Source organism: Stenella coeruleoalba (genome assembly GCF_951394435.1).
Source record: "Stenella coeruleoalba genome assembly, chromosome: 14".
Classification (NCBI taxonomy): domain Eukaryota; kingdom Metazoa; phylum Chordata; class Mammalia; order Artiodactyla; family Delphinidae; genus Stenella; species Stenella coeruleoalba.
In genome coordinates, this window is record NC_137160.1 from 88,532,470 (window position 1) to 88,673,792 (window position 141,323).

Consider the following 141,323-nt stretch of genomic DNA (forward strand, 5'->3'; position numbering starts at 1 on the left):
GTCTCAGTGGACATGGGGGCTTGCAACCCCTGACTGAGAGTGAGTCCTCAGCTGAAGCGACCAGCGGGAGGGTCGTAGAAGGCCCTCGTCTTCATAACCCTGCTCCGTCCTGGCTATCACACAACTGCTAAAAAACATAGTAACCCCTTCCTTGTCAGGAGCACATCTATTGCAAAAGGAAGACTGAAATTTTCAATAAAAGATATAAAAATTCTAAGCAATAAGATAATGCAGAATGAGGCAGAGACAGTTCGTCTACCTGCATCCATTCTCCCCTTCTTTCTTCCCAGGAGTTTCCCTCTCCCTCTAGTGGCCCCTCCTCCAGGAACGCCCCCCCCCCCCAACAGCTGCCCTTCAAAGTCCAAATTCTCCCTCTTCTATCCTCCCAGGGGAATAATGAAGCTATTCACTCCAGGAAAACCAGTGGGGTGGGTAAGGTCGGATCTTAACAAACGGCACCGCGGAACAGAGGAAAGCTTCAAGTGAGCTTTATTAGGGAGCGCTCCCGGGCGAGGTGCACTGGTCCGAGAGATTAGGGAGCGCTCCCGGGCGAGGTGCACTGGTCCGAGAGAAAGGGGCCAGAGAAGTCGCGCCCGGGCGAGGGTTGGGCAAGACTTTATAGGGGAAGAAGGGAAAGGGGTGTGGTGAATCTGGGAGGGCACAGGGTATTCCTTATTTGGTGGTCTTTTCGGGTATCCTGGGGGACCGTTGGTCCCGCCCCTCGAAAGGCGGGAAGGCTGGGCTGGGTTCAAAGTCCCCAGGTCAGTTCCTGGAACTGGGTGGTCCGGAGAATTCGGTCTGATGCAACCTGTGAATCTGATTGTGTTCCCCTGCCTCGGCCCGTTGGCCTTACAGGGTGTGTGTGTATTTTCCCTCCAACTCCTCACCAAAGAAGTATTTGCCAGCTCGAAGCAGAGAACAAACGTGTCATCTTCGCATAACGAGAACTGTGAAAATTAAAACTACTGAGAGACAATCAGAAAGAAATCGCAGGTCTCCAACGGCTGGTAGATTCCTTACGGCAAATGCCGGAAGGCCAGGTGTCAGTTACATAGCCCAACCCTCCCGCAGGAAAGGAGGCCTCAGGTCCTCACCAGGACTCCTCAGGATGGACAAGAACAAAGAGAAACAAACAAACCGAGAGGTCTTTGCCATCAATTGTCCAACTCTCCTTCCTCTCCTGCCCTTCTGGGGGCAGAGGGGTCCGAAGAAGGACCTGAAAATGAAGGTACACCTGCCCTACACCATCCTATCCCCACCTAACTTGTTCCAGCCCTCCCTACCCCATCCCATCCCACCCTATCCTATCCCATCCCATCCCCACCTACCCCATCCTATCCCATAGTAGTAGCGGTGTTTGCTGTCCTCTGATCCAAAGACCTTGATCACCATGCTGTAGAGATGCAGCCCTTCCACCAGCATCCACGCAAAGACGCTCAGGAAGAGGTAGTGCAGGAGCACGGCCAGCACCTGGCACGGGGCCTAGGACCAAAGCAACGGCAGGGAGGGTAAGCTCTCTCGGGTGTGAGCAGTGGGTGCGTGCTGTTGCCCCAACCTCCCTGCACCCATTTTCTGGGGGGCGCCTTCTGGTCAGGTGGCCTCATTTTCTTTCTGGGGAGTCACATCTTGCCTTTCTAGATGGAGTGATGTGGATGGGGCACGTGACTCAGGAAGTTGCCAATCACTGCATGCCCCCCTCCCCCACCAAGCACGGTGATTGGTTCAGGAGAGAGCAGGGAATCAGGCCTGGCCAATCAGCATAAATATCCCCATCCCTGAAGCAGGATTGGCTGGGGAGGGTGCACGTGACCCTCCTGGTCCACTGGGGTGGGTTCTGAGGTGGGCAGAGCTGCCAGGGAGCCAGTGAGCGAGGCTGAGGCTTTGGAGACACCCGGGCTGGGCACCCACCGGCAGAGCCAGAAGCCATCAGTGGAGAAGGCACGGCAGGGCCACCAGGACGCCGGCTCACAGCAGGTGTGGAGTGCCCCTGTTTGGTTTAGACCTGAGCGAGGGCACTGATGTGAGGAGAGGGGGAGAATGCCCAGGCACCACGCATGTGTCCCCATGGGACCCGGAGAGGGGCACGGCCTGGGAGGAGAACTGGAGATGGAAGGGGATGGGAAGGTGACGGGAGGGAGGAAGGAGGAGATCTTTTCAAAGGAGAAAAAAATAAAGAAAAGCATTAAAGACAGAAACCTATTACTGTACCAAACCTGGGTCTGCTAGCAAAGCACCAGGTTGTGGTGACAGCGGAAAGTACAGCAGTTACTAGAGGGCCAAGCGAGGAGACCAGTGGGTCTGCTAATGCTCGAAAGACCAGGACTCCCTGATGGCTTTCAGGAAGAGTTTTTAAAGGCAAAGTGAGGGAGAGGGTCGCAGGTGTGTGATCAGCTTGTGGACATCCTTCTGATTGGTTGGTGGTGAGGTAACAGGTGGTATTCTGGGAGTCAACATCATGAACCTTCTGGTTCCAGCTGGTCTGGGGTCTACGTGGTGGTGGTCGGCATGCATTTAGTTTCTCCACCTGGTGAGGGTCTCGGTATCTGCAAAACACCTCAAGGATACGGCTCAGCACAGTATCTACAGCCCTTGAGGAGGAACAAAAGGTCCTTGACTTGATGGCTGAACTATTATTAACTTGTCTTACTTGACTCTTTTCCTTTGTTTCTGCATTTTCTCACTTCTCGGATTCAATTTGCTCTTTGGAACTTGGGGAAGGCCTAGGAGGCTAAGGTTCTTCTACAAACAAGAGAGAGGGGACACAGGGCAGGGGATCTGTCCCCAGGAAGGCCCCACAGTGTCCTGCTCAGTTTCAAATCCAGGGACAGCATGATTTGTGGTGGATACACCAAGTCCTATGCTTACAATATTCAGCAGTCTGCTAATTCTCAGGATAAAAATGTGTACTTGATACCTCGGTTTCCTGTTTGGAGTCACAAAACTTCCGTTTGGTCATTAAGCACAGATACCAAATACACACAGTCCTTGTCTCTGAGGTCCCAGCACCGAGTGGCCTCCTAGGACCAGCTGCCCCTTGCCTGGGGCTCAACCCTGCCTCCCTGTTCTCTTTGTTTTTTCCCCCCTCCTCTGGATTTCCTTTGGGAGACCTGACCACCCTCTCCCGGACACAGCCAGGCGGGGTGGGGATAGATGCTGTCCTCATGGTGTCCCCACCCCTAGCTGAGAGGTGGGCATGTGCTCGGGCTGCCACTCGCTCACATGACTCTTCATGAAATGTTCATTTTTAGCACGGATAACTTCAATCCGTTTTCAGATCAACCTTTCCTGGCAACGAACAGATGTGATTTGCTTCCATGCAGACGCCCACAGACTGTCTAAATCTGGTGTCACCTACATTGAGTGGTGACAGATTTGGAGAAAGAGTTACATTTAATCATAAATAACTCTGTGACTTCATTTCTTTAAACTTGTGGATTGAACCACTTTACGTCCTCCCTCTCCCCTACCCTCTCACAAACACGCTTCCTGCTGAACTTCTGCCCCCTTCTGCCCACTCCCACCACCCAACAGACCCACCCACGTCACAGAGGAAGACAGCTTGGTCTTTAGTTCTCAGTGTGTAATGGATCCAGAGGCGGAAGCTCTGGTCATCCAGGCTCACGGTCACTGTCACACAAGGACATGATGCCACCTGAGCATAGGAGGTAAATGACATCAGACATGAGGGACCCAGAACACCCTGCAGCCACCAGCACTCCGGGAGCCGGGGGGCAAGAATGTTCTAGAATAATGGCTGCAGAGCCTGAGCTGAGACTCAGTCTCCAGACACTTTGGCAGTGCTGAGCCCTCACCTGCACTCAGTGCACCCACCCTGGGCTGGCATTTTAAGACGCTGATGCCCTCACGGGGACATCCACGGAGAGCTCATCCACGGAGAGCTCATCCACGGAGAGCTTCGGGCATTCTGCTTTAGGGCACGGCTCCCCGGCGGTGGGCTTGGTCAGGGCCCGGGTGGGCAGCCCCCCTACGAGGCCCTGCCTGAGCCTTCGGGGCCTGTCTCTGCCCATCTGCCCATCAGCCGGGGGAGGCTGTACCAGTCACGGCAACTCATAAACATCTGTCTGGTGGGAGGTTCCACATGGGGCCTGAGCAGCTGCTCCTCTCAGGCTCCCTGGGGAGCTGTGAGCCCGGGAAGGATGTAACCCAGAGGGACAGGTGACCCATGGCTCATCACAGGGACACGGACACAGGGCGTGCACGTGTGGGGAGAGTGAAGCCCGGGGGAAGCCGAGTACCAGACCTGCCCACCCACACCCAGGGCCCCATTTCCCTCCTGTGCACTGACCTGACAGCCAGTGCGGGGGGGAGCCGTGCACAGCCCCAGGGACACCCAGCACATGTGCGAGACGACACAGTTCTGTGTGACCCCTGACGTGGCCCAGAGCTGTGTCACTGGGTCACCCTCTCCAAGGCCAGTCGTGGGCAGAGCTTCTTCACAGCACAAGACAGGGTGTCTTCTGAGTATGACTTGGGGGCTCATAAATTCCTCCAGTGCCCCTCTGGGGGTCTCCCCCGTTCCCACCTCTGTGCACAGACAGCAAGACAACTGAAAACAGCAGCTATTAATTTCAGAAACCATGAGTGTGTGTGTGTGCATATGTGTGTGTGTGTGTGTGTGTGTGTGTAACAGGAAGAGTCAGACGTGCACTTCAGAGACAGTTTCCTGCCCCCTCCCATCTCCACCAAGGACCCCCGCCGGCTGGGGGGGAGGGAGGCGGGGGCATGGAGAGACGATCAGGAAGGGGGCGGGGTGCCGTTTAGACTCTGTGCTCTCACTGCAGGGGCACAGGTTCCATCCCTGCTCAGGGAACTAAGAGCCCACATGGGAGGTGCAGCCAAAAAAAAAAGGGGGGGGGGGGCGGGAGGCTTCTTCCACCAAAGTCTACGTGGGGACTGTGAACGGTGAGGGCTCAGCAGCGTTGCGCCCTGGCACCCTGACAGCGCTCCAGTAGAGAGCGTCCTCCAGCACGACTCCTCTGTGCCCCAGCTCACATGTGCCCTTGCACTGAGCACACCTTGGGTGCTCGTCTCAGCCCTCGAGTCCGACGTACTCTGGGTGGACAGTCCCCATTCCAGGACCCAGAACACTCACACCTCACCCAGTGCTGCATGGGCTCTGGGCATCGGGACAGCAGCCGTGGGATGAGAAAGCCCCACACCTCCCCAGCTACATGGAGCAGCGCTTCTCAAAATGAGGAAGCCAAGATGGAACACACTCACATGTGTAACGATGCTGGGTGGTGGGGAGGTGGACCGTACCCGGGGCACTGGGGACCCTCAGGCGCTGTGCTCGGACCCTCCCGACATCCCTCAGTGTGTGACCAGGTCATCCGAGGACACCCCAAGGCCCTGACCCCTGGCCCGGCACGCGCCCTCCCCTGTCCAAATGCCGCCTGAATCCCCAGCTCCCCCGGCCCTTCCAGGCCCACCAGCGATAGAGGCCCCTTTGGGCTTGAGTCGGTCCGGCCTGTCTGTGGACAGACACGTCGTGACCACACGAGGCACCGACGGCCCGGCAGGTGCTGACGCGCTCGTCATCACCCTCAGCTGGCGGCGGGAACTCAGGTCCTGACCTGCCGATCCCTCCACGTGCAGCTGAGCACGGCCGGGGACGCCGGGAGGGGCTCGTGCGGGACACAGCAGACGGCCACCGGGTCCGGGGCAGAGACGCCCACCGAGGACCCGTCCAGAGCCGGGGAACGCGGGGTCCACACGTGCGGGGAACTCGGGTTTCCCCGCCTTCCCTGTCCCTGCAGGGTGCTGGGCGCAGGGGTGGGTCCGGTGCCAGAAGGGAATTCAATTCTAACTGTGATCGCCCGTGGTTCCCCAGGCCCTCTCTCCTCTGTTAAACCTCACGGCTCCAGTTTGAGAGGAACGGGGCCTGCAGACTCCTGACTTTTATGCTCACGGTTTATATTCGGTGTGTAAACCTGCCCGGCGGGTGAGGGAAACACGCAGAGAGGAAATTGCTCCGATGCTTCCAGCAAAAAGCAAAGAAAAAACACCTGTGAACTTACATGGGGATCTGGAATTAGAACAGCCGGCCTCAAAACTGAACAGAAAGTGTTTTCAAATCGCCCCCGTGGCCCAGGTAACACGAGTCAGGAAGGTCTCAGTGGAAAATGCGCTGACACCGGCTAGACTGGTCCCCAGGCCCGTTCGTGCATCTGGCGTTTACAGCTGCGGCGTCTCAGAGCAGAGAGGTGGGTCCCAGGGAAGTCGGAGCAGGGAGCAGAAAACAGAAGCAGAAAGAGGCAGGAATGCGTGAGGACGAGGGCGGCCGTGAGCGCCTGTCAGCCCGCAGGCTGGGGCGGGACCGCCCCAGGGAGAGCCGCATCCCTGGATGTGCCACAGAACCTTTCAGTGTGGCCTCTGCCTGCTCCCCCCGCCCAGAATAAACTCCCCGACCGTCCGGAGCGGCGAGAGCTGTCATCCCACACACAGGTGGCCGCTGCTGCACTGCCCGCTGCACGTCTTGGTGATGCTGACGTCACTGTGATGTGTCCTGAGGACATGAGGAGGTGTCACTGTGATGCAGTGGGGGATATGGGGAGGGGCCACTGTGATGGGGCCAGAGGACACCATGAGGGGACCCGCCAGGAGAGTCCTCAGGAAACTGAGGCCCAGAGAGGTCAAGTGTCCCTCCCGAGGGCACCCGGCGCATGGACAGAGCTGGGATTTGCACACAGGCCAGCTGCTCCAGGGCCCTCACCCTCCCACTCACCATGTGGGGAGCTCACAGACTAAGCTGGGCACTCAGAATGGAAGGGGGGGACACAGAGCCCAGGGGAGTGTGAGGGATGCTGGGATTCGCAGCAGGGAGGGGGTGGGAAGGAGGCTGGACTGAGCTGCCACTTTGCAGACTATCCGTCCTGTCACCCTGGCGGCTGCACAGCTTCCCTACTTGTGTGTAAGGACGTGTCACTCTCCCAGCGTTCCCAGCGTTCCCTGTGAGGATGTGGAAGTAGAACTGCTCCCCCGCTGGTCACGTGGGGACACTGAGGCCCAGAGAGGCACAGTGATGTGTTTGGTGGATAGATGGGTGGGTGGCCAGGAGCAGAGGAAGAGGGAGGTGGAGAGGTGGGCAGGGCCTAGATCTTCACTCTACAACATGGGAGCACGGGTCACTATGTAAATTTAAATCAGTTACATTATGTAATATGCAAATTGAGTTCCTCAGTCGCGCAGCCACATTTTAATTTCTCAGCAGCACATGTGCCTGTGACTACCATTTTGGACAGCACAGCATGGGTGGAGACCCTGGAGGGTTTGAGCAGAGGGGGACATGGTCTGACATATGGGGGCAAGGGACCCCCAGGCTGCTGCGTGGGGAGCCGACTGCAGGGGTCTCGGTGGAAGCAGAGGCTGGTGGACCTCATGCAGGATCCAGACAAGTGGTGATGGTCCTGTATGAGAATTGCCATGTGGGGCAGGGAGGTGGCTGGATGGTAAAGATATTCTAAAGGTAGAACCGTGAGGATTTTCTGAAAGATTGCATACACAGTTCAAGGCTTGGGCGTAACCAGCTGGAAGAGTGGAGATGTCCTTCTCTTGGATGGCAAAGAACGTGGGTGAGCGGACTTCAGATGAAATCACATCGCAACCCATGAGCATCAGGCAGAGCCTTGGCGGTGGATGTCCACAGCTCAGGAGAAGCAGAGCCTACCAGAAGGAAGGGTCGTAGGAGGGGGCTGAGCAGCCAGCGCTCATGGTTTCAGGGTGGACACCCCTGTCCCGGGAAGGGCGCAGGAACATTCTGAGCCTCAGGTTATCCATCTGCAAAATGGGCAGAATAATTCCTGACCCTTTTCCTCTAGTTGGAACTTTTTAGGGATATAAGAAGAAATAACACAGAAAGACTTGGAGGCTTAGCCAGGATAAGGCATGAGATAACTCCAAGGTAAGATGATTATTATCTTAATTGGATGTAGTCAAATTTAGTTTTTTATTTTAATGATTTAGATTTGAGGATGAAGTATTCATTTATGAATCATCTGTGACAGTAAACAGACCTCCCTGGTGAAGACTTCCCTAATTACCTGTAACCACCTGTGACTGATGAGCCAGCAGCAGGGATGGTAGGGATGTGATGGCAGGAATTATCTAATCACATGTCCCTGTAAATAATTCAGGGGCGGGGGCCACTTCTGAGGCTGGAGCAGAGTTCCCTTTGCCTCTCGTGGTGCATATTTTCTTTCTCTGCAGGAGCCAGGAGGAGGGGTGCAGGCACCAAGGCTCTGTCTCTGCAGGCTAAGCCATGCCCCTCTGACTGTGGCTGTGGCTGTCCACGGCTCAGCAGAAGCAGAGCCTATCAGAAGGAAGGGTCGTAGGAGGGGGCTGAGCAGTCAGCGCTCATGGTTTCAGGGTGGACACCCCTGTCCTGGGAAGGGCACAGGAACGTTCTGAGCCTCAGGGTATCCATCTTTCTCCACACCTGGGCCAACATAGAGCTGGAAGGCATTCCCTCCACCTTCTTGCCAAGCTGGGTGGATGCATTTGAAACATTTCACTGTCTTTGTTATCAAACAAATCTTGTCAAGCTCATTAGCTATGGGGGATCTTAGGTGGGTTTTTGTTTTCAAAAGTAGTCAAACAAAACAAATGTATATTATGCTTGGCCCGAGGCTAACTTTCTAATTAAAGTAAACTGCAGTTGGATCACCAAACAAAAGTAAATAAATAATAAATGTGTGTGCACATATGTTCAGAGAGGAAAAGCCGGAGGTAAAATGAGACCCAGCAGAGCAATTGGCAGCCGTGAACTGAGCACAGGGTCCAGGTCCCAGAAGCAGTGAGGTTGCAGGGTGGGAAGCTAGGTTCGTATCACTGCCCGAAGGGGGGAATGAAGAGGGGAAATAGGTTCGTTTGTTTGTTTCTTTAACAAATTTTTTCTGCCCGGTGTTGGGAGCTAACATTTCTTCTCTGTCCTCTTTCTTTTCCTTCCTGTAATAAGGGTCTGGCGTGCGTCAGAACGCAGACCACGTGTCACAATGGCTCAGTCAGTGTACGTTTTAGGTCTAGTGTACGGGACCCTGTAGGGCCTGAGTGTGAGATGGCCACCAAGGAGCGTGGGTAGTGACAGTGGAGAAAATCTGCCCAAATGTGGATGGATCCCTGACCTCAGGCAAGTTGTCTCCTGATACTCGAGAACAAGCCATCCAGGGATGCTCCGCCCTGCGCGCCCCTGGTCTCGGCAGAGCTGGCAGAGCCGGAGTGTTAGGTTAAGTGTGGGCAGCCGCATGCGTGCCGCCGAACCGATCTGCTGAGCCTGTCGCTGCCGCCGCCCCGCCCCGTGCGCCGGGACCCGCGACCCCAGACCCGGACCTGTTTTCGATCTGCCCGCGCGCCCCAGGCCCGGCCCGCGCGGCGCGGCAGAAGAAGGCGACCTCTCAGCCGCAGCTGGCCAACGGGGCCCTCAAAGTCTCTGTCTCGAGCAAGGTGCTGCGGGGCAACGCGGCCCGGGAGGACAGGGATGAAATTTTAGATGTGATCTACTGGTCCCGACAGATCATTGCTGTGGGCCTAGGTGTCATCCGGGGCGAGTTACCATTGCGAGGTTTCTTGGGACGAGCAGGACTCTGCCGGATCAGCGCCGGTGTCCTGTACCCTCTACTTCAGCAACTACCTACAGATCGATGAGGAAGAGTATGGTAGGGCTTCCCGGGCTTCCCTGGTGGCGCAGCGGTTGAGAGTCCGCCTGCCGATGCAGGGGACGCGGGTTCGTGCCCCGGTCCGGGAAGATCCCACATGCCGCGGAGCGGCTGGGCCCGTGAGCCATGGCCGCTGAGCCTGCGCGTCCGGAGTCTGTGCTCCGCAACGGGAGAGGCCACAGCAGTGAGAGGCCCGCGTACCGCAAAAAATATAGCAGCACGTTGGAGCTCACAAAGGAAGGGTTTATGACATCGTTTGCCTTGTTCACTGCCATCCACTATGACTGTTGGTGCACAGTCCCCACCTGCGCCCTGTCCGGTCCAAAGGACCCTCTTAGTTACGCCACAGAAACATGATTCTGAGGGGCACCCAGCCACGTAGAACCTGGAAGGTTTCCTGGACCGAGAATCAGTGTGTTGGGCGTCAGTGTTTTCTGCAAGGGTTGTGACCTGAAACTTTTTAAGGAACCATACACCTTTTGGGGAAGCATTTCTGAATTGTCCATCACCAGTCGATTCTTCTCGGATACGATCATGAAACACCCGTTTGCCGATTGGAGCTGTCCTTTCATCTGTGCACCTCTGGATCCGGGTGAAGCATTAAACTGTCTTCCTTCTCCATCAGGTGTACAGTCTTTAAACTGTCAATCACTGGCATTTCAAGGCTTCTGAAAACAGTATGGCAGTATGCGAGTGGTCCCTAGCACAGTATAAGCAGCAGCTAATAGCAGGTTTCATTGTAGAATGTTTTCAGATGCTTGAATAAATCAGATCTTTAATCGAAAAAAAAAAAAAAAAAAAAGAACAAGCCATCCAAAGCATGTGTGACACGTTTCCCCAGGTGGTGGCCTTTAGACCCTCCTCCCCCACAACCCCTTCTGTCCTCCCATCTCTCTCCCATATTCCTGTCCCTCAGCTGCCGACTTCATTCCTCTGTTTCCCCCTCACCTCACCAGGTGGAATCGTCCTTAGCAACTCCCTCCAAGACTGAAGAGCTTCCCAAACCAAGTTGGGCATTGGCCCTATCCAAGGTTCTGAAACCTGCTGGGACGCCAGGATGGAGCTGGTGTTTCTGTTCCACGGTGAACACATGTGAGGATTCAGTGGCAGTACTAAATGTTATTTTAATATTTCCTTCATGCCTTAACTCCAACAGGTAACAGCTTAAAAATACATAATTGAAAGATTTTCTGTCTGAAAAGATGCTTCTGGGCTGAAGCCTGGGGAGATGGTGGCTTTATCTTGAATATCCTCAGAAATACAGATTCTGAGACACATACGTCTCTAAATCCATTCAGATGTCTGCAGACTGTAAGACAGATGTCAGTAGAAATAATGCTAAGGGGTTATCAATCGACTCAGCAAATGTTTACCAAACCCCTTCTGATCACCCACTGTGCTGGGCATCTGGGTGCTTATAAAGAGATAGAAGGAGTGGTTTTAAATCTGAAGAGTTCTACATCTATAAGGAGTCAACATTCACTGTGCCCACTGTGCTGGGCATCTGGGTGCTTATAAAGAGATAGAAGGAGAGGTTTTAAATCTGAAGAGTTCTAGATCTATAAGGAGTCAACATTCAATATAATAATATTAAAGATGAGGGACTTCCCTGGTGGTCCAGTGGTTAAGACTCTGTGCTTCCACTGCAGGGGGCATGGGTTCGATCCCCGGTAGGGAAACTAAGATCCCACATGCTGTGTGGCACCGCCAAAAAAAAAAGAATATTAAAGATGAAATAACATGTATTGTAGAACTGCCACCAACTAGCTGGTACATTTAGGAAATAAATGGTTTGGTCAGAAACCAGCTTTCTGAGAGCTCACTATCATCCCCCTATTGGAGCAGAGTTTGTGATTGAAGAGTGTTAGCAGGAGACCTTCACGTGGGGCATGGTTTCCTATCATGATCCAATATCTCTGTTAAGTTTAATCTAAGATTTACTTTTGTTCCCAGAGTGTACTGGAGCTTTGGAATAGGATCATCCATGAGCAGTATAAATCTCAAGGAAATTATAAACCTTTAGCCAGACTCATCAAGAAAAAGAGAGGGGGGAAAATAGGGGAAATGAGAGAGGAGAAGGTACAACTGACACCACAGAAGTACAAAGGATCATAACAGAGTACTATGAACAACTACATGCCAATAAAATGGACAACCTAGAAGAAATGGATAAATTCCTAGAACTGTATGATCTCCCAAGACTGAATCAGGAAAACATAGAAAATACGAACAGACCAATTCTCAGGAATGAAATTGAATCAGTTTGAAAAAAAAAAAAAAACTCCCAACAAACAAAAACCTAGGACCACATGGCTTCATGGGTGAATTCTACCAAACACTTAAAGAAGAGTTCACAGGCATCCTTCTCAAACTATTCCAAAAAAGTATAAGAGGAAGGAATGCTTCTGAACTCATTCTACCAGGGCAGCATCACCCTGATACCAAAATCAGACAAAGATATCACAAAAAAGGAAAATTAGAGACCAATATCACTGATGAACATAGATGCAAAAATCCTCAACAAAATATTAGCAAACCAAATTCAACAATATAGTAAAAGGCTCATACACCACGATCAAGCTGGATTTATCCTAGGGATGCAAGGGTTGTTCAATATCCACAAATCAATCGATGTGATACAGCACATTAATAGACTGAAAAGTAAACTCATATGATTATCTCAATAGATGCAGGAAGAAAACTTCTGACAAAAGTCAACATCCATTTATGACAAAACTCCTAACAAAGTGGGCGTGGGGGAACATACCTCAACATAATAAAGGTCACATATGACAAACCTACAACCAACATCATCCTCAAGGGTGAAAAGCTGAAAACATTTCCTCTAAGATCAGGAACAAGACAAGGATGCCCACCTTTGCCACTTTTATTCACCATAGTATTGGAAGCCCTAGCCACGGAAATAAGAAAAGAAAAAGAAATAAAAGGAATCCAAATTTGAAAGAAAGAAGTGAAACTGTCACTGTTTTCAGATGATGATACTATTTAGAGAAAATCCTAAAGATGCCACAAAAAAAATCTATTAGAACTAATAAATGAACTCAGTGAAGTTGTAGGATACAAAATCAATATACAGAAATCTGTTGTGTTTCTATACAGTAATAACGAACTATCAGAAAGAGAAATTAAGAAAACAACCTCATTTACAATTGCATCAAAAAGAATAAAATACCTAGGAATAAATCTAACCAAAGAGGTAAAAGACCGATACTCAGAAAACTATAAGACATTGATGAAAAAGAATGAAGACAACACAAACAAATGGGAAAAAATACCCTGATCGTGGATTGGAAGAATTAATACTGTTAAAATGACTATGCTACTGAAGGCAACCTGCAGATTCAACACAATCATTATCAAAATACCAATAGCATTTCACAGAACCACAACAAATAATTCAAAAATTTGAATGGAAACACAAAAGACCCTGAATAGCCAAAACAATCTCGAGAAAGAAGAACAAAGCTGGAGGTATCACGTTCCCTGATTTCAAAGTATACTACAAAGGTACAGTAATCAGAACAGTATAGTACTGGCACAAAAGCAGACACATAGATGAATGGAACAGAATAGAAATCCCCCCAGGCACATATGGTCAATTAATCTATGACAAAGGAGGCAAGAATATACAGTAGGGAAAAGACATCCTCTTCAATAGATGGTACTGGGAAAACTGGACAGCTGCATTCAAAAAAAATGAAACTGAGCTACTTTCTTATACCATATGCAAAAGAGAAAGAAAGCTCTAAATGGATTGAAGATTTAAATATATGACCTGAAACCATAAAACTCCTAGAAGTAAACACGCAGTATGCCCTTTGACATTGGCCTTAGCAGTAATTTTTTTTTTGGATATGTCTCCTCAGGCAAGAGAAATAGAAGCAAAATAAATGAGACTACATCAAACTAAAAAGCTTTTGCACAGTGAAGGAAACTATCAACAAGACGAAAAGACAGACAACTGAATAGGAGAAGATATTTGCAAATAATACATCAAATAAGGGGTTAATATCCAAAATATACAAAGAACTTGTACAACTCAGCATCAAAAAAAATCAATTTAAAAATGGGCCAAGGGGCTTCCCTGGTGGCACAGTGGTTGAGAGTCCGCCTGCCGATGCAGGGGACGCGGGTTCGGGCCCTGTTCCGGGAGGATCCCACGTGCCGTGGAGCGGCTGGGCCCGTGAGCCATGGCCGCTGAGCCTGCGCGTCCGGAGCCAGTAGCGGGAGAGGCCACAACAGTGAGAGGCCCGCGTACCGCAAAAAAAAAAAAAAAAAAATTGGGCAAAGGACCTGAATAAATATTTTTCCAAATAAGACATATATATATGGCCAACAGACCCATGAAAAGATGCTCCACACCAGGCAAATACAAATCAAAAGCACAATGAGCTACTATCACCTTCAGGCTTGTCAGAATGGCCATCATCAAAACGACAACAAGTAACAATGTTGGCAAGGACTTGGAGAAAAGGGAACCCTCATGCCCTGTTGGTGGGGATGTAAATTGGTGCTGCCACTATGGAAAACAGGATGGAGGTTCCTCAAAAAATTAAAAGTAGAACTGCTATATGATCCACCAATTCCACTTCTGGGTATTTTTTTCCAAAGAAACAAAAACTCTAGGTCAAAAGATACATACACCCCAATGTTAATAGCAACACTATTTACAATAGCCGATATATGGAAGCAACAAAAGTGTCCATCAACTGATGAATGGATAAAGAAGATGTGGTACATATGTACAGTAGAATATTACTTGGCCATAAAAAAGGAATGAAATCTTGCCATCTGCAACACTATGGATGGACCTGTAGGGTGTTATGCTAAGTGGCTTAAGTCGGACAGAGAAAGAATCATATGATTTTGACTATATGGGGAATCTAAAAAACAAACTAAAAAAAGAACAAATGCAACAAAACAGAAACAGACACACAGACACAGAGAACAAACTTGAGGTTGCCAGAGGGGAGGGTGACGGGGGGATGAGTGAAATAGGTGAGGGAGATTAAGAGGTATAAACTTCCAGTCATAAAATATCAATAAATGAGTCACAGGGATGTGATGTAGCGCATAGGAGTAAAGTCGATAATAATGTAATAACTTGTATGGTGACAGATTATAAATAGAATTTAAAAGGTGAACACTTTGTAGTGTATATAAGTATCAGATCACTATGTTGTACACCTGAAACTAGTATAATATTATAAGTCAAATGTACTTCAATAAAAATAAATGAGAAATAATAAGAAATCTCAAGAAAATAAGGCAATTGTGTTAGTCAACGCTCAGTTTTACTTTCAAATAGCCACGTCTCTCTCTCTCCATCTTCTGTTTCTGTCTGTGTGCAAACTTTGATCTCCTTTACCTCACACTGACTTTCCCCACAGACCCCCACACACTGACTACTACAGAGACTTGATATATAATAGACGAGATCCTTCCCTCCCTGATTATTTGGTCCAGTGGGTGTCAACAGTCCAGCCTTAGACCAGTTACCATGGCTAGGAAAGGTAGTCAATTGAGAAGGTGGAAATTACATGTTTAGTAGAATATAAGTATATTCTACTTATAATTGTCTAAGTAGAAACCCCAAAACCAACATCACAAATCAAAAGGACAAATTCAAATCAAAAGAAAAACTTTTAATAAAAAATTAAAATGGCCCTAATTATCAGCAGTAACTGCTTAGAAGATTCAATAGAAAAGTAATTTTCCATTTACAACGGCAGCAGGACTTTAACATACGTGAGTGAGCCTGATTAACGTGTGAGATCCGTACAAAGATGACAGTAGGACATGCTTGCAAGACATTGCGACGCCCTGACAGAGGGAGCAGAGGTTTGCTACCGTCCTAAACAGGAAGCCTCAGGAGTGCGTGGCTGACTTTCTTCCATTTTACTCTACACGTTCAGTGAGACAACAATCAAAAGCTCAACATAGATTTTTAGAGATATTGACAAACGGAATCTAAAATTCATCTTGAAGAGAAAGGGCAAGACCAGAAAAGATAAGAAAGGAAGAAAAGGAGGAAGAGGGGGTGGTGATTCTCTCCCCATTTTGGGCACAAAGCAGATGGGTATAAAATGGGGAGGGCAGCTGACGTGAGCAAATAGATCAATCGAATGTAATGAAAAGTCCAGAAACAGAGACTTTAGCGTATGTGGAATTAATACACAGGAAAGGACGCGTTTCGCATCCACAGGGATTGATGGCACTAAATGGTGCGGAGACACTTCTCTGCTGCTGTGGAAGAAAAACAGAATTAATCTTCAACCTCACATCATTTCCCGAAGTAATTTCAGGTGCATTTCAGACATCAGTGTAAAACAGAACTGTAAAAACATTGGACAAAAATATAAGACAATGGAACCTGGAGAGACAAAAGACCTCAAACAAGACACAGAAAATGCAAAAGGCTAAACTAAAGAACACATAAGCTTGACTACCTCAAAATTTAAAATCCCTGTACGACTCACGATACAGTTAAGAATTACCCACAGACTTGGAGAAAACATTCACACCATACATAGCAAGGGATTCACAGATACAATATGCCATCATCTCCGTATAATAATATGAAAAAGAAACAACGGTGGAAATTCAGGCAAAGGATATAAACACGATTCATGGGGGAGAAATTACAAATGCCAGTAAGCGTGGAAATGCTCGATTCGGTAGGAATGAGGGGAAAACTCATTAAAACAAGACGTCCTCTCTCCCCTGTTTGATTGGCAAACACGAGCACGACGGACAATAGCGGGTATCAGCAGAGACGTGCGGAAACAGGATTCCTACGTGCTGTTGGTGAGAACGTACTTTGAAGGGCCTTCTGCGGAGAGGGATCTGGGCGCATCTATTGGCGCAAAGACCGCACAGGCCCTGGCTTCTCCGCTTCCCAGATCTACCTGGAGAAACACCCACTCGTGTGCAAAGGAGGCGAGAAAGAGAACACCCACCACGATGTTCCCTGAAGGAGTGAGAGCTCGGAGGAAAAAATGAAACGTTCTGCAATGGAGACTAGGTTCAATGCAGAGGAATCTGGTGCTTCAGTTCTTGGACTTTGGAAGCCTGGGGGAGGGGGTTCCGGGCTGACCCCTTTGCCGTAAAACGGTGCGTAGAAGACTGTGGTTGGGAGGTGGGGTGTGCGGCTGCCCCCCCCAACTGTGATGCAGTGAGGCTGGGTCAAGGGGTCTGTAAGTCCTACAAGGCAGTCACCGCAGGGCGGACGGTGAACCTTAGTGGGCAGCACCCTGACTTGTCAGTGTTTGCGCCACGCTGATTCCTGTGGAGTTAGGTTTGTGGGACTCTCTCATCTTTCACGGGCATTAGCTGACGCTGGACCTCAGGTATGAGCGAGGGACACGGGCTGGAGGCCTTGGAGATGCGGCTCAGGGTCCCTGATGAGCGTGTGTCCTGCCCACTGGGCGCTGCAGCCCGGTGCACCGTGGCCCCTTCCCTCCCACATCTTCTGCACATTGAAGACAAGCTCCCCGCCCAGGAGGCCGCAGGGGTCCTCTCCCCTTGTCTGGAGTCTCAGGGTCTCCTCACGCCGGTCCAGGGCCGCACACGCCTTCCCCTCTGAAGTTTGAGGCAGCGAGAGACTGGTGAGTATTTTTAGGTTTCCCTCTGTGCAAGCAGGTGGAATTTTAATGAGCAGTATTGGCGATGCACTGAGTATGTCTGATGTCCACAGGAGAAATTAGCCCTCTGCTAAGCCAGCTCTGTGCTTTCATTACATGCATCGGATCAATGCTGGGAAAACAAACACAGGCGCCAGGTATCCCGGGGACGCGTTCTGGGGGAGAATCCACCGCAGGAAATGCTGCACTAATTAGCGGAGGAGACGGCGCGGGTCTGTCCTCACGGGTCCATCAGGAGGCACAGCGGAGAGGACCCCGGGGGATGATGGGTTACAGGGCTGAGTGGGGACCTCTAGGGTCCTGAGCAGGTGCCTCCCACGGGGAAAGACGCAGGGGTGTTTGAGCCCCTAAAGCTTTGCTACTCAGACTGGGGTCCCTGGACCTGCAGCAGCAGCAGCATTGGAGCTCGTTATAAATGCAGATTCCCAGGCTCCTCCCTCCGCATCGGCCCCTCCGGTGCATCAGAACCCCGAGCATCCCCAGGGCACACACTGCATTTCCCGGCCGCCTTCGCAGAATCAGGGATCATCTGACCAGTGGATTGGAGTTCTGCCCAATGCACTGCGAGCAGAGGTGATGGGAGCGGCTGGCGGTTCGCGCCCTGAGGGGACGCAGGGGGTGATGGGAGCGGCTTTCGGGTCGCGCCCTGAGGGGATGCAGGGGGTGATGGGAGCAGCTTTCGGGTCGTGCCCTGAGGGGATGCAGGAGGTGATGGGAGCGGCTTTCGGGTCGCGCCCTGAGGGCATGCAGGGGAGCCCTCCCCTCCCATTTTTCCCATCCACTGGCTGAATGAGGCCCGGTCTGCTTGGGTCAGCTTCTTATCTGGGCCCAGGAGGCCCCAAGGGAAAAGGGGGTCTTGTGAGCTTTGGAGAAATTTAATCTCTTTATCATGTGCCGATCACTGAGCTTCCTGTGGCTGGGCTTCCGCAGCTGCGCAATAGGGATGATGACGGTGATGGTGATGATGGTGGTGAAGATGGTGCCTTATTTCCAGGGAGAGGAGGAAAGGTGATGCGGCAATGGCAGGGCTTGGAGCAGGCCCTGTGCCTGCTGTTACTAATATCATTCTTACTAATACCTCATGTTCTTGGTGAAGTGGACTTTCCCCCTCCTGTCCTGGGCCCCTGGTTAGAAGGCAGGAAACGAGCTCCCCTTTAGAAAACCTCCTTTCCCAGCTTGTCCTCAGCAGGAGTCCTCTACAGAAGGCACGAATGTCCCGCAGGCAAGCAGGGGACACAGGCCGTCCCCCAACCCCGTACCAAGGGCCCCACTGGGCCTGGTGTCCTGGAAGGCGCATTAACATCGCAGACCCTGCTTCCTGCAGTGGCACCGAGACAGCGGCTCCCATTGTGCTTGGCTGAGGGGAATCGGGAGTGGACGCCAGCGGGCAGGCGCTGGGTCACTTTGTTGACGAGGCTGACGTGCCCACCTCCTGGGGAGTTTCCAGGGGAGGCGTCGGGGCTGCCCCTGCAAAGCGGTGGGGCTGGCGTCCCCGGGCTGGTGTCCGCACTCCGAAGCACATTAGCCTGGATCGGGAGGGCAGAAACGTCACAGACCTCTGCATTCAAGGCCTGGTGATTAGTGGGACGGGACATCTTGCCTCATGGTTTTTTTTGTTTTTTTTGTGTGTTTTTTTTTTGTGGTACGCGGGCCTCTCACTGCTGTGGCCTCTCCCGTTGCGGAGCACAGGCTCCGGACGCGCAGGCTCAGCGGCCATGGCTCACGGGCCCAGCCGCTCCGCGGCATGTGGGATACTCCCGGACCAGGGCACGAACCCGCGTCCCCTGCATCGGCAGGCGGACTCTCAACCGCTGCGCCACCAGGGAAGCCCAGCACTATTTTTAATGGCTGCTTCAAGAGCTGTGAGAATACTGCACAATAATTTATTTAGTGGATCCCTGTTTTTAAACCTTTTGATTGTCTCCAATTTTTCCACCATTATAAATAGCATTGCTATGAGCATAAATCTTCACACGCATCCCTGAATACTTCCTTGGGATGAATTTCTAGAAGGAGCTGCTGGGTAAACACATTTTAACCTTGAAGCTGCTTCAAGCCCATTTCCCAAGGCCTGCGTCAGGGCTGCCCCGCCTGGTGGTGCAGGTTACACACGGCTCAGAGGTCCCAGAAGGGGCAGGAAGGGGCTGAGGAGGAGCCTGTGGTCCACTCCGCAGGCATCCAGGTGCCTCCTGGAGCAGGTAATTTTTTCTAGTCTGCACAGAGGCACAGAAAGTGCTAGCAGAGCCCTGACTGAATTGTCAAAGAGTCTGAGGTCAGTGGAGTCCCCTGACTGAAACCACCCACAAGGGGCCCCAGGGGCTGGGGTCGGGGCCAGCGACTGTCCTGTCTCATCCAGGTGACCCTGAGCATTGCCCAGGGTGAGGTGCAGAGCCCTCTCCCTTCTGCCCACAGCCCCTGGGCCTGTCCGTCCACAGCAGGCACGGATTCCCCCACTGGTCGCCAGCTGAGTGATGCCCGTCTGCATCCTGAGGGTTTGCCTAACCCCACAAGTCACCCCACGTGGACCAGACATGCCCCGTGGGCCTGGGGGCCCGTGGATCCCAGAACGGAGGATGGGGCCTGGGCAGCAGCCGGGATGCTGGTGGGGACCGTGAGGAAGTTCCTGCCCCCGACGAGGGGGGTCGGATGGACTGAGCTGGGCTCTCCCTCTGAGCCCAGTGCCTGGGCCCCCCCGGTCACGCCCAGCACAGGGAGGGGTGCTGGCGTCTGGACAGAGAGCTGTGCGAGGGGAGACGCGGCCTGAGGGAGCCGTCCCAGCCGAGGGAGCTCACAGCCCCGCGGGGGCCCTGCAGACGGACGCCGTCCCTGTGAAGACCCCAGTCCCCAGGCTCGGGAGCCAGCTCTGTCCCCAGGGGCCGGCCTGGGGCTGCGCAAAGAGGGTCTCTCCTCCTGGGCCACCCAGCGCCTCCGCCGCGGGGGTGGGTGTCCCAGCCGAAATCTCTCAAGGTTTTCACAATTACACTTCATGGGGAAATCCCGGCAGAGCGCCCGCCTCCGTCCACACTAGTGGCAGCGGTCACCTCGGAGCGATAGCGCGGATCTCAGTGGGTGAAAACACACTTAGAGTAACCCCTACGACAACCTTCCAGGCAGGGCTTTGCCCGTCTGAACGGAAACGGCCCCTCGAGGGGACCTGCGATGGGAGAGTCAGGACCACCTTCACCGCGGAGGCAGCCGCGGGGGGTCTGGGAGCTCCAGCCACTTTGATTGCGGACTTAATGCACTGACCTTGTGCAACTTCAAGCCCCCGTTTGGGTGCAGAAGTGGCTCTTTTGAGATGATGGGCTTTTAATGATCACCTTTGACCCTGTCAGCTCAGTGACTGAATCTACAGGAGAGACAGAGACAGGGAGGCAGAGAGATGGAGAGAGAGACAGAGAGAGACAAAGACAGATAGAGACAGAGAGATAGAGAGACAGAGACAGGGAGACAAAGAGAGACAGAGACAGACAGAGACAGAGAGAGAGACAGAGGCAGAGAGACAGGGAGACAGAGAGATGGAGAGAGAGACAAAGACAGATAGAGACAGAGAGATAGAGAGACAGAGACCGGGAGACAAAGAGAGACAGAGACAGGGAGACAGAGACAGATAGAGAGACAGAGAAAGAAAGAGAGACACAGACAGAGAGGAAATGGCATTAGGAGTGTCTTCTGGGGGTGCAGGGTGGCCCTGCCGGGACCCTACTCCCCAGTCCTGTGAGGTAGGGTCTGGGCAGGGCGGTGATTTGGGGTTTTCCTCTTTCCTTCCTCTGCAAAGAGACGTGGAACCAGAGCCAGAGGATGGGGGAGAGAGAGGAGGAGAAGCACCACGTGTCTGCTCCAGAGACAGGAAGCACTGATCCCAACGGGCACGTCCGTGGGTCCACGTGATGGGACTGAGGCAGGAGATGGGCTCCAGGCTAAACGTTTACAACCGGCCTCCTGTTCACACTTCCTGGGGGGAGAAGAAGATGGGCTCCAGGGTGGACATTCCTTACCAGCCCCCTGTTTACATTTCCTGAAGCAAGAGACAAACGGGCTCCAGGAATACATATTTATGACCGGACTCCTGTCTATATTTCGAGATCTGCACCTCGATATAAAAACCAGTAAGAGAAATAGGGTAAATAATCGGACATTGGACATTTTTGTGGCAGGAACAGAGTGGGACTAAATCCCGTTAAAAGATCAAGAGGCCGTACATCTCCCATCCTTGGGGCAAGGGAGACACTGCACATGCGCAGAAAGGCTCCTTGGGGGTCAAAAAGGAGGGGGCACCACCCCATAATAGGTGATGCTAAGGCCGTCCCATAGGCCTCTGGGCTGGGATCCATCTTGGAAAGAAGCTGCCCACGCGTGTTAGGGAGGGTCCTAGGGCAGGGCAGGTGTGGAGAAGGAAACCAGATAATTGGCCAGAGGTGAACAGAGACCCGGAAGACCTGCCCTATATAAGTGACTTAACTGCCTCTTTACTGGGGTCCTCCTCGTTAGGGGGGACGACCACACCCTTGCTCTCCAGGTGTGCATCTCTGCCCTGCTTCTGTCTTAACTAAACAAGCTGTTTCTCGGTGTGCTCTCCCACTTGTTGTTGTGCTGTGTCCCTAACAATAAACTTTGCACCTGTTTTTACAGTTTTGCCTCGGTGAGAAATGCGTTTTTCACTGGGGGGCAAGAACCAGGGGGTGTGCTGGCTGGGATTCCTGGTTTTCATCCAGGCTCCCCAGGTTCAACTCCCGGGCAGGGAATTAAGATCTCACTTTACGCCACCACTCACTGCTGCCCCTCCGAGATCAGTGTTAGACTCACTCAGGGAGAGGCCAGAGCAGCTGGAGAGGCCTGGGACAGTCAGGACACCACCTCCCCACCGTGTGGCTTTGAGTTCACGGGCCCTAACAATTGTTAGTGTTGAAATATGGGAACACGTCTCTAACCGTGGTGAACAGGCACTGCCCCAAGCCCCGCAAGCGCCCGGCCCTCTGCCAGCCTCCTCAGGACCTGGTGACTGAGTGGTTAACGCCTGGCAAGGCTGAGTCGGGGAGGGGCAGGGGAGGGACACACTGAGTCCACAGGGACAGCCACTCCCCAGCCCCAGGACAGCATGTACATGCCAGAATCCCGGAATCGCGGCCCAGAGTTGCAGACATTCCAGTTCTTCAAGAGAAGTTTCCAAATACATAAATATTGCTTCAGATTTTTAAGAAAACCCTCTGTGGACCAAACGTGACCCATTCCAGACAGAATGCAGACCGCAGGCGGCAGGGAGACCTTTCTAGTCCAAAACCCACCTATGTCCACATATCCCAAATTCTGCAAATCTTCAGGTCCCCGAAATCCACCAATTTTCATTTATTTACACGGGGAATTCAGACCTAGAAGCTGAGTGGAGCTGGGGCATTTGGGGGCGTTGCCCAGGGAGAGCTCAGGTGGGTTTTGTCCCTGTGAACCCGCCCTCCCCCGGCCCACTCACTCAGACAACCCTGACTCCCGGGGCCATGGGCAGGGCTCTGAGAGCCCAGACAGGTTTATCCAGCACTTCGACAGTGAATGTGATCCCTGAGATTTAACTCTCTGGGAACAAACCCGTTCCCCACCCCACCCCCGCACAGGAAACAGCAATCAGCCCATCATCATTTCCACGCTGCTCACTCACCAGCCGCCGTCTGTAGGCTAATCAGCCTGCCCAGCCCAGTAGATTCCCGAGCACCGGTCCCAGCACTGAAGTCGCGCCTCTGGGCCTCCTAAACCCAACCTGCTGGGGTCAGCCACCCCGCTGCTCTTTCCCACCTCCAGGTCGGCCAGGCCGGATGCCCTGCCGCACGCCTGGCTGCCAGCCTCGTAGGCAGGAGGCAGGCGGTTCCCACCGACCCCAGGCTCTGGGAAGCAGGAGGCAGAGGCCAGCTCTCTGTGGACTGGGCCCAGATTGTAGAGGCTGTCCGTGCCTGTGGTGGCCCGTGGCCTTCTCTGCATGCGTGCCTCCCTACTGGGTTCTCCTAATGACAAAATGACACAGCTCTGGCAGGTGAGCAGAGGAAGGATGGTGCCCACAGTGAGTCTCAGTGGGATCGGAGAGCTAAATTTAGAGAGAGCCGTGCATTCAAATGTGGACACACCCCAGGGGATGCATCACCCAGCGAGCACGGCAGGAGGACATCTCACTTCCCGGAGCCCCTGGGGAGGCGGCCGCCGTAGCTGGAGCAGTCCCAGTTCCTGAGGAAGTGGATCCCTGTGGGGCATGCCCGAGGGACTGTTTATAGGGCGGACGCTCGGGCTTTTCCAGGGGTCTGAGAAGTGCTGAGCTCCGCAAGGTCCCCCCTACCGGAGCCCCTTCGTTAAAGTATGATTTTGCTGGTTCAAATCACATGTAAAATCATGTAGGGACTTCCCTGGCAGTCCAGTGGTTAAGACGCCGCGCTTCCAATGCAGGGGGCGCGGGTTCCATCCCTGGTTGGGGAGTTAAGATCCCACATGCCGCGGGCCGAGGCCAAAAAATAAGTAAATAAATAGAAGCATGGAAAGCAGAGATTGAAAGATGTTTATTGGGGCCTGCTTCTTCCCACTTTAAAAAGGGGGAAAAGACGTTCACATAAAAACCCAGACTTTCACCTGCACCTCGGTGGCCCTGGGCTGAGGTCCGAGCAGGGCGTGGCCAGTGTCCCTTTCCCCTGGGCTGGGGTCCGCTTCCCCGCTGGGGCGTCCTCATCGGTGTTACATGCCTGGGCCCTTCCATGTTCCCGATGTAGAGGAAAAGACTATTTGGAGACTCGTAACGAGCCAGGTTGTTTTAGAGGGATGTAAGGATTTCGAGGCTTAGAAAAGGGAGATTTAATACAGGGTAAGTCAGCCACTCCATAGACCACCTGCTCCTTGTGGAAGGAAGTCCACCAAGAGTTGGTCTCAGTGGAAAGGAGATGCTTTCCAACTTTGTTTCTGCCGCTGATTTGGAGGAGCGCCTTGGGTGGAGGACAGGGTCGTTCTCGGATGCCCCCGGGTGACGGCAGTTTGATGCCACCATTTCTGTTCTTTCTGGGCTCATTTGACAGATGGCAAAGGATGTACCTTGGCAACAGCAGAAAATACTAAATGCTCTCGCACCTGTTTCACAGATCACCGTATACCCGCACACACTTAGATCATACATGCCCCTAAGTTAAATCCCCCAACATGAGGGGCTGGATGCTTCCTGCAGGGGTGCTGGGCTCAGAGTAGGCACTGAATAGACCTTTACTAACCCATCTCTACACCAACCTTGGTCTCTCCCCAGCCCAGTCCTGGTTTCCAATCTGTACACTCACCTGTGCTTCCACAGCTCCAAGATGACAGTGCGGGCCACACTGATCAACAACAGTGTCACCTGGGTGTGGTCCTCACAGTGAAAATGTCCAACGACAAAAGCAACCTGGTCTGGATCTGTACACCCCCAGCGGGAAAGCTTGGTGGCATCTTCTCAAGCTGAGCGCTGTAACACATCGATTCCACCCCTAGGTATATACCTGTCGATTTCAGCGCAAAAGCGTGTAACCCTGCGTCCTAAAAGGCACACACAAGCATGGTCATAGCAGCACTGACCCAAACTGAAACTGCTCATATGCCATAAACAGTCGAATGGATAGATTACTGGTGGCTTTTCACAATGGGAAATTATTCAGCACTAAGCATGAAAAATCTAGAAATCATACACCATGATATGGAGGACTTGCAAACATGACGAGTGAGACACTGAATACATAAGAGCACATGCAACGTCATCCCATTCACCTAAAACATAAAAATAGGCAAAACTGATCTACCATGATAAAAGTCAGGGAACAGCTACCTTTAAGGAGGAAACAAATCAGCGTATCATGATATATGGAAAAGACCATGATTTTTTTTAAATAAATAAATTTATTTATTTTTGGCTGTGTTGGATCTTCGTTGCTGTGCATGGGCTTTCTCTAGTTGTGGTGAGTGAGGGCTACTCTTCACTGCGGTGCACAGGCTTCTCACTGCGGTGGCTTCTCTTGTTGCGGAGCATGGGCTCTAGGCACACGGGCTTCAGTAGTTGTGGCACGTGGGCTCAGCAGTTGTGGCTCACGGGCTCTAGAGCGCAGGCTCAGTAGTTGTGGTGCACTGGCTTAGTTGCTCCGTGGCATATGGGATCCTCCCGGACCAGGGCTCGAACCCATGTCCCCTGCACTGGCAGGAGTATTCTTAACCACTGCACCACCAGGGAAATCCCAAGACCATGATTTTTAAATGGGCAAAAGATTTTAATAGACACTTCACCAGAGAATATATCTGAATGGCTAATAAGCACGTGAAAAGACACTCATCGTTAGGGAAAAGCAAACTAAAGCCTCAGTGAGGTACGCACCCCCTAGAATGGCTAAGATCAAAGGGATGGACCATGCCAAGTACTGGTGGGAATGGAAAATGCTGCAGCCATCTGGAAAACAGCGTGGCAGCTCCCCAAAAGTTAAATACAGAGTTACCATATGTATTAACTTCCTGCCGCTGCTGTAGCAAATGCCACAAGTTCAGTGGCTTGAAACAACACATTATTTTCTTTCACTCTGGAGGTCAGGAGTCTCAAAGGAGCTAAAATCAAGGTGTCGGCAGGGCTGGTTCCATGTGGAGGCTCCAGGGGAGGGTCTGTTTCTCACTTCTTTCAGCTTCTGGAGGCGCCTGCGTCCCTCCAATCTGCTTCTGTATTCAAGGCCGGCTCCCCAAACTCCCACCTCCGTCTTACAAGGATCCTTGTGACCACGTTGAGCCCACGCAAATGATCCGGGATAATCTCCCAACTCCAGACCCTTAACTTAATCCCATCTGCCAAGTCCCTCTGGCCATACGAGGCCATGTTGACAGTGAACGTGTGGGTACTGACACCCAGACACGTCTATACGGAAAGATGAAGCTCCTTGGTGGGCAGGAGTACAGGCCCGGGGGGCAGGCAGCCAGGGATCTGTGACCTCGGACAAGTTAACAAACATCTCCAGGTAAGACTAAGATCACAGAGCACCTTCATGAAGGGGCCATAAAAGAAGAAAATTCAACTGAGCAAACCTGAAAGATCTTACCGGCTTGGGCTTCCCTGGTGGTGCAGCGGTTGAGAGTCCGCCTGCCGATGCAGGGGACATGGGTTCGTGCCCCGGTCCGGGAAGATCCCACATGCCGCGGAGCGGCTGGGCCCGTGAGCCATGGCCGCTGGGCCTGCGTGCCCGGAGCCTGTGCTCTGCAACGGGAGAGGCCACAACAGTGAGAGGCCCGCGTACCGCAAAAAAAAAAAAAAAAAAAAAAAGATCTTACTGGCTTTCTGCAGTGGTTCATGAATCAGGCGGCATCCAATCTAACAGATAGAAAGAAGCACCAAGAAGCTGTACAAAATGAAAGACTTTTATAGACAGAAGGGAAGAGGAACGAGGAAGTCATACTAGACCGAACATGGGCTGGTCATTGCAAGGTTACTTTCCTGCAGCAGGTGACAGGCGTCTAAGAGGCAGGTGACCTAACTGGTGCTGATCTAGTGATTCCTGGTTCACAGGTTTAAAATCTCATTTCTGGAGAGCAAAAGCCGTTATTAAATTAGGTCTTAGTTTGGTGATGTGGGGCTCAGCATAATCAACTCCATTTGGGGACGGTCGTCTTGTTTTTAGCCAGGCCTCGTGAGGACCAATTGGATAATACACGTGCTCAGGAGGGCACCTATCTGCCCTCATGTCCACTATGGTCCTTCTGCCCAGTGTCACGAGGGGCTTGGCCTGCAGGCGGAGCCTCCAGTCTCCCTTGCCCACTGGCGTCACCTCCGTCCAGCAAATGCTGACAGTTCGGGTGTTGGAGGGTGTGAGGGGAGAAGCCTGTGTATCTCTCTGCTTCTCTGTTGTTTGTTTGTTTGTTTTTTGCCGTAAGCGGGCCTTTCACTGTTGTGGCCTCTCCCATTGCAGAACACAGGCTCCGGACACGCAGGCTCAGCGGCCATGGCTCACGGGCCCAGCCGCTTCGCGGCGTGTGGGATCTTCCCGGACCGGGGCACGAACCCGTGTCCCCTGCATCTGCAGGCGGACTCTTAGCCACTGCGCCACCAGGGAAGCCCCGCTTCTCTGTTTTGAAAGGCATCTCCTGTTCTATCTGTATCTTCTTCCTGATTCCAGGGCTCTGCACAGCACCTCCTTCACAACCCCAGGTCTGACGGGGCCACCTTCCCCGTGCTCAGCCAGCATCCAGGATGGTTGGGGCGCCAGCTCTCGTTTGTCTCAGGGTTGCCCCACCTACTCCTGTCTTCAGCTCTTCCTACGCCTTTGTTACCGGTCCAGGGTACTAACTTCCCTCTGTAGAACCACCTTTGTTTTCCTAAGAGAACCCTAATTGAAAAATGCTCGATAATATAAGCTATTATTTTTAAATTAAGCATGTTCAGATTCATAGAAATTGCATGCCCCTTTACCGTATTTATGTGTTTACATGTCTTCCCCCTGCCTTTTATGAGTAGGGGTAATGTAAAATGTAACAGACATTGCTTATTTGCCCACCCAATACCCATTCTTGCCTTCTTTGTTAGCAAAGAATCTTTATTCAAGGAGACAATGCATCTCACCTAGGGGCCGCGATGTTATCGGCCACTGAATGAAATTTCCAAACGATAGACAAGGCATTGTCATTAATTTTTGTCCAACTGGGGATACAAACACGTCTCCTATCACCCAGGAGTTCACAGTCCTGTGAGGCGCACTCAAGTGCCTGACGCATGGTAAGTGCTCAGGTGAGATGGGTTGACTGATATGCTCTTCCATAAACCTGAATGCACGCTGGGACCCATGACCTGACATTGGACTTATATTCCTGATTCACTGCATCATTCACACAAACTCTTGCAAATGTATAAAAGTTAAATCACATTTGGTTGAAAAGGACAAAATTGCACGAAGATGGACCTAGAAATCTAGACCATATAGACCCATTTTCTATGACTATTTACTTCCAAAAATGTATCACCCCTTCACAGCCTGTGCCTGCCAGTCTGGGGTGATCTTAGGAGAGGCATTTCCTCTATGGCCTCACCCAACTTGGCTCTGACTAGTTACCATTCACGTGGCCAGTTAGCATTCATGGCAGGGACCTGGCAAAGTTCTTAGCCTCATTGGACAGATGAAGTAACTGGAGATCAAAGAGCTCCAGTTTGAGTGGACTGAGCTAACGTCCACAGCAATGGACAGGGCTGGCCATCCTACCCATCACGACTGCCCAAAACCCACCCACACTTTAAGATTCCAGTTGTGTTAAAAAGCAGGCATTCCTGTGTGGGAAGAATGTTAATGGAAGTTATCGGCCATTTCAAATTACAGAATAGGAAGGAATCTTCCAGATAATATAAGCAAACTCCTTTACTGTGGTCCACAATAAGAACTACATCTTATGACCATATGTGTGTGTGGCTGAAACAAAAATATCAAAAAATGATAGCAGCTTACACCCGAGATGCCCTTTATTCTTTTTAAAAACATTAAACAAAAATGCACTTGACAGGACTCCCCTCGTGGCGCAGTGGTTAAGAATCTGCCTGCCAACGCAGGGGACACTGGTTCGAGCCCTGGTCCGGGAAAATCCCACATGCCGCAGAGCAACTAAGCCAGTGTGCCACAACTACTGAGCCTGCATGCCTGGAGCCCGTGCTCCACAACAAGAGAAGCCACCACAATGAGAAGCCCACGCACTGCAATGAAGAGTAGCCCCTGGTTGCCATAACTAGAGAAAGCCTGCGCACAGCAACAAAGACCCAACGCAGCCAAATATAAGAAATAAAATTATTTTAAAAAATGCACTCCACAGAGTTGTCAACACTCTTGTAACTATCACTCAGCTCAACAAATAGAATGTTTGCAGCATCCCATCAGCCTTTCCTGATCATAACGCTCTGCTTCCCCCACATCCCTCACGTAATCATCTCTTTTAACATTGCTTTACTTTGCTTTAATCTTTTCTTTTTAAAAGCACCTTCAATTTTATTTATTTATTTTTAAATTTTATTTTTTGGCTGTGTTGGGTCTTCACTGCTGCACGTGGGCTTTCTCTAGTTGCAGCAAGCGCGGGCTACCCTTTGCTGCAGTGCACGGGCTTCTCATTGCGGTGGCTTCTCTTGTTGCGGAGCACGGGCTCTAGGCGTGCAGGCTTCAGTAGTTGTGGCTCGCAGGCTCTAGAGCGCAGGCTCAGTGGTTGTGATGCACGGACTTAGCTGCTCCGCGGCACGTGGGATCCTCCCGGACCAGGGCTCGAACCCGTGTCCCCTGCACTGGCAGGTGAATTCTTAACCACTGTGCCACCAGGGAAGTTCCCTTTGCTTTAATCTTTTACCACCTAAACACTATAGCTTAGTTTTGCCTGTTTGAGTTTTAGGATTGAAATCACAAAAGTACTATTTGTACTTTTCCGTCTTGCTTCCTTTCAAAATTGTTTCTGATTCATCCAGGCTCTTGCTTGTAACTGCAGCTCATTCGGTTTCATTGTATATTCCACTGTGTGTATTACTATACTACAATTTATTTAAGCATTCTGTTGTTGATGGACACTTGGGCTGTTTCCAGTTTGGGGTCATTCAATAATGATGCTATACTAGTGGGAAACAGCCGCATAGCACAGGGAGATTAGCTCGGTGCTTTGTGACCACCTGGAGGGGTGGGATAGGGAGGGAGGGAGGGAGACGCAAGAGGGAGGGGATATGGAGATATATGTATACGTGTAGCTGATTCACTTTGTTATACAGCAGAAACTAGCACACCATTGTAAAGCAATTATACTCCAATAAAGATGTAAAAAAAAGAAAAGAAACAAAAAGTTGCTATAAACACTTGAGTCCAAGTCTCCTGCAGGTCTTGGGGTATCAGGTAAGACAAGTGGAAATGCTGGGTACTGGTAAGTATGTTGACCTTCACTAGATAGCGACGGTTTTAAAAAGGGGTTGTACCAATAAACTAAATAAAATAAGAAACAAAACAAAGCAAAGTCACCCCGCATCCAAGTGACAGGTCTCCGCAAACGGGGTTGCCACCAGCGCCCCCAACCACTTTTCTCCCACATGGGTCCCAGGACCCCCAAGTCCGTCACCGCGAAGGGCTTCCCGTTTACTAAGCTCTTTGACACCCGCTAAGGAAACCTTCCGTGGTACGCGAGACGAGGGTCGTGACCCCCAGGACCGAAAACAAACCAGGGCACCAGAAAGCCATGCGACCCATCCCAGGGCACAGCCTGTCAGCCACCCCCCGGGCCTCAGAGTCCCGGCCCCAAGGCACCCGACCCCACGACCCCCGGCTCCAAAGCACCCGACCCCACGGACCCCCGGTCCAGGCGGCAGCCAACAGGAAACCCCGCCCAGAAAAGATATATCCGCCCACACCGAGCCGCGCACTCGGCCCACGAAGCACCCGCCCTCCTTCCGCCCAGAGCCGGGAAGGGCCAGGGTGTGGGCAGCGCGCGATCCAAAGCTGCGCTTTCGCCACTGCCCTGGACGGCCGCCGGAGAAAAATAAAAACGAAAACCACACTCCTCTCTGATAACTGCAGCCCCGAACGTGGCGGCGCCTCCGAATGCGAAAGGCTAAAGCCAAATCTTTTCTAGCGGCTCAAACTGCCCCGGGAGTAGCGAATCTGCAGAACCTGCTAGCCGGAAGTAGGGCCGCCCCTCGCCGGAAGTTGCGCTTCCTCCATTTTGTTGCCCGCTATGGCGGCGGTGTAGAGGTTGGGGCCGGGATGCGGCGCGTTTGACTGAGGGGGTAGGCCAGGCGGAGACATCGGGGACATCGTCGCGGCGCAGAAGAGAACCAGCCTGGACGCCGGGGACGCTGTCATGTACGGCGCGACCGGAGGCCGCGCCAAAACCGAGAGGAAAAGCGGCGCGAAGGAGGAGGCCGGGCCGGGCGGTGCCGGCGGTGGGGGGAACCGAGTGGAGCTGCTGGTCTTCGGCTATGCCTGCAAGCTGTTCCGAGACGACGAGCGGGCCTTGGCCCAGGAGCAGGGACAGCACCTCATCCCCTGGATGGGGGACCACAAGATCCTCATCGACAGGTCGGTTCCTCCCCCCACCCGCCGGTCCTCCCCTTCCCTCGCCCGCTTGATTTCGTCTGATGTTGACTTGATGGCCAGGACTGGAGAGGGGTTTTCTGGAGCCATCAGGGATCCGGGGGGACACTCACTCCCCTGTCCCCACATCCCCCTGGTTTTCGGGGGGAGGGGGACGGTGAAACCGGCCCTAAGGCCCTGGCTGGAGCTGCGTGTCGCGTCTGTCGCCGGAGGGATCGTCTCTGCCCCCGCAGCCACCTCGCGACCTCTCACTCTTGTCGCTGGGTTGCAGTTGCCACTCCGGGCAGTGGAAGCTGCCTGGGCCCTGGGCCTCTCCTGACTGGCGCTCTGGAGCCCTCCGCGCTCCCATAGCTCGGTGTGGGTGGGAGGGCAGCCCGAAACGCCGCAAGCTTGATGCCGCAATTAGATACCTCTTGGGTCCCCTGAGTTGGCTTTGAAACTGTCGTGCCCGCAGCGCTCTCTATGGAGCGCGCATATTTTGCCGGCTTGACATTTGACTCCCCCCGACTCCTCCCCCATCCTGTGTTAATCCCAGGAGTTTGACAGATTCAGGCCGAGGGTGAAGTTGCCAATCAATTGGAGGCCAGTTGACTTCGTGCAGACACTGGCCTTGCTCTTAGACGTAGCGTTCTTAGGGCTGGTTTCACTGTCTCTTACAACTGAAGGGTGGGGCTGGGATACAGATGTGTTCTTTTCAAATCAAAGGTGCTTTAGGTAATCACCCTGGAGGGTGTTCAGCCACTTTGGGCAGAGGGCTCCCGGGATTGGATTTCTAAAGATGTTTGATTTGAAAAGGGTGCCCTTACGTGATGTAGGTTGTTTGCTCTCTTCCCCTCCCATGTTTTCAGTCCCTCTTTCCTTCTCCTTGGGATTTTTGTTTGTCGGTTTGGTTTTTGCCAATTTGGCAACTCTGCTTCTGGGGCCCGGACTGAAAAGTAACCGTGACCAACCATTAGACTGTGGAATAGTCTCCGAGTGAAGGAAGCCCATCGTTTGAGCCAATTAAAACTGGATTCTGCAGAGCCCTGGAACATGACTGTAGGGATGACCTCTGAGCTGGCCAGAATGGACACGTTAATGACCAGACGGCTTTTTCCATCCCCGACGTTTCCATTTGGAGTTAGATCTAGACAAGAAGGACTCATGGACGGAGGGTGGCCAGCTCAGGTCTGGACCTGAGGGCCCCCATGCTCTGCTCAAGCATGCTGTGCCTTTAAACCATGGTTCCTATTGAATCATGCTGCCTGAGCTGTCAGGCAGCTTCCTTTTCCAAAGTGTTACTTGCGGTATTTATTATTAAAGTTTGATAAGCGAGAAAATCTGAGCTTTTTATACAGTTTTCCATATCATTCTGTATACGAGGGGAGTTAGGTCTTCCAAAACCAGTGGGGAGCAAACACCACACATGTACATGTGTAATATTTTAAAATAATGATCTACATTTGTAAGTTAAGGAGGTTTACAGCATCGTAAACATAATTTTGAAATTTAATAAAATGCAATAACTTGGCTACCCTGAAATTTTTGGCCTTTTTTTCTTGTAAATGTCTTTTTTTACCTGTAGTATTTTCTGGTTCTCATTACAAAAGTCAGCATTAAAAAATTAAGCAGACTTTTGTTTGTCTTTCTACCTTTGTTTTTGCAACCCTAAAGCTGAGTGTTTTAAGTGAAATTTACTAATTCACTCATTATCTGAGAGGTGCGCATTGGCAGCATCTTCACCGAATCTTCTGTGTTAAAAGCATGGCAGGAAGTGCTCTTCTTAATTTGGCTGAAGTATCTATCGGTCCATGCAAGGACACGTGGATGCGTCTTCATGTATGTTATATCTCGGGGGCATAAAGTCTGGAAGAAAATAATGATCCTGCATCTCCTAATAGTTTTGCTCTGTTTCGAGTGAACCTCCTTAAACTGCACGTATATGTCACTGTTCCTATGTATGTGTGTCTCTCTATCACATAACCCAGCACTTATTTCCTCAGCCAAGTGGCTAGGGGGCGAGCCTAGCCAAGATTTTACCTCCAATGGACGCAAGTTTCTTTGGTGAAGATCTCTCCTGAGAGTTCGGGACTAGCAGAAGGAAGCGAGGAAATTTCGACCGTTTGGTTCTTACGGATAGGTATTTATGTATCCGGTTTGTGTGAATGTAAGCTATGATATTTGACTTTTCAGAAAAAAAATTTTTTTTATTTTTTATTTTTTTTGCAAATGGCATTGAATGGTTAACCAAACCATACACGGTAAGAACTGCCACTGAAGTGGATACCATTTTAAGCTATTAAAGGATTGTTTACCTTTAATTATAAGTTTTATCATATTGCAGAAAGGAGCTTAGACTTTGTTAAGATAACTTGAGCTTAAAAGTAGGTGAGCTATGACTAGCCAAATTAAATATAAATCTGAGAAGAGTTTATATGTTTGTTTTCCTATTTTTATTTCTTTATCTTAATCGGTAAGTATATGTATAAAACATCCCACACAAACCAACCCAGACGTTAATTTCTTTCCATTGACCAGCACGTTCATATTACAGATATGATGGGCGCGGTCACCTGCATGACCTTTCTGAGTGCGATGCTGAGTATTCCACATGGAACAGAGATTACCAGCTCTCTGAAGAGGAGGCACGAATAGAGGCCCTGTGTGATGAAGAGAGGTATTTAGCCTTGCATACGGACTTGCTTGAGGAAGAGGCAAGGCAAGGTACTGCTCAAGAAAAACTTATTTAAGCAACAAACTCTTTAAAATTTTTTAAGTATTTAAAAATTTACTCCCATTCATTTTTTTATACTCACTCTTTCTGATATTATCTTGACAGTACCCAGTGGATTGGAAAAACAGGAGTCTTTGCGTTCTGAGAGGACCTCAGGATAGTTTATATATAGAGCCACAAAGAATTTTCCCAGCTTTTGAGGGCAGACTGGGATTTGAAAAAACAAAAACCAAACTCTTTAACTGTTCTTCTTTAACAGTATCGTATAAATTAAAATTGATGTTCTTGTCTTTGCCTTAACAATCTTTAATACAGTTCTTAATCCCCAAATTTCTCAGCAGGAAGAAATTTTCCACAAAAGACACGTATTCTGCTGTCTGTGGTAAACATGTACTGGCAAAAGTACATATTGATAGATATGAAGTGTGAATTTTTAGAAACATTTTTGCCTCAAAAAGAGGTTGGAAAAAGTGTGCTGTATACTTTACTGATAGCTACAACTTTAGAAATATATAAAATTTTTCTCAGTAAATTTCTATTTTTGTTAACATAATTCTTATTTTTCTTCAAGAGGAAGAATACAAGCGGTTGAGTGAAGCGCTGGCGGAGGACGGGAGCTATAATGCGGTGGGATTCACTTACGGCAGTGATTACTATGACCCGTCCGAACCAACAGAGGAAGAGGAGCCTTCTAAACAGCGAGGTGGGGGGCTGCCCGGGGTGATGACGTTGGGCAGGTACTACGTGCAGCGGTAGAGTCTCCCAAACACGATACGGGCACTGAGTAATTATAGCATCGCTGGGACAGAAAGAGAACATCATTGGTATTAGGGTAAAACAAAGCTAAAAACCAGAAGATGAATTGTTAATGGAGATGGAGAGTGAATTCAGACTTTAGTTACTGTCTAGGATCTGGGTGCCTTTCCTTTATTTCTTTTGGATTCAGGGAATAGGAAGTTACTCACGCTGGATTCTTTGTTTCTAGATAGACAGTATATGTGTTGAAATCCGCAGTGACTTGCTCTTGGGCCGTTGACAGGACAGGCGTTAACCACCCTCCTGCTAGCCTGCTCCTTCACATCCCCCCACGACTGAAACAGTGGCCGATGCCCAGTGGAAGGACGCCTGTGGGGTCCGTTATTACCAGACAGAAAGCAGCACAGTATGTCCTGCTTAGGCTCAGTAGGCCCTAGGGGATAGACTTAACCATATGGTATTTCAAAATAATGTTTACATAGAATTAAAGATTTTAAATTTATGCCTTTCTGGATTAACTCAGAATATTTATTTTTTAAAAAAATAGTGCTATTAAAAAATCCAGACCCATGTGCAGTTCAGGAGCGGGTGTCCGTAGTCACTTTGGTAAGACCTGAGAGCACCTTTGTTATAGCCCTGCATGCTGGTCAGTCGTGAATCGTCAGTGATGATAGTCATTGAGGGTGGATCACTCTCCTCATGGTGTTCTGTTAAAGAGAAGGAGAACTTCAGAAACCTAGTCAGACGTTCAGAATAATGAACAGGAATCCCATCATAGAGGGATTTCACTTTCGAGCTAACTGAACCTGTGATGTGGGACTTGCTTGTTTCCTCCTTAAGTAACAAACCTCCTGACACGTATGAAGTAATTATAGCAGTTTAATATTAACATGCTGTCTGCCCTGCACGGTGCAGCTGCACCCGGGTTCTCCCGACCCCTCGCCGGGGGCGTGATCCTGGGAGAGCAGTACAGACACTTGCCTTGTTGCCCCTCCTTTCCTTCTGCTCATTACTTGATGGACATAAGAATCACTGTTGCACAGCTCTGTTCTGCGAGCTTCTAAAGAGTTTTTCCAGGTGTAGTTTTAACCGTATTGAGTTAAAGCGTGGTTAAGGTATTAAACACCTTTTGCCGTTGACCTTTGGATCTGACCATACCTCAGAAGTTAGGGTGCGGTAGACATGTTCTTGCAGGTTTAAGAAGTATACACTCGTTCCTTTATCCAAAATAATTCATCCACTTTGGGATTCCGAATAGTTCCTGTTTCATTGTTGTGTCTGAACCATATGCGTCATGTCTGCTTTAAATATCTAGTGTTTGGTCAGAAGGAAGGAATGCGCACTGCCGCCATCTCACAAGTGAAGAGTTGAGATCTATAGCGCCCAGATGTCCTTTGCAAGGCCCATCGACCGCCTCTGGAAAAATGTATAATAATCATTCCTTAACATTTCAGATTAGGGATCAGCAGACTATGACCGAGGCCCAGCTGGCACGTTTCTGTGAGGTTTTATTGGAACAGCTGTGCTCATTTGTTCACGTTTTATCTGTGTGGCTTTTGCACTCCAATGGCAGAGTTGAGTAGATGAGACAGAAGAGCCAGAAATATTTACTGTCTGGCATTTTACAGAAAGCGGTTGCCAGCCCCTGTTCTAGGTGATGGGCACTTGTCTTGGTGTAATTATTGGGCTGGCTGGTGCTGAACTTTGCTATGATTATTGCATTTTAAGAACTTCCATGTGACTTGGTTTCTCTTCGAAGTTTTAGTATGTTTTCTCTTTAACGTAACGTTCTCTGTATTTAAAATGTTGTTTCTTTCTGTAATCACATCCTCAGAACTTTGCTTGGTACGCTGATTAACTTTTTAGTGGAAGTTGGGCCCATGTAAACCTTACAGCTTGACACTTTATGTTTAATTTACACTAATATAAATAAAATGCCACATCTATGAATAACATGTACACATGCACACAAACATACACGTACGTGGATGTGTACCTATACATTCACGCACTTTGTAGACGGAATTCAAACATTGGGTGTTCGGTGCCCAGCACCACTAACAGCCAAACTTTACTTTACTGCTGTGTTATCTTAAAATTTGAAAATTTAATTTTTGTTTGTTTTCCTGAGTCACCAACATGTCTAAATATTCCTTGATTTCCAGAATTACTATACGGTTGACCCTTGAACACCACAGGTGTGAACTGTGCAGGTCTACTCATTCTCAGATTTTTTTTTTTCAATCAAACGGTACTGCACTGTTGGTTGAATCCACAGATGTGGAACCGCAGGCACAGAGGGCCAACTGTGGGACTTAAGTATCCACGGATTTTGGTTTCCCCTGCAGGTACTGAGGGATGACCACATTGTCTGGGCGTCTTTAGCACCTTAAAGCCTTGTGACATTAAACAGAAGCATTTGATGGAACCTTTATTTCTGTGCAACTTAACTTCTCTCTTCCCTTTTTGCAGCTTACTGTTTTCATCCCAGTTCCATCCTTTAAATTTTCTGTTTTTCATCATTATTACATATCCATTTTTTTAAAAAAGAGAAAGTTATTTAAATTCATCTGACTCTGAGTTAGCTTTGCAATGGTTGGGTTTTATTCTGTGCTGCCGAAGCCAGTTTTCTGTAAAGAAAGGTGTGTATAAGGAGGGAGCAAAGCTGTGGACCCCCTGCTCCACACAGCTCTTTCGATTCCAGTGGCTTTATTTTTGAGAACAACTTAGCACTAAGGAAAGGCTGTTTCCTTAGTTTCCATCACTTTGTCATTTTAGGGAGGTACGGTAAAAGTTGTACTTTTATAGAGACACCTCTGGCTTCATTCCCAAAGGAAATTGAGGATTTGGAGCTGTTACTTGGCATGTCGCAAACCAGTGTTTTCTAATATCTACCAGTTCAGTGTGTCATTTGGTTACTGAAGCTGAGCGGGGGTATTGTTGATTACAGGGAGCTTTCAGGCCACAGTAAGTCTTTAGCCCTTGGGTGAGAGTAAGGCTGCATGAGCTTGTGGGACAGTATTAAATACTCTTATCTAATAGGAACTTGTAATCAGTCTGTATCTCATCAGACTACAGTCCCCGGGTCCCTGTGTACTGTGAAGCCTGTTTAAAATGCCCTCTTGGCTTCACAGAGAATTAGGTTTGATAGGAGACTTTTGAAATTGTTCATCTCTTCAAGAGACTCTATTATGTATGATGGAAACGTTTGTTTTGATGAAGATTTAATATTTATCTCATGTCATCTTTCTTGAAAGAAAAACTTAAGTAGATGTTGAAATCCTTAAAACTGTTAGCTTTTACAGGGTTTCTACTATTTTTTGTACATTTCACTATATTCTTTTAAATTGATCCTCTGAGTGATTGAATTGTATATAGGTACCTTAGAGTTCAGAAAGCTATAATGTGTAGTGCCTTGTCTAATATACAGTAGACAAATGTTTATTAAATGAACCATTAAAGAAGAAACGGAGGGACTTCCCTGGTGGTCCAGTGGTAAAGAATTGCCTTACGATGCAGGGCGCGGGTTCAACCCCTGGTCGGGGAACTAAGATCCCACATGCCGCAGGGCAACTAAGCCCCCATGCCACAACTGCTGAGCCTGTGTGCCACAATGAGAGAGCCCACATGCTGCAAACTACAGAGCCCACACGCTCTGGACCCCGTGCGCCACAGCTACAGAGCCCACACGCCCTGGAACCCGCACACCACAACCAGAGAAGAGAAAACCCGCACGCTGCAACTAGAGAGAAGCCCGCTCGCCGCAAAGAAAGATCCCGCATGCCTCAACAAAGATCCTGCGTGCCTCAACTAAGACCCGATGCAGCCCCAATAAATAAATAAATAAACAAACAAATAAATAATAAATACGTCTTTAAAAAAGAAGAAGAAGAAGAATTGGAAATACATCTGATTATTTGTGGAAAGAGAGGTGGTTTGCTTGGGGGGAGAAGTCTTGGCAGTTACATGCTGGGGTTTTACGGTTCAGCGGTGAAAGCGTTGTCTTGGAATTGAGCACCTGTGCCTGACGCTCTGGGGGACCCACAGCGATAGTTTGAAGGGCGGTCCTAGCAGGTCAGAGGGGCTGGGAAGGAGGAGAGCCTAGCGTGTGTCGAGTGCCTGCCGAGTGCGGAGCCTTGTTGGGGAAATGCTCACGTGCCTTGTCTCGCTGCACCCTCCCCACGGCCGGGGAGTCCACGCTGCCGCAGCTGTGTCTGTACCCCCAGCCCCTCGGGGGTTTGGTAAAGTGATTCTGCCCACACGTGGTGGAGCGAGCAGAGAACGGAAGTGTTCCTGGGAGGGATGGTGTGCGACAGAACCGGGAAGGGCCCGTCATGCCCGCGCCCCCCGGCCCCATAGTGGCTTACAGCTGGTGGGTGTGCCTCCTCTGCAGGTCACGGTTCTGAAGTTCTATGTCTTCTTTTTATACAGAAAAACACGAGGCTGAAAATTTGGAGGAAAACGAGGAGCCTTTCATTGCCCCTTTAGGATTGAACGTGCCGTCTGATGTGGAGCTGGTAGGTGTCTTTCTCGTTCACAATACTGTTAACCTTTGTTACTACTTATCGGGAAGTACTGGTGAGAGCACCCCGCCATGATCACAGTTGCTTTCTAGTTTGGGTGTGTAATGCTTTCAAATTATTTGTGAGTTAACGGAGAAAAAATCACACACCACCTCTTCCCCCCTAAAGAAAAAGGGAGAAATTCTAGCAGAATCACCAGACCAGAGCATCAGGGGCCTGGGGAGCTGGCTCGCTCTCGGAGACCATACGGTTGAATCCCCAGACTTTACCAACATGGAAAAACCCAGTCAGAACTACTGGTGAGGAGACTGTTAGCCACGTTTAGATGCAGAGACCCTCCTGCTCAGGGCACGTGGCTTTCAGTACCGTTGCTGTGTCCTGTCTTTTGCTGGTGTGGTTTTGTGGGCGCTCAAGATGGGGACCTTCACTATAACATTCTCTTGGCACCCTTCCACCCGGTTCTCCTCTCCGTTATGACTAGGGCCCTGTGGCATCTCCAGGCGGCCCCTGCCCTCGGGAGGGACACCTGGGTCGCATCCTCTTGGCCTAAGTGCTCTGCAGCTGGGTCTCTAGTTCCCACTGATCTCACTGCGCTATTTCAGCTACGTCCAGTCAGGGTTACATTGTGACAGGCCCCATTGAGGATTTTCTAAGTATTACTTAATGCTAGTAACCCCATAAGGTAGCTTCCTGTTCCCCTTTCACAGATGCAGAAAAGTGAAGAAGTTGGGTCGTGCGTGCCAGGCGGGACCTCTAACCCATGGTCTTAGCCGTTGTGCCATCCTGAGTCGCTGTGCTTTGTGGGATTCTTACATGGTCATTAGGGACGTTTAAAATATTTGTGTTGTGTGTACATGCTTGGAAAAGGGATATTCGTGCTCAGAGTAAAGGTTTTTCTCTGGCATCTTCCTAACTGGATTGCAAGCACCACGGACGTGGGTATTCCAGCCCCTTCATAGTGTCCTGCTACGGCATCATTGAATAAACAGTGGATGCTGAAAATTCCCCATAGAAGGAGCCTCTTGTGTTCCCCACACTAGCACGTGATACTTCCCTTATTTAGCGCAGCGTGAATCTGCTGGTTCTTGCCCTTCGGTTTTATGTGACGATGGGAGAGAACAGAATTTAATTCCTGCCTCCACCCATTTCTTCCTCCACTTACTCATTTATAAATCCTCTCCTTCTCTTTCTCTTTTCTTGCAAATATGGGTAAAAATTTCTTTGGATTTTGCCAAGTAGAATCACTATTTATGTTTGGTTCCCGTTTCTGCCGTTGATCAGTTTGCTACAGTTAAAACTGAAAATGTTTTCTGAAGATTTGATATCCTGAGACTTGTATTGAAATATTTTTATGTATTGTATTTCTGTTTTTTCTGGAATATGCTATTCTACGTGAGAGACGCATTAAAAACAGTTGCTCTCTTACCCACACGTAATGCTAAAAGCTTTTATTTAAGGTTGACTTTATAGATTCTTATTAAGTTTTGGTATGAAGATCATTTTTAAGCTTTTATGCGAACATAAACATAGAAGTGTAGTAGATTTTGTTGCCTTAATTCCTACTGAAGTATTTCATGGCTGTATGTTCCCAGAGTCAGCACCACTAGGCTGCGTGGTGGCCTGCCGGGACCCGAAGCGTCTGCTCCCCGTGGAGAGCACAGCAAGCCTGGCGTATAGTGGTCTGCTCTCTCCCGATGTTCGTATAAAATGGTCCCCCGGGTAGGAAATCTCGCGATTGTGGAGAAACCGTGTGTGAGTGCTCACCAGGTGGCCTGTGGACAGCTGGCCTTTCCTGTACGGTGGTAGCAGTGTGTCATTCTTCAGAATTGCTGTGAATCGGGGCAGTGATTTGCTGTATGCGTCACACACTGTCGTGTCCGCGTTAGCGGGGAGACTGCCTAGGAGACAGGTGTCTGCGTCGTACGTTCCGTCTTGGTGGCCGAGCATGAAACTGCCGGCTCGTGTTTAGGTGACGCTTGCTGCCTCGGTGGGCAGGGGCTGCTCGGGCAGCGGCGGAGGCGGGGTGGTGAAGAGAGCGGGTGCTTGAGGGGGTCTCAGGTTTAAACTAGGCTTTTGGAGTAGAACCCCATGGCTGCAGGGTCTCTGGGGGTCCGTGCGAAGGGTCAGGAGCAGTGAGAGGTCACAGCGTCCTGGAAGCCGCGTGCCGGCGCCTGCTCGAGGCTGGCCGCCTGGTCCCACTGGGCCTCTAGACGCCAGCTCCTCAGGTGACCTCACAGCTTTATTTTAGCTTTTCGTAGTGACTGTTTGTCCACTTGTATGTTTCTTGGGAAGTAAGGAACTGTTTTCTCCCGGAATATGTAGCCCAGCATCACTTGTCCCGACATTGTGTTTTCAGTTACCTGTCCCTTTCCCAGGGACCCGAAGGCCTGTCTCTGTCACCTCCTGAGTTCTACACGTGCCCAGGTCCGTCTCTGGCTGTGTTGTGTTGTCTTGCACTGCGGGGAAGGTGGAGGGCGCGTCTCAGCCAAGTCTCTCACCCACCCGAGACGCCGCAGATCCGGGTTCTGAGCCCAAACGAGGTTTCCACAAGCACTGCCCAGAGGCGCGCGAGGTCTCGTGAGCCCCCCGCCTGTTGTGTGACACCTCACGTTCCCCTCGGATCAGCAAGGGGATCGGAAGTGCTGCTTGTTCGGCACGCCCGTTTGAGTGTATTTACGAGCGAAATGTGCTTGTTTAACATATTTTATGGACAGAAGGAAAACGGGGGAGGATACAATGTACAATTCCCGTCCTGGTCCTGCGCGGTGGCACCAGTAGGTTAATAACAACATCAGACAGTGAGTATTCATGGAGCATGTGCTGTGTGCCAGGCGCTGTGTTAGCTCGGATCTTCTGTCCTCACGACACCAGTGCCTCTGACGGGGACACGGGGCAGAGCCGTCGAGAGCAGCCGCCCCGGGTCATCCTGTAAGGGTCAGGCCTGCACTTCCAGCCCAGAGCCACTGCGGTTACGCTTTACCGAATGTTGTTCTGATTAGAGCGTCAGTCTCACCGTACCTTCAGGTGCTGTGTTGCCATGGGATGGGGGTGGGGAGACAAAAGAAGCACGATTTACCCCGTGTTCCTGTGGAGTCCTGCCTTTCCTTGGGGGTTTGTGAGGACTTGTCAGTATGATGAGTGCTAAGCCCTGGTCCGGTCAGCATCGTGCACTCTTGTTCTCCTGGCGCTTTGTCTTTTACCTGTTTGTTCCTCTCTCCGTGCAGAATTTAAAGGTATTTGTGAAGTCATTTATGTCGCCATATATGTCACTGTATTCCTTTCTGGCTTCAGGATTTTGAATCTTGTCTTAGAAGACCTTTCCACCCCTGACAGTTTTTAAATATTTTCCTATACTTCCTGCTGTTACTTCCATAGTTTTGTTTTGACAGTTGAGTTCGTGCCTCAGTCTGATATTATTTGGGGCTCTGATCACAGAGGAGGAGAGAGGGCCAGCCCAGCTGCCCCTGGGGCTACTCGCTTATTCACCCCACCTGCCGCCCAGCCTGGCCCCCAGCCCCACCCTGCTGCAGGGATCAGAGCTCCAGCATTTTCCAAAGCTCTTTGGAAAATGGATGCAGGTTTTCTGACATCACATACTGTTGTCCCATTTCCCGATGCCTATTCGAGTTTCTAGAGCCACGTTAATTTTGGAGATGCTGGGAGGTGTTAGTCCCCCTTTCTGGGCTCAGTTGCTTTCTTAAAAGGCTTCCATAAATTAGAAAAGCATTTTCCCCTGGACCAGTCAGTCTTTGTAACACATACGTATTTATGTGTTGGCTACATCCTTAAAATCCCATCTTATGGTAGGAATGATCATATTCTTAAATAGAAGAGGATTTTTCTAAAACCTACATGATAAGGAGAGCAGAGAATGACTTTCTCCAAACCAAATGTTTATCTGATATCCACTTGCTTCAGTAGCACATCTGGAAGGGTGCTCGTAAGCTGCTTTGTAAAATGACCCACACACTCTCTGTGACTGCTGTAACCATAAGGTGACATCATAAGAGGGCCTGCTTTTAAGAAGTTCTAGACCAGCGTTTTGGTTTGGTCAGTGGAGAACATCTCTACTTGGGCGGCGGGAGGGGTTGTATTTTCCTTTAAGGATCATCATTCTGAAGCACAATTGTCATATATACGGAACACACTAATGCAAAAATGAATCTTCCTGTTGAGCCAAAGCCACTGAACATGTGCATCAGGATCCGCACCTCGGTGCAACAGGGGGCCTTTGACATGGACTCTGGTGTATTTGGGGACCAGTAAGTAACTTTAGTCATAGACATTTATCCAGTGTAAGTGTGAAGGACATTAGTTCAGGAATCACATTTGAGAATTAAGGCGTTTGTATTTTGTGAAGGATTCAGCCCTGAAATCATAGTAAGCATCTTGAGTTCTTGACCGCCCGTTATTAATGAGAATAATTTCCCACTTTATTTGCATGTAATTTTCTAGTGTTAATCTCTTCATTAATATTAAAAGTATTTCAGATGTGTGGCTTCCAGCTTCTGTCCGAGGGGCTCCTTGTGTGGGTAGGAATTGCTCAGCTCATGGTGTGGCGGAGGTAACTTAGCAGCACATGCAGGAGAGAGGTGGGGTCTGGTTCCAGGTAGTGAATGCACTTCAAGGCAACCAGATGACTTGCCCAGTAAATGTGGGTGAAACCGTCTCTGCTCTGGCCAGACCACAGGTAGCTGGGCCTCAGTTTAGAGCTCTACTTTTTTTGTTTTTTGGCTGCGTTGGGTCTTCGTTCCTGCATGTGGGCTTTCCCTAATTGTGGCGAGCCAGGGCTACTCTTCATTGTGATACGCATGCTTCTATTGCAGTGGCTTCTCTTGTTGTGGAGCACGGGCTGTAGGCCTGCAGGCTTCAGTAGTTGTGGCACACTTGCTCAGTAGTTGTGGCTTGCGGGCTGTAGAGCGCAGGCTCAGTAGTTGTGGCGCACGGGCTCAGTTGCTCCGCGGCATGTGGGATCTTCCCCGGACCAGGGATCAAACCAGTGTCCCCTGCACTGGCGGGTGGTTTCTTAACCACTGCGCTACCAAGGAAGTCCCTGGAGCTTTGTACTTTTAAGTGGGAGCGTTGATGAACGGGCGCCACGGGCGGGGCAGTCTTACAGGGAGTAAGAAGGAGGAACGGGGTGAGGAGAGGTCAGGTGCAGAAGGAAAGGCTGGGCGTGAGCCTGCGGCTTTCCTTGGATGTACAAAAGTAGTGTTTTCAAAGCTCTAAACATTAGTCCCTGCTGAGAAAAAGGGAAGAGAAATGATTCTTAGATCCTTGAGAAACTTATTGAAACATGCACCCCTCTCCCTAGAAAATTGCATGTGTATGTGCAAAATTTGCATACAACTCCCCAGAGGATTGATTCACAACCCCCTGAACCCTATCACGGAACCCTGGTTAAGGGCCCCCAATATAGGAAACACATTGATTGGTGCGGAAAAGCTTGCCTCCTGTGGGTTCAGTACAAAGCTAGAATGGCCTGCCTCAGCAGGTGAGTTTTCTTCCCACAAAATACTGCAAAATTCAGAAACTGAGTGTCGTGTAACGGGGCCAGTGCCACAGTCTGTTCAAACTGGACTCTTCCCATTGAAATGTCTCTAGTCAGTAGTAAAACCAGGGTTATTCCTGTGTTTTAAGCCACACGCTCAGTGGAAAAGAGGACAGACTGATAACGTGAATGCGTGTGTTCTCTTGTAGCCACCAACAGCCAAAATGCACGCCATCATTGAGCGCACGGCCAACTTCGTGTGCAAACAGGGTGCACAGTTTGAAATAATGCTGAAGGCCAAACAGGCCCGAAACTCTCAATTCGACTTTCTGCGCTTTGATCACTACCTCAATCCCTACTACAAATTCATCCAGAAAGCTATGAAAGAAGGACGGTATACGGTACTGGCAGAAAACAAAAGTGAAGAGAAAAAGAGTATGTGAAACTGTTTCTGTCCTGTGTTGGGCTGGGGGAGGGGTTGAGATCTGCGCTGTAGGACTTCCTGAACGTTTGTGAAATCCTGCCACTAAGGCACGAGGATTAAACCTGCTATGCAATAAGTCTGAACATATATTAGATTTTTTTTTTTTTTTTTTTTGCAGTACGCGGGCCTCTCACTGTTGTGGCCTCTCCCGTCGCGGAGCACAGGCTCCAGACGCGCAGGCTCAGCGGCCACGGCTCACGGGCCCAGCCGCTCCGCGGCGTGTGGGATCTTCCCGGACCGGGGCACGAACCCATGTCCCCTGCATCGTCAGGCGGACTCTCAAGCACTGTGCCACCAGGGAAGCCCTAGATTCTTAATTAACGTTTCCAAAGATGGGTGACATAGAATTAAATGTTGATGCCATCAGAGCATAACCATCTAGGTTGGAAACGTTTCCCCTCATTCTGGTTGTTGAACATGTCACAGACAGAGCAGCGAGCCTCGTGCTCCGTGCATCGTTCTAGCGTGCACCCCGTGTTAGGGCCTGAGGCTAAATTACACAAGTCCACAGAATGAAGTGCCTAATCTTACTCTCTTTTCTTTACTCTGCCTTAAGCTGTTGTTTTTATAAGTGTCTAAATTTGGAATTCTTACTACAAAGACCAATTAAGTATTTTGAATGACATTCTGAGACAGCAGTACGTGTGTCTACATTGAATTTTTCTTCCAGCTGAAACACGATTTTCAAAATCAGTTGTATGCATCTTACCCCAGACCTCCTCTCCTCCACGGTTGTTCGTTTGCTGTAGTTCAGTAAAAAATCTGGTGCTGTTATTTTACCTTCAAAATCAGTACGATCTTTGCCTTTTTTCCAAAAAATTTAAATATTCAGTGGCTCCGGACTAGTAAATGCCGGAGGGAAGGTGCCAGCGGGGCCGAGGTCAGGCTCCTTTGTCGCTGCCTTTGTTTCTTGTGATCCCACTTGATAAAGTCACAAGCAAATGTCATTCTGCTGAACGACTTGGGTGGCAGCAAGCTAGGGAATATTTTCCGAAGGTGGTTTTTGGACAGATAACCAAGAAATGGCTGCATACAGTTCTGCCTTTGTGTGCGTCTGAGGTCTTACGTAGTTTATTTGTACCTTGACGTCTTGACATGTGTTTTGCTTTCAGAGTCGGGGGTCAGCTCTGACAACGAAGATGACGATGACGAAGAGGGCGGGAGTTACCTGCACCCGTCCCTGTTCGCTTCCAAGAAGTGCAGCCGCCTGGAGGAGCTCATGAAGGTTCTCATCTCGTTACTGAGCTGTAGCTTTATGCCATAGCAAAACTGCTCATTTAACTTCGGAAAATTGTTAAGCAGGCATTTCTTTGTATGATAGCTGTTTTAATTTTACTAGCATTGACGTGTATCTCGCCTTTTTGTTTGGCTTGGTGGCAAAGGATTTGCTCCCTTTATTGCTTATATATCCCATTTTATAAAATCACAAGCAATTTATTTTCATTTTGTTATAGTTTTACTATTTGGGATATTTAGAATAAGTAAAATGTTGGTTAAGACTTGGAAAATTACTTTTTCATTCAGGTTTTATTAAAACAGGATTAGATTTCATAGGTGTCCAGGGTATGTGCCGCTTGAAATAGTCTGTTACCGTCACGGATAACATAATGTATTAGTGAGAAACATAAATCAAAGAAAAATTTTCTTTTCATTCTTATTATAAGGAGTTAATCCACACCATTCATTGTGCCATTTGTGATGTGAAAAAACAGGGGCCCATCAGACCTAAGCATGTCATTTCAGCAGTCACGCAGTGTGGCTGATTGATTGGGCTTTAAAAGCTGTTGGTGATTAAAAATCAGAAATTGCTTTAAGGATGGACAGAGTTTGAGGTTTTGAGTGAATTTGGAGGCTTACACTTTTCTCAGCAGCAATCTAGTCTTGGTCATCCCTCCTTTTCCTTCATGTCATTCGGAAGATTGAGGTGATTTGTTTATTCAGTTCCTCTGGAACTCACAACCAGCTAGAGTTCTCGTCGGCCACGGTCAGGGCCTCCCTCTGTGCGCCTGCCCACGTGTGTGGGTGTGGTGTGCATGTGTGTGCTGCGTGCATGCGTGTGCTGAGGTTTTTCTGAAGCGTAGACACCGTCCTAGAGCCTTCTTGCCACAGAAGGGTTCTGCGTGACTCAGAATGCAGGATGTGGTGTGACCTTGCACCCTCTCTCTCTGCAGCCTTTGAAGGTGGTGGACCCAGATCACCCCCTTGCGGCCCTGGTCCGTAAAGCCCAGGCCGACAGTCCTGCCCCCACTGCACCCACGGCAGATGGCACGGCCGTGCAGCCCTCCCAGGTGGAGTACACCACTGACTGTGAGTACCTCACTGTGCGCCTCCGGGCAGGGTGTCAGGTGCGGGGGCAGGTTTGCAGGTCCGGTAGAGGTGCCATGAGGAGCGTTCATGTTAAGCACCCTTAGCACGTGGCCTCATCCTTTTGCCTGTCACTTCACGTTGGCAAGATGGCTGCCCCATCACCAGCATCAGCCCTGCATTCCAGGAAGGATGAAGAGGAAGAGCAAGAGCAGAAAGCAGTTTCTCATGGTCCTGCTGTCCTGCAGCACAGGCTGGGAAGTGGGCTTTCAGTCGGCTACGTCGCTGCCCTAAACAAAAGCAGAGTTCTGTTAAGAAGGACGGGGAAAGTGGGCGTCGGGGGACATGTGTTGTGCCGCTGTTTGCCGGGGCTGCTTTCCTAAAGGACACAGGGGTCTAATGTGCACCTCGGAATTGGCTACAGTTCCTACTTGCTCCTGCTGGTTGCTACTCTTTTCCCTTTTTAATTACTTAAAGGTTATTAATAGAAGATGAATCTTGAAGTTCTATTCAAGAAATCATTTGAAAGTATTTAACCTTGGTCTCATTATCAGGTCTTTTTAAAATTATTTTATTCAGAGGTTAAATACTGAATGAGAAGAACCTTTAGCAAAGCCACGGGAATTCATCTGTTCAGCCTACTTCACAGGGACACCTGATACAATGAATTTATAAAGCCTGTCACTCTCAGCTAGAGATTGGAGGGTCAGCCTGAGGTTAATTCCCTTTTAAAACGTAAGCTGCTTGTCACTTTAGGAAGAAGCTTTTGTTAAAAATGATAACTGTGTCCTTTTGCCATTCCCGTCTGGCACTGGCATGCAATGTGTAATTTTGATGTGCTAAATTAACATTTTTAGACTTCAAAAATCAATTACTTGAGTGAACTTAATGTATGTGTCTTTAAAAAAATGTCTTAGAGAACTCAGATAATTTCTTTAATGCATAAATCAAGTTAAATACAGTTTCTTTAAATGTTCAAATCAAAGAGCGGATCTGGTGCGGTCTCATCTTACCTGCCTGTTGGTTCTGGGCTGGGGGTGCAGTGGGCGTCAGAGTGGGCGGTAATCCCTGCAGCGCTTTGTTTTTCTTTGTTTCTTTTGTTTTTTTGCGGTACGCGGGCCTCTCACTGTTGTGGCCTCTCCTGCTGCGGAGCACAGGCTCCGGACTCACAGGCTCAGCAGCCATGGTTCACGGGCCCAGCCGCTCCGCGGCACGTGGGATCTTTCCGGACCGGGGCACAAACCCGTGTTCCCTGCATCGGCAGGCGGACTCTCAACCACTGCGCCACCAGGGAAGCGCTTTGTAAATCACTCCTCATGCCTCCCGGCGGGGCTCTCAGTACTGACAGCCAGCCCACCCCGGGGAAGCCCGTGAATCAGGAGTTGGGCGTGACCGGGAGCTTCTGCCCCCATCTTTACCTCAGTCTAGGTTATAAGCTCACTGAGTGGTACGTCTCTGGCTTCCTTTTTCCTTGCTTTCTCTTTTCACACCTGTCTTTGAATTTGCACAAGTTGAATGCAGTGTCCCTTTGCCTCCTCTAGATTTCTAGAGCTATTAAACTCCTTGCATCGGAAAGGAATAAAAATTCAGGGTTGAGTGGCCGTTATCCGGTTATCCGCGCTGCTAATCACTAGCGTGCGTGCAGTTAACTACGAGGTCGGTAATGGCTCTGCGTTTCTACATAGCCTGTAGGACTGGGCAGGGGAGCCGAGGGAGGCCACTCCGTGACTCGGGGTTTTACTGCGAGGTCCCACGCTCTGATTGTTGACCACGGCCTGGGCCGAGTCACGGCTGGCTGGAGGATGAGAGGGGTGGGCAGGACCCAGGGAGCCTGGAGCCCCATGACTTCAGTCCCTCCTGCCACTCATCAGGGGCCCCAGAGGCCAGGGTGACCCTTGACAGCCTCTCGCCCCGGGGGAAATCCCACCCTTGCTCTATGCAAACCCTGCAGGCCAGTCCGTGGGCGGGGTGTCCTGATCCCCTCCCTGACCCCTGACCCCAGCCGGAGGTGCTCCAGCAGTGGAGCACCAGTTAGTGACCACCTCTTCCCCTCAGTGAAATAATTGTTTTGACAGTCATCTTCTTCACACATGCAAGAGTGACAGACACGAGTAAGAGAGGCGGTATGGGGGTTATGCCTGGTGATGGACACACACGCTGCGTTGAGGGCCAGCCTCACGTGTGCCCAGGCCAGTGGAGGGGAAGGAGGGAGTCGGTGCTGACAGAGTGTGTTCTGCTGAGACGTGGGTTTCAGCCATGCCAGAGGGCTGGGACCAGGTTCTGGGTTTTCCAGAGAAGCAAGGAACCTAGCGTGTTTAGGTGAAACATCTCAACTTACAAATGTCAGCAGTGAATTCATATTTTGTAAAAATACAAGGCGTATTTTATAAAAATACAAAACATAAGGCAAGCCAGATGCTACTCATAGGTGCCCGTGTCCAGCCTCTGCTGTGGGTGCAGGAGGGTACCTGGGCAGCGGGACAGAGGGAGGTTGCAGAGCTTCTCTGTGGAGACCATGCTCAGCAGTAGTCAGCTCTGCCCAGAAGCTGGGGAGGGGCTGTCAAGTGGCCTTCAGATTTCACACAGATTTAAACGCATCGTGCTGGGAAGTGAGAGCAGTTTCGTTAAAATGGAGAGGACAAAAGCCAGACTCCACCCGGGTGGGAAGTGAATGGGTGGTGTAGAAGTGGAGACCTGAGCACGGGCCGCTTTGTGAAGAGGGGAGGGGCAGTGCCTAGTGGAGAAAATGTTCCCTGAGAGCCCTGCCTCCAGGATCGGCCCCTTGGGTTGCCATGACAACAGCCCATCTAGCATCCGGGAGTCATAGGATGGGAGAGGTGGCCTTAGAATTTGGATCTAGATCAGAAAAATGCCTAGAAGAAATGAACACAGACACCTGTACTTGGGTTCTCAAAGATGTTTTTATTTGTAATTAGAGTCTATGGTTATCTTAAAAAGTAGCAAGCAAGAATATGAAAAATTTGAAAAAGAGGCAAATAAAGGCAACATGGCTCATCAGATAATAAAATGACATGTTATAATAGAAGTCCTTGGGAGGCCTAAGTAATTGGTGGTTTACACAAAATGTGTGATTAAAACAGGTCTGAAAATGCTACATACGTACGTGCCTGACACGTGCTGCTGTTGACCCACTTCTGACGTGGGCCACGGCATTGCCTCTGACGGGCGTCCTCAGCACAGCCAGCCTGAGTTCTGTGAGGTGAGGTGCACGCCAGGCGCCCAAGAGCAGAACCGCAAGCTTGCAGTGTCTTACTTCAAGGCTTTCACAGTTCTTTCTCCCTCCTTGGGTTACACAACAGTTTTTTGGTTTTGTTTTTTAAGCAATTGGTGTTTTTATCTGATCTTTTCAAAGGATTCAGTTTCATTTTCACAGAATCAGTAATTCTCTTTTCTCACTCAGATTTCATCTGTTTGCATAAATTTTAATTAAATACGTAATTACAGTACGTTTAACCAGACAAAGTTTAAGTGAAAAACTCTGCTGGTAAAAAGCAGAAAGGTTCAGCGTTCTCAAGAGCAGTGCCCTGGCCTGGTGTGTTAGTGCCTCCGGGGCCTCCCCGGCCCAAGACCCAGGAGGCCCTTCAGCGGGGAGGGGTGAGTGCGCCCCCCGAGACAGGTTCAAACGAGGAAGGACTGGCTTATGAAAAGCTGTTCGGAAAACAGATCCCATTAGAGCCTCACCTTTTATCCAACAGCAAAACTACTTCCAGGTGTACGTGCCAGATGTGAGAGTTCTCAGGAAAGTAACGACTTTTTTTTTTTTAATTTATTTTATTTACTTAGTCTTGGCCGCGTTGGGTCTTCATTGCTGCACGCGGGCTTTCTGTAGTTGCAGCGAGCGGGGGCTGCTCTTCATTGCGGTGCGCAGGCTTCTCATTGCGGTGGCTTCTCCTGTTGCGGAGCACGGGCTCTAGGCTCGCGGGCTTCAGTAGCTGTGGCTCACGGGCTCTAGAGCACAGGCTCAGTAGTTGTGGCGCACGGGCTTAGTTGCTCCGTGGCATGTGGGATCTTCCCGGACCAGGGCTCGAACCCGTGTCCCCTGCATTGGCAGGTGGATTCTTAACCAGTGCGCCACCAGGGAAGCCCGAAAATAACAGAACAAGAATCATCTATTTTAAGCCAACAGACATTATATTCAACTAATGGAAAAAACAAAACCGTTGAGAAAGCAGGAAAAAACTAACAGAAACAGCTTTTACGGTCAAATAGGAAAACAACTTATAGCCCAGTAGAAAAGTGAACTGCAGTATGAATAATTCACAAAGGTAAAAATGACCATAAAAATTTTTTTAAAGGTTTACCCTTGCTGCTCACTCAGATGGCATTGTATCTGCTGACTTTAGAACCTAACCTCCGTGGAAAATAAAATCCAACATTTCATTTAAATCAGGCTACAGCAAATATATGAAGAATCCGAGACTTTCTGTTATGGTGGAAAAATACCCATTCGCAGGCACACAAGAACACTTTGAAATTATAAGTCTTCGGATAAAATCGAGGTTTCTGGGCTGTGGGAAATGTTGTTTCATGTATACCTATTTGAATTTCTTAGTAATCATAGAGATTAAATAAAAGAGAGACACGCCATTTTTCAGCTGTCACGTAAGCAAAGAAGGAAAACAGGTCGACATCATGTTGCTGGTGGGAGTGCTAGACTTGTGGAGGGCAAGCTGGCCGTGTAGACCAGAACCTAAAATGCGCGCCTTTGACCCAGAACTGAGCTTACATGTGTAAAGACTGAGCTTACAAGAATGTTCACTGTAAGAACGATTTTTATTAGCAGCAAAAGACTGAGATGCCCTGTGTGTCCCTCAGGGAGGACGAATGGAGTAGGGTTAGGGCACAGCGGCAGCTGGAGGCTCTGCCTGGGGCTCCTGGTGGGCGAGGGTGGGGCCGAAGGGGGCGTTTGGTGTGAGACTAGAGGGGCAGGTAAGAGACTGGTACCAGCGGTGCGCTTAGAAGAGGGTTCAGGGTGAGGGGGTGACTCCTTCCCTGGCCATTTGTACCACTTTGAACCTTCTCAGAAAAATTGCAGGTGTGTGTGATGCTCATTTGAAACACTCGTATCCTGAGTTAATTCTTTGCAGTTTTGAGATTTTAATGGCAAGACTGTTTTGTCAGCTCTCCCTGTATCCTGTTGAGGCTGAAGCAGTCCTTGTGACAGCTTGTGTCCTGAACAGAGGCGAGGGAGCCCACCGGCTGGGGCCCGTCCAGGCAGCTGAAGTCACTGAGCTTTTCCGTCTTTTTACATTACTTGGTGTTTAATAATCACCTTAGAATGGACTCAGTCGTCCCTTGTTAGTTACTTTCTGCTGATCAGAGGTTTTCCTAGATTTGGCAGTCTAGGAAGAAAAGCATCTTTTTTTTTTTTTTTTTGGCGATACGCGGGCCTCTCACCGCTGTGGCTTCTCTTCCATTGCGGAGCACAGGCTCCGGACGCGCAGGCTCAGCGGCCATGGCTCACGGGCCCAGCCGCTCCGCGGCATGTGGGATCTTCCCAGACCGGGGCACGAACCCGTGTCCCCTGCATCGGTAGGCGGACTCCCAACCACTGCACCACCAGGGAAGCCCCTATTTTTATTTTAAAAGAATTTTTTTCTAGAAGCTCCTTAAATATAGATATGCGAAACTTAAACAATCTCTTTCATTTATTAGCCTGACAGTGAACTGTCTTTCATGCTGTTTTCTGTTATTATTTAGTTGTCTTCTGCTATTTATCTATAAATCCTTGCAAAAAAGCATAATAAAAATAAATTATGCCGGAAGCAGTAATGCTGAAATACCACCCACTATTACAGCGTGCAGTTTTTTTAAATAAAATGCCAGCTTGGGTTTTTTGATGTTTCGGTCTATAAATAGCTTAAGTGAAATTAAACCACGTCACATGGCTGCAGTAGATATTTTCATGCTTCTTCCCAGTTTTTAAAATGTGGTTTTGCTATTGTTTTTAGCATTTTTTCTGCAAAGTCGTGACCTTGAAATGCTTTACTTACCTTGCAAGCTCTTTTTTAGAAGTAGCTGTACTATAATTCAAGAGAAGTAAAAGGGAAAAAGTAAAAATATTACCCAAGATGCCACCATCCAGAAATAGCCATTTTTAACATTAAGTGAGCATCATTGACACAGTGAAGAAGACTGAGCTATTGTGGGAAAAGGGGAAAAAAAGAAAGCTCATATCTTTAGAATACAAAGATAATTTTTATGCAAAGATAGATTAAAAAGTTAATGTATAGATAGAAATATTTGTGTTAAAGTAGAAATAAGCTTTATAATTTTACTTGAATTTAGCTGAAGAACTGTAATCAAACTGAAAATGAAGTAATTCCTGAACTTCAGTTAAAAGTTTCTTCCATACCTCAAGAATTCAGTTCTAAAAGGAGAACATCAGAGAGGTTGGAATTGTAGGGGTTTTTTCAAGCTATGTTTTTTATCTTAGAGTTATTAATCAACTAAGAAAGTAGAGAAAATTCAGCACTATTAAAATGCCTTCCCTTCACCCCTCCCCTAACTGCGAGGTTTTTTTTTGAGAAATACCGTGTTCAGATTGTGAGAGTTTAAAGTAGTATTTACATTCTGTTCTTTTCCCTGGTTGGTTAGTCTGAGTTCTGCGGATTAGTTTTTTTGTCAGAGCATCTGTCTTTGAGTTCTTTATCTGATTCGTTTCTTGGTTGTTTGAATTTCATAAACAAGTCAGTTTTACAAGGGTTCCATTTCATGCATTCTTGAAAAGTGCCTGCCATTGACCCTGGTGTAGGAAGGAAAACTTGCCTGGGTATAAAATACTTGGGTTGTATTTTCTTTCTCTGAGATCTTGTAAACTAGAATCTCACATGGTCCTTCCTATCAGAGAAACCTGGGTTGGCTGACTTTTGCCACCGACTAGTTGAGTGAGTTAGTTGGTTGGTTTTCATTAGTTGCTCCTGGGTGCTGTTCTCTGAGATCTTATGTTTGAAAATGTCTGCTGCCCTTTGACATAAATAGCAACTAGGCAGAGAATAGTACACTTAGTCACACTTGCCTGGAACTTGGGAGCGTTGCTGCATGTTGCTGTGGAAGGGGTGAGGCCAGCTCCATCTTCCCCTCCCCCACCCCTTAAGAGCTTGCTTTTTCTGACTGGATACGTGAAGAATTCTCTTTGCCCTTACATTTTAATAACTTAATCAGCATAAAGCCCCCCGTTTTCCTGGAATTCATTGTATACCCTTTCAGTCAAAGATGCAGTTCTCATTTCAGGGAAATTATTTTCTGTTATACCTCTGAACTTCTTTTAAAAGACACCAGCTTCCTTATTTTGGATCATCTTTTTCTTCCATATCTGTCATTTTCTTTTGTTTTTTTTTTTAATGTTTCTCTTTGGCATTCAGCATGATTACATCCACTTCCATCCATCTTCTCCTTGGTTGGTGACTTGGTTTTTTTCAGCTGTGACTGTTGTGTTCCTTTTAGTCGATAATGGTGGTATTTTGGGCCTCGGTTTGTTTTCTAAACTCTCCAGCAGGTTTGCAGACCTTTTCTGTAAAGGATGTAAGCGTTTCCAGTGTGGCAGCCGAGCAGCCTCTGTGGCGGCTGCTGGTGCTGGTGGAGCATGAAAGCCACACTGACCATCGGGAGCAAGGGCATGTGGCCGAGCCTTAATAGATCTTGATTTATGGACACCGAAGCTTGAATTTCATAGAATGTTTACATCATGAAGTGTTGTTTTGTTGGTTTGTTTTGGGTTTGTTTTTGAACTGTTTGAAAATGTAAAAGCATCCTGAGCTCTCCCGAGCTGGGCTGAAGCAGGCGCACGGGCCCAGTTCCTGGCCCTGCTCAGCAGGATCCCTTCCATCTCATTACTAGTCTTACTTCCTTTTCTTTGTGTTCAGTTGAAGTCCTGTCTCTCCAGATTCGTCCGTGGCCCAGAGAACTCGGGTTGCCTGGGTTCTGTCTCCTTCCAGACTCCGTTCTTTGCTGTTTGCACGGCATGTTCCTCCCTGGGCTCCTTTTGCTGGGCCTTGTCCTTCTCACCTTCCCCCACTCAGGTCGGCAGCTCCATCCAGACCTTTCATCCCAGCACTGGCCACCCCTGCTCGACACCGTTCTCACCTGCCCTGAGATGCTTTGTCGTCCCTCCCAAGTGCAGCTCCTCTGGAGACTCCATTCTCTGCTCTCACGAGATCCCCAAAATGCCCTGGAGCAGATGTCCTTCCCCCAGTCGGGGGCCCAGGGGAGACTTCTGACAGCACAGAGCCCGGGCCGCAGGCTCCCACCTCCCATACCCCTGAGGCTCTGCCTCACCCTGAGCTCCTGGTCTCGCGCTTGAGCTGCCTGATGGTTCCACCCGGACTCCCCAGGACCTGTTCTTAGGTAGCTTGCCTCCAAACCCTCCACACGGTATGAAAAATCCAGGGCATTTTGCTTGAGGGTCACTGATGAAGACTTTAAGTAATAGTTGGAGACAAGGCATCTTGAGAAGCAAAAAAAAAGAGCAATTGCTTTTCAACACTGGCCTTAAAGTTCCTGAGTCACACATTCATGTATCTAAAACGGATCCATTTGGGTGGTTTCCAGTGCGTTTACAAGTGAGAAATTCTCCGTGTCACTACAGAAGTCTTCAGATTTTCCTCTTCCAGTTTGGTGACAGCAAAACAAGTCTCCTTTTGTTTGGGGATTCTTTCTCCTTAAACACAGGGCTGTCTGGATGTCACAGTGAAGGAAATGAAGCAGGGTGGCTGCTGTGAGCCCACGTTGAGCTTCCATCTTCTCTAGCATCTGGCTTCTGAGCCCTTAACAGCCGTGGGCCACCGCCATTCACTGTGGTGAGAGGAGCCCCAGGGTTTTTAGACACGGTATGTGCTGATCCAGATGCTGAAAGCTTTTTAAGTGTTTGGGGCATGGGGAGGGTCATAATATATTATTTTTTAAATAAATGTATTTATTTATTTTTGGCCACGTTGGGTCTTCGTTGCTGCGCGCAGGCTTTCTCTAGCTGCGGCGAGCAGGGGCTACTCCTCGTTGCGGTGCGCGGGCTTCTCATTGCGGTGGCTTCTCTTGTTGTGGAGCACGGGCTCCAGGCGCTCGGCTTCAGTAGTTGTGGCTCGCAGGCTCTAGAGCGCAGCAGGCTCAGTAGTTGTGGCGCACGGGCTTAGTTGCTCCACGGCGTGTGGGATCTTCCCGGACCAGGGCTCGAACCTGTGTCCCCTGCATTGGCAGGCGGATTCTTAACCACTGTGCCACCAGGGAAGTCCCAGGGTCATATTTTTTTACTTAAAAACTGTGGATGTAGAATTTGAGGGAGTTTTTGTTTTGACTGTAATTTTCCCTTGCAGTTGTGTATGATACACAATTGTATCATCAATTGTATATGATAGAGAGCTAGTGGATAAGTGCTCTGCCTAGAGCTAACGGCGGCCAGGAGGGGTTTTTAAGGAAGTCCTGAAAATTATCCCAGTCCATGAGGTGAAGCCAGAAGGCTTGAGAACAGACATCAAGAGACAGTTGCGTGGATAAGGGAGTCTTAAGAAAAGGGATAGAGAGGGAGGTTTCAGCTTTGATTTCTCTCATGCTACTTCTGAAGCACCTTGAACGTTTTTAACATTCCCTGGGATTATTGGGCACTTTCCTCCCCCTTGAAAATGCAGAATTCAGTGATAATTTTGCTTACCATTGAATTGTGTTGTTGATGCTTAATATTTAAACTCCTGTAGTTTAACCTCTCCTCAGGTAAAGGTTTTCAGTGTGAGAAAGCTAACTCTTATCTGTAGGCAGAAAAAGATTCTCCAGTCAAGTAGACTGGTTTTTTGGGGTTTTTTTAGTATATTTATTTATTTATTTGTTTTTAGTTTTGGCTGTGTTGGGTTTTCATTGCTGTGCACGGGCTTTCTCTAGTTGTGGTGAGCAGGGGCTACTCTTCGTTGTGGTGCATGGGCTTCTTATTGTTGTGGCTTCTCTCGTTGTGGAGCACGGGCTCTAGGCCCGCGGGCTTCAGTAGTTGTGGCATGTAGGCTCAGTAGTTGTGGCACACGGGCTTAGTTGCTCCACGGCACATGGGATCTTCCAGGGCCTGTGTCCCGCATTGGCAGGCGGATTCTTAACCTCTGCGCCACCAGGGAAGTCCGACAGCTGTGTTTCCTGAGCTGTTGGCTGCTGGCACCAATCTGGACAGGCCGTGTTCCCAGCCTGTAACCCGGGGTGTTCCGCTGACTTCCATTCATTGCTTTCCTGTGTTGTTAGTGCTGTTCTCTCCTTGTTTGTTTGTTTACTCCTGTATTTTGCTAGAGCATGTCCTCCAGTAGTTTGCGAAGAAAGGGTACCAGGAAGACCGTTTTTTTTGATTCTTGAATGTCTGAAAATGCCCTAATTCTGCTCTCACTCATGGTAGGTCATTTGGATGGGCCCAGAATTGTGGTTTGAATATCGCCCTTCAGAGTTTGGAAGGTTCCAGGCCACCATCTCCTAGAAGCCTTTGCCCTGTGCCATTCCAGTTCCTGTTCTTCCACACGTGACTTGTACATTCCTTGAACAAACTGGCATCGCGGGCAAGCCATGCTGGGAAGAGCAGTGCATGGCGTTCCCACCATCGTGGAGCAGAATCAGCGACACCCCTGGGGGAGTCCGCAGTGCTGGCGGACGGAACCAGGGAGGCCCTCGAGCCAAGGCTTCCGGGGCCCAGGGGCCTGAGGAAGCCCGGGTGAGGCCCGATTTGGGTAGTGGTGGGGAGGGGGCATGGGACCCGAGGCAGGTGCCTCACAGAAAGGGAACGTGGCTGGGGCCTTGATGGGGAGTGACGCGGCTGGGTGGGCAGTATGGGGGCTCTGGCTGGTCTGGGAAGGGGTCCCTGGAGCCTCTAGGGCAGCGGCCGGAAGGGCTCTGGTTCCCAGGAGGCGGGTATGGGTCCGAGAGAAACCACGGAGCCCGGGCTGACTCAGCGGGAGGAGGCGCGGCCGCAGGAAGCAGGAGCGGCAGTGTGTGGGGACGGCTGTGTTCTGGACGCGTCCCGTTGAGAGGTTTATGAGATGTCCCAGTGCGCGTGTTGAGCGGGCGCTGAACATACCAGTTCAGCTCAGAGCTAGAGACAGCAGTTCTGGAATCAGCACGTGTACGTAGGATTTAAAGCCGTTGAAGTTATTAGGGAAGTCCCAAGGATGCAGGTGGATGGAGACTGGTTGGCCATCCAGTGACGGAGGCCAAGGGGCCAGGCGCTGCCGGGGGTGGGCAGGGCCGCTGCGGGCGGGCGGGCAGTCTTGCTGCTGCTGCTGCCCAGGCCCGCTCAGCTGGTAGCACAGCGCTTCTTTTGCACGATCTTGTGTGGATAAAGTAGATCGGTCTTTTAAGAGTATACTTATTTTTCTCCACGGAGCTCAGGAAAGCTATTTTCTTTCATTCTTAATACAGACACACGTTTATATTTCTGAACTGACAGCAGGGATTGCTGACCAGCCCGCTGATCTCCAAGAACCCTTCCAAGGCTTACATTCTCTTCTGAGAGTTAGATTTGTACGAGATTAAGATCACATACAAGAATCAGTAAATTGGCTCTGATTTTTGCAAGAAGCCCATTGAATAGAAGGGCTTTGGAAGGTAATTAGGCAGGTCTGTCTGACCCTGGGTTCCGCAGCTCTGTACGTTTCTGAGCGCACAGAGTGTCAGGGAGGAAGTGCTTAAGAATGTGCCGGTGGTTTTAAGCGGCTTGATCTTTCCACACAGCTATGCCTGCCCTTGGGAAGTGGAGACACCCGTTGGCATCTCTGTCTTGGATTTATTTGGAGTAGGCATGTTTAAGTAAACATTGTCATGATGTTTATTAAAATCACATCGGCATTTAACTTTGTGTAAAACCCAATTCCCTCTTTAAAAATTCAACAGACAGCCCTGAGAACAGCAAGAGCCCTAGTAAGGAGTGTTATGCCTTGGAAGCCCGGTGAGAAGTGGGACTGCGGGCACCCTTTGGAACCCTGCACACCACACCATCCCGTGTCTAGGATGGGACGGTGAGCTCCAGGGAGCCAGACCTCTGTCTGTCCTTTGCTCTGTCTGGTCCAGCGATTCTCAAAACTTAGCATTCGTGAGAGTTTCTGAGTTGGGAGCTGTACACAAAAACACACGTTCTCTAGTTGGTAGTCATCTTAAAGGCTTTCCAACTCAAGGATTTCAAGAGCTGTGAGGCCCCGCTGCAGCGACGAGCGCACATCTGCAGTGTCTGCCACGGGGTGGTGCCGGCGGCTGGCTCCTGCTCTTGCGGAATACCTCAGCACGCACCTTGCTGTCAGCGGGCTTTGCTTGTCACACGCTTCTCTAGTGCCTGCTCTAACCTGGGAGCTGTGCAGCCTCCCTCTCACTGCTTTTAAGATGCTTTGCCTTCTGGGACCATAGCCCTGATCGCAGAGAACTGCCCCAGGGATGTGTGTGCAGGAGGGCAGAGCAGGGGCCTCCTGGGGTGGGAGATGGTTCTGGAGGTAAAAACTTTGGTTTAATTGAGGTACAGTTGATGTGCAATATTATGTAAGTTACGGGGACGCAACATAGTGAATCACAACCTTTAAAGGTTATAGTCCATTTATAGTTATTGTAAAATAATTGGCTGTATTCCCTGTGCTGTACAGTATGTCCTTGTAGCTTATTTATTTTATATGTAATAGTTTATGCCTCTTAATCCCCTACCCTTGTCTTGCCCCTCCCCATTTCCCTTTCCCCACTGGTAACCACCAGTTTGTTCTCTGTATCTGCTTTTTTGTTATGTTTACTCATTTTAGTTTTTAGATTCCACATATGTCATGTCATACAGTATTTGTCTTTTTCTGTCTGACTTAATTCACTAAGTGTAATACCCTCCAGGTCCATCCATGTTGTTGCAAATGGCATTATTTCATTCTTTTCTATGGCTCAGCAATATTCCACTCTGTGTGTGTGTGTGTGTGTGTGTGTGTGTGTGTGTGTGTACACCACATCTTCTTTATCAGCTCATGTGCTGATGGACACTTAGGTTGCTTCCATATCTTGGATATTGTAAATAATGCTGCTTTGAAAGTTAGGGTGCATGTATCTTTTCAAATTAGTGTTTTCATTTTTTTATATATATATTTATTTGATTTCAAGGGGGTTTTTTGTTTGTTTTTAATATTTATTTACTTGGTTGTGCCAGGTCTTAGTTGTGGCAGGCGGGTTCCTTAGTTGTGGGTCACTGGCTCCATAGTTGAGGCATGTGGCCTTAGTTGTGGCATGCGAACTCTTAATTGTGGCGTGCATGTGGGATCTAGTTCCCTGATCAGGGATTGGACCCCAGGCCCCCTGCATTGGGAGCGTGGAATCTTAACCACTGCGCCACCAGGGAAGTCCCTGGTTTTTAGTTTTTTGAGAAACCTCCGTACTGTTTTCCACAGTGACTGGACCAATTTACATTCCCCCCAGCAGCATATGAGGGGTCCCTTTTCTCCACATCCTCGCCAACCTTTGTTATTTGTTGGAGGTAAAACTTAGGAGGGGCTTCACGGCAGGCAGAAGACACTGTTTGGAGCTGCCCCTGGCACCTGCAAATGAAATGAGGGGCGTGATACTGTTCACCGTAGATTGGGGGGCAGGCCAGGCCAGGCGTGGCTCCGGGCTGAGGTTGGCCTATCACTGTCACATCCGCCCCGGGCCTCAGTGTCTGTGGGGAAAAGGACAGAAACAACCTTCTCCCTAAAATCTTTTCATCTATGACATCCTGCACATGAAATGGGAATCTGAGGGAAGCAGTGCACAGTTGGCTGCACTGTTGGGCCCTCAGCTGTGGCGTTGCCCCGGCAGGCCCCACGCAGCAGCGAAGTCTGCGTTCTCAGCTCGCCAGGCCTCAGGTGTTCCACTGGCATCAGGGTTAGTTTTCAGATTCCTGTTCACCTTTGCAAGGTGTAATTAGAATTCGTTGCAAAGGACTCACAGAGCGCGTGGGTGAGAAGTGAGAGGGCATCCTGCGTGCCTTGTCTTTAGGTTTCTGCTTCCAGTCTGTCCTCCTCTGCAAGATCCCCAGGGGCGTGCCCTGGGCTGGCCTTCCAGTGTGGGATCCCTGCCTCCGGAGTAAGACTTGGCTCAAGGCTTAGGAGCTGCCTTCAGGCTTGGAGGCTTTGTTTGATTTTCACACATGGAAATGGAGCCTCTTCTCTTTGTGAGCTCAGCTATGCATTTAAATTTTTCCCTTATATTTTACAAGCATTTTTAGGTATTTGTAATGGGTGAGTTCCTGAGTTAATCTGCCGTCTTTCTGGCAGGGTTATTTTTAGACTTTGTTTTAGTTTAATTTGATGGGTGGCTCAGGTACAGACTGATGGTTAATCTGCATTCATTCTTTCAAAGGGATGATCCTTAGTTTTGAAAATAATTTATTCACTTCTGTTACATAAAGAATGCATTAAATTGCAATTGCATAATATATAGTTGACACTTAACTGTAAACTGTTCTAATCCAGACGCCTCGTTGGTTGTAGCTACGACTTTGAGATGTATTTTGGCCTGTTTTCAGGCCAGAGGCTGGCCACCTGGCATAGGAGGGACATGGAGTGTCTGTCCTGTCCTTGAGATGCGACACTTTGGGCAGTAGCAGCTCTTGCTGCCCCTCCCAAGACAGGGGGTGCTCTGTGGGCGGGGCTACGCTCTGGTCTTGCCGTTGCTTCCTCACCCCTCCTCCGTGGCGGTGTCTGTGCCCAGGGGTGAGAAGAAGGGCCCCCGTCACTCGACCGAGTGCAGGGTGAGTGGGGAAGTCGTTCCATCGTCTCAAGGAGGATGATACAGCTCACAGAAGCCTCTGTTCATATTTGAATACCTGATTGGGTTAGGAAAAGCTTATATCTGAAGCATCGAATCCATCTGTCCACCCAACAGATTCTGTGTGCTGAGCGCTGGGGTTACAGAACAAACGTGTCTTTCCTGCCCTCTGCCCCCGCCTTCCTTCAGAGATATGCTTTGAATGTCTCTGTGCTAAAGATCACACAGAGAGGATATTGAGGCCACACATCCTTTTTTGAAAATGTGGAATATTGTGGTGAACGTGAACGGTGGTTGGTGCACGGCATCGAGCCAGCGATTCACAACTTGGGAGTTCAGACATGTATAATTCATGGAAAGTAAGTCGCTACCAGCCGCGGATATGCCTGCAGCACGTGTGAGTGATGCAGTTGTCCCAGCCGAGGCGGAAAGGCTGGGGTATAGCTGTCAAGGACGGGTTGTGAGCTGCTGCACCACTGACACCTTCCCCACGGAGCTTCCAGTGCGGGAAACTGTGGTCAGTGTAAAGGCTCTCACTATTGGCAAATGTTTTTGTTTTAAAGTAGATTAACTGAAGATCAAAATAAAATTCCTTAATGAGAAAAATCTTTCACCATGCTCTAATGCAGAGGAAATTAAATCTCTGTGTAGTCAGAACCAGTTGCTTATCTACAGCAGAATTAGAAATTTAAATTCTTAATTAGTTCATTGGATCTTCTGTGATTTCACTGGTTTTGAATATTTTCCCCCCAAATAAAAAATGAATAAATTTACAGGAATTTTGATTGTTTTAAAAAATGGGCTCTGTCTTACAGATACTTGCATGGGTGGGCAAAATATATAGGAAGTGATTGTACTTCACTGTTTATAATAATAGAGCCCCAAATGATCTCAGTGCCGTCAGGACTTCTTAAATCAATTGCAGTACGTCTCTGTGCTGGGGTGAAGGCATGCAGGGGTTACAGAGCAGCACAGCTTTGTAGACAAGATGACTTCCAAGACAAGTGTGTGTTTGCTTATTATTGAAGTACAGTTAATTTACAGTGTTGTGATAGTTTCTGGTATACAGCAAAGTGATTCAGTTACATGTATATAAGAAATACATACCAGATTCATTTATATGAATGTTGTACATAATATATATTCTTTTTCAGATTCTTTTCCATTATAGTTTGTTACAAAATATTGAATATAGTTCCCTGTGCTATACAGTAGGACCTTGTTGTTTATCTGTTTTGTATATAGTAGTTTGTATCTGCTAACCCCAAACTGCTAATTCATCCCTTCCCTCCCTCTTCCCCCTTTGGTATTGTTCTCTATGACTGTGAGTCTGTTTCTATTTTGTAAATAAGTTCGTTTGTATCGTATTTTAGATTTCACATATTAGTGATATCATATGATATTTGTCTTTCTTTTTGTCTTAGTTCACTTAGTATGATAGTCTCAAGTTCCATCCATGTTGCTGCAAGTGGCATTATTTCATTCTTTTTTATTGCTGAGTAATATTCCATTGTGTATATGTACCACATTTTCTTTATCCATTCCTCTGTTGATGGACATTTAGGTTGTTTCCATGTCCTGGCTATTGTAAATAATGCTGCTATGAACACTGGGGTGCATGTGTCTTTACCGGTTAGAGTTTTCTCAGGGTATATGCCCAGGAGTGGGATTGCTGGATCATACGGTAGTTCTATTTTTAGTTTTTAAAGGAACCTCCATACTCTTTTCCATAGTGGCTGTACCAATTTACATCCCCTCCTACACTGTTGGTGGGTTCCGTTTTCTCCACACTCTCTCCAGCATTTGTTATTTGTAGACTTTTTAATGGTGACCATTCTGACTGGTGTGAGGTGGTACCTTGTAGTTTTGATTTGCATTTCCCTAATAATTAGCCATGTCCAGCATCTTTTCATGTGCTTATTGGCCATCTGTATGTCTTTTTTGGAGAAATGTCTATTTGAGTCTTCTGCCCGTTTTTTGATTGGGTTGTTTGTTTTTTTTGTTACTGAGCTACATGAGCTGTTTGTATATTTCTGAAATTAAGCCCTTGTCGTTCACATCATTTGCAGATGTTCTCTCCCATCCTGTGGGTTGCCTTTTCATTTTGTTTGTGGTTTCCTTTGTTGTGTAAAAGCTTATTAAGTTTGATTAGGTCCCATTTGTTTATTTTTGCTTCTGTGTCGTGCCTTGGGAGACTGACCTAAGAATACATGGCTGTGATTTATGCCCAGACAAATGTTTAAATGAGAAAAGTAAGGAGAGGAGAGAGTGGAGAGCTGGTGTCAAACGGGGAAGCCAGGGAAGGGTGTTTAGTCCTCAGACGGATCACCTCACAGGCCACACAGGAAGGGAGCTAGTGCTGCTGGACAGTGGACTTTGTCCTAATCTGCCCGCTCTGCAGTTAGGGAGGACATCAATTGTGTAGTAGGAAGGTCCACGTTGGGCTGCCTTGAATGTCCCCGTGCATGTTCACTTTCCATCGTCCCTGGGTGTGTGTCTGGGCATTGCCTGATTCTTCCAAACTCTGTGTCACCTGGGCAGCCTTTCTTATATCCGAAAAACAAAACGATGTGGTTGACATTGGACAGAAGTGATATTGCATTTGGAAAAGTGTCCCTTTTTCCTGCATTGTGGATACTCACCAACTAGCCTGTCTTTTGCCACTCTCACGCCCCCAAAATGTGTCTTTTCACAGCGACAGTGGCAGCCATGTACTACAGCTACTACATGCTGCCCGACGGCACCTACTGCCTGGCACCTCCCCCTCCAGGGGTTGACGTAGCCACTTACTACAGCACCCTGCCTGCCGGGGTGGCCGTGTCCGGCTCCGCTGGAGTGACAGCCACGGCCCCGCCCCCTCCAGGGACCACGCCACCGCCCCCCCCAAGCACAGCAGAGACGAGTAGTGGGGTGACCTCCACCACCATCACCACAAGGTATGCTCTCACTTCTGCTGGTCACCTGGAGCACCTGTGTTCTTGGTTTGGGCTTCTTTATAGTGTGAGTCACATAGAGGGTCTCCGTTACCTGAGTACTTATTATCCAAATCCCCGAGTTACAGGGTTGATTGGGCAACGGAAACTGTCATGACATAAGCACTTGTAGCAGTGAGGTCTAACCACTGAGAAAATGAACTCCCAGACAGCGTCCCGCGCCGCTGCCCTGGCCCAGCATCTGCTCTCTCCCGTGTGCCGCCACCTCGGCGGGGCAGCACCAGGCACGGGCAGTGTGAAGCGAGGCCCAGTTTCTGCCCAAAATGCAGGATTTCATAAAAGCCGATGCAAGTGAATGGCTCACAAGCTGGTAGGAAATGCGGATCTGCTGTTAGTTCAGCTAACCATCGACTAACAGAGCCAGCAAGGCAGGGACTGGACCCCCGCGCCTGTCCTGGGGAGCGTGGAGGGGGCTCTGAAGAGCGTCTGCGGGCGAGCGAGCACTTCCTAAGAGGCACTGGCACGTCTCAAGCTGACAGGACAACCGCTCAGGAGCCTTGACGGAGCACTTGGATGGTTCCCGCTTCCTGATCATGCTAAGGCAGGAAACAGGAAACGAAGGATGATGAGTCACGCTGGCCAGCATACCTTCATATATATACACAAATTCACACTTGATTTGTCCTTGGTTGTTTCTAGAATTAGCAACTGGGGGAAATGTGAGGAGAGAAAAGATGAACCTGTGTTCATGACCTTAAGTGTCACTTTGAGTAAAACCCCTGTTTTCATCATTGGCAATGATATTTTGGTCCCTGTTTCAAATGGATTGACTTTGACTAGTTTTCTGTAGTCCCAGTCATTTCAGATAAGGGCCTCCCTGTCTGTGTGTAACTTACCTGCTGGTGTGAACTGAGACAGTGCAAGTCCCCCAGCAGCCTTGCTGGCCGCCCCCCTGCCGCTGATCTGGAGGAGGGCCTGGCACTGTGTGTGTGACCCAGCTCTCCTCTGCAGTGCACTTGCTTCCGTGGCCGCCATCATCCCCCCGCCCCCCGACATTCAGCCCGTGATTGACAAGCTGGCAGAGTACGTGGCCAGGAACGGCCTTAAGTTTGAGACCAGCGTTCGTGCCAAGAATGATCAAAGGTGAGTGAAGGAGTTTATGTGGGGCAGATGAATGGTATTTGGGGTTTAGTTTAGCTTCTTTTTTTAATCTAGCTACATAATTGTTTATATATATGTATATATATGTGTGTGTGTATATATATATATATATATATATATACACACATATATTTTTTTTTATCCTTATGTGTTTAGATAAATATATCTTGTTAAATTACTTAGAGTTGGGGTGGTTGTCTTTTTTATTGTTATAATTTTTTTGTTTGTTTAACTTGTTTTGCTTTGTTTTTTTAAAAATGTTGAACCTCCCTAAAATAAAAAGCTGGAATTCATGCTTTTCAAGAATCTGCTGTGGAAATTCAGACACACACTGCACTTTGTTTTTTTCATCAAATAATGTTCCGTGCTCGGGTCGTAACATAACAACAGGAGGCTGTGGTCGCGACACGATCTGTGTGATCGCCAGGGTCAGTCACTGCGAAGCCTCAGAGCAGCAGGTGTGGTCCGTCGGAGCCGAGGGGTGTCACAGCGAGCGAGCGTGTCTTGTTGAATGACTCGTCCCCTTCTCTGTTCCTAGGTTTGAGTTCCTGCAGCCGTGGCACCAGTATAATGCCTATTATGAGTTTAAGAAGCAGTTCTTCCTCCAGAAAGAAGGGGCTGAAAGCGCACAGGTGTGTGTCTGGGAGGAAGCAATCCTCGGGATGTGCGCTAACAGGGTTGGCTGATTTCACACTCACTTTTACGTGTAACGTATGTCTTGCATTTGCCGAGTTTAGCTTTTCCCACCTCTCTTGTTTTACATCTGTTGAAATCTTTGACCCGTATTCATAGTTCATTGATGATCATTTGTCCAGAATGTTGTAAACAAAGTAATCCTGTCTCTTCAGGCATTTGGTGTTTTGCTTGGCTGTTGTTCTTGACTACTTTGGATGGAAGCTGTGTATTATACTTCTGTTGTGTTAACATGTACTTAAATGCCTAAGTGTAACCACAGATGCTCCCAGCTGACAGGCTGGAGCCACACAGGTGCCACCCACCCACTGGCCTCGAGCGCCACCTGCCAGCAGCTCGCCTCACGACTCCCATCCCTGCAGACGTCCCCACACTTGGTTCTCAGGCACCTGTTAGAAGCATTTCCTCCTGTCCTTGTAATCCTTTCTTCTGCCTCTCCTCTCCTCTCCTCAATTACATGGGCACCCTAATGTCTTTCTAAAACCTGTTTTGATAGAGAGATGACGTAGGCTTTGCATATCAGTGGATTTCTACAGGCTTTTATCTGACTGCTCAAACTGAAGAAAATGGACTCATCTGTAGGTGCTGGGCATAATTTGGTGTTCTAAACGTGTTCTCAGTGGTCATTCTCCAAAGAAGAGCTAGTGGGCATTGGTTCCCAAAACAGTATTACAGGGAAAATACCTCCTTCCGTTCCTCTTTTCATTCTGTTGTATCAGAAAATAGTAAATCTGAGTTAGAAAATATATTCCGTGGTGTTACTTAGGCAGTAACGTAGCCATGCTTTTGTCCCATGAAATGTATGTGCTGCATATCTTTTCTGACAAATCCTGTGTCATTTCCAATGGAGCAGTTCAGAGTCATGTTTCACCTCTGCAGGCTGTGTCAGCACCGGAAGAGGCTCCTGCAGAGTCTGCTCCTGAAAAGCCGAGTGACGTTGGGGACGATAGTGTGTCTGAAGATGTGGCCGACGCAGGGGGCAGAGGTGGCTCCTCGGGGAAGAAGGAGCTGTCGTGCAGCAAAGCCGTCCCCGACGGGAAGCTGGTGAAAGGTACGCTGCCCTCACTACCAAGGGTTCCAGTTTTGACCTTGTACCTCACAGGTGTCACTTCAAATTAGCAAGGAAGAACGCTGGACCGCTTAAGGTCAGGTGCCTTTAGCCACAGGACAGGAGGAAATGGCTGCCCCTTTTAAGTTGCTGTTATTAATAAAACTTGCTTATTTCATAGTACTTTCCTGATTTCGGGTTTGGGGTCATTTGGATATAAGCTCATCTTAGGTATGCGTTCTACAGGCTGTTGCTAACAGCCTGTTCTACCAATTTAATGGAAATGTTTAGAATTTTTCAAATGATGTTTTGTACCCCCCCCCCCCCCGGACTTCTGAAACTATATGCAAACTATTGTGCCAATGGAATTCGTTTTCTTTATTTGTTAAGGCAAGTCCCTTGAGGGTCTCTACCAGGCGGTATTCCACTCACTCCGTTTCAGTTACCTTTTCTTTTTTTTTTTTTTGCGGTACGCGGGCCTCTCACTGTTGTGGCCTCTCCTGTTGCGGAGCACAGGCTCCGGACGCGCAGGCTCAGCGGCCACGGCGCGCAGGCTCAGCGGCCACGGCTCACAGGCCCAACCGCTCCGCGGCATGTGGGATCTTCCCGGACCGGGGCACGAACCCGTGTCCCCTGCATCGTCAGGCGGACTCTCAACCACTGCACCACCAGGGAAGCCCCTCAGTTACCTTTTATGTTCTTGGGAGGAGTTTTTCATCTACCAGGACAGACATACATGAAAAGAGCAAATATAAATAAATAGAAAGAAAAAAAAGCTGACACAGGCACGGTAGCAGAGAACTCTGTGGTTGGACGTGTGAAGAAGCAGTGAGTTGCACCAGGTGGGAATGAGAAGGGCTGTGCAGAGGGAAGAGGGTTCAGAGCCAGAGGAGCTCCCAGGCGGGACGGCGTGGTCTGAGCCGTGTGGCCTGTTCAGAGACGGGAAGTGGTCTGAGGGACCCGGGTGTCAAGGGGGGCACACCTGCCCAGGTAACCATGGGCAGCTCGTGGGGCTCTGCCTTCCTGGCGGGTCCCGGGGCTTCCAGCAGGGACAGCACACCTTGTGGCTTAGATCAGAGGAATCACTTTATGCAGTATGGTGAGTGTGTGAAGGGATCGAGGCAGAGAAGCCATGCGGGGGGTTCAGGGTGGAGCTGGTGGCCTGAAGTGGAGGAGGGGGCGTGGCCGGGCGGTGCAGGAGCCAGTGCCCGGGTTAAAAGGAAAGGCAGAGGAGACGCGGGACGGGCAGACGGGCCAGGATTGCAGGAAGGCCTTTTCTGTGCATACAGATGCCTTTTCTGATACAAAGATGGCGATCAGGAGTAACCCAAATGACCCAGATGGGTAACTGGGAAACTTACGGAAGTGCCTGTGAGCCTCTCAGTCCAGGAGGTCACCTGAGCACACGTGTTTAATCTCTCACCCTTCGCAGCCGCCTTCAGCTCTCATTGGAATAACCAAAGGAATGTATTAGTAAGGAGAGTAAAAACAGTTACTGCTCCAGAAGCAGGGGGAGGTACTGTTCATGTTTAAGAAGGACAGGCCAGGCCACCTGGACTTCAGTTCATAGGAAAGAGTAGGACATTTGGGGACTCAGTGTCAGTGACCCCGGGGGAACCACTGTCAACCAAAGAAGGGGGCGGGCAGAAGGCCAGAACCACCAGGAGCGTCCAGGGGGCAGCAGGGCCCCAACAGGGTGTGGTCGGGGCGCAGTGGGCCAGCCCCCGCATGGAGCGCCCTCCCCGCTCCCGGGAGCAAGCGCCTTGGGATTCAGCAGACGAAATGGTGCTCGCTCGCCACTTCCCTCGTCGTACCCTCTGAGCCTGAGGCGCCCGAGAGCTGCGGGTGTCCGAAAGCACGCACCCCACCCTCAGCTCCGTCAGGGTGAGGACGAGGAGACAGAGAGTCTCGGCTCCGCAAAGAGGCAGGAGCTCAGGAGAACACGATCTGAGCCTCGGAGCACGTGGGCACCTTGGAAACAGTTACTAAGTGACAGGAAAATTCTTTTAGTCTCTGATGCATATTCTCACAGAATTAAAGGTACTGTAGAATTAGTGCAACCGATAATCTGACATCTGGAAAAGATTGTTTAGAAAAAGATTGCCAAATTTTAAAATATAATAAAAACACTAAAAATCAGACTGGGTGAGAAGACAAGTTCAAAATTTTTCTCAGATTTCCAAGGGAAAGGATAGAGATGGAAGGAAAAGCATCCAGATGGGAAAATAGACAGGTTGTCCTTCACGGGGGAGAAAAAGCAGAGGCTGGCGCATCGGACGTGTATCTACAGCATTAAATGCCAGGGAGTTCAGATCTATCTGAACTTCTGAATGAAAAGTGTTCTGAATGCTGGAGGACAAAGGTTCTTACAGACATGTCAGCACCCTGAAATTGATCAGTCAGAGAAGGTGAGGGCAGTGAGCATATTATCCAGACTTATCAGATGCAGTGAAAACTTAAAGAAAACCTACAACCTCATGTGCTTATGTTGGTGAAGAGAAAGTGAAAACAAAGCAAGCATTCAACTCAAGGACCTAGGAAGAAACTTTCTATAAAATGCACGTAAGAGGGCTTACCTGGTGGCGCAGTGGTTGGGAGTCTGCCTGCCGATGCAGGGGACACGGGTTCGTGCCCTGGTCTGGGAGGATCCCACATGCCGTGGAGCAGCTGGGCCTGTGAGCCATGGCCGCTGAGCCTGCGCGTCCGGAGCCTGTGCTCCGCAACGGGAGAGGCCACAACAGTGAGAGGCCCGCGTACCGCAAAAAAACGAAAACAAACAAAAAAATGCATGTAAGAAAAGCAGAAAAGGAGAATCAGTAAAAATCAAAGCAGAAATGGGTGAGGATATAATAAAAGACCAGTAAAACTTATCATCATTGTACAAGTTTAATACAGAAAAAAGAGCAAATGCACAGCATAATGAGAGAGAAAACACGGTGTTTTTTAAGTACACGAGAACAATATATTTAACTAAATTTGAATAAATTTGAAAATAACTGAAAAAAATTGTCTAAGAAAATATATTGATCAATTGCTAAAATGTCTCCAGAGAGGCAGTAAGACGACAGATCTATAGGCCTGAAAGAATTTAGAAAACTGGTCAGTGAAATACCTCTAAAAGCAGGCAGGCCAGGACAAAGTTAAGGTCAAGGTAACTTCCCTCAAGAAAGAGAAAGCCTGTCTGATTAAAGCTACTCCAGAGCCCAAAGATGGACAGTTAGGAAGCTCTCCAGCCCTAGCACCTTAGCCCCATAAAGCTTAGCAGTCTGCAGGCCAGGACCCCGGGAAACCCAGATGTTAGCACCTCAGATGGAAGCAAGCTGGGAACGACAGTGAGAGCAGGTGTGAGCAGGTGGGGCTCCTTGCAGCCATCCCAGTGCGGCATCCCGCCAGAAAAGCCTCCAAGGACAATCTTACCTTGCTAGCAGATGCTGGAAAAGCACCAACATTTGCTGAGATTTTTATGATAAAGCTTCCCTAGTATGACAGTAATTGACGTTGCAAAAACAGGCTCTCCATTGTGAAAAAAATAAGACTCTCACATTACCTCTGACAATTATAGTGATTCCAGATAGATTTAAGTGTTTAAACATAAAAAATAAAATCATGAAGTAGAAGAAAATAAAGGTAATTTTTTTCTAGTCAGAGTGGAAAGGATTTTCTAAGAATTGAAGCCATGAATGATAAAGAAAGATAGGTCTGATGGGAACTGGGCCTGTATAAAGTTGAAAGATAAACGTCAGGATGGCAGTGATGGCTAATATAACAGAAGATAAAGGTCAAAGTCCTTGCTATAGAAAGAGCTCTTGTAAATCAGTAAGAAGAGTCACTGCAGTAGAAAAACAAAGGACATGAAAAGGTAGTTCACAAAAGAAGGAAAACAGTTGGTCAGTGAATAAACTTTTTTTTTTTTTGGCTGCGTCAGGTCTTTGTTCCTGCACACGGGCTCTCTCTAGTTGCGGCGAGCGGGGGCTACTCTTCATTGTAGTGCGCGGGCTTCTCATTGTGGTGGCTTTTGTTGCGGAGCACAGGCTTCAGTAGTTGCGGCACACAGGCTCAGTAGCTGTGGCTCGCGGGCTCTAGAGTGCAGACTCAGTAGTTGTGGCACGTGGGCTTAGTTGCTCTGCAGCATGTGGGATCTTCCTGGACCAGGGCTCGAACCCGTGTCCCCTGCACTGGCAGGCGGATTCTTAACCACTGCACCACCAGGGAAGTCCTAAACTTTTAAAATATATCCTCACTAACAAGATACTGTTCTTTGCCTCCAATTTGGTAAAGTTAGAAAGTAACAGAGAGCGTGCAAGTGGCAGGACCCTCACTCGTGCGTTGTCCTTGGAGTGTTGTCGGTAAGGCCTCTCCAGGGGAGAGCCCAGTGATGGGGACCAAACCCTAAATGCGGATGCCCTCCCACTCCTAGAAACGTCTGGCTCACCAGGACGTCTCGACCAGGTGTTCCTCCCAAGGCTCGTGGGCTTTTAAAAATAAAAAATTGGGAACCATCATGGGAGACTGAAATCAGTTGGCATGTCCATACTAAGGAATATTGTTGCCATTTATTAAAATGATGTATGTTGACATGGAAAGATGTCTAAACGTTTTCTATGGAAAGGTGTCGCTTACTAAGTGAAAACAGCAGGCTATAAAGTATGGTCCCGTTTTTCGTGTGTTTGTACACATGCACATGTACGTGCCTCGGAACCATTGTGCTCAGATCATTTCTTTCCCGTATCTGAATAGCAGTTGGTCTTTCATTTTGTTCACTTGTGTTTTCAAAATTTCCTATAGAGAATATGTATTACCTTAGAAGTTAAAAGTTAGTAATGAAACTTGATACCTTAAGAAACGAAGCATATTTGATGTGGAAGGTGGAGGGCCGGGCGCCGTCAGCTCACTCACGCGTGTTTCCTGAGCACAGGCTACTCTGCGTCAGTGCACACCGGGGCCACATTAGTTCTGCGGTCCTGCCCACTCCAGGCTCCGGGGTAACCAGACCGCACACACAACACAGAACGTCAAGAGTGGCGTGAAGGAGAGAGGCCGGGCAGGGCCTGTCTGAGGAGAGGCTTCATTTGAGATGAGACGAGCAAGAAAGCCAGGCATGAGAAAAGGATGACGGCTCCAGGCAGAAGACAGGGCGGGGCTGGAGCGCAGTGCAGGAGCGGGGAGTGGGAGAGGGGCCCCTCCACAGCTGCTGCTCATCCTTAACACAACAGGAAACCGCTGAAGGCTGTAGGAAGTGCTTTTCACGTGTTGTGAGGTGACTTGCAAATAAGGTTCCAGGTAGAAGCAGTAGTTGTGTAATTGAGTAATTCTCCAAAGAAAGTAGTTCCTCATCCCCTGCTTTCTGGCTGAGCTATGCTGGGAAGCTTACTTGACCTTTTGAGCCTCAGTTTCCTTATCTGTAAATGGGGAGGCCTGATAGTATCTGTCTCCTCCAGGGGTTGCAAATGTTAAGTGAGGTGAGGCGTGGAGACTCTGCACATTAGTCAGTTCTTTTGTTACGTCACTATTTTTTTTAATATAAATTTATTTATTTATTTATTTTGGGGGCTGCGTTGGGTCTTCGTTGCTGTGCGCGGGCTTTCTCTAGTTGTGGCGAGCAGGGGCTACTCCTCATTGCAGTGCGCAGGCTTCTTGTTGCGGAGCATGGGCTTTAGGGCTCACGGGCTTCAGTAGTTGTGGCACGTGGGCTCAGTAGTTGCAGCTCGCAGGCTCTAGAGCACAGGCTCAGTAGCTGTGGCGCACGGGCTTAGTTGTTCCGCGGCATGTGGGACCTTCCCAGACCAGGGCTCGAACCCGTGTCCCCCTGCATTGGCAGGCGGATTCTTAACCACTGCACCACCAGGGAAGTCCCTAAATCACTTTAAAGTATGTATCGAACAGTGGTGCTGTTTGGCACTGTATTCGACATGCATTAAACTGTGTTCCAGAAGTTTTCATTTTAATATATTTGTTGATTGCATATTTTTTAATTTGGAGGAAGAGATTGGGAGTAATTGTTTTAAAATTATTTTGTGATATAATACTTTAGCCCAAGTTAACTTGAGTAATTTTGATTAACATTTAACTGAAGTTTTCTTTTCTCTGTTTCTTTGACTCTATTCTTAAAGAGACCATATTACTAGAGGCTATAAACGGTTAATATTATGAAAGTATTTTCTTACGGAGAATTTCAAACAAGTACAGAAACAGAGCCTGGTGTAATAGTCACACACGCAGTGCTAGCATCCAGCGCCCGTGGCCGACGCAGGACACATCTTAGAATTCTCAGTCCAGCCCACCCCCAGGATATTCTGAAGCAGATCCCAACATCATGGCATTTTATCCATCAGTGTGATCGCACTTATCTCCAAAAGATAAGGGCCGTTCTTAACATAACCACGGTAAAATAGTTAATATTGACTCTCCCAGCAAAGTGTGCTTTCCACCCCGTGTTATATCTTTGTTTGGGGCTTGTTAGGAAGGTAGACCTCAGCGCACCACGTACAGTGCCAGTGCATGGCGTTGCATAATCAACACAGAGACTGATTTTGCCCCCTTTTCATTCTGACTTATAAAATATCACTTTGCTAACATTTAACATCTTGGGGTGTGCTGTGTAGCTTGAGAGATTATTGACGAGAGATGATTATATGTCAGAGATTATATGTCAGAGATTATTTACCAGCTTCAAGTCACACTTGGGTTTGGAACCGTGAAATGCTGAAAGTAGAGAAGCCGGGGGGGCGGGGGCAGCTGGGTGAGCTCACCTCCACAGTTACAGCCACATCAGAACCTGCCTTCGGTAACCTAGATCCACTTCCCTCTCAGAGTCAGCCCGTTTGCACTGCACTTGACATTGCCCTTCGCTGTGGTTTACTTGAATAGCTTTCATCAGTAATAACACATGGTTTTTAAAAATAAAGTATCTCATTACAACCAGTTAGGTGTTGTTAGGAGCCATTTGCCATAGTCTGAGGACGCAGGGACTCAGTGAGTGCTGAGTAGACGGGGGAAGGGGAAGAAGATTGTTTCCTTTGGGGCCTTTGTATTTCTCTTCAATTAAAATTTCCAAATATTCTAGGAGAGAAAAATTGAACCACCTAAATTTTTGTTACACTAGGTTTAAGATTTTCTTAAAGGTGCAGAGAATAGTCTGACATAACGCCTAGCACAAAGTAGGCACCCAGTCAAACGTTTGCTGAATAAAGGAACAGTTTCTGCAGCTTGCTTTTGTAAGAAAAGGTTACCTTCTATGGTTGGGATTTTTTAGAAGTACCTTTTAATAGTGGAGTCCCATCATATGCTTACTTCTGCAAACTCAGCAATGTGCTGAGCCCAGAAAAAAAAGGAAAACACCAACAAAAATTGACCATTTGCCCATAGAGTGACCCCAGCTGGCACTCAGTGTGTGCATCCTGACGTGGCCCGAGATGGAGCCGGTGCTCTGCCTTCCCCTCCATCGGGCTCAGCACGTGTGATGTCCTCTTAAATGCCCTGTGACATCACAGGCACTGCCTGCGGCCCCTAGAACCTCCCTCTGCGTAAGATGTGGCTCCACTCAGACATTGCTCCGCCAGCTGATGCTCATGTGGATGGTGGGGCCCGTGTAGATTGCTGCTCTGTGCTTCCAGTTACTTAAAAATGTATTCCCATTTTCACCTTTTCTCAATAGCTTCATTTGCTCCAATAAGCTTTGCAATCAAGGCCAAAGAAAATGATCTACTTCCCCTGGAAAAAAATCGTGTTAAGCTAGATGATGACAGTGATGATGATGAAGAAAGCAAAGAAGGCCAAGAAAGCTCTAGTAGTGCTGCAAACACTAGCCCGGCAGTTGCCCCACCCTGTGTAGTTGTTGAGGAGAAGCGGCCTCAGCTTACCCAGGAGGAGCTAGAAGCCAAGCAAGGTTTGTCGATATGTTTTCAACTTCTTAAAAGAAAAGTGCGTAAATACAAGATTTACCTACTAAGGCAAGACTACGAGACTGCCAGCTGGAGTCTCCAGCCTTCGGAGATCAGAACCACTGCGGAGCCGCGGGCTGCTTTGGCTCAGCTGAGAAGTTCTCTGTGGAGTGAGGAGCGCTGCTGTTCCTTAAGCTCAGATGCAGTGCCCTCGGCGATGTGTTTTCAGAGGGTCGGCTGAGGGTGGCCGAGAAGGCTTTAATGGCAGCCTTGGGGCAAATGCTCAGCCTGTGCGCCCAGCTCGGGGTAATGTTCCGAGCTGGGAGACGCCTCTTTGCGAGGCCATCTCCCTGCAGAACCATCGGACCCTTGAAGGTGCTGGGGCCCAAGCTGGTTTCCAGGCTGTGGCTCGTCTTCAGGGGTCACGGTGTGGCCACCGCTTGCCTCTGACGCATGGCTAGCAGTGTTTGTGGGGAACGTCTTGTCGTGTTCTGTCCCTCCTCCAAAATAAGTTCTGTTCTGCTCTCACTAAAGTAGTGAATTAACAGTTGCGTTTGCAGTATGTATCTGTTCTAACTGGTTTTGTGAATGAATTTTTCTTTGTATACACAAACAGATCACGCAACATTGATGGAAGGTAATTCTTAAACCACAGGATGCCCTGCTCTCGGGAACTAGCGTTGTGCTGCTCCCCCCGAGCACACTTGTGTTCGTGCATGTGTACCTAGATCTGCATTTATTGCGTGTGGACTGGACAGTGTGTCAGGTCATTTGGGATAAAACACTTTTCACGGTGTTCCTTACCTGGTAATTTGGGCACATGTTTATGAGAACCATTCCGAGGTTTTCATCATTTCAGGTTTCACTGCTGTGGAATCCCAACAACTTTCTGACTTTGATTTGGAATGTAAAATGTGAGAAGTACCAATAGCGAAAGCATTGTAAACTAATGCTCTGAGAATTGTTTGCCTGATTTGTTGGCCTTTCCTGAAACCTGTATCATATTCACGTTTTAAAATAACTGCATTGTATTTCACGACCCTTTTACTGCCCATGGAAATTAAGATAGCAATATATTTATACAGTACTGCTTGCTCTAAACATCTTTTTTTCTGTTTATTCCTTAAGCAAAGCAAAAGTTGGAGGACCGACTGGCAGCTGCTGCCAGGGAAAAGCTTGCCCAGGCGTCTAAGGAATCAAAGGAGAAGCAGCTTCAAGCGGAACGTAAAAGGAAGGCAGCTTTATTTTTACAAACCTTAAAAAATCCTCTGCCAGAAGCAGAAGTCGGGAAAGTGGAAGAAAATCCTTTCAGCGTCGAGGTGAGTTAAACAAGAGTCCACGTCTGTGTTCTGGGCAAAGCGTGGTTGGTAAAAGCACCTGAGTGTGGGTTCCTCCGGCCGCTCAGCGCTCGAGCCTGCGTGAAGGCTGTGAGCAGACCCCGCCCTTCTGCCACGGGGGATCGCGTGCTTTTCCGGGCAGACCTCGGAGATACCGTGGTTTCAGTTCCAGACCATAGCAGCGAAGCAAATCACATGCACTTCTTGGTTTCCCGGTGTGTGTAAGAGTTATGTTTACATTATACTGTAGTCTATTAAGTGTGCAATAGCATTATGTCTGAAAAATATATACATACCTCAATTTAGAAACCCTTTATTGCTAAAAAATGCCAACCATCATCTGAGCCTTCAGCGAGTGGTAATCTTTTTGCAATAGTAACATCACTGATCACAGATCTAATAATGAAAAAGTTTGAAACATTACGAGAATTACCAACATGTGACACAGAGACATGAAATAAGCAAGTGCTCTTGGGAAGGTGGCCCTGATGATCGACGCAGAGTTGCCACAAACCTTCAATTTGTAAAAAAAAACAAACAACGACAACAAAAAAAAACGCGGTATCTGTGAAGTACAATAAAATGAGGTCTGTCTGTACTGTATAGCTGGGGTCAGTAAGAACCTGATGAAAACTCCCTGAGTGCACATGCACACCAAATACTGGGTGCAGTGTCACAGACACGGACCTTTGGGCCCAGGCTGGGAGCCTGTGCTTCGTGGTGAGCCTCCCAGGAGCTGCAGGACAGCTTCGGCTGTGAGGGCCGCCTCGGGCCTGGACAGACTCCCCAGAGCAGTGAGGCTCCTGCCACAGCAGTGGCCCTTGCGCTCACACTGACGGCCAAGAACCTTACTCAGGGGTCTGTGTTAATAGCAGCACTTTAATTAAAAAGAAAAGTAAGATATGGTTACCGTCGTCTTCTCTTAAAGGGGTCAGATGCTCACAACTCTTTCCTAAGCTGTAGAACCACAGCTTAGTCCCCGGCCCATTTCCTCCCTTCACATGGCAGTGGGGCGTGGGGCGTTGGGCTGCTCAGAACACGGCCTGCCCCGCTTCTCCAGGGGTCCCCAAACGTCTTTCGCAGCTGCCTTTTTCCTGTAACGTAGAACGGGCGCTGCGCGTTTTTTACTTTAATTATGTTGACATTTCTGAGCGTCTAAGGCCGTTACTAAAAACTGATTTTTGCTGCATGTAGCCACTGGTTTATTTGTTTCTCCATGGAAAGCAGCATTCTAAGTTCAGATTTTCAGCATTCTGTTGAAGGTCGAATCAGCTTTCTCACCTCAGGAGTCAGTCTGAAATTCAAATCTGGCAGGAGACCTCAAAAATGGTAGCTGGATCAGGCTGGGGAGCACGAATGCCAGCTTCCGTGAGAGCCTGTGGACTGTGGGCTGCGCGCTGGCAGGCTGGGCGCGCTTGCCATCCTCCTGGGCCCCCGGCCACCTGCTGGAGCACCGGCCTGGCCGCCTCCGTGCTTCCCTGTGCTGCTTCCGGAGGCGGCCGCCTGGGGAGGCCAAAGGCAGGCGGGCCCAGAAAAGCACCTGCAGTCATGCCCTGGCTTTGGGAGCACCTCTGCGCCAGGGCAGTGATGAAAACATGCAGCCACTATAACCGCCACAGATAGAAAAGGGGGGAGAGGCAGAGTACAGAACAGCTCCACGTTTATGGCTGCAGCTGTAAAAACGCGCATATAGTGTGGGCAGGCAGGGAACTTAAGAAGGTGAGGGAGCTGCCACATGGGAGGGGTGTGAGTGGACTACTTTAATTTCCTTTATTGTTTTGATGTCATTTGCGCAGGGAATATAGGGCTTAATTAAAAGGTATCTGCATACATAGATACTGTAACCCATTATGTTACATGGTTGCATCTATATTTTCTAATAAAACTGTGGGCTTTTTGTTTGTTTTGGGTTTTTTTAATATCTATATTGGAGTATAATTGTTTTACAATGCTGTGTTAGTTTCTGCTGTATAACAAAGTGAATCAGCTATACATATATCCCCATATCTCCTCCCTCTTGCGTCTCCCTCCCACCCTCCCTATCCCACCCCTCTAGGTGGTCACAAAGCACCGAGCTGATCTCCCTGTGCTATGTGGCTGCTTCCCACTAGCTATCTATTTTACGTTTGGTAGTGTATATATGTCCATGCCACTCTCTCACTTCATCCTTGCTTATACCCTTCCCCCTCCCCGTGTCCTCAAGTCCATTCTCTACATCTGCGTCTTTATTCCTGTCCTGCCCCTAGGTTCTTCAGAACCCTTTTTTTTTTTTTTTAGATTCCATATATATGTGTTAGCATACGGTATTTCTTTTTCTCTTTGTGACTTACTTCATTCTGTATGACAGACTAGGTCCATCCACCTCACTACAAATAACTGAGTTTGGTTTCTTTTTATGGCTGAGTAATATTCCATTGTATATATGTACCACATCTTCTTTATCCGTTTGTCTGTTGGTGGGCATTTAGGTTGTTTCCATGTCCTGGCTTTTGTAAATAGTGCTGCAGTGAACATTGGGGTGCATGACTCTTTTTGAATTACGGTTTTCTCAGGGTTTATGCCCAGGAGTGGGATTGCTGGGTCGTATGGTAGTTCTATTTTTAGTTTTTTAAGGAACCTCCATACTGTTCTCCATAGTGGCTGTATCAGTTTACATTCCCCCCAACAGTATAAGCGGGTTCCCTTTTCTCCATACCCTCTCCAGCATTTATTGTCTGTAGATTTTTTGATGATGGCCATTCTGACTGGTGTGAGGTGACACCTCATTGTAGTTTTGATTTGCATTTCTCTGATAATTAGTGATGTTGAGCATCCTTTCATGTGTTTGTTGGCAGTCTGTATATCTTCTTCGGAGAAATGTCTATGTAGGTCTTCTGCCCTTTTTTTTTTTTTTTTAATTTATTTATTTATTTAATTTTTTGGGTGTGTTGGGTCTTCGTTTCTGTGCAAGGGCTTTCTCTAGTTGCGGCTAGTGGGGGCCACTCTTCATCGCAGTGCGCGGTCCTCTCACTGTCACGGCCTCTCTTGTTGCAGAGCACAGGCTTCAGATGCACAGTCTGCCCATTTTTGGATTGGGTTGTTTGTTTTTTGGATATTGAGCTGCTTGTATATTTTGGAGATTAATCCTTTGTCAGTTGCTTCGTTTGCAAGTATTTTCTCCCATTCTGAGGGTTGTCTTTTCATCTTTTTTATGGTTTCCTTTGCTGTGCAAAAAGCTTTTAAGTTTCATTAGGTCCCATTTGTTTATTTTTGGTCTTATTTCCGTTACTCTAGGAGGTGGGTCAAAAAGGATCTTGCTGTGATGTATGTCATAGAGTGTTCTGCCTATGTTTTCCCCTAAGAGTTTTATAGTGTCTGGCATTACATTTGGGTCTTTAATCCATTTTGAGTTTATTTTTGTGTATGGTGTCAGGAAGTGTTCTAATTTCATTCTTTTACACGTAGCTGTCCAGTTTTCCCAGCACCACTTACTGAAGAGGCTGTCTCTTCTCCACTGTATATTCTTGCCTCCTTTATCAAAGATAAGGTGACCATATGTGTGTGGGTTTATGCCTGGGCTTTCTATCCTGTTCCATTGATCTGTATTTCTGTGTTTGTGCCAGTACCATACTGTCTTGATTACTCTAGCTTTGTAGTATAGTCTGAAGTCAAGTAGCCTGATTCCACCAGCTCCATTTTTCTTTCTTAAGATTGCTTTGGCTATTCAGAGTCTTTTGTGTTTCCATACAAATTGTGAAAGTTTTTGTTCTAGTTCTGTGAAAAATGCCATTGGTAGTTTGCTAGCGATTGCATTGAATCTGTAGATTGCTTTGGGTAGTAGAGTCATTTTCACAATGTTGATTCTTCCAATCCAAGAACATGGTATATCTCTCCATCTATTTGTATCATCTTTAATTTCTTTCATCAGTGTCTTATAATTTTCTGCATACAGGTCATTTGTCTCCTTAGGTAGGTTTATTCCTAGATATTTTATTCTTTTTGTTGCAGTGGTAAATGGGAGTGCTTTCTTGATTTCACTTTCAGGTTTTTCATCATTAGTGTATAGGAATGCCAGAGATTTCTGTGCATTAATTTTGTATCCTGCTACTTCACCAAATTCATTGATTAGCTCTAGTAGTTTTCTGGTAGCATCTTTAGGATTCTCTATGTATAGTATCATGTCATCTGCAAACACTGACAGCTTTACTTCTTCTTTTCCGATTTGGATTCCTTTTATTTCCTTTTCTTCCCTGATTGCTGTGGCTAAAGCTTCCAAAACTCTGTTGAATAAGAGTGGTGAGAGTGGGCAACCTTGTCTTGTTCCTGATCTTAGTGGAAATGCTTTCAGTTTTTCACCATTGAGGACGAGGTTGGCTGTGGGTTTGTCATATATGGCCTTTATTATGTTGAGGAAAGTTCCCTCTCTGCCTACTTTCTGGAGGGTTTTTATCATAAATGGGTGTTGAATTTTGTCGAAAGCTTTCTCTGCATCTATTGCGATGACTCTATGGTTTTTCTCCTTCAGTTTGTTAATATGGTGTATCACATTGATTGATTTGCATATATTGAAGAATCCTTGCATTCCTGGAATAAACCCCACCTGATCATGGTGTATGATCCTCTTAATGTGCTGTTGGATTCTGTTTGCTAGTATATTGTTGAGGATTTTTGCATCTATGTTCATCAGTGATATTGGCCTGTAGTTTTCTTTCTCTGTGACATCCTTGTCTGGTTTTGGTATCAGGGTGATGGTGGCCTTGTGTAATGAGTTTGGGAGTGTTCCTCCCTCTGCTATATTTTGGAAGAGTTTGAGAAGGGTAGGTGTTAGCTCTTCTCTAAATATTTGATAGAATTCGCCTGTGAAGCCATCTGGTCCTGGGCTTTTGTTTGTTGGAAGATTTTTTATCACAGTTTCAATTTCAGTGCTTATGATTGGTCTGTTCCTATTTTCTATTTCTTCCTGATTCAGTCTTGCCAGGTTGTGCGTTGCTAAGAATTTGTCCATTTCTTCCAGGTTGTCCATTTTATTGGCATAGAGTTCCTTGTAGTAATCTCTCATGATCTTTTCTATTTCTGCAGTGTCAGTTGTTACTTCTTCTTTTTCATTTCTAATTCTGTTGATTTGAGTCTTCTCTCTTTTTTTCTTGATGAGTCTGGCAAATGGTTTATCAATTTTGTTTATCTTCTCAAAGAACCAGCTTTTAGTTTTATTGATCTTTACTATCATTTCCTTCATTTCTTTTTCATTTATTTCTGATCTGATCTTTATGATTTCTTTCCTTCTGCTAACTTTGGGGTTTTTTGGTTCTTCTTTCTCTAATTGCTTTAGGTGCAAGGTTAGGTTGTTTATTCGAGATGTTTCCTGTTTCTTAAGGTAGGATTGTATTGCTATAAACTTCCCTCTTAGAACTGCTTTTGCTGCATCCCATAGGTTTTGGGTCGTCGTGTCTCCATTGTCATTTGTTTCTAGGTATTTTTTAATTTCCTCTTTGATTTCTTCAGGGATCACTTCGTTAGTAAGTAGTGTATTGTTTAGCCTCCATGTGTTTGTATTTTTTACAGATCTTTTCCTGTAATTGATATCTAGTCTCATAGCATTGTGGTTGGAAAAGATAGTCAATACAATTTCAGTTTTCTTAAATTTACCAAGGCTTGATTTGTGACCCAAGATATGATCTATCCTGGAGAATGTTCCATGAGCACTTGAGAAAAATGTATTCTGTTGTTTTTGGATGGAGTGTCCTATAAATATCAATTAAGTACATCTTGTTTAATGTATCATTTAAAGCTTGTGTTTCCTTATTTATTTCCATTTTGGATGATCTGTCCATTGGTGAAAGTGGGGTGTTAAAGTCCCCTACTACAAATGTGTTACTGTTGATTTCCCCTTTTGTGGCTGTTAGTATTTGCCTTATGTATTGAGGTGCTCCTATGTTGGGTGCATAAATATTTACAATTGTTGTATCTTCTTCTTGGATCGATCCCTTGATCATTATGTAGTGTCCTTCTTTGTCTCTTGTAATATTCTTTATCTTAAAGTCTATTTTGTCTGATATGAGAATTGCTACTCCAGCTTTCTTTTGGTTTCCATTTGCATGGAATATCTTTTTCCATCCCCTCGCTTTCAGTCTGTATGTGTCTCTAGGTCTGAAGTGGGTCTCTTGTAGACAGCATATATATGGGTCTTGTTTTTGTATCCATTCAGCCAGTCTGTGTCTTTTGGTGGGAGTATTTAATCCATTTACATTTAAGGTCATTATCAATATGTATGTTCCTATTCCCATTTTCTTAATTGTTTTGGGTTTGTTATTGTAGGTCTTTTCCTTCTCTTGTGTTTCTTGCCTGGAGAAGGTCCTTTAGCATTTGTTGTAAAGCTGGTTTGGTGGTGCTGAACTCGCTCAGCTTTTGCTTGTCTGTAAAGGTTTTAATTTCTCCATCAAATCTGAATGAGATCCTTGCTGGGTAGAGTAATCTTGCTTGTAGGTTTTTCTCCTTCATCACTTCACATATGTCCTGCCAGTCCCTTCTGGCTTGCACAGTTTCTGCTGAAAGATCAGCTGTTAACCTTATGGGGATTCCCTTGTGTGTTATTTGTTGTTTTTCCCTTGCTGCTTTTAATATGTTTTCTTTGTATTTAATTTTTGACAGTTTGATTAATATGTGTCTTGGTGTGTTTCTCCTTGGATTTACCCTGTATGGGACTCTCTGTGTTTCCTGACTTGGTTAACTATTTCCTTTCCCATATTAGGGAAGTTTTCAACTGTAATCTCTTCAAATATTTTCTCTTCTTCTTCTGGGACCCCTATAATTCGAATGTTGGTGCATTTAATGTTGTCCCAGAGGTCTCTGAGACTGTCCTCAATTCTTTTCATTCTTTTTTCTTTATTCTGCTCTGCAGTAGTTATTTCCACTATTTTATCTTCCCAGTCATTTATCCGTTCTTCTGCCTTAGTTATTCTGCTATTGATCCCTTCTAGAGTATTTTTAATTTCATTTATTGTGTTGTTCATCATTGCTTGTTTCATCTTTAGTTCTTCTAGGTCCTTGTTACAGTTTCTTGCGTTTTCTCTATTCTATTTCCAAGATTTTGGATCATCTTTACTATCATTATTCTGAATTCTTTTTCAGGTAGACTGCCTATTTCCTCTTCATTTGTTAGGTCTGGTGGGTTTTTATCTTGCTTCACCATCTGCTGTGTGTTTCTCTGTCTTCCCATTTTGCTTAACTTACTGTGTTTGGGGTCTCCTTTTTGCAGGCTGCAGGTTCGTAGTTCCCATTGTTTTTGGTGTCTGTCCCCAGTGGCTAAAGTTGGTTCAGTGGGTTGTGTAGGCTTCCTGGTGGAGGGGACTGGTGCCTGTGTTCTGGTGGATGAGGCTGAATCTTGTCTTTCTGGTGGGCAGGTCCACATCTGGTGGTGTGTTTTGGGGTGTCTGTGGACCTATTATGATTTTAGGCAGCCTCTCTGCTAATGGGTGGGGTTGTGTTCCTGTCTTGCTAGTTGTTTGGCATAGGGTGTCCAGCACTGTAGTTGCTGGTTGTTGAGTGAAGCTGGGTGTTGGTGTTGAGATGGAGATCTCTGGGAGATTTTCGCCATTTGATATTACGTGGAGCTGGGAGGTCTCTTGTGGACCAGTGTCCTGAAGTTGGCTCTGCCACCTCAGAGGCACAGCACTGACTCCTGGCTGCAGCACCAAGAGCCTTTCATCCACACGCTCAGAATAAAAGGGAGAAAAAGGAGGGAGGGAGGGAGGGAGGAAAAAAGAAAATAAAATAAAGTAAGATAAAATAAAATAAAGTTATTAAAATAAAAAATATTAAGAAAAAAAATTTTTTAAGTAAAAATAAACAGACAGATAGAACCCTAGGACAAATGGTGAAAGCAAAGCTATACAGACAAAATCTCACACAGAAGCATACACATACACACTCACAAAAAGAGGAAAAGGGGAAGAAATCATAAATCTTGCTCTCAAAGTCCACCTCCTGAATTTGATTCGTTGTCTATTCAGGTATTCCACAGACGCAGGTACATCAGGTTGCTTGTGGAGCTTTAATCCGCTGCTCCTGAGGCTGCTGGGAGAGATTTCCCTCCCTTTCTCTTCTTTGTTCGCACAGCTGGGGGGCTCAGCTTTGGATTTGGCCCCGCCTCTGCGCGTAGGTCGCAGGAGGGCGTGTGTTCTTCACTCACATAGGACGGGGTTAAAGGAGCCGCTGAGAGTAAGGATATGTACTTGGAATACTGCAATATGCTTTTAAAAAGGAGGACATCGCCTTTAATCCTGACTCATTTTTAAATATAATTATCTTGATGCTTTTACTTTGGTCTGCACATTCATCTATACATACTTCAGTTGAAAGGTTTAGAGATGTTTTCAGGTGCTAGAAAATAAATGAAAGTTTTATTTTTTATTAATCACTCAAATGGTGGTAGAATTTGCTAGGATATTATTTTAAAATAATATAAGAAAAAAAACGGAGCCGCTGATTTGGGGGCTCCGGCTCACTCAGGCCGGGGGGAGAGGGAGGGGCACGATGCGGGGCGAGCCTGCGGCGGCAGAGGCCGGCGTGACGTTGCACCAGCCTGAGGCGCGCCGTGAGTTCTCCCGGGGAAGTTGTCCCTGGATCCCAGGACCCTGGCAGTGGCGGGCTGCACGGCCTCCCGGGAGGGGGTGTGGATAGTGACCGGTGCTCGCACACAGGCTTCTTGGTGGCGGCAGCAGCAGCCTTAGCGTCTCATGCCCGTCTCTGGGGTCCGCGCTGATAGCCACGGCTCGCGCCCGTCTCTGGAGCTCCTTTAAGCAGCGCTCTTAATCCCCTCTCCTCGCGCACCAGGAAACAAAGAGGCAAGAAAAAGTCTCTTGCCTCTTCGGCAGGTCCAGACTTTTCCCCGGACTCCCTCCCGGCCAGCCGTGGCGCACTAACCCCCTGCAGGCTGTGTTGACGCCGCCAACCCCAGTCCTCTCCCTGCACTCCGACCAAAGCCCGAGCCTCAGCTCCCAGCCCCACCAGCCCCGGGGGGTGAGCAGACAAGCCTCTCGGGCTGGTGAGTGCTGGTGGGCACCGATCCTCTGTGCGGGAATCTCCCCGCTTTGCCTTCCGCACCCCTGTTGCTCTCCTCCACGTCTCCGAAGCTTTCCCCCTCCGCCATCCGCAGTCTCCGCCCTGCTCCTCCCTGCACCTCCGTGGTGCCGGTCCTGTACCTATTCTTTTGTCTCTGTTTTTTCTTTTTTCTTTTGCCCTACCCAGGTACGTGGGGAGTTTCTTGCCTTTTGGGAGGTCTGAGGTCTTCTGCCAGCGTTCAGTAGGTGTTCTGTAGGAGTTGTTCCACGTGTAGATGTATTTCTGGTGTATCTGTGGGGAGAAAGGTGATCTCCGTGTCTTACTCTTCCGCCATCTTCCCCGCCGTCTCCAAAGTATCCGTTTTTAATTCATTTTTTATTGCGTAAAATATACATGCAGTTTATCGTTTTAACGCTTTTTAAGCATATAGTTCAGGGGCATTAAGTACATTCATATTGTTGTGAAGCCATCCCCACCATCCATCTCCAGAACTTCTCCATCTTCCCAAACTGAAGCTGTCCGCGTTAAACCCCAGCTCCCCACTCCCCTCTCCAGGCCCCTGGCACCCGTCATCCTATTTAGTTAGGAACAGATTTTGAATATTACAATAATAGGACTGTGCCCTGTCCATTATTCTGGTATCTCGATTCTTTTCACTTCTGCTAGGGATCTTTCCATATCAATGCCAGAGTAGTGCCTCGTGTGTAATAGACACTTGGTAACTGTTTACAGGATGAGTGACTGTCAGTCCTTGCATACATCAGTCCTGAAATCAGGCACCGCCTGCCTGTGCCGTACTTGGTTCACCCCTCCCTGCTGGTGGAAACGCGAGCCGCTCCTGGGGTTTTACTGTTACAGCAGTGCTGCTTTAAGCCTTCTGTGCTCACTGAGGGGAGTATATCCACGGCATAAATCCCTGACTGTGGAATTGATTTTTAAATTTCAGATTTAAAATTTTTTAAATTTATTTTATTGCTAAATTAGTGCCTGGAACGATTATAGCAGTTTGGGGGGGGGGGTTTGTTTTCGTTTTGTTTGTCTCTGTGGTGCGTGAATGTAACTGTCTTCACGCCCTGCCGTCACTGGCTGTCATCACCTTAATTCTGTGAGTCTGATAGATAGGAAAAGATGGTATCTGTTTGGTTTAACCTACATATTTTAATTATAGGTGTTAACTGAGTAACTTTTCACGGGTTTTGTGGCCTTTTTATTCCCCTGCTGTGAACCCCTTCCATAGCCTTTACTTTTCTCCTGGCTGGCTGGCTTTTCTCTCCTGTTTTGTGTTAGCTCTGTATCACTAGAGTTACCAACAGTTTCCTTTTTGTCTTTTAATCTGCCCCACTGGGAATTTATTTCATTCTGGGGAGCATATAGCTAGACACAACACAACCCACTAAATCACACATCTTTTTGCACTAGTTCAAGGGCCCCTTTATTCTACACTCAGTCCCAGCTGTACATGCTCTGTTAGTGCATGGTTGTCTGTTCGGTTCCATCGATCTCTTAGGAGAGGTGATTTTTACATACTCAGGTATAACTTTTAATGATGCCTTGGAGTGTGTTTATTGATGTGGACAGATACTAGTATGTTAAATTTGTAAGCAGTATATAAAATATTTAAAACACTATTCATAAGTAGTACTTAGAAATCTGTGTATATACCATCCCATTTCTGGTGTGTGTTTGTTTGTGCTCTTAATTCAAAACAAAGAGAAATCAGAAGTCTTGAATTGAATCCCTGTTGAATCATGCCGTCATTTACGTGGTAACAACAGACTTCAAGACATTGTTTAGATAACAGTAATTTTTTCAAGTTAATGATCCTGCCAAGTTTACAGGTCCAACAAGAGTTTGAAAAGGAAAGGGGAACAAAAATCAGCCCATGTTTGTTGAGCCTCTGTTATATTCAGGGCGCTTTGGGATGTGAATTAGAAGCCTGTCTCTTATTCCGTGACCAGTCGCATTCGTGTGGTTGGCATCTGCCCATGGACATTTCCACCAGGTCAGCCCTGCGGGGCACAGAGCAGCTCTGAGCAAGAGGGTGAGGGCGCCGGGCCCCCAGGACAGCAGAGGCGGCCCAGGGCAGGGTCCGTAGAGTGCTTGGGGACAGAGCAGGGTCTTGGGGAACCATGGTCATTTGGAGAGGTGACGGGGGCGAGGGCACTCTGGGGCCAAAGACCCACAAGCTGCAGAGGCAGGGGAAGCCTGCGCAGGCAGCAGTGATTGGCCCAACCCCGCACTGAATGAAGGGTCTGTGGAGGAAGGGGCAGAACCAGCACGGCGATGGGGACAGGTCTGGGAGAGGCTGAACCGCTGCAGTACGTTTCCACGGAAGAATGTGGATACGGCGGCAACAGCACTCTGAGCGGGCACAGCTGATTAGAGGGCAGGAGAGGGTCATCTGGAAAGAGGCCTCAGCAGTCAGATCTGGGCGATTGCCCTGCCTGTGAGGTCGACTGGGGAGACTCTGGCTCGATGTGCACTGGTAGACATTTGCAAATGCGGTTTTAGAGGATGCGTTTCAAAGTCTGATTTCAAACGTATAATATATCTTGAGTCCTTTATATAATTATCCCATTTAGTGGTTAATGTAGTGTTACTTCAGAAATAAGATTTTATTTTAAAATGTATGTTAGTCTGCTTTTGAGCAATTTATTTTCCCACAGCAGGAAATAATAGTTGCTAGTTTGTGTGCTACTTTGTTGACAAATACTTTATTGTGATCAAAGACTGATCAGTATTGTTTCCCACTGTTACCAAAATAAGGGGCACAAGTTTTTAAATACTCTTTTTTTTTTTTATTTACTTATTTTATTTAGTTTTGGCTGCGTTGGTTCTTCGTTGCTGCACGCGGGCTTTCTCTAGTTGCGGCGAGCGGGGGCTGCTCTTCATTGTGGTGCGTGGGCTTCTCATTGCGGTGGCTTCTCTTGTTACGGAACACGGGCTCTAGGCACGTGGGATTCAGTAGCTGTGGCTCGTGGGCTCAGTAGTTGTGGCTCAGGGGCTCTAGAGTGCAGGCGCAGTAGTTGTGGCGCACCGGCTTAGTTGCTCCGCAGCACGTGGGATCTTCCCGGACCAGGGCTCAAACCCGTGTCCCCTGCATTGGCAGGCGGATTCCTAACCACTGTGCCACTAGGGAAGCCCTTAAATACTCTTATAAATGACTAATCCTTCTCATGTTCCTTCCTGATTTTGCCAGTCATGACTCAGACCAACCTGTGTATTCTTCTACCCCATGATGATCTGTGCTCTGATCATTTTTGCTGGAGTATTAACATTCCATCCCCAAAAGGCCGCTTTGCTTGTTGGACACTGGTTGCCGCACGGCTCTGTTGCTGTGTCCCCCGCGGGCATCACAGGCAGCTCCTCACGGGTCACCCTGTGCAGAGCCTCAGCCAGGCGCCTTCAGAAACTAGACAAGGGAGGTGTGGGGCTGCAGGGAGGGTGTTGACTCAGCAGTGACTTGGTCTTGGGGTTTTCGTATAATTTATAGTACAAATTAGCAGGGCCATTGACTCCTTCCGGATGTGCACTGTGCAGCATGGCCACCAGCCACACGTGGCAATCTCAGCTTAACTCAATTAAAATTGAGGATTCGGGTCCTTGATCACACTGGCCACATCTCAAGCGCTCAGTAGCCGCACATGGCTGGTAGCTAACTGCAGTGCGGGGCAGTGCAGAAACAGTACGTTTCCATCACTGCAGCCAGGTCTAGATTACAGAGCTAGCTGGGTATTTAAATCTCTTTTCCAGTCGTTTGAAAGCCTGGATTGCTGCATCAGTCAGGGCCCTGATTACACATGCTAGAAAACCACCCGACTGCCCCCAAATGACTTAAGCAAGTCCAGTAACTAGTTGGGTTCACTTTCTGAGTTGTGAGAGGGGCGCAGCGTGCTTGGGGCTCACGTAGGTCTCGAGGGTTCCTCTGCAGGCTCAGCCTCCTGGGCGGGCTGAGCTCCGCAGCTCTGCTCCCTCCGGCCCCTGTCTCAGTGCCTCACTCCGCAGCCCCGCCCCGCTCAGCCTGGTCTTGAATCTGTTGACCTGGGCCAGACTCGGGTCATGTGCTTCTCCCTCAACGTAGCAAGGTGGCCGGGGAGAGCAGAATGTTCTGGTCTGTCTTCTGCTTCAGCTGGAGATCTTCATCCGGAATTCACGCACTGAGAGGGCAGGAAGGGCCATTGTCCACATCAACGGTGTTCTTGCAAGTAGGGGAGAGGGTGCCGGGCTGCAGAGAGCAGGGGGCCACCACGCTTTTCTGAACAGCCCGAGTGATGTTTTCCTGAAATAGTTCTGTGGCTCATGTCGTTAATATCCACGAACCACCCCTCTGTGTTGTTGAGTCCGTGCCCCCTGCGCCAGCTGTGCACCCAGGAACGCCTTGGGTGTAGTTGAAGAGGCCAGAACACACGCCTGTCCTGACGTGTCCCAGGTGCTGGCCGCTCCCCGAGCCTGGACATACCGGAGCCCTGCCTCTGAGCAGCCCTGGAGGCCCGGGCAGGCCAGGCCCTTCGGCTTGTGTTTGGGTAGAGCGCCTGCATCCAGCCGTCCTGTCTGGCAGTGCGGGCGGCCTGCAAGCCTCTTCAGCCTCACCCTGCATGAAGGGCGTGACCCGCGCCTGCTTCCCCCTGGTGCGGTCGTCACGAGAGCCGCCGCCCTGCGTGGTGGGACGCGTCATGAGGTTGCTTGGTTTCAGAAGTGGAGCCGTGTTGGGGAGAGCGTACATCTCAGGACCCCGAGACGTGCTGGCACAGACAGCCTGCCCCTGGGGTCACCATTGTTGGGGGGCTGCCCCTGGGCGTGTGGGATTGGTTATCCTTTTTTTTTTTCTTATTCTCAAGTCTAACTGCCGGGGTTTTTTTTAATATCCTCTTAGTACTTTTAGGCTGAGAAAAACAGTGAGGTCGTCACAATGCATCATCTTAATTCAGCCCAGCCAAGGCCCCCCACCTCAGTTGCTGATTTTCACTTTAATGGTGAAGGGTAATCAATCATTTTATTGGAATAAATAGACCCCATGACCTAATTACGAGTTATATTTTGAATATATTGATTCACTTATTCCCTCGCCTCAAAATGAAGTACTAAACTATAACCACAGTGGTGAAATAAGTATTCCTAATGACGGGCGTTAGTTAGGATAAAGGCAAAAGAAGCAGTAATAAAGTTCAGAGGTACAAATTACCAGGTTGGCAATAACGTATAAATAGGAATTCATCTAATAAGCTGCCACTCACCCTCTCCTGTTGTCCTGGACTGGCCGCCTGCAGTGTGCCTCGTCCACCTGGTTCTTATCCTTTGCAGACGTCCATCATGGGGGGCGTGTTTTCCCATCTCTCCCCCGTTTAGTGCAGCACTAATCATCACTAATTAGTACCGTGGTTCTGTCCTCATGTGCAGGAAGGGAGAACCCTGAGGGAGAAAGACAGCCATTCTGTGTTTCTCCTCACTCAACAAACCACTTCGATAAGGCATGGAAACCATGTCTCAGTTCTCCTAAAATAGACTGTCTCTGCTTCTCCGGGGAAAATCTCCGCAGCAGCCCTGACTGCCCTGTGGCTCCTGGGGCCGTGACCACTAACTCCCCGTTGCTGGAGGCCTCGTGCATCCGGCGTGGAAGTGCTCGCTGGCGCCTCTTACCCCTACTTGCGTCTCCTTGTTCGTGCGATGTGTATATTCCTAATTCAGAGTCCACAGTTACTGGGATTTTTAAATGCACTAAAAGCTGGTTCTTGCAGCCGAGCGGCAACAGGGTTCTCTACTAGGCAGCGCGGCTGGCGGCACAGCCAGCACTTCCCTTCCGCCAGCCTTTAAAGTTAGAAAGGCCACTACATTTTATTTATTTTAGTCTTAACATATCATTTTGTATATAAGTTTATGGAGTGCCAGAGTGGGAGTTAGGTGTTCTTAGAAGTAAAGGTTCATTTCTACATGTTAGAATTGTTGAACAACAACCAATTATTTTTAAATGTAACCCAAAAAATATTATTGCACTAAAAGAATTTGAAGTGAGAGAGACCTTTTTGATAGGAAGAACTGTCTCACGATGAACTGGGTTCCCTGGAGACAATTTAGGCAGAGCCTTAAAAATGAACTGGGCAGCGCTGACACGGAGGAGACGAGCGAAGCCAGCCAGGAGCGGCAGGCGGCCCGTGCACCCCCCGTCCTGCGGTGGCCCCGGCTACAGAGAGCAAACTGCTTTGGGAACAGAGCGCACTGTTCTACTGTTCTTGAGCGATTCTCGGCCCCGCTGCCTCTCAGCTCACAAGGAAGGGAAGGTGTGAGAGACGGTGTTGTGAGTGTAAACAGTAGGCAGGCAGAGCACTGCCCTCAGGTCGCAGCCCTGACCCCTAACCCAGGGTGGCATCAGCGTAACTTTAGAAGAACCATTTGCACAAAGTGTTGTTTCCCCTCATCCAGTTGGCCTTGTCCAAATGGACCTGCGGAGAAGAGAGGGGAGGCCGGTCCCGCTAGAGCCCAGCACCCGACAGCAGCCAGCGTCCACGCGGCCCACGAGACGGGGCCGGGCCAGCCCCTGCCTGGGGTTGTTTTCCGTAAACCTTACAGCTGAATCCTCCAAGGCACAAAGTGACACATTGCAGATATCTCGATATGTCTCTGCGTGTGGTATTTACTGGCTGTAGTTAAAACTCATGTAAATGAATTGAGGAAATGACCTTTCTCAGGACAAGGGGAAGGGCTGCAGGTGGGTGGCCACAGCTGCAAGTGTAAAATACCGGTGGTGGGTTTTTGGAGTTCTGGGTTTGTTGGGGTTTTTCATTTTTTCATCTTACAACGTGATGTGGACAGATGTTAACGTCAATAAAAATAGGATGTCACCACATCATTCTTTCAAGCTGGTTTGTACTGACTCACTGCTGGGATGGACCATAGTGAGCCAGGAGTGCACCCTTCTGATGGCCGTGCAGGCAGCTTATCATTCCTGTCATCGTAGAGTGCGATGTGGTCCTCAGGTGTGCGTCTCCAGCACTTTACAGTAAAGTCCCAGCGATGGGCGTGCTCTGGATGCCACAGCGCTGAGGGTGGTGGCTTCTTGATGTGTGTGCTGGTGTCCCACCGTGAGAGTTTAGCAGGCAGCGTCCTGAAGGCCTGTGCACTCTTCTGTGTGTCTGTCATGCTTGGGTAAAGAGTTTCTGAGGATGACTGATAACTTACTAAGTGCGGTACCGTGGTGTGGTGCGTTCACATGTGTGGGGCACGGCTGACTTGCGCTGATGGGATTATCTTGTTTGTGATTCCCATTAGTGGCTTTATTTTTTTCTTTCAGTTTTACTGAGATATAATTGTGTCAGTGGAAAAAAAGTGCACAACGTGAGAGTTGTGAGTTAAGTTTTCTTTGGGGCAACATGAGGATGACAGCCCAGGAGACAGCCTCTCAGGAGCGCCGAGGAACTGCTCCGCAGAGGTTGGGGGCCGGGGGTCAGTAGATAAGTGACTCTGGTGAGGGGGTGCGTGCAGGCGAGCACACATCTTGGCAGAAGGTGGCTGCGCGTCACGAGGAGCAGGTGTCTCCATTAATGATGTTAGTGCTTTTCTAGACATGAGGAAATACTAGAATTGGGCTCTTAACGTCTTCCCCTGAAAATCTCTAACTATCTGAAGATCTGTTCTGCCAGTTTTCCCCAGAGCACCGAGGGCCTCCTTCCTGATCTCCACCCAGAGCTCCTTTCAGGGGGTGTCAGAGGTCAGCGACGGCAGTGGCCAGTGTCTTCATCCTTGTAGAGCAGATGGCGAGTGACAGTTTTCTGGTTAGCAGTTGACACACAGCATTGTGTGTTCAAGGTACACAGCATGATCTCACTTACATATAGAACAAAATAACTACCACAGTAAGTTAGTAGGAGTTAGGAGTTAACATCCATCCCCTCACACAGGTACAAAGAAAGAAGGAGAGAAATGTATTTTCCTTGTGACAAAGAGTTTTTTAAAAATCAAAGAGGAACCTCTTTTGGTTCAGGCAGAGCAGAGGTTCATCAAAACGCGATACTAGAGGAATCTCCTTTTCGGTGGAAGGTCACAATTATTTACGAAAGAGCAAGCGGGGCTCTTTTCCTAACACAGTGCCCTTCGTGCCGCGTTCCTTTCGCCAAACCCAGCTGCCGCAGCGCAGCAGGCTTTGGGGGGAACCCTGCACGGGAAGGCTCGGCCGGGAGAGGTGGGCATTCAGCTCTTGACTTCGAAGGAGCCGTCATTCTCCCTAAGATGCCAGGGCAGGGTTTTTAGCACCACAGAGGGAGGCGTGGTCCGCTCTAGGAGGTGTTGGTTTGTTACTGGTGAGAGGGCCCCAAAGTCGGAAGCTTATAAACATACATTTTTAAATGTCGCATTTTCCCTGTTAACATCCAGACGTTTGCTTCTGTTCCCAGGAAGCCAGTACTGTGTCCTGCCCTCTACTGGCCGGAGGCAGACCTCTGCCCACTTTAGACATTAAGCCTCCGGAAGGGCGCTCAAGCAAAAGCAAAGACCCGCCGAGAGAAGAAGAGAGAGAGAGGAAAAAGAAAAAGCACAAAAAACGGTCTCGAACAAGATCACGCTCTCCCAAGTACCATTCGTCATCCAAGTCCAGGTCTAGATCCCACTCGAAAGCAAAGCATTGTCTTCCCAGTGCCTATCGGACAGCACGGCGCTCGAGGTGGGTGTGCAGGGCGCCCTCGCGGCCGTGCATCTGGTGTGGGTGCAGACCCCCGCACCTGCTCACCAGCAGAGCTGGGTGGGGCCTCCCTAGACCAGCTCCCCGTAAGCACAGACCCACACACCTGCGTGTGTTGATGAGAGATGCGCCCTGCCAACCCAAATAAGGTCTTTTCAAAATATTTTTTTAACCTGACTTCCTAAGGTTCATCAGCTACTGCCAGGGTTTTTAAAAAATAGAGGTATTTACGTTTTAACAGGTCTTAGAAGCAAGCCTAGCGTATCGGCTGAAATGGGTGGAAGATCCACAGGTTGGGGGTCTTTTGCTTGGTGTGAACGAGCAGGCTTTCCCAGGCTAACTCCTTGTGAATGTGCAGATGGCGAAGCAGGAGGATTTGTACTTCGGCTGTGTTCAGCTTCCCTGGCACAGCACCTACAAGTGCACATAAAGGAGGGAGCACAGTGGCACACATCTGTTTTCTCGATTAATTTGCTTCTCCAAACCTCTCACCCACAGTCACTGTTCAACCCAAAACCACCTTTACAAGGAGCCAGCTTTTGAGGAAGCAGCTTAACATTTCAGGCAACAGAAGTAATAAACATGAAAACCTGTAAGCATCACAGAATTTGCTGCTTAGTAAAGCAGGTATTTTTCTTTTTCTTAAAGCACCTGGCTTGCAGGAGGTTCAGGAAAGCAAATTTTTAATTTTAAAACTTACTTCATGCCTTGTGATTTATTACTGAACATTGACTGGACTTCTCTCAGTTTCTCTTTAGCACAGCACTTGTACTGATCTAGTTCTTCTTCTCCAGCTGCTGTTAGTTCTTTCCTTTCCGTGGGAAAAATGCAGGTGCCCTATACTTTTTATTTTTTAATGTTTAAAAGAAAAGTGTACTTGTATACACATCTGCCTGTCTTAAATATATCCTAGAACAACAATGCTTTCTCTATTTTTACCCAGACCAGACCTTAAAGGCTTGACAAGTATTTACACTTGTCTACAATGAAATTAGAATAAATTTGATCTTTGGCTCTCTGCATTTCTTTTTAATAAATTTATTTATTTATTTTTGGCTGCATTGGTCTTTGTTGCTGCACGCGGGCTTTCTCTAGTTGTGGTGAGCGGGGGCTACTCTTGGTTGAGGTGTGCGGGCTTCTCATTGCTGTGGCTTCTCTTGCTGTGGAGCACGGGCTTCAGCAGTTGTGGCGTGCAGGCTTCAGTAGTTGTCGCTCGCAGGCTCTAGAGCACAGGCTCAGTAGTTGTGGCGCACGGGCTTAGTTGCTCCACGGCATGTGGGATCTTCCCGGACCGGGTCTCAAACCCGTGTCCCCTGCGTTGGCAGGTGGATTCTTAACCACTGCACCACCAGGGAAGTCCCGCTTTCTGCGTTTTTGCTAGTTCTTTAGACGTTCCATCACTCCTCTCTCTCTCTCTCTCTCTCTCTCTCTCTCTCTCTCTCTCTCTCCCTCTCCCTCTCCCTCTCTCTCTCTCTCTCACACACACACACACACACACAGACACACAGACAGACAGACACACACACACACAGAGCTTGTTGTTGTTTAACTAAATGAACAACTTTGCTGACATATTTTCAATTTTTGAAAGTCCCCAGAAACTTGTATGTATATATCAAAACTTTTTAAAGTTTCTTACTTGAAAAAATTTCTTATAACGTTATATAGTGGAAATAAATAAATAAGCCTGTACAAGCCCTCTGAGTAATAACATACCCAGTAAAATTCTTCCTAGTTAGCCTTTATTCCAGGGCTCAAAGAGAAGAGAGTAAAATGCATTCATAAACCCCCATCTAGGGGACTGGTAACTCAGGATTCCTTAGATTGTTTCCCAGGGTAAGAAATGAGTAGGTTTTCATGGTGAGTGCTCAGCGCATACAGTAGGTGCCGGTGTCTAGTACTGAAGTGAGCCTGTCTGGTCAGATTTGATGGCCACAGACCTTTCCCCCAGGTTGGTCTGTTCAGAACTGGAAGTGTTCGTGAAACACTTGGAATTCTAACTTTCTAGGATTTGTGTGATATTTATTGACTATCTATATATAATAGTAAGTCATTTTGTATGTTATTTTAATACATTTAAATTTTTTTTTATTTTAGAATAGATTTACAGATTTTATATTCAAGTATATTTTATATTGTTCTCATATATTCAGTGCTGACAACTGCAGGAAGCAAATTCCTAATCCTTAGTTTGTCATTTTCAGTTAAAAGAAAAAGTTAAGTTCAAAAAATTTTTAGTGTGAGTTCTGTGATGGCAAACCATCAATTTTACCTTAATTTGACCTATAGTTAAAATGTTTGTAAAAAGAGATGAGTATTTTCATAACTCCCAAACTTTTTTTTTAATCTCAATAGTATCTGTGTGATACTTTTAGTTAATTTGATTTAAATCAGCTGACTTAAGTTCACTAAATAAGTCAGATGTTTGATTTTGCAGTTTAGATAAAATGTCAAGGCAGAGTGCAACTTTATTATAAAATATTTTTAAAATAATATTATAAAACCAAACCTTCAAAGTGTTTGTCCAGGAGTATTTGCCTTGACAGCTTATATGTGGCAGTGACGCTCCTTGAAATCAGACCACCTCTGAGCTCAGGGCCCAGAGGCGGGTTGCAGGTCTCTGATCGGAGGTACGGAGGAGAGACCAGCTGTCTCGTGGTGGGTCTCTGGGCCCTGGGGACATAAGTCGGATAAGTCACCTTCACCAGGTAGAATCCTGCTTCGGCTCTTATTTCTGAGAAGAGTGAGTTTTATTTGATAATACTGCCTTTTTTCTTAAGCTGGTTACAGACCTGCTTTCTTAATCCAGGCTCACACTAATAATTTCTAGGGATCCAACTGGATTTATAAAATAATCTTATAAAATGAAAGAGGTTGGTATTCTTGGTGATATGAATTGTTTGAAGTATAAAAAAAAGAAATTTAAATTTTAACCAGCTGCTAATGATACTGTCATAATTTTCTCTTTAACTATCTGTCTTTCCAGATAGACTAACCCATGACAGACATAATGTCTGCATAGGATATATAAGACTTGTTTCTTGGGCCTGACACAACTTAATCATTTGTTTTAAAAAGACTACCGCCAGCTCCACATAAAATGACTTTTGTTAATATTTCTTTCTACTTGTTGTAGGATATTACAGTTGAAATATATTTTCTCTTGTATATTAAATTACTGAAATCCTGTATAAAATATAGAAAGTTAAGATTAAAAAGCTTTTATGTCATAAGTAATTTTTATGTTAATATGTTAATGCTCGTATGGTTGAAGTCCCATTTATCAAATATGTCTAAATTATAGATGACTCTGGCTCTCCAAAGGTGAATTTGTCATAGGAAAATTTTTAGTTTTGGAAATCAGTCTTTTGCTTCTCAGAAAGCACAGTGATTACCGAAAGACAGTATTTGGTGTCTTTTAAATCAACACTGATTAAAGTAGAAGGCTTCTTTCTCTGTTGTCTTCTGCTTTTATATCACATTAGGTTTTATACCTTAATGGATGAAGATGTACTCGTGCAATTCACTGCCTAAAATTAAAATCCACTTGTAACAGTGTAGGTATTTTAAAACAAAGCTCGATGAGACCAAAGCTTGAAATTCAGCTTGTTTGTAAGGCTTTTGATGAGATCGCCTGCAGCGTCGTATAGTTGGTTAGTTGGTGGGGGGTTGGTTTCGCTTGTTCTGAGGTTGGGGGGATTCTGGGTGGAACTCTGCAGCCCCGCGGTGTGAGGTGCTCTATGTGGAGGAGGGCCAGGGGCCCCCCCGTGTGGCTTCCAGAGGTCAGGCTCCCTCAGGGCTTTCACTCGGGGAGGGGCCTGGGAGCTGGGGGGTTAATGTGACTTTTGCAAGTGCTCTATTTAATGTTCAAAAAGAACTCAGGCGGGCAAAATTGGGCTCGTATTTTAGTTTGAAATTTGTAATTCCTTACGTTTTCCCCCTGATAAAACTGCGTAGCAAACCGGTGAGGGTGGTTGGTTTAATCTCCTGATCCAGGCCCTTAAAGGAGGATGGGGTGCTTGACGTTCCCCCAGGCGCCGGTTCACGTGCTGGTGTCCAGGAAGTGAGTCGTAACCCCAGGCAGAGCTGTGGCCGCCGTGTTGGTAACAGCGCTGCGGGGAGAAGCTGTCCCCGCAGGAGGGGAGGAAGGGTTTGCGGGTGAAGTCGGGTCCACAGTTCAAGCTTGAGAAGAACTAAAACCTGGGAGCCTCTTGCTTGTTCAGCGTGGTTGGTACCAGATCCTTGCCGCCAGGTTCCCAGCCTGGTTGGTACCAGATCGTTGCTGCTTGTTCAGTTCCGTGAGGACCTGTGAGTAGTAAAGTAACAGGAATGGAGGAAGTGGGTTCCTGAGATGGTTAAACACTGGTGGAAAGAAGCTGTTTATAAATATCGCTGTCGTTCAGATGAGAAGCCTCCTTATGACTCTCTTTGAAAGCAAACCATTATGATCATTTAAGAAAAAAATCTGAGTTGCATCATGCTTGAAAATTTTTAATTCAGACTATTTCATTTTCTTTATGAGAAGGCCTCCGGTCACGTTATGCAGATGATTTACTTACAAAATGGACTTCCTGTTCCTTGCACTGTGCCATGGTAGCAATATTCAGACCCTACTTAGCAGAATAAAAGCATTGGAGCTTCTTTAATTAAAATAAAACCTAAGCGTCATCTGGTGTAGCTCATGGCCCTCCGTTCTGAGATGTGCTTTTCCCAGGTAACTTGGAATCTACTGGTCACAGGCACCTCACTTCAAAGAAAGCACCAGTGGCCACTGCAAAGTGGTATTGTATGTCAAAGTTAGGGATTTGCAGACAGTAAAAAGTGATTTATTTTCCTGATTATTGAGCTCATCGCAGAAGCCTGTGTTTAAGCGTTCCGTAGGCGCTGTGGCTTTGAGCAGAGCTTTTCTCGGGGCTCTAGCACCGCGCAGCCCAGCACATTCTGAACGTTAAGTGTGTGCCTCCGTGCCACAGACCCACGGCCTCCCAGGGATGCTGAGCCCGGAGCCTTGTCAGGGCAGCTCGGCAGTGGCGGCAGCACGGCGAGGCAGTTATCGGGCAGCCTCCACCACGAACAGATTTGACTCCTGGAGCCCTTTTGAGGGAAAGCCTGGTAAAATGTCAAGGTGTCTGACTGGCCTCAGCTTTGTAATCGTTACTTAAATCTTAGGAAAGCTCTGGAAACAAAAATCACAACCGTTGTATAAGCTGAAAAGCAGTTGTGTCAGAGGAGCCCCAGGGCCGAGGCGCGTTTCTCCCGGAGCAGGTCATTCCGTGGCTGCGGTGTTTTTCAGGAGTGACTCAGCGTTCCCCCTGTGACACAGAGGGTGGAATGTGATACAAGCTGATCTTTGCAACAACGGTGTGCGTTGTTGGGGGTTTTACTGTGACTTCAAATGATTCCGTGTAGAACTTCTTTAGATGACAAAATCAAAACCTCTTCTGTATATCGTTTTTTGAGTGGGTTGTCATAGAAACAGAACGGAAAGAAATTCCCCCCCCCCAGATTTCTGCTTATTTCAGGTCTCCCCAAAACAGTAATTTCACTGAATGGACAAAAAACTAAAATAAGAGTCCTAAACCCATTGTTAAAGGGCCGTCCGTTAGGACCGTGACCCCGTGGGTGAGGGTCTCGAGTTGGAGTTCTGCGTGCTGCTGTCTGGGGCACGGTTGCCGTGTGTGGGTCACGGCACTGCACGAATGGAATAGTCCTCTTCCAGGCACAGGAAAGGGAAGAAAAAGTATTAGACATCTCATAAACAAATGGTTTAGCCAGAACTTTCATGGGAACGGCACGGTCTGAATCGGATTGAAGGTTCAGGCTTCCTGCCAGTGGGCCTGCAGGCTGTTCCTCATGCTGAGAGGCCGTAAGATGAGTGCAAACAAGAGAGGTTTCCAGGGGGTCCTCGAACTTCATCACGTGTCAGTTTCTTCCTCTTGCCAGTGTTCAGAACAAGTGGAAACAGCTCACTTGGACCTTGTTGCCTTTGCTTACCGAATTTTGACAGCAATACCAGTGAGCTGAACGTGTTTTAGGGAGACCAGATGGGCAAAGGCAAGAGAAAGGAAGAGCAGCAGCGGGCCTGCATCCGCCAGGAACTGCAGGGACCCAGTGGGCGGGAGCTGGCTCCTGCTGGCTGTCCACACCAGCAGCCCACGGCTCCAGCCTCAGCATGAGTTGGGCCCCACTTAGAAGCTTAGCATTGGTGTGATGAGCGTTCTGCCTCTGAGCCTGGATCCAGTTCCGGGTCAGCAGAGTAGGGAGGCTGGGGGCGGGCCTTGAAAGGACAGGCAGGGACCCACCACGCCCAACGGGCTCAGGCCAGGGCTGGCCTCCGTCTCAGCAGTGGAGGTGCTTCCCTGCCCACCCCACACAGGACTGAAATGCCTGCTTTCCTCTGCCAGGTCCCGGTCCCGGTCCCCCCGGAGACGAGCACACTCCCCCGAGAGACGGCGGGAGGACAGGAGTGTCCCCACTGCCTACCGAATGAGTAACAGCCCTGGAGTCAGCAGGAAGCGGACCCGGTCCAGGTAGGCGGCGGAGCTTTCGCAGACACGGGACTTGCGCTGGAAGGTGGGGCTCCCACGTCTCCGGCACAGAGCTGTCCGGAGCCGGGGAACAGCTGCTTTGGCCGATCCCGAGTCATCCTGGCAGCGTTCTCACTGCTCTGGAGCTCAGAAGCAGAGGGTGCTTGCCTGTGCTGGAACACGTCTGTCTTTGCAGGTGGTTGGCCCTGCTGGGAGCTCTTGGGGTCACATTTCCCCCAAGCCTAGATGCCCCTAGACCCCCCACACGCAGCTCCTTACCCTTCACGTGTTGAGCAGGGAAAGGAGTGGAGGGGCGACCGACAAGGAGAGTCTGAAGTTCAGATTTCAGGTGGATCCCTCCTGCTGCCCAGGCGGCCACGCCTCGGCTGCAGCTCCCAGGAGAGTGCCGCAGGGTCCTCGTGGGGTCTGAGAGCAGGGAGAGGGCCCGTCCTCTGGCCCCTTGACCGCTAGGAGAGACCTGTCTAGTTGAGGAGAGTGAGGGAGGCTGGTTCCCATGTCGCCGTCACCCCCAGTCTGGGCCTTGGACCCTCGGCAAGCCAGGGCCCCTGCCCCCGCTTCCAGGAAGAGCGCTCCGGGGCTGACCTCTGCCACCAGAGGCCCTGGCACCACCGCTGCCTTGAGGAGACACAGGGCCCAAGCCAGGAGCGTGGCCGGTGGGCCAGTGGGCGTGTCCCTCTCGGCTGAGGGGCGCCACCTGGGGATCGCCCCGTCCAGCCTGGGTGATGCCACCTGAATGCTTTTTGTCACTTGGCTTCTGTATTTCCATCCTCTCTGAAAATGAGGGCTTCCCATTTTTTGTGTCCCTGCACTGGAGTTAAGGCAGGCCCCGGCTCTGGTAGGTAGACAAGGAGCATTGCTGGCCTGGTGACCAAGGCACCCAGAAAAGGGCAAGACGCCATTGTTGCCCATCGTAGTCTCAGACTTCATGATGCCATGCTGCTGAGTGTCAGGACACCCGGGGTTCCAGAACCTTCCAGGGTCTTCCAGAGGACAAATCTGCATTTCAGGTGTCCACCATTCTTGGACAAATGAACCCAGCCATCACCCAAACCTGCCTCAGAGACGCCCCTCCGTCAGCAGACATCCTCAACAGGAGCAGTTATTTTTTTTTTTTAACATCTTTATTGGAGTGTAGTTGCTTTACAATGTTGTGTTAGTCTCTGCTGTATAGCAGAGTGAATCAGCTACATGTATACATGCAGGAGCAGTTCTGAAAGGCATTTCTAACTGAAAAACGTTCCTGCAGTCTGGCTAGTTATGCAATAGTTCCATTAAATGATAAAATGTCATCTCTCTTTCTTAAAACAGAAAAATCAGGAAAGGAGCTGTAAAACTGATACATTTCAGTGAAGGCTTCACGCACAGACTCACTCCGTCTGTTTATAAGTTTCACTTTGTGCCTTGGAACTCCCACGCTAAGCATACGTGACTGTTGCAGGATAAAATGATGAAAATTGAAGTCCATTTTAAATTTTATTCCTTATGCAAGTAATTGACATTTGAAATTTATCGTCACCCTTGGTGTATGTAAAGGGCATGGTCTAAAATTAATTCCTTGCAGCCGAAGATCTCTCCTAACAGAAGAGTTCTTGCTTTGCCCTCAAATTAACCTTTGCATTAAAAGAGCTATCACTAGAGAAGACGGTGATTATATTAGGATTCATCAGAGCTTGTGCTATCATCAGAACTTCAGTAAGTCAGATAAAAGAAGTTAAGATTCAACTTACTGCAGGGCCTAGCTACCCTGCCCTGATAGATGGGATCAAGCCTGTGACCTGACTCAGGGGTCGTGGACAGTGGTGGACTCAGGAGGAACCCAGTAGAGGTGAACATGTGCACGATTACTGGTCGATTTCCTGGGCTTGGTTATAAACCCAGAGTTTCTGTAGGCCAGGAATACGTTCTGTTAGCAGGCGCGTTTTGTTACCCAGCAGTCAGGCTGTCCCCTCATCCTTCTACTCGGAGTAGCTTCGGGGTCTCTGCTCCAGTGTGGCAGCAGGTGACTAATCCGTCCGCCAAGTCAGGGTCACTTTAATCCCGTCAGGTCACCCCAACTGAGGGGAAGTGCCTCCTGCCAGATTTGAAGGATTATTTCTACAGGCTGATCACCGAGTGCTTCTTTCACGACTTTTTTTCTATTTTATTTTTTTTTTAACTTAACATTTTTTTTAATTAATTAATTAATTATTTTTGGCTGCGTTGGTTCTTCATTGCTGCGCACGGGCTTTCTCTAGTTGCAGCGAGTGGGGACTGCTCTTCGTTGCGGTGTGTGGGCTTCTCACTGCGGTGGCCTCTCTTTTTGTGGACCATGGGCTCTAGAGTGCAGGCTCAGTAGCTGTGGCTCGCAGGCTCTAGAGCGCAGGCTCAGTAGTTGGGGCGCACGGGCTTAGTTGCTCCACAGCATGTGGGACCTTCCCGGACCAGGGCTCAAACCCACGTCCCCTGCATTGGCAGGCGGATTCTTAACCACTGTGCCACCAGGGAAGCCCCTGGCTTCTATTTTTGAAAAACTTTTAACTTACTAGAAAGTTTTTAACTTACTACTTAAAAACACCCATCTGCATGTAACTTGTAGCGTGATTCAGTGTTAACGTTTTACCACATTTGCTTTCCTTTCTCTCTCCTCCTCTTCCTCCCTCATGCCCTCCTGTGAGGGCATGTCATGACTTTGACAAGCCCAGGTCACCTGTATCATTGAAGATCCCACACTCTGGATTTGTCTTACTGTGTCCTTTTGGCTGTGTTCATGTTAAGTATTTTTCGCAAGAATACTCTATAGTGATGTTGTGTAACTTCCCACTGCATCACACCAGGAGGCACACAAGTGTCCCTTTGTCCCGTTGCCAGTGACACTGAGTTTGATCACTTGGTTAAGGTTGTGTCTGCTGTGTAATCATACCTCTTTGAACTAACAAGTCATCTGTGGGGTGGCACTGGAACAATGTGAGTGTCCTGTGGCCAGCAGCTTTCTCCTCATTTCTTCTCTAAACACCCCCCTTTGTTTTAGTATCACTGTGGACTTTGGGTTTGGGGATTTGTTTTTTATTTGTTGTGCAACAATCCGTTGCCATTATATTCTATTTGATGGTAGCATTGTCTCACATTTGGCCCCATTGTTCTTTGAGTACTTTGTCACTTTTGGCCCAAGATATTCCAGGCTTAGCTTGTGCTTTCCCTGCCCCAGACCTGGGGTCAGCTGTTTCTCCTAGGAATCCTGGTTCCTTTTAGTGTTTGGAGATCCAGATCTGGGCAGAGTGAATATTTTTAAAAGTAAAATTCATGAAAATGTTTAGCCAAATCATATTACAGTACACTCCAACAGGAAGTCCCGGTTACTTTATGACAGTAAATAGTATGTGATTGGTTAGGATGGGGGGCAGGGTTTAGCATTGAATCCCTACAGCTCAGTGTTCACCGAGCACATCAGCAAACGCTTGTTGAGTGAGTGAATGGGAATATGCTGCTGTTCTGTGGTTCTTGTATCATACATGAAGTGTTATTAATTCAGTGTAGATTATGACAATTGAAAGATGCATATCATAATTCTCTAGAGCAACCACTAAAAATAAAAAGGTTAAAAATCCAATACTGTTAAAGAGAACCATAAAAATGCTTTATTAATGCAAAAGAAAGCAGAAAAGTGGGGAAGAGGAGGAAAAAGGACAAATGGACAGCTAGAAAACAAGAAGATTGTTAACACCATCCATACAAATAATTACATTAAATGTAAGCAGACTAAAAACTCTAGTTAAAAAGCAGAGATTTTAGACTGCATTAAAAAACAAAACTTAATACTAAGCTGCTTATAAGAGATACTTTAAATATACAAATAGGTTAAGATCTAAAAGATACACCGTACAGTGCTAATAAGAAGAAAGGTGGTGTGGCCGTATTAACAGGAGACCATGCAGACTTGAAAAAGTAGTGCTAGAGATAAAGAAGGCAGTTTCATAATGATGAAGGGGCCAGCTCTTCATGAGGACATAATGTCTTAAATGTGTGCATTGAATAAAAGAGCTTTAAAATACTTGAAACAAAACTGACAGAACTAAAGGGAAAGGCAGGCAGTAGAACACGACAGACGCAGCAAATATGAGCAGCACTGTTGACCCGCTAAACACTACCACCTGCAGTGAAGCATGCACACTCTCGTGACATGCACGTGGGTCAGTCACCAGGCTAAATCGTTCCCTGTAACACTGAATTAGTCCCAGCACATTCCAAAAGACTCAGATGATACAGAGTATGTCTTCTTACACATAAAAATCTGTAGAAAGGTATCTGGAAAGTCCCCAAATACTTGGAAGTTAACACATTTTAAATTACCCATAGGTCAAAGAAGAAATCACAAGAGAGAGTAGAAAATATGTTGAAATGAATGATAATGAAAATGTAACATACTCCTTCTGCAGCTGTACTCAGAAGGAAGTTAGTAGCTTTAAGTGTTTCTATTAGAAAAAAAAAGAAAGGTCTAAGAACCAATCTTCTGTCTAAAGCTAGAAAAAGAAGAACAAATTAATCTCAAAGTAAATAGAGGCAAGGAAATAATAAAAGTAAGATCAGAAGTCAACAAAATAGAAAACAGACTCACAGAGGAAAACAGTAAAAGCAAATGATGGTTCTTTGAAAATAATTTTAAAAATGATAAATCTTTTTTTAGATTGATCAAGAATGAAAGACCCTATAGACATTAAAAGGATAATAAGAAAATAAATCTCCTTCCGGTTAATTTAACAGCATAGGTGAAATGGACAAATTCCTTGAAAGAAACAAACTACCAAATGGACAGCAGAAGAAATGGAAAATCTAAGCAGCTCCACATCTGCTAAATAAACTGAATTTATAATTTAAAACCTTTCCACAAAACTCCAGGCCCAGATGACTTTTATCAGTAGAGTCTAACATTCAAGAAAAAGGGGGTAACCAATTTTATAGACACTTCAAAGGAAGTAGAAGAGAGAACACTTCCCAGTTCACCGCATGAGACCATCCTAAAGCAGATGGACAGTGTGCACATCTGTGTGGTGTGGAGTGTGGAGTGCTTTGTTGGGGGGGGGGGGTGGATGTGTGTGTACACGCATGTGTTTATTCATAAACTAATACTCTCAGGAAAATAAGTGCAAAAATCCTTAACAAAGTGTTAGCTGATTTGAGTCTAGCAATTAATTAAAAGGATAAAATACATCAGGACCAAATGGGGTTTGTCTCAGAAATGCAAGGTTCTTTAACATTCAAAAACCAGTCATTGTAATTCACAGTATTGACAGAATAAGTGAAGAAAATCATATGACATCTCAATAGATGCAGAAAAAATATTTGACACAATTCATCACCTGTTCATTAAAAAGAGAAAAGGGGGGGGAAAAAAACTTGGCAAAGCAGGAATAGAAGGAAATTTTCTCCATCTGGTAAAGGGCATCTATTTTTTTTTCTGGCCACACCCTGTGGCTTGTGGGATCTTAGTTCCCCAACCAGGGATTGAACCCGGGCCCTCAGCAGTGGAAGTGTGGAGTCCTAATCACTGGACCACCAGAGAATTCCCAAAGGACATCTTTGCAAAGCCTACAGCTAGCATCACACCTGCTGGTGCCTTCCCCCTGAGATCAGAGACAAGGCCAAGGTGTCTGCTCTGTAATAGAATTCACAGCCTCGACAGTAAGGCAAGAAAAAAGAAATAGAAGGCCTAAAGATTGCAAAGGAGAGCGCAAAACTGTGTCTTCTTATTAAGGAACCTCTAAGTTTACTTCTGTATACTAGCCTAGAACAACCGAAAAATGAAGTTAAAAACAATACTAATTGGAACAGTATCAAAAAAACAAACTACTTACGGATAAATGTAAGGAAATGTGTATAAGATCTCTCTACACTGAAAATCACAAAACATTTCAGAGAAAATGTTTAGGAGAAACCTAAATAAATGGAGAGAAAGTCCATATTCGTGGACTGGAAGGCTCAGTGTCGTTCAGATGGCTCTTCTCCACAAAAGGATCTGTAGGCCCAATACGGTCCCAATCAGAACCGCCCTCGGCTTCTTGTGCCCTCGGCACGCTGACTGGCAGTCAGAACAACCTTGAAAGCTAAGTTGGAGACTCTCATACCAATTCAGGACTTTACTAAGAGCCACAGGAGTCAGACGGCGTGCGCTGCACACCTTAAAAGGGTGAAGAGCCGAAACAGTGCAGGGAGGAAAAGTCGTCTTTCAGCAAAACTTGATTGAACAACTGGACATCAGAATGGAAGAAAAGTGACCTGTACCCCGAATACCAAGCTTAACTCAAGATGGATCACAGACCTAAACATGAAAACTAGAACCATTCTGTTTTTGAAGAAAACAAGGAGAATACATTTATGAGGTGGCAGAGATTCCTGAGGATGTAGAAAACGCCACCATAAGAGAAAAAAATCATAAATTTGACTTCATTGAAATTAAAAACTTCATTCAAAAGGGACAGTTAAGAAAGTGCATCGGCAGGCCCCAGACGGGGAGAGAGATTTGCAATGTGCATCTTTGACAGAGGCCTATGTCAGTTCCAAAAAGGCAACCCGATTAGAAGAGGGGCAGAGGGCTTGAAAGACATTTCATAACAGAATGTATTTCAGGTCCATTTCTCCATCGGCCTGGAAGGCTGTTGTCACTGAGCTGTGGAAGAGAGGAGCTTCGCGTCCCGTAAGGAGGCCTCAGCGGGGCAGCCTCCTGGCCAAGCGCCTGCACTTTCCTACTGCTGGAGCGTTCGTTGTGTCCCCGGGTGTCGCAGCTGTCTGTAAGCTTGCTATGGTTGAACCAAGAAAGAAGGCACATGCAGATGTCTACAGAAGTTACGGTTCCATAAGAGATTTTGAGGAGATGCGGAAGGCCGGTATCTCTTAGAGTGCAAAGTTATTTTGGAATGGAAAGGATTTCTTTGGGTTGAGTTCCACAGGAGTTTGTCACATGCTTGTGTTTCGAAACTATGAACTATGCATATCTGGGCTAAGGAATAGTTTTCTCTTGATAAATAAACCACAAATACCTTGGTGGAAAAACAGAATATATTTAAATAGCCAGTGAAGGTAGCATATGAAAATGTGCTCAGCTTCCTTAGTCACCTGTCAGGGAAAATGCAGGTTAAAACCACAGTGAGGCGCTCTTTACACTGACAAGAATGGCTGGAAACAAGCAGACGGACATTACTAAGTGTTGAAACGCTTGGGAAACAGTTTGGCGGGTTCCTACAGTGTGAAACATACACTGCTCCATGGCCTGACCGTGCCAGTCCCAGGTGTTTACTCGCCAGAAACATCTGACCACAGACGCAACTTGACTTGTAATTGCTAGAAACCGGAAACAGCCCAAATGTCTGTTAACAGAGGAGAGCCTCAACCAGTGATGGCAGATTCATACAGTGTAACGCTACCCGGCCGCGAAAAGACCAGTGATGGCAGATTCATACGGTGTAACACTACCCGGCCGCGAAAAGAACCCCCTCGTGAGGAATCTCAGAGTCAGACTGCTTGAGCGGAAGAAGCCAGTCACAGAGGACTAGCACTGTGTGATCCGGTTTATCTGAGTTTCCATTTATGTGGTAGAAATCAGAGCAGTGGGTATCTGGGATGGTGGGGCAGGGGATGCAGATGCCTGAGAGCATCAGTGGAAGAACCTTCTGGATGGTAGAGTGTTCCTAGTCGTGACGGGTCTGGGTTTCACCATGTCTGCCGAAACTCAGCAAATAGCACTTCAGACCTTTGCATTTCTCTGGATATAAAGCACACCTCAATTTAAAAAGCAAAAAGATGAGTTAATTCCTTAAGCGAACGCTTAGAAAGTTTTGTCATGAGATCAAGCTGTAGTGAAATTGAACGTGATCTACAGTTCAGGATTGCTCACCTACCTTTAATTAGTTCACGTAGGCAGCCGTAGGAACTTAGCCGGATTTGGGGCTGAAATCATTCGGGACGTATGCCACGTGCTCCTAAATATTTATTGTTTTATTTGCTGCTGCTTTTGAAATTCTAGCCATGTGACAAAAAGTCACAAAACGTCTGCAATGTAGGAAGTAGGCCTGTGGTGTGCACTTCCCGCTTCTGTGTACCCTGCACCGGGAAGAGCCTCTTCTTTGTGGACCACTTCTCTTGCTCCTGTCCTGCACGTAGGCCAGCGCACCAGGGACACTTCCCACAGCTGAACTGAAGTTGCCCAGCTGCCACCACCCAGGGCCAGGTCCTTGTTGTTGAGACAGAGCCAGAAAGCCACGCCCTGCCCGGCGGGACGGTCAGCTTGCTTCACTGGCCAGCAGCCTCCTGCACCAGGGGTCCGCGGGAGCCGCCCCAGGGAGGTGCCCCGACGAGTGGGGTGGGTGGGCGTGTAGACAGGCCCCGGGGTGTCTCCAGGTTGGGAAGGGCCTGTGAGCCACCTGAGTCCCGAGGAACCAGGAGGAGTGTGAGCTGTGCAGGCGGTGACCCAGGACGTCCGTGTTTAGAGCAGTGACGGCACGCAGGGAAGTGACAGCACCAGAAGCCCGTCGCCCACCCTCCGGCCGCGCTCTGAGGACGAGAGCGTGGGCATCGGGCAATGTCTCCCGAGGTCCAGTTCCCGTCCTGTCGCCCAGCTGCCCACGGCCAGGGATCCACCCTCTAGTGCTTTGCAGCAAGTCGCAGCCCGGGAGGAAGCGGGGAGCGACAAACTGAGACGGGGGCTGATGAAACCAGCGGTGACCTGTGCCTGCAGAGACTTTCCAGGAGATGGTCCCAGCAGGAGGGCGGCCTGCAGCCCAGGCGCCAGCGGGTTCTGAAGGGCGGGCAACCGTGGTCTCAGGAGAAGCGGACAGGGGCCTGCACCGCAGCGCTTCCACCACCTACACATACCCTCTTTCTTGCTGTGTTTCAGGGCCGTGGGGAGGGGGGGTCACAGGGCAGGGCGTGGAGTGGAGTGAGAGCTGCCTCTGGGCGGGAGGCGCTGGGCCCAGGCAGAGTGCGGGCTGCGGGGCTGGAGTGGGGAGGGGCTGGGGGTCGTTTCTGACGTGGAGTCACGGGCCTTGGCGACTCGGAGGATGCGAGGACGCGGAGAGCGAGGCGCGGCCACGAGGGTGGTGGGAGAGCGGGTGGCCCCGGGGGCCGTCAGCCTCAGGCCACAAGGACACGCCTAGCGTCTGTGCTCGCAGTGCTGGGTTTTGATGATTTTCCACTTCTGGTTGGAAATTCCCATGAAGTCAGCGTAAATGAACAAGCAGTACAAACAGCGCTTGGTTACTTATCTTGGGTTATTTTAAATGCAGATAAAGTGCTGATGGTGTTTTAAACCCACAGGCATCTGACTGCAGGACTTCTGGCGAGAAGGTGGTCCACGTTTTACTTCTGCACGACTTTTATTTTGTTATATCCATCCGTTTCAAGTTAATTAAATGTGTTTGGTTTTGAAAAGGAGTCAATGTGTATAGAAGGGTGGGTGAAATTGCTGAATTGTCCCGTGGAGAGCACCCAGAGCTCCTTCGGAGCCCGCGCTGTGCCTTTGTCTAAAACCGCTTTCCTTCCAGAAGCCCCCATGAGAAGAAGAAGAAGCGGCGCTCGCGGTCGCGGACCAAGTCCAAGGCCGGCTCGCAGCCAACCTCCCCGAGCAAGCAGGCCGCGCGCCGGCACTCGGCCAGCATCTCTCCTGTGGAGAGTCGGGGCTCCAGCCAGGAGCGCTCCAGGTAACCCCGCCCTGACCTCTGGGCCACGGGGGCCGGTGGGGGTGGTACCGAGAAGGGGCGGGCTGGCAGACCCCCGGCCCCAGGCCCTGCGCCCCACCCCCTCCGGGTGTCACTCGGGCTCCAGATGAGTAGAGGGCGCACACGGAGGGGTGGGTCCAGAGGCCGCCCCGGGCCACCCGCCCCGCGCTTGGGCAGGGGAACCCTACGAGTGGGTGTGGGGCGGCCGCGTAGTGTGCCAGCGGCCGGTTCCCAAACCAGTGTCTCTCCAGGCTCCCTGCCGGTAGTGCCTTGTGCTCACGTGGACCGTATGGCGTGGGAGCTGGGGAGCCCGGTGTGACCAAAGGAGGGGGTCGGGCACTGGACTCCGCGGTGACAGGGGCCCAGGACCCCCACCCACCCATCGCTCCCTCTCAGCCCAAGCGGGCAGGGGTGAACCCATCACTTCCTGACCACGCAGGCTGTGGGGATGTCGGCGTCCACGCTGATCGTCCCGCGGTCTCCCCGTGCCAGCGCAGGTGACCCCCGTTGCCTGGCTGCCCGTGGTTGTCGGGGGATATTTGCCAGACCTAGTCCTGTTTTGAAAAGCCGCCCGCCCACACCCACCCACCCAGAGCCTGGGCGGGGGTCGGGGGCAGGGGATCAGGTCCTCCATCGCGCCTGTAAACCCCCTGCTTCCGCAAGTGTGCGTTACGGTGCTCCGATGCTGGCGGGTGAGTAGCAGAGGTCACAGCTCACTTGAGGTGGGTCAGAATCTAAGGTGCAGCTTCTTCAAAGGTAAAACGTGACTCAGTACAGGCCCCGACCACCACTTGTGTGTCGTGTCCACGGCCCCGAAAGTCCTCACGATGCACCAGAGGCGCCCACTCGGGTTGTGGTCAGGCTCTGGGAGTGTGGCGCCCGCTTTCTGTGCTTTTGTCCTTTTCTTCATCTTTTTTTTTTTTTTTTTTTTTTTTGCGGTACGCGGGCCTCTCACTGCTGTGGCCTCTCCCGTTGCGGAGCACAGGCTCCGGACGCGCAGGCTCAGCGGCCATGGCTCACGGGCCCACCCGCTCCGCGGCATGTGGGATCTTCCCAGACCGGGGCACGAACCCGTGTCCCCTGCATCGGCAGGCGAACTCTCAACCACTGCGCCACCGGGGAAGCCCTATATCTTTGAATAATGTTGCATTTTATGAAATATTTCAAACGTGTTACATAAAACATAAAAGTGAAATATATTTATAATGTTGATTTCTTTTTTAAGGATACTGGAAACAAGTAAAACAAAATGCCTTCTTAAAGTATTTTTTAAGCCTCTGACCTCTCTGTTTACTTGCGTTAGGGGAGTTTCTCAGGAAAAAGACGGTCAGATCTCCTCAGCAATTGTTTCTTCCGTGCAGAGCAAAATCACTCAGGTAAGGCGGGAGGGTCTCTTTCTTCCCATCTTCTTCTAAGGGGGCTGGTTTCCACTCCCTGTCCCCTTATCTTGTGGGTCCTGACGGGGGTCCCAGCTGGTCCTCTGGAGGCGGTGGTGTCAGCGTTGCCCAGGGCAGCTGGTCCCTGGGCCCCCCTTTCCGGTCAGCCCCGTCTCCTCCTTTCCGGCCAGGCCTGAGCGTCTCCTCCTGGGCCCTGAGCCTGCCTGGGTGTGTCCCCAGCCACCCAGCACGTTGCCCCCAGTTTCCTCGGTCTTCACCCGTTAACACATTCACGAGCTACTTCCCTGTGTGGAGCGTCCCCTTCCTGAGACTTAGCGGGAGCCCTCAGGGATGCCCTCTTCTCCTCGCACAGGACCTCATGGCCAAAGTAAGAGCGATGCTCGCAGCTTCCAAAAACATGCAGACCAGTGCCTCCTGAGATTCGGCCGTGGGCGACTGGGCCTGGGGCCCCAGGAGCTGGCAGAGCAGAGAGCCCCGTCCTGCACAGACATCCCGCTGGGGCTCCTGGACGGTTGGCGGGTTTTGTAAATTAATTTTTGATGACATTTTAGGTTTAAGATTTTTGACCAGCAGTCTCTTACCTGTATATTTGTAAATAATATCCTGTTTCTGTGAAAATGTATTATCAAATAAAATGGGAAGAAAACACCTTTTCTAGCTAGTCACCGTGGGCAGTTTCTTCCTTGTTTGGCTTGTGAGTTCATTACTGTTTGTCGTCTGTCACTGGCCTCTAACACTTGCTGCGTGGGTGTCGCGCGGCATGGGGACGGCTGTAGGGGTCGCCTGTCCCGCTCCCCCAGCCCTGCACCGGGGCGCGAGGCCACAGCCACTTCAGCCCCCGCAAAGCAGGAGAGGCAGGTGGCAGGTTAAGAATCTGCCTTCCAAGGCAGGGGACGAGGGTTCGATCCCTGTTTGGGGAACTAAGATCCCACGTGCCGCGGGGCAGCTAAACCCGTGCGGGACAACTGAGCCCATGCGCCGCAATGAAGACAGGACGCAGCCAAAAATAAAATATTTTTTTAAAAACCACATTCCCACCAGCTTTCAGTGAGGTTTTGCCTGGATGTCCCCACTCGCCCGGGTGAGACCTGCGTCCAGATCAGCTTGCTGTCCGTGACCCAGATTCCCAGAGAGATGAGAAGACGGGCAGCGGGAGCGAGCCACCCAGAGCGCGCAGGGGGCCGGGCTGCTGCCAGGAGGGGCTGGAAGCTCAATCCGACGGCCGCACCGACAGGCGGCTTTCAGCAGTTTGGGGTTCCATTTGTGTTGAATAAGTGATTCCTCCACCTGGTTAAATATGACTTCCTCGTGTGTCCTTTCAAGTTGCTTTTTACAACTACAAGGAAGTGGGAAATTACGGTCTCCTCCGCCCGGCCCACATCTGCATCCGCGTCTCCTACACGCAGAAAAGCAAACCGCGTGTCTGCTTCCCCTGCGCCTGCAGTTACTCTGCGTCTTGGAGCTGCTTCTGTACCTGTACAGAAAGCTCCTTTATCTTCTCTGTAAGAAGCTTTAGAACACGTTTAGATTTATTGAAAAAGTATGAAGAGAAAGTTCTCACAGGCCGGCCAGCAGCCCTCACCCTGCACTGTCCGCTGCACCGTCAGGAGGGACATCTGTCGCTCTCCGGGGCCAATGTTGATATATTTCCGTCACCTGCTGCCCACACGCTTCAGATCGTCCTGCCTTTGACCGGTGCCCCTCCCTCAGCCGCCTTCAGCTCCTCGGGGGACCCTCACAGCCCGTCCCTGACGACGGTCGGGGGTCGGGGGGGCAGCGGCAGAGAGCGTCTCCACTGACCTGGCCGAGGGTGGAGTCGGGCAGGGCAGTAGGAGCGGCCCTTCCACCTCCCAGCAAGGGAGCAGGCGAGCGGCTGCCCTGCTCCGTCTTCCTCCAGCTCTGTCCGGGCTCAGCGCCGGCAGGGGCTTCGGCGGGCACGGCGTGGCCATAGGTCCCCGGGCGAGGGAGGGACGCAGGCCAAGCCCCAGGGAAATCGGGCTCCGCTGCCCACAGAAGGTGCGAAGGATGCCGGGCCCTCCGAGAGCCAGCCATCCACCCCGCTCCGTGCCCGCGGGTCGGGGGCTGCCCACCTGGCGTCTGGGGCCGGTGCCGAGTCCCCCTGACAGGCCAGGCCACAGCCGTCCACGCAGCCAGCGCACGGGGCCTCCCATCTCTCAACTCGGCACGCAAAACCCACTCCAGGGGCCAGCGCCCTCCAGCCCGGCGTGGGCCCGGGCTCAGCACGCGAGCCAGGCGATGACAAAGCCCTGGAGGCGGGAGGCCCGACAACACGGTCTGGTCCACGGCAGCGGTCGGTGGGCCTGGGGGAGAGGGGACGCCGAGCAGAGGGCGCGAATGGGGGCAGGGCCAGGCGTTCCGGGCTCAGGGGCCGATGAGGGAGACAGACAGAGACACAGAGAAAGAGAAAGAGGAGCCCCAAGTGACTCCCAGGGTCCCAGGTCGGCAAGGGGAGGGGCCGGGTGATCCCTGTGGTGACGGACTAGACGCGGGGACCGCAGCAGGGGCGCACGTTTAGCTGAACGTGGCTCCGGAAGGTGGCATGTAGACGCAACCTGCATATGCGCGCGCACACGGGTTACTACACGTGCGGGTTACTACACGCACGTGCTTCTTTCAGCACCGGCGCTGGGGACACACGGGTTTGCCTGGCGTGGCTCATCCACGGGACTGTCCAGGGAGGAGGCTGTTGGCCAAAGGCTCCAACAGGCCGGAGCTCGGGTGGCAGGGGCCTCGTGCCCGCAGCACGTGGCTGGTAACCGGAGCCTCCAGAGTCAGCAGCACGGGCATCAGAGCAGGGAGAGAGCAGCGCGGGACCAGCCCCTGGGGAGCCTGCACCGAAGGGCTGGGCGGGGGAGCCGAGGGCCCAGGAGACCCGGGGACACCAGGCCTCTGGAGCCCCGGCAGAGGCTGGTCCCCTCAGTCCCTCGCCGCCTTGGCAGCGGGCTGGGGCAGCCTCCCCTCAAAGGTGGAGGATCCCTCCTGAGGCCCTCGTGCTGCTGCTGGGAGCCACTGAGGGCAGGACAGCAAAGCCCCCTGGCCTTGAGGGGGGCCCGGAATGAACAGACGAGAAGGTACCAGACGCCGGGTGGTGGAGACCGCACAGCGGGGAGTGGGGCGAGGGCAGAGGCTGCTTTGCAGAGGCTTCAGTAAGGAGGCATCTCTCAGGAAGAGGCACGGGCGAGACCTGCAGGAAGTAGAGGGTTGGGGGAGCTCTGGGGCTGGGGGGCCACGAAGAGCGTGAGCAAAGGCCCTGAGGCAGGAGCAGGCCTGGGGTGAGGGGGGGCGGGGCGGGCTGGGCCCACAGGCTGGGATACGAGCTGGGACTTGCCCCCCGAGCACAGCAGAAGCCCCTGACGCTGAGGCAGGTGGCACCATCCCTCCACATGTGGGGAAGGTCGCCCTGGGCCTAGTTTAGGGAACAGCAGGAAGGCAGGGTGGGCACAGAGGACAGCTGGGAGGTGTGTCAGGGTCCTGGGCAGCCGCCCAAACCACCACTAAGCAGGGTTTGAAAACTCAGGAGTTTGTCCGCTCAGTTCTGGGGGCCAGAAGCCCGAGACCCGGCTGCCGCAGGGCTGGGGCTCTGAGGGCAGATGTGCTGCTGCCCGTCCGCTCCTGGCGCTGCCGGCGTCCTGGGCGCTGCTGTGTCCTCGGCTCGTGGCCGCACGGCTTCCGGCTCTGCCACCACCTGCCCGTGTGTTTCCCCGCTTCTCACCTCCTCTCCAAGGACCCTGTCACTGGGTTCGGGCCCCACCCGGACAATCCAGGATGGGCTCATCTCCGGCCTCAGCTTTGATTCCATCTGCAGCAACCTCTTTCCAAATAAGCTCATGTTCTCAGGTTCTGGGTGGACGTGAATTTGCGGGGACACCACTTGCCCTGATACAGGGCCTTGGAAGGAAACCCCAGCTGCTGTGCAGGAGCAGGCCTGAGCTCCGAGGAGCACATGGCTATAGGCTGAGGGCAGTGGGAGCGTCAGACCCTCTTCGTGCGTTCCCAGCCGCTAGGCTCCTCCCCGCACTATTTAAGAAGCAGCATCCCTCCCCCTCCCTCCCTCTCCCCCTCCCTCCCCCTCCCTCCCTCTCCCCCTCCCTCCCCCTCCCTCCCTCTCCCCCTCCCTCCCCCTCCCTCCCTCTCCCCTCCCTCCCCCTCCCTCCCTCTCCCCTCCCTCCCCCTCCCTCCCTCTCCCCCTCCCTCCCCCTCCCTCCCTCTCCCCCTCCCTCCCCCTCCCTCCCTCTCCCCCCCGCCCCCGCCCCCTCCCTCCCCGCCCCCTCCCTCTGCCTACCCCTCCCCCACACACGGACAGAGCACAGACCTGACAGCGCCTCCAACACCTCACCAGCCTGCTTAACTTTCCTCGCTCTTTAATGTGTGTTTAATAGGGATGCACGGTGAAGGGCTGTGTCTTGCTGAGTCTAGAAACCTCTTCCTATAAGTCGGGAACCAACTGCACGTGACAAAGCAGCCCGTCACCGTGTGCGTGGCGGCCCTTCCCCTTCTTCGCGCTCTCTGAGATCGTGGTACCGCTGATTCAGTGATGCACAGTAACTTGGCTTCTTCTCAGTTTCACAACCTGCTGACCCCTGCGAGCAGCTGTCCCCTGTGCAGCCGGGGCCGGAAGAGCAGCGGCCACACAGCACAGACGGGGCAGGCGGGTCCGACCTGCCGACCCTTCACCAGCGCGCCTGGAGCAGAGCCCCCAACCCGTCATCCCCGCGTTTCCTTCTCTCCTTTTAAGCAGAGACTCACACACCATGCCATTCACCCCTTTAAAGTGGCTTTTGGTACACTCATAGCACCGTACAAACATCAACCACTATCCAATTCCAGAACATTCCCACCTCCTCAAAATAAACCAACCACCTACTCACTACCAGTCGCCCCCTTCCCCTCCCCCAGCCCCTGGCAGCCACCGCGTTGCTTCCCGCCTCTCTGGATTTGCTGGTTCTGGACATTTCCTATAAGTGGAATCGTACAGCTCGTGGCCTTGTCTTCCTGTTTCTTTCCACTTACAGTGTGTTTTCCAGGCTCTTCCACGCTGCAACATGCCTCACAACTGCATAGCTTTTCAGGGCCGAATAATACTCCATTGTGTGGACACCACATCTGTGTGTCCCTTCTTCACGGGTCAGTGGCTCTTTGGGCAGCTTCCATTTGGGGCCATTATGAGTAAAGCTGCAACGGACACTCATGCACAAGTTTGTCTGTGGACATAGGTTTTCAGCTTTGGTTCTTTTTAAATTGGGAATAGCTACATCGCCTCCAAGTAGGGCAGCCGGAATTCACTGAGTTGGGTCTGTACATCCTTAGATCAGCTCCCAGAGCACAGCGACCGGACGACAAGCCTGGAAAGGGTGCGGGAACATGCACTGCCGGCCTCTTTCCTGCCAACACCCCTTTCTGGCACCTGCACCCCAATTTTCCTCCGGAAAGCCGCCCCTCCCCGACTTGGCCCACGTGGTAAGGGTGGGGCTGACAGGCCCTCAGCCCAAGACCCAGGCCAGCCAATCAGAACTCACGTCTGCTTGGCCCAGTGATGGGCTCAGAGAAGAGCACAAGACCCAGGTGAGACAATCCAGGACCTTCCCTGAAACGTTAGGAAGGGCCTCCTCGGGACTTCCCTGGCGGTCCAGTGGTCAAGGCTCCGAGCTGCCAGCACAGGGTGTACAGGTTTGAGCCCTGTTTGGGGAGCTAAGATCCTGCGTGCCGCATGGCATGGCCCAGAAAAAGGGAGGCCTCCTCTTCTGGGCAGGGTGGGGGAGCACGCGAGGTCAGCCAAAGGGAGGAAGCAGAGTCTGGGCTCAGAGACCCTGGAACCAGCCATGCCTGAAACTAACCTCTAATTTTCCCTCTTAAGCTGGGTTTCTTGAAGGCGCCTGAAATTGTTCCTCCTGCACAGAGACCAATGGGGCCAAGGGGGCCAGAGGCTCGTCCTGGATGGAAGACAACAGGGTACGAGACAGCCTGAGCGCCGGAAAGCATGTCCCACAGACAATCCCAGCAGTTAGAGCATCTTCTCTTCAAATACCAAGAGGTGAATACAAGTATTCTGAACCAGAACTGATTTCTCTTGTAACGCCCTCTCCGGAGGCCGTGGCATGGGGACCCGCCTCCCTTTCAGGCAGGTGCCCCAGAGAGGGAGGGGTGGGGTGCTCCCCGGGGGCACGGGCTGGGCAGAGGGTCCGGCTCCAGGACCAAGAGTTGCACCTGGCAGCTGAGTGGGGCGGGGCCCAGGGGGGCCAGCGACACCCCACCCCGGCCCCCATGGCCACTCGGCCCGCACAACCCCCAGCGCACGTGGTCCCCGCCCTGACGACCTCTCACCTCTGGCTACGACCCCCTCTCCCTCCATCTGGGCGTCTGCTCTGGGCTGAACTGTGTTCCTCCAAAATCTGGGTGTTGCGGTCCCCAAGATGTGACTGTACTTGGAGATGGGGTCTTAAAGGTGATTAAGGTGAAATGAGTCCATAGGGTGAGCCCCGATCCAGCGTGACTGGTGTCCTTATAGGAGGAGGAGATCAGGGCACAGACACGCACAGGGACGGCCACGTGAGGACATGGGAGGACACGGCCATCTACACGCCCAGGAGAGAGGCCTCGGGGGGACCAGCCCTGCGACACCTCCATCTCGGACTTCCCGCCTCCAGGACACAGGACCATAAGTGTCCGGGTGCTTGTTACGGCGGCCCTAGCAGACTCACACGGCATCTAGATACCAGCAAAAACATCCCAAATGTGGCAGGACTAAGCACCTCTCAGCCATCCTGACTACCTCCCACGGCTGCGGCTGTCCGGGCTCGGCCGGGCAGCGCTCCTCAAGGCCTCCCTGCAGCCGCCCCCAGACCATCCGAAGCTTCTTCACCCACAAGCTGGCCCCTGAGCTGGGAAGACGCAAACCGCCGGCTAGAGCCCTGGGGCTTCTGTGCATCCTCTCTCTCTCCCCCTCTCTCCGCCCCCACTGAGATGGCAAGTGTCTTGCACTGAGTGCCGGGGGGTCCAGGGGAGCCCGTGGCCTTTGCTAAGGCAGGCTCAGAAGTGAGCCTGCAGGCCCATCTGTCGATGGAGGTGGACACAAAGGCCAGGGGTGTAGTCCCCGCTGGGGAGCGTAGCCAAGAGTTCAAGGACAAGCTTTTTGTTGTTGTTGTTTTTGGCCACGTTGGGTCTTTGTTGCTGCGCACAGGCTTTCTCTAGTTGTGGCAAGCAGGGGCTTCTCCTGTTGCGGAGCACAGGCTCTAGGCACGCAGGCTTCAGTAGTTGCAGCATGCGGGCTCAGTAGTTGCAGCAGGCAGGCGCTAGAGCACGTGGGCTTCAGTAATTGCGGCACATAGGCTCAGTAGTTGCGGCACACGGGCTCTAGAGCGCAGGCTCAGTAGTTGCGGCGCACATGCTTACTTGCTCCGCGGCATGTGGGATCTTCCCAGACCAGGGCTGGAACCCGTGTCCCCTGCATTGGCAGGCGGATTCTCAACCACTGTGACACCAGGGAAGTCCCAAGGACAAGTTTTAAAACCACCTCCCCCTGTTGGCACTCCAGCCCCATGGCTGAATCTCCAACACACAGAGACTGCCCCGGGGCCTTTGCACGGGCTGGCCCCCTGGCTGACTGCTCTTCCCTCAGGCCTTTGCGAAGCTGACGTCTCATCCTCCTGACCCCGCCCGTAAGATGCACAGGAGTTTCCCGTGGCTGCCCTTAACTGTGACCACAAACCTAGTGGTGCGAAGTGAGGCACCTTTGTTCTCCCCCAGTTCTGGAGTCCGGAGGTCTAGAGACAGTTTTGCTGGGCTGAAAGCAAGGTGTGAGCAGGGCTGGCTCCTTCTGGGGCTCCCGGGGAGGCTCTGCTCCTTGCCTCGTCCAGCTGCTAGAAGCACCTGCATCCCTCGGTGCCTGGCTGCATCGCTCCGACCTCTGCTTTCATCACCACGTGGCCTCCTCCCCTGACTCTGAGCCTCCCCCTCCTCCCTCTTTCAAGGGCCCTTGTGAGGACACTGCGACCACCCCCATCTCAACATCTCTAACTTAATCACATCTGCAAGGCTCCCCTTACCACATAAGGGGACACATCGTGGATTCCAGGGATGGGGCCTGGAACCTCTGGGAGCCACTGTTCCACTTTGCACCCGATTCATCTATGCCCACCATGCCAGGTGTCAGCCCCACAAGGGCAGGGATTCAGGCATGTGGCCAGTGCCCCATCGCTCTGCTGGACTGAAGGCCTGGGGCCTGGTCTAAGGGCACCACATCCCCTTGGGGCCCCATCTTGGAGCAGGGACCTCCTTGAGCAAGCTGACCTTTCCCATCCAACACACACATGCACCCTGCTCTTCTCACCGACCTTGAGTTACACAAGTAAACCAGGAATAGCTGCTCCTGGTAAGAATGTAAAACTGTGCTGAGACCCTGAAGGCCTTGGTCCCTTCACATCCTGGTATCTACCTGTTGGTCCTCATCTGGTCCCCTGAGCAGACCAAGCTCAGAAGAGATGACACGTGTGTTTGTACACGGTACACATGGTAAATGTAACTATGTAGTTGTTTTGTGGGGTTTTTCTGCTCTCTGCTTTTTTTCTTGTAATTTTTTTTTCACTCAACAATAGGTCTGAGTAGCGTCATTGGCACACCTGGATCTAGTTCACCCTTTCTCACTCAATGCAGTGTTCCATCTTTGGGGTACGTCCCAGCGTGGTCATCCCAGGGCAGCCACCAGCTTACACAGCAGCTGCGGGTCTTAGAAAAGTGCCCATTCCTGCAGTGGGACATGACCCCACTGCAGCAAACACAGGCCGGCAAACGGGCGCCGCGGGACTCTGCCCGTCACCCTCGTCCTTGAACACAGCCAGCACCAGAGCACACAGTTAGGCAGTTTCTGGGTTTTTTTTTTTTTTGGTTAACTATTACATCTCGCATCAGCCGTCTTGTACAAAGATGGGCGTGTTTTTCCAGGGCAGACACCAAGAATGCTGGGCCGTAGAAAGTGTACATTTCAAATTTTAATAGCTGCTCCCTGATGGCCTCCCAGCGAGGCTGCACCAGTGGCACCCCCTCCAGCAGCACCAAAGTCCCCACTTCCCTCCGCGGTGAGTGATGACAGATGACTTTCTCAACGTCGCCCATCTGATGGGTGAAAAGTGGCCTCTCGCCGGCGCTTGTATTTGGGCCACATTCAAATGCCAGCATCCAGGGGCAGGCTCGAGGAGAAAACAGCAGCCGTGGTGCCACACGGCCCCCGCCACGAAGTGACACGTCCCCCGACACCAAGCATCCTTGGTTCCCGCACCGTCCACCAGGCACCGTCTGGACCTCCCTAGCGAGAACCAGGTCTGTCTGTCCGCAGCTTCTGATGCTTGTGGCCCTGCCGCTGCCACTGCCATGGCTCTTCACCGCCTTCAGGGCCTCCTACAGCTCCTCAGCAGCGCCCCCTCTCAGGTGCAGGAAGAACTGCGACACCATGGGGTCGACTGCTCCGGTATCTCTTCCGAGCCCCTTGCGCCAGCCCTGGCTGCCACCCACCCTCCTTCCCTCTGACGTCAGCATCTCCAAGTTCCTTTAGAAAACGCCTCCCTTCCCCTCGTCAGCGCAGCTGGTCCCGCTCGTCCCCCAGCCACATGCTTGGCTAGGGATGGGCACACGGCCCACAGCGGCCAATGAGAGATGGCCGTGGGACTGCGGCCTGAGAGTCGGTCGGCCGGGTTTGCTAATCTGGAAGAATGTCGGGGGCGGCTGCCCACTCTGTCTTTGCTGCCATTTGGAGGGATCTCGCCTGAGGATGAAGCCAACACAGAGATGGAGAGAGAAACCGTATTCTGATCATGTCCTGGTGCAACTTGATCCAGCCTTGCCTGACGTCAGCCTGCTCTGAGATGGCCTAGTTTAATGAGCCCATAAATTTCCTTTCCCTGACCAGAGCCAGTCTGAGCTAGGCTTTTGCCAGTAGCACTTGAGCAAAGTTGGGGGATGTGCCTGTGAACGGCCATCGTATGCAGGGTCTTCACTGCAAGTGATCTCAGCGGGTCAATATAACGGTCTTCTGAGCAGGCTTGGAGAGTAACAGCAGGGAAGGATGCGCAAGACCCCAGCCACGGGAGGACAGTGGAGAGGAGGCTCTGCCCGAAAACCCAGCCCTCAAACCCACAGCGACCACAGACCCACGGCCCTCGCTGACTCCCAGCTGCGCCCAGACGCCACCAGAGTCAGGGCCGCCGCCCGCGCCCCTCCTAGTCTCTCACCCCACCCCCTCCCGCAGTCCCTCCCGAGCTCCCACCCCCAGCCCCGCTGCAGCCCGGCTCCTCTCACGCCCCCAGCCCCTCCCTGCTCCCACCCCTACCCCGACCCCTCCCACTCTCCCTCAACCGCCATCCGACCCCACCTCCCTTCTACCACGGTGCAAAGGCTCCCCCAGGCGTCCGCCGGGCGCGCTGCGGCTGCCGCTCCGGGTCCCCAGCCCTGACCGTGAAACAGTGCTCGGCGCGCGGGGTCCAAGTACGAGCGGTCGGGCGGGAGGCGAGGTCCGTTCCCCGGGGGCCGGCACAGAGCCCCGGACTGTGCCCCCGCCTGCATGCCTCCGCCGCCCCGGGGCCGTCTGGGGACACTCTGGAAGTGTCTTCCTTAGGGCCACCGCAGCCAAGGTCCCCGTGTGGACTCGCCGGGCGGGGCGTGGGTGAGCTCTGAGCATCCTCCAGGGGGCGCGGGACTCTGGCGGGAGCGGGGCGCGGGCCCTTTAAGGCGGAGGGAGGGAGCGGCGGCGGCGTTCATTAACATATATTAGCATGCCCCGCCCCGCCGCTGGGAGTCGGCGCAGGGCTCGGTCGGGCAGGCAGCCTGGCGCGGGCTCGGGGCGCGCGGGCGCGGGGCGCACGGGCGCGGGGACTGCCACCGCCGCGCCGTCCGCCCTGTGAGCGCGATGCGGCGGCGCCGCGCCACCCGGGGGCCCGGCCCGCCACCTCCCTGGGCCCGGGTCCCGCCGCTGCCGCTGCTTCTGCTCGCGCTGGCCGCCCGTGGGGGCTGCGCTGCACCCGCGCCCCGAGCCGAGGACCTCAGCCTGGGAGTGGTGAGTGCGCGGCCGGGATGCAGGGCTCCCGCGGGCCGGGGAGACCCCAGCGGGGCGCCTCGGTGCCTGCGGGAACTCGGACGCCCTGCACCCATTTCCTGGGCAGGAAGGCTGAGGCTGGGTCACAGTCTGAGTGTCTTACGCGCGCGCACCCGGGTCTGGGAAAGAGGCGGCGGGTGTCTCCCGGGCTCCGTGCGCTCAGAGCCCGCCGCAGTCGCCGGAGCCCGCGGAGGTTGGGGGCTCACTGGCCCCAGCCCCGTTACCGGCTCCGTGTAGCCCCAAAGGGGCCCCTGAGGCGGGTGGGACAGCAGTCGCAGCCGCCCAGAGCAGGGCGGTCCCGAGTGCGTTCCCCGTGGGAGTGGCGGGGGGGAGGGGTGCGCGCCCACAACCGAGAAAAAGACAGGGCTGCTGAGTGTGGGCGCCCCGGAAAGTCGGTGGTTTCGAGTTTGCTCCGCTGAGGATGTTGAAGACGTTGGGGAGCAAGGGAGCCGGCCTCCCAGCCCCCCGCTGGGCATGGATCTTGGCCCAAGTCCCTGTCTCCTTCCACCCCCAGGGTGGCCAGCCCTGCCTTGCCACCCTTGTCCCTGTCCTGAGCCTGCTGGAGTCCCCCTCCCATTCCCAGGCTCGGATGTAGCCGTCCCGCCTTCTCCTGCGCCCCTCCCTCAGTATCAGCTGTCCCTCTGGCTTGGAAACCATACTGGGGGACTGCGCAGTGTCTTCTTCCCACACCCCTCCCCCTTTCAGCCCGCCAGGCTTGGAGCCTCCTCTTCGGGACCTGGAAGATTTAGATCAGACTTTATGGGTCTCGCCACCCCCGGGCCCCGGGAGGCCAGGCGAGGGCGAGAGCAGGGCGGTGGATGAAGCAGATTCCTTCTGAGGCTTCCGCCCCTGCAGTTGCCCTCACTTGCACAGATGAAGGGACAGGGCCGGGGACCTTGCTCCCTGCCTCTGCCCCCGGCCCACGGCAGTCTCCTAAAGGGGTGCCGATAAGGCTCCTCTCCCAGGCCAGTGGCATTCTCGAGCTCCGGGTGGCTTTCAGGCCAGTGCAGGCGTTTGGGCGGCATCCGCAGCCCCGTGGTTGGCAGGACTCGGCCACCCCCGCCCAGCTGCCGCAACCCCTGCAGCCGCCTGCGGGGGAACGACCACGGTCCCTGCTGTCTGCATCCAGACGCCAGAGGGTCCCCAGCGCCGCTTCCTCCCAGCCAAACTGCTCTGAAATCGGGGTGCCTTTGCCCACCTCCTCCGGGCCCTGGGGTGTCTGAGGGCATCAAGTCTCTAGGTCTAGGCTGGGTGGTAGTAGAACCAGGCTCCCACCTTCCAGCTGTGAGGGGCCCCACGGGAGGGTTCCTGGGGGTCGGGCCCGCACGCTCAGGGCGTGGAGCTCCTAGCCCAGCCAAGTGCGTGTGTCTCGCCCAGGGCTGTTCTGAAGTTTCTCGCCGCCCACCCAGAGGAAGCGGGTCAGGTGCACACTCCGGCTCCTGGCTTGCACCGCCATGCCTCCGCCTCTCCCTGCTCCCCTGGGTTCCCCGGCAGCGGGGCACTGGGCAGGGGACGTGGCTCCCCAGCCTGGAGCCCCAGAGACAGCAGGGCCCTGGTATACGACCCGGCGCATAAAGAGCAGAGGATGCTGCCCTTGCCCAGAGAGACCCCCGCCCCACCCAGGGAAGGCCAGGACCCCTCCAGCCTGAGTGAGAGAAACCTTCCTGCCTCCTGCCCCCGACTTGCGGGCCGAGGGCGGTCTCTGGTGGCCTTCGGGGGAATGACACCTCAGCGCATCAGACCCGGAGGTGCCGGAAGGCTGGGAGTACCAGCAGGGATTTGCGGGGAGGAGGGAGGACTCCCCTCCACCCAGCTCTGCACGCTGCCCCCAGGGGCCCACTGACTGGATATTCAGATCTAGGGCTGCCAGTGAGGAGAAGGGCCCCTTTGTAAGTGTGACCCAGCTTCTGCCAGACAGAGCCGTGCCCAGCGGGTCTCTTGTGCGCTGGCTGTCCCCGGGAGGGGGCTCCCCAGCCCAGCCCGCCCGAGCCTCAGAGGAGAACAAAGCACCGGATTGAGGCCTGACGCGCCGGTCCAACGGTGGGCTTTCAGGCCTCGGCGAGCGGGACAAAAGAGCCCCGTGCCCTCCTGGGGTTGTCGACTGAGCCGCAAGTCCTTCTGGGCCCGTTTTCATTATTTTATTTCTGAGTAGGTAGTACCCACAGCAGAATATTCAGACCATGCAGAAGGGTCTGCAGGGGCCGTTGTCTCCCTCATTTCCTGAGGATCCTTCCAGAGGTTGTCTGGGCACGTAAAAGGGCATGGGGACCTCGGTCCCTTATTTCTACGGATGACAACCTGCTGCCCACTGCCGCGCGCCCTGCGGTTTTCACTTCCCAGTCTATCCTGGAGAACGGTCCGTGTTGGAACGTCTCGGTCCTCCTGGTTCTTTCTTTCCACCCGTCGCATTTCACTGCACGGATGTCACGTCCATTAGCCAGACCCCCGCACGGACGGGCAGGCTGTTCCTAATAGTTCGCCATGGCCAGGAGCTGCCAGGACGCCCGCTTACTGCGACGTGAGTATGTGAGGGACCCATGCTGGGGGAGCCCAGGTGACAGGTATGCACGTAACGTATCGTATGTTGGCAGATTCGCCACCGTCCTCTAAAGTTTGTTCTCAGGTTCCTATCCCAGCAACAAAGTCTGTGAGCTCTTGTGCCTTGTACCACGCGTGCTGGCAGGTCTTTTGATGCCTGACACCCAGACGGTGACGGTGGCTTGTGGCTGAGAGTATGTGAGGGTGGCCGGGAGTAGCGGCCCAGGGGGCTGGGCAGGGGCTGGAGCTCCTGTGAGCACGTATCCCCCTCCAGGGGGTAGGGAGGGGGGTGGCGGGGGTGACCATCACCCTGGCCTCAGCCAGTCGCCTCTGGGTCCCCAGCAAGCGTCTGGCACCTCGGTGCACTCAGGACCCGTATCAGACCTGGCTTGGGGCCGGGAACACCCTCTCGGCTGCAGTCAGGGAACCCAACCGAGGGGACCAGGGATGGTGTCACTGAGCCGCCCAGAGGGGAGCCTCGCCTCCAGGTTCCCCTCCCAGAGCTTAGGACCCAACTGGGCCCCTTCCCGACCCTGGAGGCACGTTGTCAACAAGTGAGTCGTTTCCCAGACACTCATGGCCTAGGGCGTCTGGATGACTGAGAAGTCTTTGTGGTGCTTTCGGGGGCCTGCGGCGTGGGCGGGACCGCCCTGGCCGCCTGTGGTCTGAGCCCCGGGACTGTGGAAGCTGACTAAACAGGCTGGCGAGCAGCCTGGCAGCTGAGGAAATGTCGTTGCTCTTTCAAGGGGCTCCGGGGCCAGCCTCTGCTCACAGCCTGCGATCTGAGCATTGGGCCTCAGTCTCCTCGTCTGTAAAGTGGGGCCATGAGAGCGGGGCAGTGGGGACGTTCCCTGGGTGATGCCCCTGAATCTCTCACCACAGCGTCTGCAGGCAGTAAGCTGCCTTCGTGTTCTGAGGAGGGGGTGTGGGAACAGGGACAAGGGCTTGAGGGCTCACCAGGGTCCTCCCTGATGCAGTGCCTTCCTGGGGGTTTCCGAGGGTGCTTTGCGTGCATGTGGTTTTTGCCTCTCGGTTAATGGTGGCTCGGAGCTTCCAGTGAGATGCTCTGGGTGCAGGGCCTCTGCTGAGCACGGGAGGGGTGACGGGTGCGTCTGTCACACGCTAGCCGACAGCCTGCTGTGTCCCTCCCAGGCACTGTCCAGCTCTCAGGAGGGATGGATAGTGGCCTGGGCAGGATGCGGGACCCACTTCCCCCTTTCCCTGGCCCGCCTGCCCACTCCTCCATCCTCTCTTCCCTCTGTACCCCAGTCCTACCAGTTCCTTTCTGCTCCCTGAACTTCCAAGGCTGGTTCCTGCCCCAGGGCCTTTGCACAAGCTGTTCCCACTGCCATGAATTCTCACCTCGGCTCATCATCTGGCCGGCTCCTTCTCATCCTTCAGGTGCCACCCCCCCGAGCACCCATTTAAGGAGCCCCTCCACCCTGTCTCACTTCCCCTCATAGCACAGCGGTCCTGGGAATAGGCCCTGAAGCCAGATAGCCTGGGTTCCCCTCCCAGCTCTGCACTGTCTGGCTGTGTGACCGTGGGCAAGTGTCCTGACCTCTCTGCACCTGTTTCCTCATCTGTAAAATGGTCGTAATAATAGCGCCCACCTGTAAGATCATTTCAGTAGTTCTCTGTTGAGCACCTACTGTGTGCCAAGCGGGAACTGAACCCCACAGACCCCTGTTCTCACAGCTTTCCCCTGTGGGTGCTGTGAGTAATTGAGCAGCGCTCAATAATCGTTGGCCATTAGGATCACTAATCATTTATCATCTGTGACACTTATCACGTGTTTATCTTTGGCTTTCTGTGCAAGACTGTCCCTCCTGCGTAGACAGCAGGACGGTGTCTCCCCAGACCTTCCCTGTCCCCCCGGCACCTGACACAGGGATCCCTCGGTGAGGGTGTCGGATGGACGGGTGGACCGTCAGAGGAGGTTCTGGGAGCATCCCCCTGGAGAAGATGCTGGGGCAAGGGGTCATCCCAACCGCCAGCAGCCCCTGGAGGAAGACGCACCCTGCCGGGGGCCACCAACCCCTTTAGCTCTGGGTCTTTAGCGCCCGGACGGCCAAGCGGGTCAGACACAGACTTGAGCCAGAGCTGCGCCCTGGGACCGTGAGCCATTTCCGCAGCTGCACGTGGAGGTGACGGTGACACCGCCCCGTGGGTGCTGAGCAGTGAGTGGGTGAAGGTGCAGAGCCGGCGGCACGCAGTGGGTGCCGAAGGGCCTGTTACTGTTTGGGGGTGGGGGTGGGCGCTCTAAACCACCGCCCGCCCGCCTCCGCTCCCCCAGCGCCGTGACGCTGTCTGCGCTGCCCTGGGCCTCCGTTTCCTCAACTGTGCCGTGGGGCTAACGACACCCGCTCTCCATACCCGCTCCAGACGAGGCTGGCGGAATCCAGTTAGAGACGGAGGGCGAAGGGGGCGCCGACAGTTCAGCCGCCGTCCCCACTGTCCCGGCCAGACACGGGCCCCTCACGGGGCATCGGCGAGCCGACAGGCGTCCCGGGGTCCCGGTGGCTTCGCTCCGGTCCTGCTCCCACGGCCAGCGCGTGCGGCGAGCCCTCATTTCCCCCCCTGTAAGTGGGGACAGCAGTGGCCAGGCCTGGGGCTGTGGGAGGGACCTGCGGGGGCACTGCACACAGTAAGCACTTCTTGTTTACCGGCACCGGCGCCGTACAGCACGTCGCAGCGCGGCCTTCCCTCGCCCGCTGGTCCACCCGTCTGTGGAAGGTTGGTTTGCTGCGCCCCCTGGGAGCCAGCAGCGAGGCCGCAGGTGCCTGCACTTGACGGCTGACCTGCTGGGCCGAGGGCCGCTCAAGACGTGAACGCGGGGCCGCTCCGTGGCGGCGCTGGCCCACTGGCCTGTGACTGCGGAGGTCAGGAGGGAGTTCTGTGGTGTGTGCGTTAAACATCGTTAAACATCGTTAACGCTGTGAACGAATGCACGTTGTGTCAACCAGCGATAAACGACATAGAGAAAAACAAGACCAGGCGGGGGCTGGGCAGGGCGAATGGGAAAGCCACGGGAGGGATGGTAGGTGACTGCATTTGCGGGAGGGGCCGGCGCCCCACTTCCTGCCAGTGCCTTGGGCAGGACACTCACCTCTCTGGGCCTCGGTTTCCCCATCTGCAGTAATGGCTCAGCTCACGGGGGTCCTTGCGGGGAGGAGGGTGAAAGCATGTCCTTGGCTGTTAGCGATTCTCCAAGGCGGGGCAGCCCCTGCGGGTTTGGGGCTCCCCTCGCTCCCACCCCTCCCCCCTCCCCTCAGCCTTCTGGAAAGTTCACCCTCTGCCCACACAGCCTCGTTGCCCTGGAGACACGGTAGCCGTGGTGACAGTGAAGGGAGGACCAGTGGATGAGCACAGGAGGGGGCTGGCCCAGGCGACCCACAGGCTCTGCACGGTATTGGGGGGCAAGGGGCAGGGCCCCCACCCCAGGGGCCGTCCTCATGCGGGCACCACTGCGGTGGGTGCAGGGATCGGGGCTGCGCGGGCTCCAGGGGCAGCCGAGGCAGGGCTTTTGTCAGCCTTCGCCCCATGCAAGGACCCGGCCCTGAGGACGGGCTCTCAGCCTGGTTCCTCTGTGATGTTCCAGCGTGTACGTACTACCAGGAAAAAAAGTGAAACCCCGGCCCTTCGGGAATTTGCTTGTCTCCCCTGAAGAGGGGAACGAGCTGGCAGGGCGAGAGGGAGAGAGAAAGAGAGAGAGAAAGGGGCTGTCCAAGACGCCCCCTCCCTCACAGGGCTCTAGGGTGACTGTTCCTTCCCAGCAGGGATGGGGGCTTCTTGTCGGGGACACTTGTGTTTCCACTGAAGGCAGAACAGGATGGCTCAGGCTGGGCTAGGGTCCCCGTGGGTTCTTCAGGCCCCCCGATCCACGCATCACCTGAGGGCCGGTGGCTGCCAGGGGCTCGTCCTGTTGTCAGACACCTCCTGAGGATTTCCCCCAGCGAGCCGTCCAGGAATCGACACAGAAGCCCACCGCCACTGGTGGGGCCACGGGGAGGAGGTGGGCCCGGGGTGTGAAGAGAAGGGACGGGCTTTGCGATGGGGGAGGGAGCTGCGCTGGGGGCAGGTGGGATGTCTGAGCCCAAGCCTGCGGGGAAAGGGGGAGGGAGCCCCTGCCTCCCGCCAGCCCCTCAGATCTGGTCCCTTCTTGTGCTCCTGCGTGCAGCAGGAGCTGCAAGCTGCAGTGCCCAGGGCCCGGGCAGGCGCCAGCAGCTGCCGGCCGCGGTCGGAGCAGAGCTTGTCCCAGGCTGGCACAGGCCCTCAGCTCTGCCCTTGTTCTGACCTGTAGCTGAAACCTCCTGCTTTTCAATGTTAGCAGACGTTTCCAAACCACCTGAGGTGCTCTTGAGGCCTGAAGCCCAAAGATGCGCTTGGCCTTCGGGCCAGGCTGCCCAGCACCAGCGGGCGCAGCTCCTCTGTGAGCCCCATGGAGCCCCGCGAGGGCTCAGAGCGGGGCTCTGCTACGATCAGACGCCCAGCTGTTATCCCAGCCTAGAAGGGGACAGCCGGGAGACGGGTGGTCCCCCCAGGCTGTCTCAGCCCCTGCCCACCCAAAGCAACTGGCCTGGGTGGGGAAAGGCGCTTGCCTGGGTGGACCATTACCTGGTAAGGAGAGTGGGGACAGCATCGTCACCCAGCATCGTGTCCGGTCTGAGGACACCCCGGAGGGATTCCTCGTGGTGCTGGGCGCCTCCAGGCTCTGTAGCTCAGTCCTGCAGTCCTAACAAAGAGCTGCAGAGTGTGTGTGTTTTCTGACTTTCCGAAAGAAAACGGCAGCATCAAACCCTTAAAGCACATGTAAAACTCTCCCCCGAGATGTGTAGCCACAATCACACATTTTTAAAATAATTTTTATCGGAGTGTAGTTGACTTACAATGTCGCGTTAGTTCCTGTTAGTACAGCAAAGTGGATACAAATACACAGCTGTAACCGGGAATGCTCTCAGACACTGATTAGCCGGGGGACTCAGTAAATCCTGTTGACGGCTGACGGGGTGCATTTAAATGTGTTTGAAGTGATGTGAAGGGCGGTCCTCCCGAAAGAAGGGTGCTCGGGGTGGCAGAGGCCTCAACAGCACAGCCGGCAGAGCCGGGTCGGGGTGAGCCTGCCCGGCCCTCGTGCTCCCCTCGTCTGGGCACAGGATGTCACCCGGGTGTCCACCGGGAGCGCCCCTTGGTTGCTGTGCACTGTGCTGCCTGGGTCGAGGGGGGTCTCCCGGTCCCCCAGTTCTGTGCATTCTGGGGGTTCCTTCAGGAGTTGGGGAGGAGGTAACGGAACAGAGGGAACCCCAGCAAGGACTCAGTGTTTCCTGGAAAGGAGGGAATCCAGCTAGTCTGCTGCAGGTGTATGCAAATTATATGCAAATCATTGAGGACCCTCCTGGTCAGTTACATTCCCTGGGAATTCCAGGAGGATAGACCCCCTCCCACTGAGCACCCTCTGGGCCCCCTGTGGGGTCAGATCCCTGGGGCGGGGAGTCCTCAGGCAGGGGCTGCAAACTCGCAAGCTTCTGGGGGCCTTGCAGGTAGCATAAATGAATCGAAGATTTTTTACATGTCCACCAAAAAAAAAAAAATAGACCTGCAAGTCGGTGCATTTCTTGAAGCCTGCTCTGGGAGGGGGTGGAGCTCAGAGAATCTCCCAAACCCTGCCTTCCGCCCACCTGTGTGTCATCTGAAGCTGGCTGATGAGCCCACCCCTGGCATTGCGTCCATATGGCTGAATGCTTTTTTTTTTTATCCTTTAGGACATTTATTTATTTATTTATTTCGGCTGCGTTGGGTCTTTGTTGCTGCACGCGGGCTTCCTCTAGTTGTAGCGAGGGGGGCTACTCTTCGCTGCAGTGCGCGGGCCTCTCACTGCAGTGGCCTCTCACTGCAGTGGCCTCTCTTGTTGCAGAGCACGGACGGGCTCTAGGTGTGCGGGCTTCAGTAGTTGTGGCACGTGGGCTCAGTAGTTGTGGCTCACAGGCTCTAGAGCGCAGGCTCAGTAGTTGTGGCGCACGGGCTTAGTTGCTCTGCGGCATGTGGGATCTTCCCGGACCGGGGCTCGAACCCGTGTCCCCTGCATCGGCAGGCGGATTCTCAACCACTGCCGCCAGGGAAGCCCGGCTGAGTGCTTTTTATGGGATTGTCACATGTCTTGGGAAGTGGGCATGAGCGCCGTGTGGCAGCTGAAGAAACAGAAGCCCCCCAGGAGGTCCCCACGGATGGCATCAGTGCCTCCCTGTCCCCTGGCCCCCCACAGATGGTAAAGGGGTTCTATGTGTGTCCGTGGTATAAAGGGTTGCCCCCCATTCCTGCTCAGAGGACCCCCACTGGGGCACTTTGCATCAGAGCTGTCCGCTGACAACACACACCTTGTATGGAGGGTACCTGTGTCAGGGCTGATGTGAGCATTTCCACGTTCTAACTCTTCATATCCTCACATCCATAGGCGAGGAAACAGCCCAGAGGGGGTGTGACTTGCCTCAGTTGCACAGTGAGGAGGGGGCTGGGTGGGATTTGCACCCAGGCAGCCTCGCTCCAGAGTCTGGGCTCTTAACTACTGTGCACATGCAGCTCATAACCGGATTCCTAAAACCAGATTCTGAGCCCATTGCCCTTCTCAGCACGGGTTTCAGACCTTGGGTCCTAAACTGCTGCCTCACAAGCCAGCTCCGGGCCTGAATTGGGCGCTCACGATGTTAAATAACCTTTTAAAAATCTCACTTCCGGAAGTGTCCCCTGGGCATTTTGCTGCCTCAGGAGGAGTGAGGTGGGGCAGGCTGCCATGAGCAGTCGCACAGGTTGTGCACTGCTCAAACCCACCCATCTAAGGGGCATCAAGTTTATTAAGACACTTAGGCAAGGAAGGAGCATGAGACGCCCTGTGGGCTACTGGGCAGGGGCTGGAGTGTTGATCAGGGCTAGGAGAGGCCTGCCCCTCCCCGCAGTGATGGCCCCAGGCAGGTGGCTCTTCTGTGGGGCTGAGCTCCCCCTCCAGCCCTCACTGTACTCTCTGCCCGCAGGAGTGGCTGAGCAGGTTCGGCTACCTGCCCCCAGCAGACCCCGACACAGGGCAGCTGCAGACGCCAGAGGAGCTGTCCAAGGCCATCGCGGCCATGCAGCAGTTCGGAGGCCTGGAGGCCACTGGCGTCCTGGGTCAGTTCTCAGGGTGCAGTGGGAGGTGGGGGAGCTGAGCCCAGTTCTTCCTAACTGCCCCTCCAGCCTGCCCTGCTCTCCTGGGATGGAGGGAGGATTCCCGCCGCAGGGGATCCCTCCGTCATCCCCTCCCCGTCCCCGGCCGTGGGCACAGCAGGGGGTGAGTGTGTACCAGCCGCACCCAGACCCCCTTTCCACGCTTTCAATGGGGTCTCAAACTCCATGCCACGGGCCAGGCAGGCCAGCTGTCGGAGTGGGGTCTGGCCACCCATGCCCCAGCTGAGTCGCCCCATTGGGGTGCTAGGCCTGTGCTGTTGAAACTGCCCGCTTTCCAGGAGAAACCAGAGATCTGGGGGGTTTATGTGAGCACCCCACTTTTTACATTTTGGCCACAAATTCCAATTTTGTAAAGACTTTTCGAAGGGCCACCTGATCAAAACATGGCTGTCCCCGGGCCTCTCGGGAGTAGACACGTGTGTCACACACAGACCCGGTCGGGTGTGTGTCCCGTGAGATGCAGGGAACGTTGGCCGACGGTCCGAGTTGGGGCCGTGCCCCCTCCGACTGCTCAGATCCCTGCCGTACGTCAGTGAATGCTTTGAAAGCCCCCACTCCTGGCCTGTGGACGCACCCCTGGCAGGGGGGCCCGACATAGCTGGAGGCCTGGGCCTCGTCCCCCCAGACCTGGTGCAGAGCGAGGGGCCGGGACTGGAGCTTGGGGCCAGCTCTCGGGGAGCTGCTGGGAATCCCCGGTTGGGGGTGCGCGTGCGCGGGGCCTGGCTCCTGACCCCCGCCCGCCCGCCCGCCCTGCAGATGAGGCCACCCTGGCGCTGATGAGAACCCCGCGCTGTTCCCTCCCTGACCTCCCAGCCGCAGCCCCGGCTCGAAGGACGCGCCAGGCTCCGGCCCCGACCAAGTGGAGGAAGAGGAACCTGTCATGGAGGTGGGCAGGCGGGGCTCCACCGGGCCTGGCCTTTCCGGGGGTCTGGGCGTCGGCCAAAATGAGCACCCACAGACCGGGGCTTAAGAGACAGGAATTTATCCTCTCGGTTCTGGAGGCCAGAAACCCGAGGTCCAGGGGCCACAGGTCCCTTGGAGGCTGTGAGGGAGAATCCGGCCCAGCCCCTGTCCGGGTGCTGCCAGCAGCCCTGGGCCCGTGGCTCTGATCCTGGCTTCCGTCTTCACGTGTCCTCCTTCCGCGTCTGTGTCCCCTTCTGTCTGTTGTGAGGACACCACTGGATTTAGGGGCCACCCTATTCCAGGATGAGCTCATCTCCATCCCCGCCCCAAACCCCCTTTCCAAATAAGGGCCCCGGTGCCCCCCACCGCCCCGGGGCAAGCTGTTCCAGGGAGCACACTCCAGCCTGGGGCGGGGGCACTGGGCCTGTCCCTGTGACCGACCCGGCTCTGACCCCGCCTGCCCCAGGGTCCGCACGTTCCCGCGGGACTCGCCCCTGGGCCGCGACACGGTGCGCGCGCTCATGCACTACGCGCTCAAAGTCTGGAGCGACCTCACGCCCCTGAACTTCCACGAGGTGGCCGGCAGCGCCGCCGACATCCAGATCGACTTCTCCACAGCTGACCACAACGACCGCTACCCCTTCGACGGCCCCGGCGGCGCGGTGGCCCACGCCTTCTTCCCGGGCGACCACCACACCGCAGGGGACACCCACTTTGACGATGACGAGGCCTGGACGTTCCGCTCCTCAGGTGCGTCCGGGTTGGGGTGGCCCCGGGGACCCCGCATGACCCCCAGCCCCTGACAGAGCCCACGATGGTGTAGGGAGCCACACCAGCCCCCCAGGAAGAGGAAACCGCCACGGGTCCCCTGCCTAAAGCCGTGGGCACCTGTCCAGCTCAGGACAGCTCTGCATCCAGCCGTCTCTGCACGGGCAACCCTCCTGGCGGACCCGGGCTGGGCTCGCAGGCCTGGGACGTGACTCCGTGAGCCAGGCTTATCCTCCCCCTGGTCCAGCTCCCAAGCGGGAGTGCAAGCTTGGAAGGCCTCTGAGGCCTCGGCACGCCATCACTTCTAAGTCCCATTGGCCAAAGGAGTCACGGGCCCCTAGCTTCAAGGCGGGACGAGGGGCAGAGCCGCGTGGCACAGGCTGCAGGTGCGGGCGGGGGAGACGGGGGCCTCGTGGGGTGAGTCTATATCCCAGGCTGGGGAGCGCATCCCAGCTGGAGGAGCCAGAAGTGGCCCCGTAGAACCTGTGGGTTTTATGCCTCGATGGGAGCCCAGGCCCGTCCTGTGGGGCCTGGAGCATCTATTCAGTGCTGTGAGGTTGAGGGAGCTTACAGTGACCCCTGTAACTTGGGATCCTGACGGCCAGCAAGGCCTGAAATATTTACCATGTGGCCCGTACAGAATAGTTTGCCAACTTTACTGTGAGGGGCACGTGGGAGGTGAGGGGGACCAAGAGACCCCCGGGGCCCGAGAGGCCCCTGTGAACTCCACAGGGCCTCCTGGGAAGCAGACAAGCCCTGAGTGACTCCATAGGACCCGTCTGTCAGGACCGGGGCCTCCTCTGTAACCAGCTTGGCGGACTCATCTCACCTCACCCCACGGGTCCCGTCCCCGTGGCCCAGCAGGAGCTGGCGGTGCCTCCCTGGGCTCACTGGCTCCTGTGTCCCCAGATGCCCACGGCATGGACCTGTTCGCAGTGGCTGTCCACGAGTTTGGCCACGCCATCGGGCTGAGCCACGTGGCGGCCACACGCTCCATCATGCAGCCGTACTACCAGGGCCCGGTGGGTGACCCGCTGCGCTACGGGCTCCCCTATGAGGACAGGGTACGCGTCTGGCAGCTGTACGGTGAGTCCCCCCCAGAGCCATCACGGGTCGCCCGGGGATGGGGACAGCGATGCCGGGGACCCCAGAGCACAGAGCCCCACGGCAGAAATGCCGGGGACCCCAGAGCACAGAGCCCCACGGCAGAAATGCCGGGGACCCCAGAGCACAGAGCCCCACGGCAGAAATGCCGGGGACCCCAGAGCACAGAGCCCCACGGCAGAAATGCCGGGGACCCCAGAGCACAGAGCCCCACGGCAGAAATGCCGGGGACCCCAGAGCACAGAGCCCCACGAGAGGGCTGGTTCTGTCTTGTCTGCTGCGCGCTCGGCACCTGGGGCCGCCTGGCACACGCTGGCTGCCCCGCGGTGTGTGTAGAATGAATAAGCAGGTGAGTTGTGTCGCCAGGGGTCCCTAGGACCTGGGGCCCCCGCTGCCCTCTCCACGGAGCTCATCCCAGAGCCCCGGGCAAGATCCCACGTCCAATCCCCAGACGGTTTCAGGTTGTGACAGCTGACGTTGATGGTGACCCAGGGCCCATGCAAAGCACTTACATGTATTAGGTCATCCAGTCTTTACAACCTGTAAAGTAGGTGCCACATCCCCACTGAGAGACGGGAGCGCTGAGCCAGGACTGAGCCAGGGCCAGCTCCGGGCCCCCTTCTGCTGGGGACACATCAGGCAAGGTGGCAGAAGGAGGTCTGTCCTGGGAGCTGCGAGAGCAAGGTGGGGGTGATGAACCTCCCCCAGTCACCCCCCTTCTCCATGCTGGTCTCCCTAACCCCACGCCAGTCTGCCCCTACCCACAGTGGCCAGAGCAGTCGTCTTAAAGCCTGGGACCGGGTGCCTCACCTCGGAGGCCAGCCTCGCCTCATTCCGCGTCGCAGCCTCTCCCCCCGCCTGGACCGCCCCACCGCCGCGTCGCTGTTGCCCCAGCGCTTCCCACCTTCTGGCATCTGTGCGCGTCCTTTGCTGACGCACAGTTTACGGTTTTTACCCTTTGAAAGCATTTGGTACATTCACAATGCTGTTCAGCCGCCGTTTCTCTCCACTTGCAGAACGTTCTCATCCCGCCCCCCTTTCCCCCGCCCTCCCACCTCACCCATGAGCAGTCACGTCCCATCCACTCCCCAGCCCCCGGCAAACACTCGTCCCTTTTCTGTGTCTCTGGACTTGCCTCTTCTGGACGTTTCACATAAATGGAATCGTACAATGTGTGCCCTTTTGTGTCCGGCTGCTTTCACGCAGCGTGTGTTTTCCAGGGTCCTCCCCGGCGTAGCGTGCATCGGTAATTCATTCCTTTTGACAGCCGATCACTTTATTTATCCTTTCTTCCGTTGGTGGACATTTGGGTTGTTTCCACCTTTGGGCCATTATGAATAACGCTGCTGTGCACATCCATGTACAGCTTTTTGTCTGAACACCGGTTTTCTGTTATTTGGGGCCTGTGCCCAGGAGTGGAGTTGGGGGGCGGGGGGGTGTAAACCCTCCCTTGAGTCAGTGGGGCACCTGCGCCTTCCGCTCACGCATCCCGAGGCTCCGGCTCCAGGGACGGAGTCTCCCCTGCCCTGCTCGCCGCCGCAGCCCGGCGCTCGGCCCGGTCAAGACGCGGTGCCACCCACCCGATGGCCCCGGCTCCGTCCTGGCGGCTCCAGGAAGGGTGGTGGGGTCTGCGGGGAGGCGGGTGTGCTGGGCCCGATGCAGCCTCCTTGTCTCCACAGGCGTGCGGGAGTCCGTGTCCCCAACGGCACAGCCAGACGCCCCAGAGCCCGAGGAGCCGCCCCTCCTGCCGGAGCCCCCCGATGATCGCACGAGCACCCCGTAAGCCGTGGGCCCCTTGTCTCCACTCTGCGGCCAGCACGGCCCCCAGCAGCGGCTCCGGGTCCTGAGCTCGTGGGGCTTCTGGGCCAGCTGAGCCCTGAGTGACAGTTAGTTTCTTTTCTTATGGACAGACAGTGGAGGGGACCCCCCGCTCACCCCAGCCCAGAACCGTGCAGAGGCCTTGACTTTCAAATGTGCGATTTCCTCTCACCCTTCATCCCAGTCAGTCATCGACGGCTGCGTAACAAGCAGCCCTGCCTCGTGGCATGAAACCCCCACTACATCGTGAGGCTCGTGGGTTCTGTGGGTCAGGAACTCGGACAGGGCACGGTCGGGGGTTGGGGGTCGGCTCCACGGTGTTGGGAACACCTGCTGGGGGCTGGGATCGTCTGGGGGCATCTTGCCTCAGGTCTGGTGCCTGGGCTGGGCTGACTCGAAGGCTGGGCTCAGCTGGGCACCATCTGTGTCCCGTGCCGGAGGTTGGATTCCTGGAGTGGCTGTCCCAAGGGAGCATCCGGAGGGCTGGCAGTGCTGGAGGCCGTGCGGCAGCTGTCCGCCTTTTAAGGCCCAGCTTGGATTCGTCTAGCCCCGTGGTGAAAGCAGTCAGAGCCTGCCTACTCTCACCCCCCCATCCCCCAGTGGAACAAGTGCCACAGAATCTGCAGGGAGGCGTCCCCGTCCACCCCTCCCACCTTTGCCCTCACAGCCTGGCATGCCGCCGTGCCACCTTCACGCTCACACGAAACACTAAACACAAAAATACAAACAGAAATCTATGTATTTAGGCTTCCGTGGTTTGGTTTGTTTCGAGGTTTGGTTTTCCAAACGTGGGATGTTTTCATGCTTTTCTCACTCCGCTGTATGTGGTGAATTGCCACTGAGGTCACAGATGTTGCTGTAACTTGTGTTACTGTTGGTCTTCATTGCACTTATTTATTGAATAAGTAACACCTGGCAGCAGTGCGCGATTCCAGGGGCACAAAAAGCAACTCACAGCGAAGTCAGTCCTCGCCGCTGACCTACCAGCCCTCCCTGGGGCAGACATTTGTGCGTGTGCGTGTCCTTCCAGAGAGACTCCACACGTGTGTAGAAAGCCCAGCAGGTAGATGTACATGCGTGAGCCCAGGGCATGTCTCCTGTGCCGCTCTGTGCCTCAGCTCTGGCCCCAGGGCCCGTGGAGGCCTCTGTGTCTGTGAAGATGCCTGGGTCTCGGGGCTGAGCTGCACTGCGGTACGCGTGTGCCCTGCCCTGTTTCTGAGTCCTGGATCGGCGGGCATTTAAGCTCCTGACCTTTTGTCGTCACACATGACGTTGCTGTGAGTACTGTCCGTGGACAGGGCTCCAGACTCAGAATCAGGGTCCCGGCACGCACGCTCCGCGCTTCTGTAGAAAGTGCCCAGCTGGCTTCCCGACGCTTCTCTGGCAGCGTGGAGAGCGCCTGCTCGTCCAGTGCGCTCGCTCAGCGATCCGTCTCGCATCCTGCACGGCGAGCGTGGGGCTGTTTCACCTGCTTTTCTCTCTTGACTAAACTGCTGTGGTCGCTGGGGCTGCAGGCGGTGATGCGGGCGTGCAGGGTCCTTCGGGGATGCTTGTCCCCGTGGCCTTGCCCAGCCCAGCTCCCCGGGGCAGCTCCCAGCCCGGCCCTCTCTCTGCCCCCAGGCCCGGGAAGGACGTGCCCCACAGATGCAGCGGCCACTTTGACGCAGTGGCCCAGATCCGAGGCGAGGCCTTCTTCTTCAAAGGTAACCCCCTCGGGGTCCAGCGGCCGCGGACAGAGGAGCAGAGCCCACCTGGGCCCCCGGCCGGCCACCTGCAGCCCCACCCCCTGTGTCCCCCCAGGCAAGTACTTCTGGCGGCTGACCCGGGACCGGCACCTGGTGTCGCTGCAGCCGGCACAGGTGCACCGCTTCTGGCGGGGCCTGCCGCTGCGCCTGGACAGCGTGGATGCCGTGTACGAGCGCACCAGTGACCACAAGATCGTCTTCTTCAAAGGTGGGTGCCCCCCCATCTGGGTGCCTGCCGGGCATCGCTGACCGGGGGCCGCAGCCCGCGCTCCCCGGGACCCCCAAAGCTCGCGTCCACGCAGGAGGCCAGCCCTGTGCTTTGCTCTGTGGGTCCAGAGCTCAGAGCAGAGAGGCTCACGTTCACGTGTGCACTCAACCGGTTTGTAGTTATTGAGCACCTGCTGTGTGCTCTGCACTGTGGCAGGCCTTGCAAGCACACAGTGGGCAAGACACGAAAATCCCTGCCCTCATTCTGGGCCGGGGGACACACGATAAGCGCCTGCAGGTAATGAGGGAGTTAACTTCAGGTGGACCTGCGGGACCAGCATACCAGGCCGAGGGAGCTGCCAGTGCAAAGGTCCTGAGGCAGGAACAAGCTTGCTGATTGAAAGAACCTGGAAGAGGGTGATGAGGCTGGATCAGAGTGAAGGGCGAGGAGGCAGGGGTGGGAAGTGCAGGTCCTCGCCAGGGGCCGCGAGAAGGAGCTGGATTTAGCCTAAGAGCAGGGGGAGACTGCTCTCCCATCTCAGTCCAGGGTGACAGGTCCACTGGAGGAGGGGTGTCACTTCACCCTCAACAGCCCCGCTCCCGGGCGGGGCTGGGGTGGTGGTTCCTGCCCTTGGGGAGCGTGCTGTCTCTTTGGGGAAAAGGCAAGGTGCCCCGCCTGCAGCAGGAGACTGAGCCCTGCCAGTTCTGTGGGCGCCTTGGGGGCCGTGAGCCTTCCTCAGTCTCACGCACTGCTGTATGTACGTGCAGCTGTGTTTTGGGGGTGTAGGGTCTGTAGCTCCCCAGAGTGAAGCCACCCTGCTGCCCCGACCCAGGCTCTCCAACCTGGCCTCCCTTGTGTGGTGCCTGGGCTCGACCCCTCCACACTCCCCCTGACGCGCCCCCTGACAGTGGAATCACCGTCTCCCAGGCTGGATGTCAAGGGCCGGCCACAGTCATGGCGGGGGCACCTGTCTGGCATCTTCTAAGTAACTTGGATTATTTCTTAACATTTAAAAATCGGGAGATCCCCACGAGAAACCACAGCTCCAGACTTGAAATGTGAGACAGTGTGGGCACTTGGGGCCTCTGCACTCGCCTGGCAGCGTCCGCTGGAGCAGGTCGGGCTGCCCTGTCGACGTCACCCCAC

At 51.3% G+C, this 141,323-nt stretch overlaps 2 protein-coding genes and 1 pseudogene across 7 annotated transcripts in view; all 3 read left to right on the forward strand.

Annotated features, from left to right (window-relative positions):
• The first annotated feature begins 6,281 nt into the window (after positions 1-6,281).
• Positions 6,282-10,125, forward strand: LOC307197302 (annotated as a pseudogene). The gene is made up of 3 exons: positions 6,282-6,366; positions 9,374-9,616; positions 9,938-10,125. The product of its transcript is annotated as an uncharacterized misc_RNA (transcript).
• Positions 10,126-31,032: 20,907 nt separating this feature from the next.
• On the forward strand, positions 31,033-113,444 carry SFSWAP (splicing factor SWAP). Of its 5 annotated transcripts, XM_079943179.1 has the most exons (18): positions 31,033-31,368; positions 33,917-34,086; positions 34,668-34,799; positions 39,284-39,369; positions 45,076-45,301; positions 46,463-46,575; positions 47,522-47,657; positions 65,086-65,326; positions 66,335-66,466; positions 67,023-67,116; positions 68,057-68,228; positions 75,880-76,110; positions 77,234-77,424; positions 94,866-95,131; positions 101,554-101,679; positions 111,207-111,362; positions 112,684-112,756; positions 113,130-113,444. In XM_079943179.1, exons 1-18 carry the CDS (start codon positions 31,151-31,153, stop codon positions 113,193-113,195), a joined length of 2,829 nt encoding a protein of 942 aa, XP_079799305.1. In that variant the 5' UTR covers positions 31,033-31,150; the 3' UTR covers positions 113,196-113,444. The 5 variants fall into 5 exon arrangements, with proteins under 5 accessions (XP_079799305.1, XP_079799306.1, XP_079799307.1 ...); XM_079943180.1 differs by lacking the exon at positions 101,554-101,679; XM_079943181.1 differs by lacking the exon at positions 75,880-76,110.
• A 19,997-nt stretch (positions 113,445-133,441) lies between these two features.
• The window catches only part of MMP17 (matrix metallopeptidase 17), an 11,696-nt gene continuing 3,814 nt past the window's right edge, over positions 133,442-141,323 (forward strand). Inside the window, exons 1-7 of the mRNA XM_079942905.1 lie at positions 133,442-133,574; positions 134,388-134,517; positions 135,001-135,284; positions 136,212-136,388; positions 138,086-138,185; positions 139,845-139,927; positions 140,025-140,177. Of these exons, the coding sequence (XP_079799031.1) occupies positions 133,535-133,574; positions 134,388-134,517; positions 135,001-135,284; positions 136,212-136,388; positions 138,086-138,185; positions 139,845-139,927; positions 140,025-140,177 (967 nt within the window). The 5' untranslated portion in view covers positions 133,442-133,534. The remainder of the gene's footprint in view (positions 133,575-134,387; positions 134,518-135,000; positions 135,285-136,211; positions 136,389-138,085; positions 138,186-139,844; positions 139,928-140,024; positions 140,178-141,323) is intronic.

Coding starts and splice junctions, on each gene's coding strand:
- SFSWAP (XM_079943179.1), top strand. CDS start 31,151: ATGTACGGCGCGACCGGAGGCCGCGCCAAAACCGAGAGGAAAAGCGGC. Junction 65,327..66,334: donor TCCACCACCATCACCACAAG/GTATGCTCTCAC, acceptor TCTCCTCTGCAG/TGCACTTGCTTCCGTGGCCG. Junction 67,117..68,056: donor AAGGGGCTGAAAGCGCACAG/GTGTGTGTCTGG, acceptor TCACCTCTGCAG/GCTGTGTCAGCACCGGAAGA.